Raw genomic sequence first — 144,179 nt, 5'->3', positions numbered from 1 at the left:
AGAGAGGAGTGTCGATGGCTCTCCCCCGCCAGGTGCCGATCGCCCCCAGCCTCCCTGGGCGCTGGCTCCACCCCCCTGCTGGGTGTCTGGACTCCCTCATCCCGGACCTCCCGACCTCCAAGAGCGAGGGTCCGGACATCAAAGGAGGCCAGACCTATAACTGGGGCAGCTCCAGAGCAGGAAGGCAGTTGTATCCTGGAGTCGAGAGACACCTAGAAGAATTCATCCTTGACGGACTGTTGGCGCTGCCGCAGCCCTGCCTTGTGAATCATCGTTCTGCCTGCTGGCGCTGCCGCGGCCCTCTGCGACCTACATCCTCGTCGGGACCTGCTGGCGCTGCCGCGGCCCTCTGCAACCTACATTCTCGTTGGGACCTGCTGGCGCTGCCGCGGCCCTCTGCAACCTACATCCTCGTCGGGACCTGCTGGAGCTGCCGCGGCCCATCCTTGTGTGAACCATCACCCTTGCCGGCTGGCGCTGCCGCGGCCCTTCTCAAGTGAGACTTATCATCCGAGCCTGCAGGTGCTGCCGCGGCCCGACCTTCCAGAACTCCGAGCTCGAGGATTGTGAGCTATTCATCGTACCACCTCAGTACCAGACCGGTACCAAGACTGTCCCGCTACCCCCTTTTCCCTTCCAGAGACTAGAATTGAGAGGACCCTCGTGTCCCGATCTCACTGTATCGTGATATCCTTGCTTCAAGAATCGTATATAAAGAGTGTTGACCTTATCCTTGTGTGGTGTCCATCTGTGGGGGGGAAGTGACTCGTCTGTACGATCGCTGGAGACGGCCCTCACCGGAGGCCTCTCCTCTTGTCCTCGGCCGACCCTCCAGGTCCCCGTCTAACAGAGTTACAAGAATATCTATCATAAAAAAACATCCATCTTGAGTATCAGATGGAGAGTGCAGAGAAACAGGTTACATGACCTTCCCTCCAGGAGAAAGTAAGTTATTCACTCAACTAAAGACAGCTCATTCCAGGCTCAAAGTCAGTATTTTCTCTGATGACATATTCCTAACACAATTATCCAAAGCAGGCTTTGTCAGCATTGGAGACAGTCAGTCGAGGATGAATTATCAGGAGTTCCATAATGTCATCTATATTACTACAATGGTGACAGAAAATATATTTACACAGAAGACCCCAATATAAGGTACTGAGGACATTGAGATGCTATGAACGTTTTAATAAAAATCCAAATGATTGAATGTGAGTTTGACTTACCATATAAATTGTATGAAGGCAGAAGGCTGATGACTTTTTTTTTCTGTTTGCTCGTCTCAGCAACGCAGGGGCATTCTCTACTGCAATACTGCCACTGCTGGTCAATCAGTACATTCTGCATTAGAACTTGAATATTTTCATAGTAATGCAATAGAGCAAACAATTGATTTTATACAGCGTTAATAACAATAATGGCTTCTGTAATATTGTGAAGATCCACATCTTACTATAACTTAAAATCTCAGTTGTTTTCAACCTAGCATACATCTCTCAATCCTATATATTATTTGTAGCCACTGTCTACTAAACTCTAGCACAGCCGCGGGTTACCATTGACTTTCTATGGGAAACAAACAAGTTACAAATTTACAATTTAAGGACACTTCTAGGATAACTACGATGGAACCCTTTTAGACTTAGACACTTGGAGGGTCAATACCCTTGAGACTGGAGGAGGAGCTTCGCGGGCAAGCAAGATGGCCGCGTAAGCTCGGAGCTCCGCGGACCCTCAGACCCTCCGCAAATATCCTGGAGGAAATCCTGTTCCACAGCTGTGGATTCCAATTGGCGAATGGTCGCGGACGCGGGAACCGCTTTCCGCTTCCAAATCCGACATTTCTAGGCAAAGTTATGTCGTGTTGAACTTTGTGCCAGGGATGCGCCATTGTCCCGTGGGCGGCTTGTGATCGAGACGACGCGAAGCATGACTGATATGCGAAGCGAGCATCTCCGGTTTCTGCTGGCGGAGTGTACGTAGCTGCGGAGTGTACTTAGCTGCGGAGTTGCCTATTGCTGACTTGGCCATCGCGGAAGCTACACCTCGTGCCTACACAAGTGCCTACTGTGTCCTCGCTGTGTCGCCCTTTGTTCTCTCCGAACCCATCATGGCCGGCAGGGGTGACCCCGACAGGACGGCGAACCGGTGAAGCAGGAAGACAATCCAACCCCAGACAAATAAGATTGACCGATATGCCCAGCAAAGGACCTCGCCTTCTGTAGTGGCTCAATCTAAGGACTCCGTACGCACGGGCTCGCCCGAAGGGTCGGAGCCCACATCAAGGGACATCATGGGGGCCATTACAAGCATCAGGACTGAGATGCATAAGCAGCACGAGGTCCTGGCCACAAGGTGGACACCCTGGCCATCGACCTCAATCTGATCAGGGCCGACTTGGGCAAAACTAACGATCGAGTAAAATCCCTCGACATCAAGACCTCCAGCCTCACGACTGATGTCTCGGACTTGCAAGCGGAGGTCCGCACCCTGAGGTCGGTTAATGACCAGTTCTCAAGACGGCTGGAGGACTTTGAAGGACGTGCCAGGCGGCAGAACGTGCGCATTATTGGAATACCGGAGGGTGCGGAGGAAGCGGCTGTTGATCTCTTTGTGGAGGACTTGGTGAAGACCCATCTCGCACCAGCCGGACTCAGCCACTTTTTCTCAGTTGAACGGGCCCACAGAATACCTGGCGGCCCTCCGAAGACAGGTGTCGCACCGAGACCCATCATCGCCCAACTATTCAATTTCAGGGATCGGGACGTGATCCTTCAGGCTTCGAGGCGACATGGGCCACTTAAGTTCCAGAATGCTGATGTGAACTTCTACCCAGACTTCACCAGGGCCGTTCAGAGACAGCGTCAAAGCTTTGCGGGGGTGAAACGGCGCCTCAGGGACTTGGGGCTCAAGTACTCTATGCTGTTCCCCGCTAAACTGCGAGTTGAGCGTGATGGCCGAGCCCTGTTCTTCGACATGCCCGAGTCTGTGAGTGACTGGCTGGACACTTTGCCACACCGCCGAGAAGAACATGAGGAACACTCCGAAGGCGCCTCTGGTCGCCCTGATCTTCAAGAATAGTGCTTGTCGCGCTGTCTTTAGCGGTTGGTGGTCCCGTCGACTGTGACTGATAATGCCAAAGCTTTTGCACTTTTGCTTATCCTATTTTTACATGGAGGGTGGCAGGGGGGGACTGCGGGGGTTCCTTACTCCTCTAGGGTCTTTTTTGTAGTTAGTTCATGGGGCGACAGGCACACTGCTGGTTGGGGGGGCTTTTTAGTCTGCTGCAGGGGTGCAGGGTGGGGGGTGGTGTTGGGGATGGTTATGTGTGTTCTCTTTGTTTTCCTCTTCTATCTCTCAGGCAATGGGTCGTATGCTCTGCTCTGTTTCACTTGTCGTTGAGGCTTTTGGGGGTTGGGTGGGACTTGGGACATGATGATGGGGGGTAGGAAATTGCAAGTTCTTTGTTGGAATGTCAATGGCTTGGGTGATCGTATTAAAAGAGGGGTGGTATTGCAGTTGCTTAAAAGACATATGCCGGATATTGTTCTCTTGCAGGAGACGCATTTAGTTGGAAACACGTGTAGAGCGCTCAATCATAAAGGTTTTAAAATGGTGGCTCATTCGGGGTTCTCTTCGGGGTCCCGGGGGTCGGGTGTTATGGTGCGTACGTCCCTTCCTTTTGAGATTGACTCCACTATGGTTGACGAGAGGGGGCGGTACGCCGCTGTTGCGGGGCGCTGGGAGGGGCGTGCCCTGACATTGGTTTCGGTTTATGTTCCTCCGGGTTTGCAGAATAGCACCTTCCAGGACCTTGGTAGCGCCATTTTGAATCTGCCCGCAGGGTTGTTGATTGTGGGGGGTGATTTTAACTCGGTTTGCTCCGGATCCTTGGATAGACATCCGCCTAGAGACCTCCGTAACACTCAACTGTGGTTGCCCACCTTTCTTGAGACACTGGGGTTGGTCGATTGTTGGAGACTCCTGCATCCCACCCAGAGCCAATATTCATTTCATTCTGGCGCTCACGGTAGCCTTTCCAGATTCGACTACGTCCTTACCCTGGCGGCTCACTCACCGGCGATCTCCGAGGCCCGTTTTTTGGCGAGGGGCATTTCAGACCATTCCCCGCAGTGGGTTTCATTTGACTTTAATATTGTCGTGTCGGAGCGACCTGTGGTGGTCAATCCGTGGTACTTTCGGAACCCCAAGACTCGCGGTCTCCTGGCTAAGGCTATCGACCTTTATTTCACGGAGAACGTGGGGTCGGTTACGCCGGCTGCCACTCTGTGGGAGGCTTTTAAAACTGTTTTGCGGGGCGAGGCCTTTACTCTTATAGCGGAGGCCCGTAGAATCAGAGATACCGACATGGTGCGTGTCGAGGCGGAGATCACGGAGTTGGACTCCCGATTAAAGGCGGGTCCCGAGCCTGCCCTGTTGCATAGCCTCTCCCTTAAACAATCGGAGTATCGTGACCTCGCTACTGACGCTGCCCTCGTCCTGGGTAGGGAACAGCAGGGTCAGATTTATGACGTTGGCGACAAGGCCGGGAAGTTGCTGGCCTGGCTTGATAAGAAAGAAAGGGCCAGCCGCGTCGTCCCTGAGATACTGGGAGAGGATGGAGTGTTAGTCACTGACCCGAGCGCCATTGCGGAGTCCTTTTCAGATTACTTTCGGGCGTTTATGCCTCTGTCTCAGACCGGTCTGAGGCCGATTCGGTTGCTTTCCTTTCTGACATCGATCTCCCGTGCTTGTCAGACGCGGATCGAGACGATCTGGACAGGGACATATCCGTGGATGAGGTTGCACTTGCAATCCGCTCATTGAGAACTGGCAAGGCGCCGGGTCCCAACGGTATTCCGGTAGAACTGTATTAGATTAAACAGGATGTGGTGTCCCCGCATTTGCGCAATATGTTCCTGGAGGCGCGGGAGAAGGGCCTACTTCCCCCTGACCAGAGGTTGGCCACCATTGTGGTCATCCACAAGGAAGGGAAGCCGAGAGACTTGTGCCGATCGTATCGTCCTATCTCTCTCCTGAACGCGGAGCCTAAGATTCTCGCCAAAATGCTCGCCAACCGTTTGATTGGCGTCATCGGCGACTTAGTGCACCTGGACCAGTCGGGCTTTATTCCACACCGCAACACTGCTCTTAACTTGCGTCGACTTCACGGTGCCCTGGCTAGGGCCCATACGCTTGAGGAGCCGGCTGTCCTGGCGTCATTGGATGCCACGATGGCTTTCGACTCCCTCGAGTGGAGTTACCTGTGGGCAGTGTTGGCGAAGCTCGGTTTTGGCCCGGAATTCGTGGGGTGGGTCAAACTCTTATATGCTGAACCGCTGGCTAACGTCGCTGTTAATGGCCGAGTCTCAGCGACTTTTGCTCTTCAGAGGGGCACCAGGCAGGGCTGTCCTTTGTCACCCCTCCTGTTCGCACTCGCGGTTGAACCACTTGCAGCCCTGTTGCGGACCCATCCCGACCGGCATGGTATCAGGTGGGCCCCTGGCTTCGAGGACAGAGTCTCTCTATACGCAGACGATATTCTTCTGTACCTCACCTCCCCCTGCAAATCCCTTATTGTGGCCTGTGACGTGCTGCGACTTTTTGGTCGGTACTCTGGCCTAGTCATCAACTGGACCAAGTCGCACTTATACGTCCTGAAAGGGGAAGACCGCGCCTTCCAAGGGGTTGCGGCATACAGGTGGCGAGCCAGGGCTTCAAGTACCTGGGGATTTATATCTCCACTAACTCAAAAGCGCGCTATGAGCACAATTTGCTTCCCCCTCTTCTCCGCCTCCGGCGTGACGTGGAGGGATGGCTCAAACTCCCGCTCTCCCTGCTTGGGCGCGCGGCGTTGTTTAAAATGATGTCTTTGCCCAGGTTCCTCTACGCCTTGCAAAACACCCAGGATCCGGTCCCAGCTCGATACTTCGGCGAGATCGAGAGCCTGCAACGCGCCCTACTCTGGGACGGCCGCCCTCGCATCGCTATCACGAAGCTCACGCTACCGTGGTACGATGGGGGGGATAGCGCTACCTGATGTGCGAAGGTATTACTGGGCCTCCCAGTTAGCGGCTATCAACCACGGTCCGGAGAACAACCCAGGATACGCCATGGATCGATGGCTCCTGGGCGGCGGGAACTACTACAGGGCGCTCTACTGGAGGGCTCTCGACAGGCGAATGTCTGGTCCAACGAAAACCGCGGTCCATATTTGGAGGGCAATCACCAAGGCTCAGGGATGGAAGGATAGACTGACTAAGTTGACCCCATTGTACGACTCGGACATCCTGGGCAAACTGTGGCATTCCAAGGGCTTTGACAAGTGGGATTTGATAGGCATTTCCAGGGTGGAGGATATGTTGTTGCGTGGCGAGGTTAAGACTTTTGCCCAGTTACAAGCAGAATTCCAGCTGGGTGAGGCGGAATTCTTCCGGTATGCCCAGTTAAGGCACGCATTGCTGTCCACTAAACCGGAGGAGGGGGCGATTCCTGACAGCTCCCCTTTGGAAGATAGGGTGCTGGACGGCCATATGCCAGACAGCGCCATTTCACTGTCTTATAAAAAACTCATCAATGTCCGTACCGACCTCCTCCTGGGTGTGAGGGACCAGTGGACACGGGATGGGTTGGAAATTGATGATGAAGATTGGCAGAGTGCGGTATCCTCCCCTAAGGAGGTTGCTATCTCTTCCCGTCTCCGACTGGTGCAGCTCAAAATCTTGCACATAGTTTATGTTACTGGTCCCAGACTCGTGCACATGGGCTACTCCGTCGATGGACTTTGTAGGTGTGGCTGTGGCGCCCTTGCCACTTTCATGCACATCCTGTGGGAATGTCCCGCAATAGCCTCCTATTGGCGACGCGTGCACTCGATCATGAGTGAGGTGACTGGGGTAGCGGTGCATGCGGAAGCCAGGAGATGCCTCCTTAACATCTGGGGTCTGACGGACCACAACGTGGCCCAGACCCAATGGGTGACCCTTGGCAACATGGTAGCTAAACGGGACATCGCACAGAAATGGGGAGCTATGGCAGCTCCTAAGGTTGTACAATGGAAAGCCAATATGGATTGGTGTATGTTTCGGGAAAAGACCGTGTATGTTGCCAGGGGTAAACCTAAAAAGTGGCAGAAACTGTGGGGGGCTTAGAATGCATACAGAGGGGACATCTGCGTACCCCCAGACCCCGCTCAGCTGGAGGAACACCTGTCACCGTAGCTTGAGACACCAACTAACACTTTACGATGTTATCCTGTGTTTTCCTCCCTTCCCACTCCTAGTACTTTGTTCCGTTGGTCATACTGTGCTCATTATGCCCTCCCGACCCCCTCACAACGCCTCACTGTTTCTCACATTCCATTGCCTCTGTCTTTGTGCCAGGTTTGGCGCTTCTTTTCTCTTCCTTTACCTTTTCTATGTTTCTCTTATAAAAACTTAAAATCAACCTCAATCGTTCTGCTGTACCAATTCTTGCACTTTTGTTTCCCGGATTCGAAATGCTGCCTCGTCTCCGGGATGTCAGGCTGAATAGCTATGTGCAGTGTTTTTGAATAAAGGTTTTAAAAAAATTTTAAAAATAAAAATATACCCTTGAGACTACCAGAGTACGCCGGTTACCTCACCCACGGAAGTAGAGGTGCGTTTTGATGTTGGATTTCGTCATCGATTTCAATAGAGATCTGAGAAGTGCTGCAGGGGACCAGAGGAAAAGTGTCCGGGTGGATCGGAGATCTGAAGAACCTGAAAGCAGAAGGAACAGAGTCTGGGTCACTTGCCAGTGACCAGGATGGCGATGGAAAGCCGCCAGCAAAGTGCAGTTTGCAAAATGCAGGATGTCCAGGAGTTCCAGTCCCACATCTCTCGTGTCAGCTACAGGTCTCTGCTTTGCTGGGAGCTCAGGTCAGCTTCAGAGATGTCTGGAAGTCTGTGTCCTGTGTCGCAGATACTTTGGGATCTGGCGGGAACCTCAAAAATGCAGACCGGCAAAGATGCAGTTGGTGCCTGTTAGAACAGGGTGGTCACTCCTTGACCACAAGGTAGATTTCTGCCGTCTTCCAGTCGAAGTGGAATGTTGAAGGTCTAAGATATATGTTGCAGAGATACGTCCAGATAATCTAAAGTCCTAGGGACTGGGGTTCTATCTTTATAGGAAAGATAGGGGATGGACTAACTCTATGGACCCTCCTATGGGTGGACCTGGGGAGGGGGTGGTTACACCCCTTCCCCTTTGTCCAGTTTCATGCCAGAGCTGGGGCTGAGTGCCTCAGCAACCGGTTTGAGCTGGGAAATGCATGGAGCACCTTGTGTTCCCCAGGGAGTGTCTGAAAATCATTCACTGAAGAGAACTCTCCCTGCCCCTATACATTAAATTCTGTTTGGGGAGGTGCCAGCCCCTCCCTGGACAGGAAACCTATTGTCCAGGCCTCCCCTGCCAGCGTTTCGTCCAGCAGCATGAGGGCAGACTTGTGTCTGTGGCGCAGCATCCATTTTGTGATGCTGGGGCTCTGTTTACCTTTAACCGGGTTTACAAGTAACTACATGTCTTCTCCCTCTAGAAGGGTGGAATGCAACCCCTACTGCCAGGACTCGCGGGGGGAGGGGGGAGTATCCCAAAGAGTTTGACACCTTACACGACATGTTTTGAGAAAGCCAAACCAAAGTTAGCATTAACCGCTAGGATAATAATACATTTAAGAGTATATGGTATGGCTATATCATAGAACAGCTATAAGGAGATGGTTCCAAAAGCTGCAGAGGGGCTTAGCTCATGCTATGGCAACCTCTCACACAAAACCAAGCACTCTGCATCCAGGATTGTCAAGGCCTACCAGTGACTTATAGGTTACTATGTGTCGATATGTATATATAGATATACTATTTCTAAGTAAGGGGTGATTACACCACCTTACCCAGGTTGCAATTGCAGACCTGTGGTGTCAGTTTGGAAGGCAAGCCAGGGGTGGCATAATGCATGCTGCAGCCCCTGGTAGGCCTTGGGTGCACCTATGCCCTGGGTACCTACGGTACAATATACAGGGGCTCACGAGGGTGAAACAGTAACAAATCTGGTGTGTACCTAAAGTACATGGTATCAATTTAGAGAGAGTACAGCTAGGCTGGGGTCCCGATTAGCAGGGCCACAGCCATACTAAAGTTGGAAACCAGTGAAGCACAGCAAAAAGTGGGGGTAACCATAGGAATCAGACCCCACTCTCCTACACTAACATCTTCACTTTAGCACATCCCCGCCAGTTAAGTTGAGTGAGGAAGGTCTAAGCTATAGTTAAAGCGAATAATAAAAAGTATGAATTACAGATTCTAACATCTTCATTTTAGCACATCCCCACCAGTTAATAAATAGTGAAGTCGAGAATATTATGTTCAACCACACCTTCAAATAATGTATACATCTCAAATAATGCCCATTTTTTTATCCCACCATCTTAGTCTTCAGCTGGGCATCCCCTATACTCTGCTACCCATTTCAACACTATGATAAAGGTATCCTATTTCTTACTAGACAATTGATAGGCTTCATGTCAGATGACATTCTTCTGTAGCTTTATGATGTCAGGGCTCCATTCGACCAATTTCTCTGAGTGAAGATGACATTCAGGAGGATTAGGCATCAGCAAAGATGCCCTAGGGAACTATCTAATTATGACTGCAAAGCAAGTAGGCCCTAAAGCACTGAAGTTCCGATGGAGTTACAAGAATATCCATCATAAAAAAAATCCATCTTGAGTATCAGAGTCCCACATGGAGAGTGCAGAGAAACAGCTTAAATGACCTTCCCTCCAGGAGAAAGTAAGTTATTCACTCAACTAAAGACAGCTCATTCCAGGCTCAAAGGCAGTATTTCCTCTGATGACATTTTCCTAACACAAGAATCCAAAGCAGGCTTTGTCAACTTTGGAGACAGTCGGTCGTGGATGAATTATCAGGAGTTCCATATTTTCATCTATATTACTACAATGGTGACAGAAATTATATTTACACAGAGACCTCACTATAAAGTACTTAGGACATTGAGATGCTATGAACGTTTTAATAAAAATCTAAATGATTTAATGTGAGTTTGACTTACCATATAAATTGATGAATGAAAGCGGAAGGCGGATGAAGTTTCTTTTTTTTTTGCTCGTCTCAGCCACGCAGGGGCATGGTCTTCTGTAATACTGCCACTGCTGGTCAGTAAGTTTATTCTGCAGATGGAAAAGTCCACTGTCTATTAAAGGGAGTCGACGTTTCGATCCCGTGCTCAAATTAAAATGGGATCATCTTCAGGACTTATCAGTATGATTGCCTGGTTAAACAATATATAGGCCTCCTAAGGGGATAAGTGAGGTCTCAGGGCGTACGCAAAAATGGTGTGTTCTGAAGGGGCTGGTGAGCCCAGGCGGTGGAGCTCCTGGTAGGCAATGCGTATGATAACGCTGGTGGCGCCAAGGTTCATAGGGGATAAGGACTATCTGTGTGTCCGGAGTGGACAGTGCTGGCTATGCAGGCTCGGATGCCTTCTTGCTTAAAATGCGGTCGGAAGATAAATGCAATCCACAGTTCTTAGAACAATGTCTGAATGGTAGCGGGCCACGATGGGACTTCGCTGTTGATTCCGCTCCGTTTCGGGAGACCATGTAAAACTATGGCATCATATGGGGCAGAGCTAAGAGTCCAATTTCCTCTTCACTTGAAAACAGAACAAAAATGAAAGAGCACATTACCATATGGACATTATTATGTCGCAGTCTACCAGACAGGACCGCTGCCTGCTTTGCTAAAGACATCTTGGACATTCAGAAGGTTGACCTTGGAATGCATTCTGCCCGTTGCTTACCATTGGCCTTGTGGTTTGTAACTCACATTTGCTGGCTTTATTTGCTTTAGACTGTCCAGGTAGAGTTTGTCCCACAAGTTGCCCAAACCTTGTTTACTGTATTCTTCCACAAATTCGCTTTCTGTACACAGGCCCTTAAATCTTGTTCTTATATTGTCATATTTGCTGTGTAGTCTAGAGGTCAAATGCCAGGCGGTGTCTTCCAGGGAGCTTAGTGTTTATTTATTTTTTCTGTGACTTCAAAGTGAGAGGATTTATATGACAATCATCTTGGCTACTGGGGTTTCTTTGAGGAAAGCTGTATGATGTGTTTTTTTTTATAGACTAAAATTGAAAGGTCTGTAAATGAACTGTGCGGACAATCAAATCAACACAATATGTGATTATATTTCCACACATTATTTGTGCTCTGTATACGTTTTTTAATTAATAAAACTGTTTGTGAGGGCAAATGTAATGGTAATTTAAATTGAAAATGTGTCGTCTGTAATGGCAGTACTCTAACATAACATGCAATCTCCACGTTACCCACTCTACTCTGCACTACACACTATGCCAATCCACTCCACACTGCGTCATTGCACTCTTCTCTGCATTTCTCCTCTCTACTCTATACCACTCCACTCTATGCCAGTGCACTCTTCTCCATATTACTCTACTATGCACCACTGCACTCTTCGCCACTGCACTACACCCTACTCTGCGCCACTTCACTCTGTCCCCCTTATCTACAACACTGCACTCTGTACCACTGCTCTACGCTAAAGCACTCTACACCACTTTACTTAAAACCAAAGCACTCTACGCCAATCTACTCTGCACCAAATCACTTTAAGTCATTGCACTCTACGCCGCTCTGTTCTGCTCAGCGTCACTGCACTCTTCGTCACTCTGTTCCACTCTGAGCCACTGCTCAATGTGCCAATGCACTCCACGCCACTGTAACAAACACCACTGCACTAAACAGTATGCTCTGCAACACTGAACTCTCCGCTACACTTCACTCTACTCCAGTCCACTCTAGCCTACACTGCACTCTACGCCACTTCACTCTACTCTGAAACAGTCTACTCTGCCACTGCTGTCTACGGCACTCTTCCACTGTTCGCCACCCGACTACACTCTAGGCCAGTGTACTCTACACCACTTTACTCAAAACCAATACACTCTATGCCACTGCACTCTGCGGTACTGAACTCCACTGCACTTGACCATATGCCAATCTACTCTAAACAAAGGCATTCTACGCCAATTAACTGTACACCACTTTACTCAAAACCTATGCACCCTAAGCCTCTACCTATGCCAACTACGTTGCACCCCTGCACTTTACATCACTGCACTCTATGCCACTGTATTCTGCGCCAACCTACTGCAATCTACATCACTGCTGTCTACGCTATGTCACTGTACTCTAAACTACTGCACTATACACCACTGCATTCTACATCGATCTATTCAGTCCGTGCTCCTCACACTACTGCGTCTACGCCAACTGCTTTGAACTACTACACTTTACGAAACTATATTCTGCCACATTCTACTCTGTCACTCATAACCCCTATTCTACTCTGCACTACTGTACTCTACGTCACTGCTCTCTGCACCACTCTAAGATCTTTTACTCAACAAAACTGTACTCTGGAACTTGACTCTGCATGACTGCACTCTACGCCACTGCACTCCACTGTGCACCACTCAGCTCTATGCCACTTCAATCATCGCCTATACTCACCTCTGAATCACTCCACTCTATGCCATTGCATTTTACACCACTGCAATTTACTCTGCACCGCTCTACTCTATGCCACTGCACTCTACACAACTCTACGGCAATGCACTCTACACAACTTTACTCAAAATCAATGCACTCTATGCCAATCTACTCTGCACCACTGTATTTTACCCCACTTCGCTGCATACCACTCTCAGACACTCCACTCTGTGATTTTCTACTTCATTACACCCTGCACCACTGACACTCTACTCTATGCTACTCCACAGCACTCTTCTCCTTGTAATTCTATGACACTCTAAGCAATTTTATCTTTGCCACTTTACTCAACTCTACTCTATGACAATCAACTCCACTCTATGACACACTACTCGTCTGTATGCCACTTGATTCTACAACACTCTACTCCACTTTATACAACACACTCTACGCAGCTCCACTCTGTTCTACATCACTCCACGACAATCTATGCCTCTCCACTCTATGAAACTCTACTGAGCTCTGACACTGTGCTCAAGGGATAAAGTCAATTTTTTTACAAATATAATTAAGCCGATCAAGGACTTCCTGGGATGATGACATTTAAAAGAGGGGTTTATTCCATAAGCCTATGTTAAGGGTCTGATCTCAATATCGTTTTCATTAATTTTGCCCCGTCCTTCAATTGATCACAGAAGTAGTATTTGTCACTAAAAGCTTCACCAGACAAGAGATAAATATTTTGGTACGGCTGCTCTTCCTGTGTTATAGGACAGTTCTGTGTATAGACCTTCACCCTCTCTATAAACCCAAGCTCTGTAAGGAAATGGGCGACGGACATTCCCCTGTTCCAGGAAACGTGGTCCCTGAACTCCAGGCATAGAGAAGGTTTTGAAACATTCTGTAATCCAGCCATAAAGGGACCCGGGGAAGACAGTCAGGAGGTCTGTGTATATATTGTTTGCCTCCCATCTTTAATGTGAAGTAAAATTGATAGAAACCCACCATTTGGATATTCTATGTATTTTGCTCTCCCCTATTAATTCTTCAAAGATCATCATCAGTAATGTAAATACCCATCCTGTTGGACATGGACAGACTTCTCAAACGCTAGATTGTCTGGCAGCCTTTTTTAAAACGCTGCCTGAGCAAGCTTTCATTATCATTGGGGGGGGGGGGGGGGGACTTCAACTGCCACTTTGAACCCCTCATTGGCTTACCCGACCCCATTACGAATGATGAGGACACATCCTTGGGAATACCAATTTGCAATCATTACCCTATTAAGGCTTGGTCTCCCCTAGTTCTGCAGAGGATTACCCTCACTCTTAATCACTCACTAAGGGCCTGTAATGGTCACCTATCTGGCGACAATTCTGGCAAGTTTACATTTGAGAGAATGGGTCAGAAATCAACTATAGATTATGGCCTGGTGAATGTGAATTTTTGGCATGGGGTTTTAGATTTCCAGGTCCACCCTCGTATAGAAAGTGACCATAGCCCACTGGTCATAACCCTGGACTGGCCTAAACAGGCAGTAGTTCATGGTGACAATGGCCTACCTCCCCTGGATTTGACGTTAACAGATGGGGGTAGAAGGATACGATGGGCACACTTTACACAGACCCCGGAGGACATGGCTACATTGTATGAATTTCTTATCCCCTTTCTTGAAAGGGCATGCTCTATTATTAAAAGTGCAGACGATAGTGATTATCTTCAGGAGCTGGGGAATAATCATTTGGATCTGATTAGCAACTTGGGAGGGTTCTTTTTTAATGAGTCAACCCCTAAAAGTAAAATGGCTAGATCCAATAACTCCTGGTATAACAGGGCGTGTAAAGAGCCGAAGAGCTCCCTATTGGTAAATCTTTGCAGGGAGTGTAATGTGAGCATCAAGGCAGCAAGGGCAAATTTTAAAACTACCATTTTAGCCTCAAAGCATGAGTGGGAAACCGAGAGGTGGCAGGCAATAAAGACTGCCCTAATAGATAAAGACTCAAGAGGGTTTTGGAACCTGGTGAAAACAGGGTAGGACTGCCATCTAACAAAACCTCTGGGAAGAGGTCTAGCATTCCCATTTTAATCTTTTATACTCAAAGAATCGATCTGTAAATGCAGAGGAGGGGTGATTAACTCCATACGTGATGGAGCTCAATCCCGACGATACACCACTTTGTACGTTGGCAGAGGTATCTTCAGCTCTGGCCAAAGTTCTGCCGAACAAGGACCCAGGTTTGGACCGGGTTCCAGGAGATCTGTTTAGGTCTGAACCGACCATCTGGATCCTGTATCTTCAGTCTCTTTTTGATGCTGTCCTCTGTGGCATGTTTCACCACCAACCTGGGCAGGGGCGGAGATCATCTCCATTTTCAAAAAAGGATCCCCACTGGAACCGGGTAATTATAGACCTATTAGCCTTATAGAGGTAACTCAAAATATCTTTGCCCATGTTCTACTGGGAAGATTGCACACTTGGTTGGATGACTACAATATTTTAACCCCGTTAGAGGCAGGGTTTAGGTAAAAAACTCTCAACAATCGACCAGCTGTTTAGACTCCAGCTGATCCACTGGAAAACTATAACATTGGAAGGCGGTTACCTCTACCTTACGTTTGTGGACCTCAAATCTGCGTTTGATATGGTAGATCGTGACCAGCTATGGTCTATACTGCTCGAGATGGGAGTCTCATCCCATCTCTGCTATCAGCTTAAACGACTCCATGATGGCACTATTGCCAGGGTAAGACATGGACGAGGAGATAAACTCACAGCTCCCTTCCCGGTTGAGAAGGGGGTGAGACAAGGTTGCGTACTCGCACCTACACTTTTCTCCCTCTTTCTCAATGGTCTAATTGAAGATTGTTGGCTGTAAGGGACATAGACTCCCCAAAACTTGCTAATCGCTAAATCCCCGCACTGATGTTTGCGGATGACACGCTGCTCCTCTCTAAAACACCTATGGGGATGCAGCGTGTCCTAACAGCATTTAGCGAGTTTTGTAAGAAAATAAATCTGGAGGTTAATATAAATAAAACTAAATACATGGTTTTCCACGGTGACTGCACAAATTGTCCTCACCCAAACTTGGATTCTAAGCCCCTAGAGAGGGTCCCAGTATTTGACTACCTGGGGCTCACTATAAACGATAAAATGGATTGGGGACCACAGACCACTAAGGTAAACCTTAAATTAATCCAAGCTAGTGGGGGCATACTAAAAGTCCATAGAAGTTGTGCAGCAAAAGTCATTGGCCCTCCGGTGGAAATTTATAATGTCCAAGGGAGGGGGCCACAGTGTATGGGGCAGAAATCTGGGGTCATTGCTCTAGTAGATATTTGACAGGGACAGAAAACAATTTCCTCAGGCAACTTCTGGGTCTCCCCCAAAGTACCCCATTAACCCCATTAAGGCTCGATTTGGGAGTACCCCTGATAGCTGTTCTGATTGCTCTTCGCCCACTCCAGTACTGGCGAAGGCTCTGGAGTACGCCAGAGCTGGAAAATTTCAAGGAAGAGTTGAAATCAGTTATGTCAATCAGGGGGAGGGGGATCCCCTGGCTGATCTTTATGCGGGACTCACTCCGTAATATTGGGAGAAATTACCCATGGTTGGAACACGAGCAGGCTTGCCTAGTAACCTCCAAACAATCCCTAACCCTGGCCTGGAATGGATACAGAATTGAGCATCTAATCCAGTCTATAGATTCCTCTAGTCTAACCTCCAGGTTCTTGGATGCTAAAAAGTGTTATAGCCTGGAACCTGGTCTTGACTATATCCAGCATCTAGCAGCCAAGAAATTGTTCCTTCAATTCAGGCACGGGACACTCCCACTCTATGTGTTTACAAATAGGTGGGCGGAGGTAAAAAAGTTATGTCCGGGTTGCGAAACTATTGAAGAAACAAAGATCCACGTGATCTTTTTTGTCCTGCATACAGGATGGCTAGGGCGAAATGGATCCTCCAACTCTGTAGAAATCTGGGCATAGGATGCCAAATTGTAGCCTATAGGATATTTAAATATGATACATGCCCAGTCTTCATTGTCACAATTGCCAAGTTTTTATTTGCAATGTGGTGTAAACGTAGGCAGTTTGTGTTAGGCCGAGTGGCGAACCTCGATGCACCTTAATTTTGAGAAGTTCATTCACTCAGACCTATAAGCTTTTCTTTACCTTTTGATTCTTTCACGGTTCTTAGCGTATTTATATATTTATTTTTTTAACTTAGGTTATTTTATAAGTAACTGTTGATTGAAATGTTGATAGAGATGCCAGAAAATCTAATGTTAATGTAGGTCACTATCCACCATCTTTACTTGGGTGTTCACTGCTATTTTTTCGCATAGAGTGGGGAAAGAACTTGACAAAAGAAATTCTAATATATTTTAGTATCTATATACGTTTGTATAATTCTTATTTTTTTAAGATGAAGCTGTCATGTCTATTTAATATTGTATTCTGTACTTTTATGGCTGTAATTTGCCGAAATAAAGTGTTACTGACTGACTGATAACCATATCAGTGCTATCATAATGGTATCAGATTGCTTGCTAGGCAACTGATTGGCAATCATGTCAGATGACATCCTGCTGTAGCTTTATGATGTCAGGGCATTATTTTTCAGATTTCTCTGTGTGAAGATGACACACAGGAGTATAAGGCATGTGTAAGCATTCACTAGTTATATATATATTATTGATGCAAGGCAGCCAGGCAGTGTAATGGGAAGATACTTTGAACAACTAAAAGCATTGGGCTCCTTTTAAAAGTGGGATAGAGTTACAAGAACTGAGTAGCAAACAACTATCCATCAGGAGGATCAGAGTCGCATAAAGAGAGTGCAGTGAACAGCTTAAATGAGATTCACTCCATAAGAAAGTAAGTCAATCTCTCTAATTAGAGACAACTGATTCCACACTCGAAGGCAATATTTTCTCTGATGAAATACTTCTAGCACAAATATCTAAATCAGGTTTTGTCATCCTTGGAGACAATGTCCTTGATTAAATACCATGAGATCCTTTATGTCATCCATATTACTACCATGTTGACAGGAAATATATTTGCACACAAGACCGCACTATAAGGTACTGAGGACATTGAGATGCTATCAACGTCTTAATAAAAATCAAAATGATTAAGTGTGAGTTTGACTTCCCATATAAATTGATGAATGAAAGCAGAAGGTTGATGACTTTTTTTATTTTTGCTCATCTCAGCAAGCAGTGGCATTTTCTTCTGCAATACCGCCCCTGCTGATCAATCAGTATATTCTGCAGTTGGTAAAGTCCACTGTCAGTCTATTATTAGAACTTGAATATTTTCATAGTAATGCAATTGAGCAAACATTTTTTTATACAGCGTTAATAACAATAATGACTTCTGTAATATTGTGAACATCCACAGCTCACTGTAAATTAAAATCTAAGTTGTTTTCAACCTAGCATACATCTCTCAATCCTATGTATTATTTGTAGCCACTGTCTACTAAACTCTAGCACCTATATGTGGACATGGATTAAAAGATCGGATTGCCAGACATGTCACTGCGTACCCTTCTCACTGCAAACCTTTTTATGTTATAGTACACCAATATCAAATAACTCATCTGTTAAGTTGAGTGAGGAAGGTCTAGGCTATAGTTAAACCGAATAATAAAAAGTATAAATTACAGATTCTAACATCTTTATTTTAGCACATCCCCACCAGTTAATAAATAGTTAATTCGAGAATATTATGTTCAACCACACCTTCAAATAATGTATACATCTCAAATAATGCCTATTATTTTTATCCCACCATCTTTGTCTTCAGCTGGGCATCCTCTTTACTCTGCTACTCATTTCAACACTATGATAAAGGTATCCTATTGCTTACTAGACAATTGATGGGAATTCATGTCAGATGACATCAATCTGTAGCTTTATGATGTCAGGGCTCCATTTGACCAATTGATCTGAGTAAAGATGACACCCGTTGGTTCAGCAATTATACGGATAAAAAATCTTTAGAGACTCTTAAATCCACGTAAATCATCAAAAGATCGGAGTTCATCGCAAGTGGCAGAAAAAACATACGGAGTGACTTGGAGATGGACATATCGAAGATTATGGCATGTTTTATATAAATAGACACAGCAATGAAAAGGGCGGGAATCTTGGGTGGAGTTCTAGCCAATTGGGAGGGAGAATACAGAGGCATAGAGCTTTAAAAAAGGAGGCGGGAATAGGCAAGAGATTACTGCTCGAGTACGATGTTGATGAAGATGGGTTTTTAAATACAAGCACAGCAGGTATGTAGGAAAGGGGGTTGGTAGACACGTTTTGATTAAATGATGAAAGGTGGGAGAGAAAAGTGAGACACCGAGGTTTAATTATTACGAGAACAGGGAGAACAGGATGAATGACATTTGAAAATAAAACCTTAATGAGCAGTTTGAAATTTTGAGCCACGATGTATTTTCACTTTGGGATATCAAGACGTTTTTACTTTGGGACATTTGAATGGATAAAAGAGGGTTTGAGGAGATTAATGACGACGGGAGGGTGAAAGACTGGGTCCATCAGGGAAGTTGTTATAGTTGGATTAAAAGGTTGAAAAAGGGAAAATAGAGGATTCTGCATGCTTAACACGAGGGATATAATGATAGAGGAAAGACAAGATGTAATGCGCAGACAAGCTATGTAGATGAATGGAAAAAGTATCATGTTTATGAAATTCTGCCGTAATTGTATTTAAGAGTGTTAATAATTATTCCGTTATTATTATTATTTATTGTAGTGACCCCCGAAGAAGGGCCTATGGGTGGCCCGAAATGCATTGGGTTTTTATACAAAATAAAGACTGCTTGCATTGAACTTTGCAAATTCTATGGCTAGCACAAGAAGCGGGTAGAAATATACTCTTGATTAATTTTTATAATAATATATTTGATGGTACTAGGCACACAGTAATTAACGACTTAGTTAATGCACTAAGTAATATTGTGAATAATTTTAATGGTGTTTATGAATTTATTTTTGTGGGGGATTTTAACATTTCAGGTTGTCCCTTATCATCCCAGAAGTTATGTGGTGTCTATGATCGTTCAGAGGATGCTGATGTTCACTTTCCCCATAATTTGTATGGAGAAACTCTGAATAGCTTTCTGATAGATTATGACATGGAAATTCTCGAAAATGGAAAGAATGACCTAGGAGAAAGTTTACCGACTTTCAAAGGGAGGGGGGCTAATACTGTCATTGATTTTATGTGCATGTCCTCTAACCTAATCCCTCTGTGCTCAGAGCCTAAGGTGGTTGATGTTATACTAAGTGACCATAACTGTTTAACTATTGAAGCCATGATCTGGAAACCTGCCCCCGTTTTCGATCTGTGTACTATTGTTAATATCGAATCCCATAGACCAAATGGTTTCAGGTTGAGGTGGAAAGGAGATAAAGCCGAAATAACATCTGATTCGATCATTAATAGCTGTATGACAGAAATTACGGCGATCCTCGAACAGGATGAAATCATGGCTGACAGTATTGATCACTTTGGTAGAATTAATGCAATCATCAATAAGAAGTTCACTAGAGTAGCGGGGCACAAGAGTAGACAAAAAAGGGGGTGGTTTGACCATGCCTGTTCTATTGCCCGGAAAGACCTCAAAGAGGCCTTAGCAGTTAAACCTAGAGATAAGAGTCTGGTGACCCAACTTAGGCAGGATTACAACATGACCCTTAAGCGCAGAAAGGCTGAACTCCAGCAGGAAGCGTGGGATAATCTTAGCCAAGCAGCAGAATTGAAGAATAGCACACTGTTTTGGGCCACTGTGAACTGTCCATTTCTTAAGGATGAGAAGGTGCCAGAGCAACATCAAACGTGAGCATGGAATCATGGATTCAACATTTTTCCATCATCTTTGATTCTGGTAATGGACCGGTCTCCTATGGAGATGGATGGCCTGTTATTGCCTTAAATATCACCATACCAGAGGTCATGGATAGTATTAGAGCAAGCAAGGGAGGGAAGGCCCAGGGACCTGATGGGGTGCCTATAGATGTGTACAAGACTGCTCCGGAGATATGGGGCCCATTGCTGGTTAAGATCTTTAATGACGGAAAATCTTCCTAAAGCCCTTGCTGAAAAGATTTGGAGTAAGAACAATTAATGACTCTATGAAACTGCTTTTTAATCTGCACTATCCAGATATCTGCTTTTTTACGGCTACTTTTCTGCTTAAAGCAATCGGTGCTAGGAAAAGTATGTGTTTTTAATTATTTTAATTATTTATTCCATCCCCTTCTTGATAATAATGCATTATGTGTTTCTTTTTAAATTGATCAAACGTTCTGTATTTGTAACTGTGTGTGCTTTTATGGACATGTTTTCTATGCTCCGAATAAAGCTTTATGATATTAAATGAAATGCATTATCCATATTCTTACGAAAAGCCTGGATTGGCATAGTTTGAATACTAGAAAATTGAAAATTGGCATTTTTACCCGGTCTGTGGATTTGGATGAAACAGTGAAAAATAACGATTAAAGAGAAAGGAAAAAGATTACAGTGAAAAGTTGGAATATTAAAAAGTAATGGCTTAAAAAGTTTGGTGAAAACATGCACGCCAGGGGCGGCATGAAGCTGTGCGAATGGTTCTTTGGGGCTACATGGTAGTGCCATCACTTAAAAGTACATTTTGACTAATGGCAGTGGGGCAAATGCCTAATAACCGATCTGCACGCAATTGGCAACAAAGAAAAGATAAAAAGGGAGAAAAAAAGATAGTGTTAAAAGAAGGTGTGCATCCCTCCACTACTTTAAAACTCGGGAGGATTAGGCATTAGCAAATATGCACAAGGGGACAAGGGGACTATCTAATTATGACTGCAAAGCAAGTAGGCCCTGTAATGGTAAAGCACTGAGAGCCACTGAAGACATTGGGCTCCCTTTGAAGTTCCAATGGAGTTACAAGAATATCTATCATAAAAAAAATCCATCTTGAGTATCAGATGGACAGTGCAGAGAAACTGGTTAAATGACCTTCCCTCCAGGAGAAAGTAAGTTATTCACTCAACTAAAGACAGCTCATTCCAGGCTCAAAGGCAGTATTTTCTCTGATGACATATTCCTAACACAATTATCCAAAGCAGGCTTTGTCAGCATTGGAGACAGTGAGTCGTGGATGAATTATCAGGAGTTCCATAATGTCATCTATATTACTACAATGGTGACAGAAAATATATTTACACAGAAGACCCCACTATAAGGTACTGAGGACATTGAGATGCTATGATTGTTTTAATAAAAATCCAAATGATTTAATGGGAGTTTGACTTACCATATAAATTGATGAATGAAAGCAGAAGGCGGATGAAGTTTCGTTTTTTTGCTCATGTCAGCCACACAGGGGCATTGTCCTCTGCAATACTGCCACTGCTGGTCAGTAAGTATATTCTGCAGATGGAAAAGTCCACTGTTATTCAATTATTAGAACTTGAATATTTTCGTAGTAATGCAATAGAGCACACAACTGATTTTATACAGCATTAATAACTATAATGGCTTCTGTAATATTGTGAAAATCCACAGCTCATTATAAATTAAAATCTCAGTCGTTTTCAACCTAGCATACATCTCTCAATCCTATGTCTTATTTGTAGGCACTTCTACTCAACTCTAGCACCTATATTTAGACATGGATTAAAAGATCTGATTGCCAGACATGTCACTGTGTACCCTTATCACTGTATACTTTTCAGGTTATGGTACACCAATATCAAATAACTCATCTGATAAGTTGAGTGAGGATTGTCTAGGCTATAGTTAAAGCGAATAATAAAAGGTATGAATTACAGATTCTAACATCTTCATTTTAGCACATCCCCGCTAGTTAATCAATTGTGAAGTCGAGAATATTATGTTTAACCACACCTTCTAAAAATATATACATCTCAAATAATGCCTATTTTTTTAATCATATGTTATCCCCCTACCAAATCAGATTGTAAAAGGATTCCATCTTTGCTGTTTTGTATTCTCTCTCTCTACCTCTCCTCATTCTCTCCCTCGCCACTCTTCCAATCACTTGTTTCCAAATTAGCAAGTCTTTCCAGGACTCATGATAAGGACATCTGTGTTAGAAGGAAAGACAGTGGAAAGGGGCGACCACTCGGTCCCCCCGAACGTATGGCGGAGTGCCTCGATCCCCCCGGGAAGCCATTTTGGGGCGGGAGGCGCGTCTCGGCTGGTATGTCCGAAGCGGCGTAGCCAGGGCGCGCTTTTTCCCGCCCTAGAGTGGGCTGGCCTAGACACCGACGTAGCCAGCCCCGCCCTAGGGGCAGGCAGGGGCGGGTTTTCGCCCGCCCTGAAGACGGATAAAAAGAGACGCAAGACCAGAAGACGTCCTCTTGTTCTTGTGCTCCGAAGCTGCACCTCCTCGCTACACGTGAGCTCGGGACAGAACGAAGAGCCAATTTTGAGCGTTTTGATCTTTTTCTTTGTCTTCTAGATACTTCCTCGGAGAGATGCCCAAGAAAGGCGCAAAGAGAATGACGACCGACCAGATGGTGCGGGCCCTTTGCAAAGAAGTGTCCGACATAAAGAAACGGTTGGCGGAGCGAGACGGGGAGGAGGGTTCGGGCCCTGCGCCGGCTGGAGGGAGACCTAAGAGGCCGAGAAGGGTTCCAGCCGGTGGAGACGTCCCGGTTCCCTCTGCCCCGCTCGAGGCGCCGACCCCAGTACCGATGGAGGGGAATCCAATCCCCGTTGTCGTCACCCCGACATCCAAGGAAGACATGCCCCCCGAGCTGGCAGCACAGCTAGCAGCATGGTTGGGGGATAGTAGTGATGGCGCCACGGCTGCCGAGGCACAGGCGCTGATAAAAGGGCTCCGTGAGAAGAGAGAGGCAGCTAAAGTGGCTGCGCCGTTGGCGGGGATAGACAAGCCGCAAGCGGCAGAAGCTGCGTCCGGTTCAGGTAAGCGGCCATTGCCGATTGCAAGGGACGAGTCAGCACCCTCTCGTAGAGAGAGATTGGGACAACATGTGCCTTTAGCTATAAAGGAAAAGATCTGGGCGGGGGAGTACGTGAATATTTTTTCCTTGCTTGTTGATCATTATGAGGTGGAGCATGTTAAAAGTCAGAAGGACCTAATGCATCCGAGTGTTTGGCGCGCAAAAATGGCCGCCTTTAAGGTAAATGAGAATATTGGCAACTGGGGCAATGCGTGGGGTATTTTTACATCGATTTTGGGGGAACGTAGGCCCGAGTTGCTTCCTGAGTTTCCCATTTATCAATCACGAATTATGGGTTACTCGACAGCGTATCAAGGTAACCATTGGTTTTGTTATGACAATCTGTTCAGGAAAGAAAAGGAACATAACAAGAGTTTGACTTGGGATTGTTACGATTCTGTAACATGGGATAAAATGAAAGAATCGGGAATGTTAAGAATGCCATTGGTTGGGAGCAATGTTGTTGATTACTCCCGCCAAAATGTGGGGACGCCCTTTCGACCAAGTACGAGCACCGACGACCAGTCGAGGCCCGCAGGCAATACAGGGAGAAAGGGTTTCTGTTTTAATTTCAACAAAGGGAAATGTACCAGGCCTCCGGGATCGTGTAAATTCAAACACGAATGTAGTACGTGTGGGTCGTCCCATCCTGAGTCATCGTGCAGAGCCAGAACGAGTGAGAATGGGGGTAAGGGAGGCGCCAAACAGGTCTAAGCTAGGCCGAGGGGCGCCTTTACCAACCCCGATTGATACCTTGGCAATGATTCCCTGGCTCAGTGAATACCCGGATCGTACTTCTGCCGGGGTGCTGCGGAACGGTTTTACACATGGTTTCCGCATCCCGGTAGGGGACTTTCAGGGTGTAGGGATGTGCAAAAATCAACTTTCCGTTTTACAACATACATCTGTAGTACAAGAGAAAATTCAGAAAGAGGTTAGCCGGGGACGGGTCGCCGGCCCGTTTAGTGTACCCCCGGTACCGGATTTCGTTTGTTCTCCGTTAGGGGTGGTCCCCAAGAAGGACCCAGGTGAGTTTCGTTTGATCCATAATCTGTCTGCTCCACATGGTCTTTCGGTGAACGACGCAATTGATCCAGAAGTTTGTTCGGTGCGATACGCATCGTTTGATGAGGCAGTAGCCATCTTGAATTGCCTGGGGCCCGGGACGTTGATGGCGAAATCAGATATCGAGTCAGCGTTCCGGTTGCTCCCGGTACACCCAGACGATCAGCGTCTTCTGGGATTCGGGTTCCAGGGGTCATTTTACATGGATAGGTGTATGCCAATGGGATGCTCTATATCATGTGCTTACTTTGAGCAATTCAGTACTTTCCTGCAATGGGTGTTCACTAAGAAAACGGGTTTCCGAAATGTAATGCACTACCTTGACGACTTTTTGTTCCTTGGCCCCGCCGGAAATCCCGAATGTGCCCAGGCCTTAGCTGAATTCTGTGTGTTGATGGGTCATTTTGGCGTGCCATTGGCACCGGGTAAAACTATGGGTCCCACGACTTGCCTCGAGTTTTTGGGGATCGAGTTGGACTCAAGGGAGGGGTGCTTCCGTTTACCAGCTAGCAAAGTGTCGAAATTCAGGGCAGCCCTCCAAGTATGTTTAAATGCATCCAAAGTTACACTGCATCAGTTGCAACAATTAGTGGGAAAGTTGAACTTTGCCTTGAGGGTGATCCCAATGGCTCGCCCCTTTTCCCGCTCAATTGCCCAAGCGATGGTTGGCCTAAAGGAGGGTCATCATCGCACGAGGTTATCGGCTGAGGTCCGCCAGGACATGCGGATTTGGTTAGCATTCTTGGCGTACTTCAATGGCCGAGTCGTCTGGAACAAGCCAGCCGTGTCCTCCGAAGAGCTTGGGCTATGGACAGATTCAGCAGGAAGCATAGGTTTTGGCGCCATCTTCGGCACAAAATGGTCTGCACAAAAGTGGCCCCTATGGTGGCACGAGAAGAGGCTGACGAGTAATATCGCTTTCCTTGAACTATTTCCCATTCTGGTGGCCCTGAGAACCTGGCCAGAAGGGTTCAGAGATCATTCTGTTGTGTTCTGGTCCGACAATATGACCGTGGTAGAATGCATCAATAGTCAGGCAGCCCGTTGTAAATTGATTTTGAGGCTGCTCAAAGAAATTGTCTTACTGTGTATGCAACTGAACGTGATATTCAGAGCAAAACATGTCCCAGGGGTGATGAATCAGGCTGCTGATGCACTGTCTCGTTTTCACATGCAGGCTTTCTCGGGTTTCCTTCCTTCAGCGGACCCAGAGCCGGCACCCTTCCCCGAAGCTCTCTGGTCTCTCGGTGCCCCGAACTTCGTCACCTCGTGGGAGAGAGTCTAGCACCCAGGACAAGGAAGGCATATGAAGGGGCGTTTCAGGCCTATTTAGCCTTTTTGGGGGCAGAGAAAGGGGGACTTTGGGGTCAGGAAGAGTGGGTAGTACTTTTTCTGATGTCTTTACGTAGGGCTGGGAAATCGGTGGCTACGGCCCAAAGGCATCGTGCCGCCATTTCCTTTGTTGCCAGGGCCCATGGCATCCAGGACCCGACAGCGTCTTTTACAGTACAAAAGGCGCTGCGTGGGTGGCAACGCCTAGAGGGTCGCAGAGTAGACGTAAGACGACCGATAGGTCTAGATAGGTTGTCCCAGTTACTGGCCACACTCCCTAACACATGCTCGTCTCCTTTCGAAACCTGTTTGTTCCGGACTGCATTTACGCTGGCATTTCACGGGGCTATGAGAGTTAGTGAGCTGGTTGCAAGGAACAAACAGGATGTGTCGGGGGGCTTGTGCAGGGAGCATGTTCAGATCAGGGGCGATGCGATGATTGTCTCCTTTCTCAGGTCCAAGACCGACCAAGATGGGAGGGGGGACTGCACGATCATTCGCCGGACCCCCGGGTCATCCATGTGTCCGGTACAGTGCTTAGAAGATTACCTAGCACGAAGGGTGGCATCGTGGGGGGGGACATTGTTGAGGCATGCAGACGCCACCCCGCTGACGAGGTTTCAGTTTCAGCGGGTGCTTGCAATGGCCATTGCCGCAGCGGGCTTGGACCCGGGCGAATTCGGGACCCATTCCTTTCGAATAGGGGCTGCCACTGAAGCTACAGCCAGGGGTCTTAATGTAGAACAAGTGAAACGTGTGGGGCGCTGGTCCTCCAATTGTTATAAGAGGTACGTGCGATTGCACATGTTGTGAAGCTGTAATCATGTACTCACGCTTCTTGTCTTTTGTTTGTTTTCAGTTGCGCAAGCCTACGCGGCAGGGCGGACTGTGCAGTCGACCCAACACCAGGCCAGCGGTCGCACATCACCGGCTGTGAGGAAGGAGGTGTGGGTCGTGGGCCACTCATACGTGAGACGGGCCGCAGACGTATTCAAAGCAGGTGACATGATTCACGTACCTGGGGAATACGGGTACAGAGTGTCCTTCTACGGAAGGGGCGGTCTCTGTATTGACCAGTTTCAGGCATTCTTTGAGGGTTTGTTAGAGCGGATGAGGTCACCGCCGTCCATAGTCATAGTGCATTTGGGGGGCAAGGATTTGGTCACCACCGGTAGACGACTTCTCCTGGAGTCTATGCTTTCCACGGTAAGTTGGTTAGCGAGGAGAGTTCCGGGGTGCATAATTGCGTGGTCTCATATGATCCCACGAAAAGTATGGCGGGGGGCTATCTCGATCCCTGCTTTAAATCATTCGGTTAGAAAATTGAATAACAAAGTGAGTAGGTTGTTCCGTTCCAAGACATTGCATTCGATCTCGCATAGTTGTATTAATGATGACAGTATGTATCTGGGGGATGGTGTGCATTTGTCGAGGGTGGGCAATGAGTTACTCATAGGAGACTTCTTAGCTTGGTTAAAATCGTTAAAACATGACCTTTAGGTAGGAGTTTTGTGGGGGGTCCGGATAGCCGGTCAACTATCCGGACCTGTGGCGGTAAGGTCATGATCGGTGAGCACTAATTGGTAGATCCCTATGAGTGGGCGTCACCCAACACGGATGGGAGCGCTCGGGAGAGGTGGCCATTGGCCCCTCAATGGGGAGGCGGTCCCGTCTAAGGGCGGGTCGCCGGAAGTAAAGGAAAGGCGGTCAAGGCCCCTTCCTTTGTAGGAGGGGTTACAGCCCCCTCCTGGGGAATTTCCCGGGGCCAGTGTCATCTGCGACGGCAGATGCGGTAAGTTGTGTGGGGTGGGGTGAGGTCCACGATACCTTCTAGATACCACACACAAGTCTTCGAACGACCTTTAAATGGCGTCGAGTCTTAAGTGCCCCCGTCAAGACAAGGGAAATTGTTAGTAGTTGCACTTGAGGTAAGCCTCTGTGCTGTCGCCCCTCCCAAGTGGGAGGGGTAAGTCTGGTTAGGGATCTTGACACCGGTTATGACCTTGCCGTTGGCCCTTAAACGTTAGGATGTACAATTTCAGTGTTTCTAGAGAATGTTTTTGTAGGATGCTAGTTCGGCTAGGAGAACCTCTGTATTAGAGAATATGTTAAGGTTAGCCAAACATCGCAATGTGATAATGAAATTGTGTTCGAAGGAAAGACAGTGATGGTACACTGTGTTGCCAGCTTTATATCAGACTATGCCTGGTAGACCGTGTAAAATAAGCTGTATGATGGCTTCTATTTGCCACATGATACCAGTTCCAGAGCAGTTCCTTTTTTCTAGACAGGCATGATGCAAGGACAGTTCAATATCTTTTCTTTATCATCTTTATTGCGACTATATTGTCATAAAAGAAATTTCAATACATGTAAATCAATTCATTGCCATAAAAAGTACCATCAGAGGAAATTCATTTACGCTATAAAAAACACAATGGAATAAAATCATTAAAAAAGAGAATTAAAACATGTTCATCATGGGACCCTGCACTTATATGATTTGCAATCAGACTCCCCAAAACTATATACATGCGTCTACCCACTCCCACTAGACAGAGCATTCAGATAGTTCCGTCTCATGCACCACATTGCTGCTAGAAATTTAGATACAGCAAATACAATAGGGGGGGAGAGATCAGTCTTTAGTATTTGAAAGGCTTCATGACAGTGTCTAATCCCCAAGTTTTTACAGATGGGAACTATCCACTTTTTTCTTGGGATCTGATAACCAGAGCAGAAAAACACAACATGCAATTCATTTTCTAACTCCGCCAAGCATCCCAGACAATTTTTTGGGGTAGGGGGAGACCATTTACCTGTGAGGGTTCTGAATGGCAGAGAGCCATGTCTCCATTGGAGATAAAATGTCCTAAGAACAGGCTCTAGTTTATAATAGTCCTTGTTCATTAAAAAGGTGTTGGTCAAGGTTTATAATTTAGGATTAGACAGGCGGGCAGATAGATTGTGTTCAAAGTACAGGTTAGCCAGCTGCTTGCGTGAAATGTTAGTGCAAGCTTGCTCAGGGTTACTCCACATAAGAGGGAGGCTCAGTCTTTCAAATTCCTGTCTTATGTACTTTAACCAGGGGAGTTTCCCTGCATTAGGCAATTTTAAAATCTCAGTGAGCTCTTGCCGGTAGTTATTAAGCTCTGGGGTTACCCAGGGTCGCCTCCAGAAAGTCAGAGGTTTAAGGCCCAATTCCTCGTTAAGAGGTCTGAGGCCCAGGTCAAGCCTTAGAGGTAGCAGTGGCGTACTAGGTGGAAGTGAGACCAGCTGTCTAAGGAATTTGTTTTCGGTGGCGACTATCGCGGGAGAGCAGTTGTAACCCCACAATTTGCCACCGTAAACTACCGCCCCTCATGCCTGCCATTTATAAATTTCCAACGGTGGTCCAACTGGCTTAACTGTAGCCCTACTCAAAAGTTTAAGAATGCCCCCCACCTTTTGAGTGAGCTTTAATTACGAATTAATTTGATGTTGAGCCCAGGTCATACTCTCGTTGAGAGTTAGACCCAGATACTCAAACGTCTGGACTCTTTCCAGCTGAGCTCCTCCAATCACTGGGCTAGGGCGTGTTATTCTCGGGGGGTTAAAAATCATAAATTTAGTTTTGGAGGTATTTATTTCCAACCCTCATTCGTGGCAAAAATTTACAAAAGCGTCCAGAACTCGCTGTATACCCATGGGGATGTTCAAGAGTAGTAGGGTGTCATCCGCGAACATAATCGCGGAGACCCCGACCCCTGCTAGCCTTGGTGCGTCTCTATTAGAGACCGCGTTCAGGTGGGCGATTACCCCGTTGACCAAGAGGCAGATCAGGGTGGGCGCCAAGACGCAGCCCTGCCTCACCCCTCTGCCAACGGGGAAGCTAGATGACAATTTGCCTTCTCTCCCACACCTGACCTTCGCGAAGTTCTCTGTGTGGAGTCGTATTATAATATTCAGTAGATGGGCAGGAATGCCGATGTCTGAAAGCACGCTCCACAGTTTCCGACGTGGGACCAGGTCAAAGGCCACACGGAGGTCCACGAATACCGTGTACAGTGAGCCCTGCTTAATTTTCACCGTTTTCCAGAAGAGCATGGTTAAGCGAAAAATCTGGTCCGTGGTCGAGACATTCTTTCTAAAGCCCGCCTGATATGGACTTAATATGTCAATTCCTCCAACCAACTCTCGAGGCGATCCAAAATCAGTCTCGCAAAAAGTTTTTGTGAGACATCTATTAGACTGATCGGCCTATAGTTGGCTGGGAGCAGAGGTGACCCCTTCTTGAAGATAGGGACTATCTCAGCTCCCAGCCAAGTGCTTGAGAGAGCCATGCCCCCTAGGATTCTATTAAAAATAAACGCTAGATATGGAGCCCATATCCCGGGCTCATGCTTAAAAAGGTCTCCAGGGACCTTGTCCAACCCGAGGGCTTTCCCAACGAGGAGTCTAGTGATAGCATCCCTGACCTCCCCTTCAGTGAACTCACACTCAGAGATGGTTGAATCCGGGGTGAAGTCTGAACCTGCACTGTGTAATTCCCAATAGGGATCTCCCCCTGATATAAGGTATGGAAGTGATGTTCCCATACATCTGCGGCAATATTGGGTACTACTGCCAGCTCCGGTTCAGCCGGACCTGTTGTTACAATTTGCCAAAATTTACGAGCGTCTTTTACTGCAAGGGCTGATGTTAAGTTTGCCCAATTCTCGTTTCCCCACTCAATCTTGGCATGATGAATTAATTTGCGGTACACTTTCCTCCTATGCTTTATAAGAGCCCTGTCCTCATTTTCTTTCAGTGCCTCAAGGAATTCTCTTTTAGCTAGTCTGCAGGTTCTATTATACCAGCTGGGCTTACTACCTGCCCTGCTTCCTCTGGAATCCGGTGGATTTAGGGTTTCGGCTAGGCTAGTGAATAATGTCCTGTTCCTTTCTGCCAGCTTGTGATGGATTTCATGTGCCGGTTGTAGTGCCTTAAGATCGGCTACAGCTTCTAGCGTTGGGGTATGCAGAGCAATCAATATCAAATCTCACTCTGTGCTCATCTTGAAGAAGCCATATCTTGGGGCTGGGACTGTTTATCCTCTGTATGCACAGGTGTCATCTGTTGACCTCAATTGCTGGTAGTGGAAAAGCATTTTATTGGGTTTCGCTTTTCTACTTCTGTACCTTAGCCAGTTTTTCTTCTTTTCAGCTATGAGCTCTATAGTTCAAAATCCAGCGAGACCGTGTCTAAAAATGCTACCATGTAAAACTATGGCATCATACGGAGCAGAGCTAAGAGTCCAATTTCCTCTTCACTTGAAAACAGAACAAAAATGAAAGAGCACATTACCATATGGACATTATTATGTCGCAGTCTACCAGACCGGACCGCTGCCTGCTTTGCTAAAGACATCTTGGACATCCAGAAGGTTGACCTTGGAATTCATTCTGCCCGTTGCTTACCATTGGCTTTGCAGTTTGTAACTCACATTTGCTGGATTTATTTGCTTTAAACTGTCCAGCTAGAATTTGTCCCACAAGTTGCCCAAACCTTGTTTATTGTATTCATCCCCAAACTCGCTTTCTGTACACAGGCCCTTAAATCTTGTTCTTATATTGTCACATTTGCTGTGTAGTCTAGAGGTCAATTGCCAGGCGGTGTCTTCCAGGGAGCTTAGTGTTTATTTATTTTTTCTGTGACTTCAAAGTGAGAGGATTTATATGACAATCATCCTGGCTACTGGGGTTTCTTTGAGGAAGGCTGTATGATGTTTGTTCTTTTTTTTATAGACAAAAATTGAAAGGTCTGTAAATGAACTGTGCTGACAATCAAATCAACACAATATGTGATTACATTTCCACACATTATTTGTGCTCTGTACACGTTTATTAGTGAAACAGTATGCGGGTGCAAATGTAATGGTAATTTAAATTGAAAATGTGTCGTCTGTAATGGCAGTATTTATTTATTTATTTATTTAATGGTTTTATAAAGCGCGTAGTAACTCAAAGAGCATCCCAGCGCTGTTTCGGCTCTAACATACCATGCAATCTCCACGTTACCCACTCTACTCTACTTCACACTATGCCAATCCACTCCACACTGCGTCATTGCACTCTTCTCTGCATTTCTCCTCTCTACTTTATACCACTCCACTCTATGCCAATGCACTCTACTCCATATTACTCTACTATGCACCACTGCACTCTTTGCCACTCCACTACACCCTACTCCGCGGCACATCACTCTGTCCCCCTTATCTACAACACTGCACTCTGTACCACTGCTCTCTACGTCAAAGCACTCTACACCACTTTACTTAAAACCAAAGCACTCTACGCCACTCTGTTCTGCTCAGCGTCACTGCACTCTTAGTCACTCTGTTCCCCTCTGCACTTTGAGCCACTCTATTCTACTCTGCAGAACTGTACTCTGAGCCACTGCTCAATGTGCCAATGCACTCCACGCCACTATAATATACACCACTGCACTAAACAGTATGCTCTGCAACACTGAACTCTCCGCTACACTTCACTCTACTCCAGTCCACTGTAGCCTACACTGCACTCTACGCCACTTCACTCTACTCTAAAACAGTCTACTCTGCCACTGCTGTCTATGGCACTCTATTCCACTGTTCGCCACTCCACTACACTCTAGGACAGTGTACTCTACACCACTTTACTCAAAACCAATACACACTATGCCACTGCACTCTGCGGTACTGAACTCCACTGCACTCAACCATATGCCAATCTACTAAAAACAAAAGCATTCTACGCCAATTAACTGTACACCACTTTACTCAAAACCAATGCACCCTAAGCCTCTACCTATGCCAACTACGTTGCACCCCTGCACTTTACCTCACTGCACTCTATGCCACTGTATTCTGCGCCAACCTACTGCAATCTACACCACTGCTGTCTACGCTATGTCACTGTACTCTAAACCACTGCACTCTACACCACTGCATTCTACATCACTCTAGTCAGTGCTCCTTACACCACAGCGTCTACGCCAACCGCTTTGAACTACTGCACTTTACGCCACTATATTCTACCACATTCTACTCTGTCACTCGTAACCCCTATTCTACTCTGCACTACTGTACTCTACGTCACTGCTCTCTGCACCACTCTAAGATCTTGTACTCAACAAAACTGTACTCTGGAACTTGACTCTGCATGACTGCACTCTACGCCACTGCACTCCACTGTGCACCACTCAGCTCTATGCCACTTCAATCATCGCCTCTACTCACCTCTGAATCACTCCACTCTATGCCATTGCATTTTACACCACTGCAATTTACTCTGCACCGCTCTACTCTATGCCACTGCACTCTACACAACTCTACGGCAATGCACTCTACACAACTTTACTCAAAATCAATGCACTCTATGCCAATCTACTCTGCACCACTGTATTTTACCCCACTTCACTCCATGCCACTCTCAGACACTCCACTCTGTGATTTTCTACTTCATTACACCCTGCACCACTGACACTCTACTCTATGCTACTCCACAGCACTCCTCAGTGTAATTCTATGACGCTCTAAGCAATTTCCTCTTTGCCACTTTACTCAACTCACTCTATGACACACTACTCGTCTGTATGCACTTGATTCTACAACACTCTACTCCACTCTATACAACACACTCTACGCAGCTCCACTCTGTTCTACATCACTACACGACACTCTATGCCACTCCACGAAACTCTACTGAGCTCTGACACTGTGCTCAACTCAACTATACGCCCATCCTATCTACGACACTCCACAACACTTAACTCTACTCCACTCCTCTCCATGACATTTAACTCTTCTCTACGCCACTCCATAGCCCTGCACTTTAAGACACTTCATTCCAACCCTCTCTCCTTTACTCTACTAACCTTTAGCCATGCCGATCATCAGCCACTCTTGTGTTCAACATTGCTAAAACATATTGGAAAAGTCAATAGCTCTTGCATAGGTGAAACCTATTGGCTTTGCCAATACTTGTGTAGCAACTGCCACATTATGGCCTATCACTCATTTAGTTCAGAGGGAGATATTTTCTTTTGTTACCTATAATCCTATAAATGACCTAATTGTGCACGTGCTCCTTTTCCACTTATAGTTCACTCATGAACCCAAAATCCTATACTATCTTATCATGCTGGCTGTAAATATATTTGTTTATTTGTTTTTTTAGGCAAGCCATCTAATAGAAGCAAGTTATTTATCTATGCTTTTGTTATCAATGTTCAGAGTTTATGAAACCTGCGTACAAGGCCCAACAGCTGGCAATCTCCAAACAACAGATCTATGAAGAAAAAGCTTGCCATAAAAATGCTATCAGAGGCGAACTACAGAAAATGCTGAACCTGAAAACCTATAGCATTGTTGCTTGTTTTCACAGACTACTTTTATTTTTGTACATCTTTAATATTGTCTTGCATGGTGTCCTGGATTCCTGTGGGGTGATGTATGTCTTTTAACTTAATAAAATTAAGTGTGAATACGTTATTCAAGTCCATTTTATTTCAAGCAGCATGTCACTAAGTTAAAAAAAACATAGTACATTGAACTGTACCTTAAATTCAAGATCCTACTGGTATTGATGAAAGCCATAAGGCTGCTTTTAAACACAAACTATATGACATTTTGCTGCCATATACTTTTCACACATGTTCATATCACTGTCAGCCTTATACGGTGAAGATGCACAAACTCATATCCCAAAGAAAAAGCATTGGTTGATCTGATAACTGGTTATTTTTTAATTAGCTGTTTTGTACAAACAATTAACATTTGTTACACCAAAACACAATTGCTGGTTTTAAAAGGCGGTGGTGCTTCTCTGAGTTAATACTTACAAGTTTGTTTTTGTAAATTCCTCCCGATGGACCCTGGATGGGCAATGTGTCAAACGTAGAAAGTACTCCTGTAAGAGAACCCTCAAGGTGATCCAAACCTAACTTAATATTCTGTCACTTGGAAATAATCTGCAACTATCCATCCCTTTTCATGGAATCATTGAGATTCATCACACAGTTAACATTAAATCATTCAAAAGTATTCCATAATATTTTGGAGGATGGAAGAAAATAATAATGAAGTAACCACGAGCATTCTAAAGTGGATTTAAAAATATAGACTAGTTCACAATAATACTCTAGTAATAAACAGCCATCCCTAAAGTTGTCCAAATCATCCTTGTGTAATTAAGACTCATCCTGAAGCTGTCCAGGAATCATTCTGATGTAATTAAGACTCATTCTGACATTGTCCTGAAATTATCCAGGAGTAATTCACACTCATCCTGAAGTTGTTAATTAGTATTCCTTGAGTAATAAAAGATCTTCACGCATTTTTAATTAAAGTAAACAGGACAGCATCCTAGAGTAGTTTTTGTGATAACTCTATTGAGTCATCTCATTTAAACATTCTGTCCTAAAAGCATACTTCAGAATGGCTTGAGAAGAATCCCCCAGATAATTGCAGGAATAGCCTGGCTGAAGTCACCGAATGACTTCAGAATCACTCCAGGATGATCTTCCTTTTTGACTTGGTACAGGGACACCGCAGCTTCGAGTAAAGTCTAATACGGCCGAGAGCAGCACATTTAAAAAAACAGATTTAGTATCTCAGCGGTGTCTAATAAAAGGCCCAGGAGCTCTGGGTCCCTGCCACATTTTCTAGCTTACCAATGAAAAAGTAATTGAGATTAGCAATATATGCATTCAGTTCGGAAAAAAAAGTCATGAAAAATTGGCACCATCAGGCCCTCCTGTACCGTGTTGGACTCTACTGTAGAAAAAGGTAAAGAGCGAGAAATCAGAAGCAAACTAAGAATTCACAGTATTATAACAAAAAAGGAGTAGACCAGAGGTCTTCAAACTTTTTGATGCCGAGACCCCCTTGTAAAACCTTTTTAGGCGTAAGTACCCCCTTCCGACAAAAGTTTCTAGAAACTGGTACTCCTCATCATCAACTTTTGACAACCATAAATGCGCCTGTTAGACCTCATCACATCCCTCCATTATTCATCCACCCACACTTTCACACATCCATCCATCCACCCTTTCATCCTTCCATCCATACATCCAACCTTCATCCATCCACCCTTTCATCCTTCCATCCATCCTTTACCCATCCACCCTTCCTTCCATCCACCCATCATTCATCCACCCACCTTTTCACACATCCATCCATCATTCATACATGCAACCTTTTATCCTTTCATCCATCTTCCACCCTTTCATCTTCCCATCCTTCATACACCCACCCTTTCATCCTCCCATCCACACATCCATCCTTCACCTATCCACCCTTTCATCCATCCATCCACCCACCCTTTCATCCATCCATCTACCCATCATTCATCCACCCACCTTTTCACACATCCATCCATCCTACATCCATCCATCCACCCTTTCATCCAGCCATCCTTCATCTGTCCACCCTTTCATTCTTCCATCCATACATCTATTCTTCACCAATCTATCCTTCATCCATCCACCCTTTCATCCATACATCCATCATTCATCCACCCACCTTTTCACACATCCACCCATCCATCCATTCACCCATCCTTTACCCATCCACCCTTCCTTCCACCCATCATTCATCCACCCACCTTTTCACACATCCATCCATCATTCATCCATGCAACCGTTTATCCATTCATACATCCATCCACCCTTTCATCCTCCCATCCATACATCCATCCTTCATCCATCCACCCTTTCATCCTCCCATCCATCCATACATCATCCATCCACCCTTTTATCCTCTCATCCATACATCCATCCACCCACCCTTTCATCCATCCACCCACCCTTTCATCCATCCACCCATCATTCATACCCCCACCTTCTCACACATCCATCCATGCATCATTCATCCATGCAGCCTTTTTTTCCATCCATCCATCCGTCCACCCTTTCATCCTCCCATCCATACATCATCCATCCATCCTTCATCTATCCACCCTTTCATCCTCCCATCCATCCATCCATCATCCATCCACCCTTTTATCCTCACATCCATACATCCATCCACCCTTTCATCCATCCACCCACCCTTTCATCCATCCACCCATCATACCCCCACCTTCTCACACATCCATCCATGCATCATTCATCCATGCAGCCTTTTATTCCATCCATCCATCCATCCATCCACCCTTTCATCCTCCCATCCATACATCATCCATCCATCCTTCATCCATCCACCCTTTCATCCTCCCATCCAGTCATGAAAAGTTGGCACTATCAGGCCCTCCTGTACCGTGTTGGACTCTACTGTAGAAAAAGGTAAAGAGCGAGAAATCAGAAGCAAACTGAGAATTCACAATATTGAAACCAAAAAGGAGTAGACCAGAGGTCTTAAAACTTTTTGATGCCGAGACCCCCTTGTAAAACCTTTTTAGGCGTAAGGACCCCCTTCCGACAAAAGTTTCTAGAAACTGGTGGTACTCATCATCAACTTTTGACAACCATAAATGTGCCTGTTAGACCTCATCACATCCCTCCATCATTCATCCACCCACACTTTCACACATCCATCCATCCTTTCATCCTTCCGTCCATACATCCAACCTGCATCCATCCACCCTTTCATCCTTCCGTCCATACATCCAACCTTCATCCATCCACCCTTCCATCCACCCATCATTCATCCACCCACCTTTTCACACATCCATCCATCATTCATGCAACCTTTTATCCATTCATACATCCATCCTTTCATCTTCCCATCCTTCATCCACCCACCCTTTCATCCTCCCATCCATACATCCATCCTTCACCTATCCACCCTTTCATCCATCCATCCACCCTTTCATCCATCCATCTACCCATCATTCATCCCCCCACCTTTTCACACATCCATCCATCCATCATTCATCCATCCACCCTTTCATTCATCCATCCACCCTTTCATTCTTCCATCCATACATCTATCCTTCACCAATCTATCCTTCATCCATCCACCCTTTCATCCTTACATCCATCATTCATCCATCCACCCTTTCATCCTTCCATCCATGCATCCATCATTCATCCACCCACCTTTTCACACATCCATCCATCCTTCAGCCTTTCATCCATCCATCCACCCATCATTCATCCACCCACCTTTTTTGTGCCTCTCTCATGGGAGGGGGGGGGGGGGGGGGGGGAATCAGTATCTCTCTGCGTCGTCTTCCTTCTTTCCCACTCATGGGAGGGCATCTCTGTGCCTCCCTGCTGGGGGCGGGGGACATGTCATGGGACCCACAGCTCCAGGTGCGCAACATCCATTGAACTCAAAGGGCTACACTACAGCCACTCCCCCAGCTCGTGTATGTGTACCCGGCTGTAACAGCTTCAGGGACACACACACAGTCACACCCAAGTACTTGACAGGTCTTTAAAAGACCTTTTACTTGTTAATGAGGCGTTGATGTTTTTCACACCTCGGTGTGAATAAGGTCTCCGCCATGAGCACCCTCGATCAGCCAAATGCCAGGAACTGCACTCTGCAGAATCTGCGACCCCCTTCCCAGGACTCCACGATCCCCCTGGGGGTCGCGCCAACAGATTGAAGACCGCTGGAGTAGACTAATTAAGGGATAACGTCAATTTTTCACAAATATAATTAAGCCGATCAAGGACTTCCTGGGATGATGACATTTAAAAGAGGGGTTTATTCCAGTAGCCTATGTCAAGGGTCTGATCTCAATAGCGTTTTCATTAATTTTGCCCCGTCCTTCAATTGATCACAGAAGTAGTATTTGTCACTAAAAGCTTCACCAGACTAGAGAGAAATATTTTGGGACGGCTGCTCTTCCTGTGTTATAGGACAGTTCTGTGTTTAGACCTTCACCCTCTCTATAAACCCAAGCTCTGTAAGGAAATGGGCGACGGACATTTCCCTAATTGTTGCCCCCCCCCCCCTTCACCTAATTGTTGACCCCCCCCCCCCCCCCCCCCCCCTTCCCACTTTCACAAACATTCTGGGAACTTCCGTTAAATGTACGGATTAGCCGAAGGGAGCCTGCCTATTACCAAGTGCAGCGGGACTTGCCCTTTGACTTCTGTGGACTCCGACTGAATCACTATTGAAACCTGGGAACCCCCACCTAAGCAATCCTTTAGATTTGAAACTCAAAACAATAAACACATTAATGTCGTCAAAAACCAAATGCCTATGCACGAGTCAGTGAAAAGCGTATGAAAAGGGCGAAGTTGCGACTCGTCATATAAAACGGACTCACTTATTCTTTTTTCGTTTTTCATTTCCTAACAACTCCGTTCGTTTGCTCCGACCTGGCGTCTTCCGGCTCAAGTTTGTAAATGCGCGACCAGATGGCCTGGACACATGTAGTAATGTCACATTTGGTTGGTCAAAATTGAAAGAAGCCTTTGCCAATAAGAGTGCGACTTCGCTATGAACAGGACGTGCTCGTCACTGTATTATATGAGTGCATCATGGGACTTGTAGTTAACTTGGATTTGGTACTAATCCCTTATATAGAGTGGGAAATATTGGGCTACTGTTTTAACAGTCAATGTGAACAGGGTCGGATTGGTAACGCGGGCGCTGGGGCAATGCCCAAGGGGCCGGTGTCCGGTTCCAGCTGTGGCCTGCTTTTTCTAGCAGTATGGGTGCCGATTTGTCCAACAGGCCTTCAGGAGGTGAATCAGCGCCTTTTCTTACACATTGAAATATTTGCGAGACAAGCACAATTGTGTGGGTGTGATTTATAATTTTATAGTGCACCTCCACATATCGGTCTCTTGCCTAGCTGGCTGGCATATGCCAGCTCTATTTAAGTTTTTCCACGCTGAAGAAATATTACAAGGAGATTGAAGGGACCCAATAGGAAGAAATTCTTCTAACCTTCCTTCATGGTGGACGCTTCCAAGTTAGCGCAGTAAACACAAGAATTCAAAGGATTATAGCAAATATTATCAAAACAACTATTTGCATACCTGCTATTATTGCGTAATGGGTAAGGTCTCACATAGCGCATGAAGGCCTGCAGGACGCATTTCCGTTGAGGCATTATTATTCTCCACTTTGTTCGTGCACAAGGCTATATCTGGCGCTGTGCAAGATGGGAAAAGGTGAAAAGCATTGTTGACATTGCATTAACGTTAAAGAAGCATAACCAATCATTGTGGACTTAAAAGTTAAACGCAGTGAATAGTAATGCCCTTTAACATACATGCCAACAGAACCGATTCAGGCGGGAGACTACCGATTTTTCAATCCAAAAATGTCTTTATTTAAGATGTCTCCCGCCTGAAATTGCATTTTCTACAATAGGAGTCAATGGGAAATTTTCATTCTCCCGATTTTTTATTTTAAATCTCCCACATCCCTGTCCGAAAATGTTGGCATGTATGCTTTAAACGTCCCACCTCTGCTATGCCTTGGAATCCCCCTGCCCAGCACAAATCCAGGTTTTGCTCTCATGCAGTAGCGGCTGCTACCGGACCCAGGTGGTAAGGCAAGGGAGACGGGGAACGGGATGAAAAAAGAAAAAAAAAACTTTGCTGAAAACGGCTGCCCGCCACCTCTTCTCCGTCCTCTTCTTCCTGTCTCCGGCCTGGAAGCAGGAAGCATCTGGGCTCCCAGGTGCTGCCACAACTTTCTTGTGTATTCTCAATTTATGTTGGATGATTTGTTGGAATAGTGGACAGCTTTATTGATATTTGTAGGTATAGTGTGTAATGTCAATAAGCTCCTGTCTTTTACAAATACTTCAACACGATTGTTTCACTTTTGCTATCGAACTTGATATCAAGTTCTGCCTGAATAACAACAGTGAAACCGTCACATTTTTGGATGTTGCAGTTTAATAATTAACAATTTATATCTCAAGTTCTACTTCTTGGATTTTTGTTGTTTGGTCTTCTTTTACTCATAACAAGCACTGGCGTTGCCAATAGGTCTCGCAGTAGGAAAGTTGGAGCTATTACAATTGCAAATAACAATGCCTTTTATTTTTGTTTTCATTTTAAAAACATAAAGGGCTTTGTCATTTACAAAACCAATAGCTCCAACTTTTCTACTGCGAGCCCTATTGTGCACTGCACAGTGTGGGTGAAAGTGGCACTGCGTGTGTGTGAGTGGCTTTGAGTGAGTGGCGTTGCGTGGGCGAGTGGCGTTGCGTGGGTGAGTGGCGTTGCGTGGGTGAGTGGCGTTGCGTGGGTGAGTGGGGTTGCATGGGTGAGTGGGGTTGCGTGGGTGAGTGGTGTTGCTTGGGTGAGTGACGCTGCTTGGGTGAGTGTGGCATTGCATGGGTGATAGTGGGCTTGCGTGGGTGTGAGTGGCGTTGCGTGTCTGAAAGTGGTGCTGTGTGGGTGAAAGTGGCACTGCGTGGGTGTGAGTGGCTTTGCGTGAGTGAGTGAGTGGTGTTGCGTGGGTGAGTGGCGTTGCATGTGTGAGTGGTGTTGCGTGGGTGAGTGGTGTTGCGTGGGTGAGTTGTGTTGCGTGTGTGAGTGGTGTTGCTTGGGTGAGTGGCGTTGCTTGGGTGAGTGTGGCGTTGCGTAGGTGATAGTGGGCTTGCGTGGGTGTGAGTGGCGTTGCATGTCTGAAAGTGGTGCTGTGTGTTTTAAAGTGAGGCGTTGGGGCTGGAAAGTTTTACGATCGGGCTGAGAAGAGAAATGTCGAACAAAGATAGTATTTCACTGCAGGCTGGCAGACAGCTGCGGAAGGTATTTACAACTTTACTGCAGTGCGGCACTGCGCGCTGCTGCGGCCAGGAAGTGAGGGGGCAGGGGGGTTGGAGCAATCCGCATACATATGTAAATTGGAAATGTGGTGCAATTTGTAAAAATTACCATGATCCAAAGTGTTTCTTGAAAGAAAGGGAAGTGTATTTTTCGGATATGTTCTTGAGATGGGATGGTATCTGTGAGCGATGTCTTCCTGAATGTACATGGAGTACATTTTGAATTGTTGTCTTCTGTGTGGCTTCTAACCCCTACATAAAACAGAGCTATTCTGCACTATGTATCTGCCACATACATGTATGTCTAGTATAGCAACGTCCTAGCTCCAGACCTTTGCTAATTAAAAATAGCGAAATCTGTTTGCCAACTTATTACTAATAATATGTTAAATGTTAAAATGGTGAATTGTAAACATTTGGATATGTCCACATTTCTGTGGAAACAAGAGCGCCCCGTTGTTTCTACATGCAGAGTCTTGCCGTGCATGCCTTGAGGTTCTGTGACAATTGTAAGTGGTGTTTTCGACTCGCTCGAATATGGTCGAGTCTGGTATCTATGAACCGCAAATGATGAGTTTAGTGGGTGTACGCGTTTTCGCTGTGCTAACCTAAACCGTTCATCTGTTTTGTGGGCTTCTTTTTTTTAGCCCACGGGTTCCATTTTAGATACGGCATCCATTTTGTTTCTTGCCCTCAAGTAGCCAGCGAACGGACACTGTGCGCTTCGTGACCCTGGGATTCCCAAACTCTTGCGGAAGACACGTGTTCCTTTGAGGGTGTCCTTAGGACGAGGGGGATGACACTGCAAGGCAGATGGCCCCGCTCGAGGCTCATCTTGTCTTACCGGTCTATTGTTGCAGCCGTGTATTCATTAGGCGCGTCTCCTTTGATCCCTGCAATCGTGTTTCCGATATCAACCCCTTACACTCCTTTCAATCTGTTGACTATCTTTGTCTTCCTCTGCACCTGTTTCTGACTCTTCCTTGACTCGTTTACAGCCGGAATAGAATGCACTAATGGTGAGAAGATATACTTTTACAGTTGGGAACCGGCGATGCTACTGTAATTATGTTCCGGGACCTTGAATACATGAAAGCGACCCCCTATGAAATTTACTGTGGGAACTAGGTTGTAACCTTTTGTTTGCCATGTTGTTCTATGACGAAAAACTGTATAAAAGGAGCGATCCACAGATACAATTCGAAGCAGTCTCCTTGAACCTACATGCTATGTACTTCTTGTGACTTCTGTGTTCCCTGCAGTAAATAAACCTCGAATCTTTGACGCCGAAGGAAGTGTCCAGTGTCTCTGTCATTTGTACGCCGGAACAGGTAACCCACGAAGGTTTCAGGTGTTGTCCCTGGCACCGCTGGGTCTTAGAAAAACCCAGTCCTTCAGTTGGCGCCCACGTGGGGCGGCATCAGCGGTACCGGTCCAAAGCCCGACGATCGTGAGGAACTTCGTGTGAAATCTCCGAGGGAAGGTGCACCCCGCTTCATCGATCCTGTTGTCGAAATAAGTGGCCCGAAGACTTTTCCAGCGAAGATCCCCGCCTCCTGACGGCTGCGACGGACTGCTACCCTGACTGTCGACCTGTTTTGGCGCCTGGCGTAGACCTTGGTATAGCGAGACGTTTGACGGGCCTTCCTGGTGACGCCATTGTTCTTTGAGTTAAGTATTTGTGGGTCGCTCCCAGAATCCTTAGTTGTTGTGGGTGCTTAGTTGTTGCATGGTTCCATTGCATTTGTGGTTCTTTGTATTTGATTCTTAGTTGTTCTATTTGACGACTGCAGTCGCCAAAAACCGAGGGTTTTTGCACTTTTGCGGGGACATTGTAATCCAAAAACCCTTGACGTTTGTGAAACTCGGTTAGTGTGCACGATGCCTGGCCGTAGTACTTTGTTCAGTTGCTTTAGAGGTTGTGGTGCGGATTCCCAATTGGAGGACTCGTGTCCGATACCTCCGGTTGGAACTCCAATTTATGAATTATATAGTCGCCATGGTATGGGTCCTATAACATTCAATGATTACTGGGTTTGTTACACTAAAGATGACGGTGTCCTTAGCTGGCCACCTCACGGTAGTTTTGAGACCCCAGTTTTAGATAATCTTGAAGCTAAATTGTTCCGGAAGAAAGCGAGGCCGGCCATGTTTGATTCCTTTCGGTTATGGCGTAAAGAAGCCAAGCAGAAAGAAATCAAACAGCTTAAACGTAATAAGAGAGAAGGTATCGTTACAACAATGAGAAATGCAGAGCAGTTTCAGAGAGACAAAGAAGAGAAGGAAAAGGAAATTTTTGATAGATTACAACGTATGACAGTGGATAAATGTTATCCCGCTTTACCGACGGGTACTGATAAGAAGGGAGAGGAAGCAGTAGAGGACCCTTTGTTGTCCTATCTACTGAAGTCGCCACCTCCATATGCACAGGATACCACAGCCCCTGTGGTTCCCCCTGTTCCGCAACCTGTTGTTCCGGCAGCTGTTAATCAGCCTGTCGCTGGTCCTGTTCTTGCAAATCCTACTGTCCCTATTCCTCTACCTGCTCCTGTCCCCACTGCTCCACCGTCTATACCTTCTCAAGCTGTTCTTCCCACTACTTCTGCTCTTGTGGCTACTCCTACTGCTCCTGCTCCTCCTGTCTTTGGTCCTCCTGTTGTTACCCCTTTACTTCTCTCCTCTTCCCCGTCTGTTCGGCGACGTATTCCTAATATTGTTGCTAACTTTTACTCTCCTCTTGGACCGATTCTTGGGTCTGATGATTCTGATGCTCCCCAACGACGAAGTCAGCTTCCTGGTGGTAGGGAACGTGATACGTTAGTTAACATGGCGAAAAATTGGATTACGTATCACCTTAAGAATCCCCCGCGCATAGTTGTTGAGACCTTTTCTCAATTGAATGAGCCAACACAGAGATTCGTGTTTGAAGAAATGTGCAAATTCTTACGCGACGAGATGAATGGTGAACGAGGTACTAGTCGCTGTAACTGAGCTTCAGCTTCAGTTTTCGAGTGGTATGATCGTGGGTAGCAATGTCCGACGTGCTGTTGAGCATCTTCTATCTTTTCGTCCCGCTGTGATGCCTTGTGCACTGTTTAAAGACGAACATGAGGAATGGATGGCAACGCCAGGTCAGTATCCCATGCGTGAAGTTCCACCAGTGTGGATGCCAGGTAACCCTAATGCTGCCCCTCCAATCTTGCCACACTTCCAGAGAGTGTGGATACACCTTCCATGGAAACGATCGGAAGTTTTACAGGTTAAGCAATCTTTGCCAGACCCTCGCAAAAATCCTGCAGGGTACTATAAGGAGTTGTCCCAATTAGTGGATGCTACGATCATGAATCTTGCCGACATCGACATGTTGTTCGGCAATGTCGTACCGCAACCGATTTGGGCGAAAATTCGTCAAGAAAATCACGCAGCCGAGTTAGGCGGTGATTGGGCTGCTCTTGCGGCGGCTGATGTACGACAAGTTGGTGAGGCTAAGCCTGAACAGCTCATTACTGATCTTCCCCAAAGAATAATTACCCTTATGAAGACACTTATGCCAGCAATGAGAGTTAACTGGGATAAATTGTCTGCCTGTAAGCAAAAGAAGGACGAGAGTGTCTCCGATTTCTTTACGAGATTTGAGGAGGCATTTATCGATCACAGTGGTCAAGATATGAGCACTCAGGGAGGTCAGAGATTGTTTGTGGATAAATTTGTATCGAATTTGTTGCCTGAACTCAGCAACAAATTAAAAAATTCAGAGAGTTCGCGGGCTGTTTCTACCTCTGCTCAGATATTGGCCACGGCTCAATATTATGAAAATAGAGAAAAAGAGGAAAATGATCGTGCAGATAAAAAGACGAAAGAACTCAAAACGAAAGTTCTGTTACAGCAAGCCGTACCCTCCGCGCTCAAATCAAAATGATTCTCAACAGCGGAATAGATCGCAATCGCAGCCCGCTAGGTCGCAGTCGCGGAATGACTCTTCTTCGCAGAGATCTATGCTTGGGTACAATCAATGTGCCTATTGTAGAGGCGAGGGTCATTTGAAATTTGATTGTCCGGTTCTGCGTGATCGGAATAATGGCAATTCATCTAGAGGAGGTCGTAGTGGTCCTCAACAGGCTTCACGAGGTAGAGGTCGTGGTGTTACTCAGAATCAAAATGAGCGTTCTAATAATTCCTCTGATTCCAATAATTGTTTTGACCAGCAAGGGGGTCATCGTCAGGTAGATCCGCACAGTACCATGTGGACGATTTTTACGTCGACCAGGGTATTGATGACGGTAATTACTAGGACAGCCACAGACAAAGAGAGGGAGTAGTATCAGTTCCGGTTGATCAGAGAGGGCCCTACGTCGCAGTTGCCACATCGGGCGTAGTTGAGCCTTTTCTGTTGGACACTGATGCAGCGAGAAGTTCCATCATACATTCAAAACTCCCTGGCGCACCTTTGTCTGGCTTAACAAATGTTTCCGTTGGACTCTCTGGCGCCCCTGTTAGCAATTCGGTTTCTCGCCCTTTGCCCCTCACAATTGGGCCTCGTGAGCTGAAAGCTCCTTTGATTTTGACTACTGGTTGTGGTGAAAATCTTTTAGGGCTGGATTTGCTGAAACGTTTGTATGCAACTTTGTATTGTTCTCCTGCGGGAGTAAAGCTTACATTGGGTGAGAGAGAGATCTCTCCTATGTACTTGTCAATTGATAAGCTCCCACCGGAATTGAGTTCTCTTCCTGCATCTTTGTGGGCAACAGGTCCCAATGACGTAGGCCTGCTTGACATCTCCCCTTATGTTGTCCAATTGAAATCGAATATGCGATTACCACGTATTCCCCAGTATCGTATCTCCCTTGATGGTGAGCGAGCGTTGTTAGCGATCATCTATGACTTGATCGAGAAAGATGTTATCGAGGAGACTCGGGGAAACGTGTGTAATAGTCCTGTGTTGCCTATTCTGAAACGCACTGATCCATCTAAGCCTCCTGTTTATCGTTTTGTCATTGATTTACGGGAGGTGAACAAAATTGTGGTTCCTCAGTTCCCTGTGGTGCCTGACATTACGGCTTTACTGACTCTGATTCTAGCATCTGCTTCTTGGTTCTCAGTGATCGATTTGAAGAATGCTTTCTTTAGCATTCCGATTGCTGAGGAAAGCAGGGACCTATTCGGTTTCTCTTTAGGTGGTCGCAGCTTTAGGTTTAAACGCGCTCCTCAGGGCTACTGTGAGAGTCCATCGATATAGAGCCAAGCCCTGAAGAGTCAACTTGACGCATTTGTGTTACCGGCTGGTGCGGCCTTGATCCAATATGTTGATGACTTATTGGTGGCTGCGGACACACGAGAGATTTGCAAAACTGCTACGGTGTCTCTGTTGCAGCATCTCTGTGACTTACATCACAAGGTGTCACCTTCTAAACTGCAATATTGTTGCCAAGAAGTAACCTATCTAGGTCACTTATTGTCAAAGGAGGGAAGAAGGTTGACCCCAGAGAGAGAGAATTGCAGCGATCGCTCGAATGACTGTGCCAACAACTCAGAGAGATGTGCGTGCCTTTCTATGTATCACGTCATACTGCAGGCAATGGATTCCACATTTTTCATTGCTAGCGAAACCATTGGTAGCTCTCACATGCAAGGATGTTCCTTCTCCTTTGCCATGGACGGAAGAATGTCAGAAGAGTTTTTCTGAACTGCGTGATGCGTTGTGTTCGGCCCCTGTGTTAGGTACCCCTGACTACAGTAAGCCGTTTACACTATACGTTCACGAGAGGGAAGGTTGTGCGTTGAGTGTTTTGACGCAGCAATTTGGTGGTAAGCAGCGTCCATGTGCATATTTTTCCTCGACCTTGGACCCAGTAGCTAGAGCGTTGCCGAGTTGTCTAAGAACGACAGCGGCAGCTGCGGTGTCCATCTGACGATCTGCAGGATTGGTCATGGATAATATGCTTACGGTGATGGTCCCGCATGCAGTTGACACTCTCTTGAATCGTACGAAAACCCAACACTTGACGAGCGCAAGGTTGTCAGGTTACGAGTTGACGCTTTTGGCAAGTTACATCCAAATAAAGTGCTGCAATGTTCTAAACCCAGCGACGTTGTTGCCAATCAATATGGAATCAGACGAGGTACCACCACATGATTGTTATTTGCGAACTGTGGAAGAAACGAAGGGTCGTGTTGACCTAAAAAACACTCCATTGGAAGACCCCGATGGTACTTTGTATGTGGACGGTTCGTGTTTTAAGTTGCCGAATGGTGATGTGACGACTGCGTATGCTGTGGTGACGTTGAGTACGGTTGTGGAAACTGCAAGATTGAATCAGAATTCTGCACAGGCGGCAGAACTAATTGCATCGACGAGAGCGTGTGTTTTGTCAAAAGGAAAGCGGGTGAATGTGTTTACCGACAGCCAATATGCCTTTGGCGTCGCTCATAGCTTTGGACGATTGTGGCGAGAGAGAGGCTTTATGACATCGCATGGCACGAAGATCCAACACGGACAGCTTGTGAACGATCTTTTAGACGCACTTACATTGCCCAAGCAGGTGGCGATTATTAAATGTAGTGCCCACCGTAAGGTGATGGATGATGTTGGTCGTGGTAATGCGTTTGCTGATGAGATTGCTAAGGAGACTGCGAGAAACCTTGCAACTAGAATGTATGTGACGAGTTCGGTAAGGTGGCCTGCAGAAACTGCTATGTGTGAGGATACTGTCGAAAGTGTGAAAGCGATTCAGAATGAGGCCACCGAAACTGAAAAGACCAAGTGGAAGGAGAGCACAGGAAAGTTGGATGCGAATGGATGTTGGATTGATTTGTCGGAGAATCAAAGGTGGATGTTGCCGGATGCATATGTGCTAGCTGTTGTGACCATGGCACACGACCTGTCACATATTAGCGCGAAAGGTATCTGCAAGTTGTTGTCCCCTGTATGGAAGAATGATGGTATCGCTAAGTGTGCTGAGAGATTGGTCAAGAATTGCATGGTATGTATGATGTATAATCCTGGCAAGAGCACTCCTACACCCCCTGGCCACTTTGCTCCTCCTACATGTCCCTTTGAGGTAATCCAACGGGACTTCATCCATATGGAGCGATGTAATAACCTGAAATACGTTTTAGTTGTGGTTTGCGCATTCTCCCGATGGATCGAAGCTTACCCTCTTAAAGACAATACTGCCCTGTCCACAGCAAAAGTCCTACTGAAGGAATACTTTCCTCGGTATGGAATGCCACAGATTGTATGGTCTGATAACGGAAGTGAGTTTGTGGGGAGTGTGATGAAGAGTGTGTGTAAGGGCCTTGGAATTACACAAAAATTCCACAGCGCCAACCATCCTCAGTCAGCAGGTTTGGTTGAGGGGTACAATGGTACTCTAAAACTAAAACTCGCAAAGATTCAGGCTACGACTGGTCTGTCGTGGCCCGATGCTTTGCCTCTGGCTCTTCTGGCAACTAGGGCGACTGTACACTCTCGAGTAGGGCTCAGCCCATATGAGATTGTGTTCGGTCGTCCTGCAAATATTTGGGGGGTTCCTAGACCCAGGTCATTCGCACATCTTGAATATCCAATGCTAATTGATTATCTTCATGATCTGACTGCTAAACTGAGGTTAATTCATCAACAGGTCTTTGAAGCACTGCCGGCGCAGACGGAGGGTCCAGGCCACCAGCTCCAACCTGGAGACTGGGTGGTTACCAGAAATTTTGGCCGGAAGCGAAACCTCGAGCCGAGGTTTGTGGGACCCTTTCAAGTGCTACTCGCCACGAGAACTGCAGTTCGTTTGGAGGGCCGCAAGCATTGGGTGCACGCCACCCACACCAAAAAGGTACCAATACCTTTACCAGCGGACTCGTAGGTGAGGACTGGCATCGCTGCAACAGAGACAGAAGCTTTGCTGAACTTTGTGCCGTTCAGTGACGCTCAGCCTGTGGGAGATACTTCAGTGCAGCCAGATAACTTTGTTGAACCTTTGCCATTGGAGAATTCAAGATCTGAACTACCGTCTGATCGACAGGACTCTGTTCCACAATCCGATCAATTGTTTGAAGAGCAGACTCGTCCTGGAAGAAGCAGATATTTTCTTCGTTCCAATACCAGAGACTAATAAATTATTTTTGCTTTTTCCTTTGTGAAATCCACGTTACCCCCATTATCATCTTGACCATTTTTGAATAATTGTGGTTTCTGTTTACATTCTGAGTTCCTATCCACGTGTGTGTTTTTCCACAGCTAGGAGATTTTGTATATATTGTTTGATTAAAAGAACCTTACATCCGGGTTGACCGTAGGGCCGTGCGGGTACTTCCTTCTGTTTAGTAGGTCCTGACACTAGGTCGGAGGCCGCCGATTCCTAGGAACTCCTGGGGATTGACAATTGCTACACAGAACGAAGTGCGTCAAGAACGTTGCGGACGGTTTTAGAGGATGGCATTCTCAAAGTTGTCGGAAGTGGAGAAGACTCAAGCGCAAAGATCCGAATTGCATAGGGTTGTACGTACCAAATGCTTTCTGTTTCAGGTGTTCCTACTGTTTCTAACTGTTTCCATGTTACTGGTGGGTGGAGTATACTACGGAATACAATCGTTATTGCCTTCTGCTTCACCTACTTCTTCCTCTGAACCCAAACCTACTTCCACTGTTTCTCCTCATTCTTTTCACATCTTACCTCAACACGAGCAGGTTAGACGTGCGGAATTCATGAATAACTCCTTTGTTCAGCTTCTTCATCAACATCAGTTGGTGATGAACACTACCAACTGTTGGGTGTGTGGGTTAATGCCACATACCACCGATAGGGGAATTCCGTACTTGGTCCTTCCTTATAGTTCCCAGGGTTCAGCTCGAGCATTCCAAACAATGTTTCGTAGCGCACTAAATTCTTACCCCCATCGAGAGCCACGCACTGCAGATCATGGTCCTGGCCCGTACCACAAGCCTTTGGCAAGAGCGATTGCCGATTTAGATAGGGATATCTTCGACGCATCGCTTATCCCAGAGGAAGAGGTGCGAGCATACAGAGATCTGAGTGAGGCTGAGTACAGCATGTCAGTGGGTGATCGTCAGCTTAAAAGCTTGTCTCCGATCTGGATCGTACCCCCTCTCGGTAATTTCTGTCTGAAAGGTCTTGGCCGAAGCCCGCGAGCTCAGCTCGGGAGGAGTGCCTGTACCGAAACGTATGTTTTGCCGACGGCCTCTTCCCCAGTTCTTTTGACTGCCAAGGGTACATATTTTGTCTGTTATGATCGCGCATATACATGGTTGCCTCGTGACTTCTCAGGCACATGTTATATTGCGAATCTGTTGCCGCCGACCTTTACTGTTGGGTCGGATTATCACAAGACTAGAGTTGTGAGAGGCGTGATTAGCGAAGAGGACACTGCCGGTCAAGAAGCAGGAGACTTCTTTAAGGGTTTCTTGCCGTTTTGAGGACCTATGATCAATAGTAGGAACCTGAGACAGTTGACTCGGGTGGTGGAATCGACCGCTAATATCACTGCAAGTGCCCTTGGCAACATTACAGCAGAGCTTCAGGCTGACAGGCTTATGACGTTACAAAATCGTATGGTTTTAGACGTTGTCCTTGCAGATAGAGGTGGAGTATGTAAGGTGATCCATTCGAGTTGCTGCATTTTCATTCCTGATAACGCTCCAACTGTCTATCAAGCTATCTCAAAGTTGCATAAGATCTCCGAGTCCATACACGTGGACGTAGGGGATTGGACGCTACTAGGGTGGTTTTGGGGCCTGATGTCGACGTGGGGTTGGAAAATTCTGATGATCATTGGAGTTGTTGTAGCATTTCTGTTCACGTGTTGTCTTTGTGTACAGTGTGGTCCTGCCTTATGTGACCTCTGCGCCACAACGTGTATAAGACGGCCACCTGTTACCAAGGAGGCACTGATGGATAGAATAATGTTGCAGCAACATCTGGATGGTCTGATGAATATCGAGATCGATTCTGATTTCGACTAGTGCTTGCCTACATGAGGGCAAAAGGAGCGTCTGAGGTTCCGTGACAATTGTAAGTGGTGTTTTCGACTCGCTCGAATATGGTCGAGTCTGGTATCTATGAACCGCAAATGATGAGTTTAGTGGGTGTACGCGTTTTCGCTGTGCTAACCTAAACCGTTCGTCTGTTTCGTGGGCTTCTTTTTTTGAACCCACGGGTTCCATTTTAGATACGGCATCCATTTTGTTTCTTGCCCTCAAGTAGCCAGCGAACGGACACTGTCCGCTTCGTGACCCTGGGATTCCCAAACTCTTGAGGAAGCCACGTGTTCCTTTGAGGGTTTCCTTAGGACGAGGGGGATGACACTGCAAGGCAGATGGCCCCGCTCGAGGCTCATCTTGCCTTACCGGTCTATTGTTGCAGCCGTGCATTCATTAGGCGCGTCTCCTTTGATCCCTGCAATTGTGTTTCCGATATCACCCCCCTTACACTCTTTTCAATCTGTTGACTATCTTTGTCTTCCTCTGCACCTGTTTCTGACTCTTACTTGACTCGTTTACAGCCGGAATGGAATGTACTAATGGTGAGAAGATGTACTTTTACAGTTGGGAACCGGCGATGCTACTGTGATTATGTTCCGGGACCTTGAATACATGAAAGCGACCCCCTATGAAATTTACTATGGGAACTGGGTTGTAACCTTTTGTTTGCCATGTTGTTCTATGACGAAAAACTGTATAAAAGGAGCGATCCACAGATACAATTCGAAGCAGTCTCCTTGAACCTACATGCTATGTACTTCTTGTGACTTCTGTGTTCCCTGCAGTAAATAAACCTCGAATCTTTGACGCCGAAGGAAGTGTCCCGTGTCTCTGTCATTTGTACGCTGGAACAGGTAACCCACAAAGGTTTCAGGTGTTGTCCCTGGCACCGCTGGGTCTTAGAAAAACCCAGTCCTTCAGCCTGTCACGTAGTCCTGCAGCCAAAAAAAACGCACCTACCACGCACACCTCTTTATTCTATAGAAAATAAAATGGCGTATTGCAAGCAATCACTGGAAATACAATGCCTTGATGTTTCTGTTTCCAATGTCTTGCTCATCTCGCACATATTGCAAACGCGCACAATCGGGAATATTTATGCAAATGCATCTGCATACTTTTATATACTAAATGCGTACGTCTTGTAGGGAGTGGGGTGTAGGAGAGAGTGGACAACATATATACATTGATGGACGATATATATACATTGAGGATATGCAAGGTGAGAGAAGGGAGCGGGAGAAAAGGAAAATATAGAGAAAGAATGCGAGGCAAGAAAGGAGACAGCTAGAGAAGGGTAGAAGGGAAAAGTAACAAGAGTAGGGTTGCGAAGGAAAGAGCATGGAGAAGGAAAGTCAGGAAGCAAGAGAGGGAGGGAAATGAAGAAAGAGTGGGAAAAGAAAGAGATGAGGTGCGAGAAAGAGAGGGATAAACGTGGGAGTGCGAGAGATAGCGAGGACAACCAGAGAGAGGTCGTGGGAGGCGATGGAGAAACAGAAAGTGAATGAGCGAGAGAAGCCCAGAATCACCGAGAAAATAGAAAGTGGTAGAGGGCAGACCCAGCTGGACTGGTTGAGAAGGGACAGAAAAGAAATCGGCTTTAGATGTAGGAAGAAAAGAAGGGAGAGTTAGAAATACTCTGACAGGCGAGTACATGAGAACAGTACCAGAATGAACAAATGAAGGGAAAGAACAGTGACTGCTGCAGGCAGTTTGGAAGGTCACGAATGCTGCTAAGGAAACGGATGCAGTTAATAGCTGTACGTGCTAAGCTGTGTTTGCGGGGAGAGAGAGGGGAGGTGCTGGTGTGGGAGGGGGGAGGTGCTGGTGTGGGAGGAGTGCTGCTATGGCAAGGCTGTGTTTGCGGGGAGAGAGAGGGGAGGTGCTGGTGTGGGAGGGGGGAGTTGCTGGTGCATAAAACAGAGCTACTCTGCACTATGTATCTGCCACATACATGTATGTCTAGTATAGCAACGTCCTAGCTCCAGACTTTTGCAAATTAAAAATAGCGAAATCTGTTTGCCAACTGATTACTAATAATATGTTAAATGTTAAAATGGTGAATTGTAAACCTTTGGATATGTCCACATTTCTGTGGAAACAAGAGCGCCCCGTTGTTTCTACATGCAGAGTCTTGCCGTGCATGCCTGTCACGTAGTCCTGCAGCCAAAAAAAACGCACCTACCACGCACACCTCTTTATTCTATAGAAAATAAAATGGCGTATTGCAAGCAATCACTGGAAATACAATGCCTTGATGTTTCTGTTTCCAATGTATTGCTCATCTCGCACATATTGCAAACGCGCACAATCGGGAATATTTATGCAAATGCATCTGCATACTTTTATATACTAAATGCGTACGTCTTGTAGGGAGTGGGGTGTAGGAGGGAGTGGGGTGTAGGAGAGAGTGGACAACATATATACATTGAGGATATGCAGGGTGAGAGAAGGGAGCAGGAGAAAAGGAAAATTTAGAGAAAGAATGCGAGGCAAGAAAGGAGACAGCTAGAGAAGGGTAGAAGGGAAAAGTAACAAGAGTAGGGTTGTGAAGGAAAGAGCATGGAGAAGGAAAGTCAGGAGGCAAGAGAGGGAGGGAAATGAAGAAAGAGTGGGAAAAGAAAGAGATGAGGGGCGAGAAAGAGAGGGATAAACGTGGGAGTGCGAGAGATAGCGAGGACAACCAGAGAGAGGTCGTGGGAGGCGATGGAGAAACAGAAAGTGAATGAGCGAGAGAAGCGCAGAATCACCGAGAAAATAGAAAGTGGTAGAGGGCAGACCCAGCTGGACTGGAAATAAAATGGCGTATTGCAAGCAATCACTGGAAATACAATGCCTTGATGTTTCTGTTTCCAATGTCTTGCTCATCTCGTACATATTGCAAACGCGCACAATCGGGAATATTTATGCAAATGCATCTGCATACTTTTATATACTAAATGCGTACGTCTTGTAGGGAGTGGGGTGTAGGAGGGAGTGGGGTGTAGGAGAGAGTGGACGACATATATACATTGATGGACGACATATATACATTGAGGATATGCAGGGTGAGAGAAGGGAGCGGGAGAAAAGGAAAATATAGAGAAAGAATGCGAGGCAAGAAAGGAGACAGCTAGAGAAGGGTAGAAGGGAAAAGTAACAAGAGTAGGGTTGCGAAGGAAAGAGCATGGAGAAGGAAAGTCAGGAGGCACGAGAGGGAGGGAAATGAAGAAAGAGTGGGAAAAGAAAGAGATGAGGTGCGAGAAAGAGAGGGATAAACGTGGGAGTGCGAGAGATAGCGAGGACAACCAGAGAGAGGTCGTGGGAGGTGATGGAGAAACAGAAAGTGAATGAGCGAGAGAAGCGCAGAATCACCGAGAAAATAGAAAGTGGTAGAGGGCAGACCCAGCTGGACTGGATGAGAAGGGACAGAAAAGAAATCGGCTTTAGATGTAGGAAGAAAAGAAGGTAGAGTCAGAAATACTCTGACAGGCGAGTACATGAGAACAGTACCAGAATGAACAAATGAAGGGAAAGAACAGTGACTGCTGCAGGCAGTTTGGAAGGTCACGAATGCTGCTAAGGAAACGGATGCAGTTAATAGCTGTACGTGCAAGGCTGTGTTTGCGGGGAGAGAGAGGGGAGGTGCTGGTGTTGGAGGGGGGAGGTGCTGGTATGGTAGGAGTGCTGCTAGGGCAAGGCTGTGTTTGCGGGGAGAGAGAGGGGAGGTGCTGGTGTGGGAGGGGGAGGTGCTGGTGTGGGAGAAGTGCTGCTAGGGGAGGAGAAGCCCTGGCCGGTAATGCGCGTGCATGTTTGCTCACGTGATTCACGTGAACTGCAAGAAAACCGTGGGGCTGAAAGCCCTTGGTTTGAAGAGGATTTTGCCGACTTGAATTCTCCCCATTTCCCATTCCTGCGGAATGGTAAAGGCGAGACCTAAAAATACTCTATATTTTTTTAAAGTGGTGTAGGGTATTTTTGAGGTGTATAACTGTTTTTAAGTGTTGCACAAATATTTACACATTGCCTCTTAAATTAAGCCCGCCTGCTCTGCGCCAAGCTACCAGAGGGTGAGCACAGGTTCATTTTTGCTGTGTATCTGACTTACCCTGACTGGGATTGTGACTCTTGCTTGGATAGGGTGTATTCTCTGCCAACTAGAAACCTCAATTTCAAAAATTATGCATCCCATCATTCAAAATGCTATTGAGAAAGTCTGCAATAAAAGATGTTCCAGTAATTGACTTACTGCCAGAAATGGCAGATGCTTTTCTTTTCACCACGATGCAAATTGTGAATGCAAGCAAGATTTTTTGCCCAGCCACCTTCATCCTCTGTCTGTCTCTTTTGGGCTTGTCTTGACCTGGTCTTCGCACAGCCCAGCCATGTACCACACTGCATGAATGTGCACTGTGCTTTACACGCAAATGCCCCCCCTCCTCACCAAGTGGGCCGAATGTAGTGTGAACCTTTGAGTCCGTAGAGAATCCTTGCAGCAATTTCCCATGCTGCGGGAATGCATGCTATGTTTCACATGCAGATTGACCATGTTGTTTAGTTCCTACTAATCCGTACAACTTGCGCATTGTTTGGACAACATAAACTAAGCGCTTGGTGCCAAGACTGATTCAAGACACCCCGCAGGATATGTTGGCCTATAGACTAGCTGTCCGGAAACAGAACAGAACCTTTCTGTCAGTCACTCGTGCTCACTTATCCTCTGAGAAATATACAGAGAATACACATTGGGTCTATAGGAAGGTGGAATCCGACTGCATAGTTACCCCCATTTCTTTCTTGGTGTTTCTCTGGTTGTTGACTAGTCTGGCTGGGATCCCGCTATTCTGGACCCCAGTCTATCTGTTTCTCCTTAAATTGATATGCATGTACTTTAGGTACACTCCAGATTGGATTCTGGGGTACCCTTATCAGAAACTAGTATACCCCATGTACCCAGGGCATAGGTACCCCAGAGGCTTCCCATGGGCCGAAGCATGTATTATGCCACCCCTGAGAGTCTATTCAAATTGACACGACCAGCCTGCTACAGCAGACCGTGTAAGCTGGTGCTTTCACCATTTACTTAAGATATAGGTTCACTATATCTATCTTAGGGCCATATGTATCATGCAAATTCGCAATTGCAAAGGCCGAAATTCGCATTTGCTAAATGGAATGTATGAAGCAAAACTGGTGCAAAGTAAGGAATCGCAAAATTTGCGATTCCTTATTTTGCAATTGCATTTAAGGAATCGCAAATGTTGCGATAACTTAAATGCAATGTATGTAGCAAAAAAAATTAGCAAAATGCCCTTAAAGATTCGCAAATTACCACCAACTTCTAGTTGGTGGTAAGTTCCGAATTTCTTGAAAAATGCACATTTATGCATTTTTCAAAGTGCCATGTGACGCACATACATGCCATTCATATTTCAGGGGTGCAACAGGGTGTCCTTTGGACACCCCTGCACCCTTGAAATATTTCTCAATTTGCGATTAGAAAATTGCGAATTGCAAATTGAGAATAAATTCCCATTCATTCCTATGGGCCTCCTGGCCATAGAAATGAATAAGAAAGCATTCCTTAATTGCGATTCGCAATTTACGAATCGCAATTAAGGAATTCTAAGGAATCGCAAAAAAATGCGTTTTGTACATACATACCCATTTGCGATTCTCAAATAGCGATTTCTTAAAAATCGCTATTTGAGAATCGCAATGGGTATCTTGATACATATGGCCCTAAATCACTACACTTAAAAACCTATCAGTCACCCCTATGTCAGGCCTTAACAATCTTGAAGGCAGGGTGCTTGGTTTTATGTGAGAGGGTGCGCCTGCATGAGCAGAGCCCGTCTGCAACCTTCGGAGACCATTCTCTGGGATTGTCTGTGATGCAGCCAGACATATATGTTACAGTGCATTATAACCTAGCAGGTAAATGCTAACTTTAAAACGGCTGCTAGAAACATGTTGTGTTTGGTATAAAAACACAACTGGTGTGGGAGGTATGATTCCACCCTTCAAAAGGGGCATACATGGGTCACCGGTCTACCCGGTACCAGCTTTCTCGACCTGGGCAGCACAAAATGGATGCTGCCAGCCACAGACACGATTCTTCTCTCCTGCTGCTGAACCAAGCTCGAGCAGAGGAAGGCATGGCAATAGGCATCCTGTCACAGGAAGGTGTGACCACCTCCCAGACAAGAGTTTAGTGTATTTGGGCTGGGTAGGTGCACTTTTAGCGTATCAGAAAGTCTGCATTGGAGACACATTTGGTGTCCCTGTGCATAGTCCAGCTCAAACCAGTTCTGGGAGCCATTTGCTCAGGAGTGAAAATGGACAAAGGACATGGGTGTGGCGACCCCTCTGTCCTGTTCCTCCCCCAGGAGGGTTCACAGAATCTTTCCAACCCCTTCCCATGGGTATAAAGTGGGTTACCTGACTACAGGACTTTAGATTTTACCTGGACAATATTCTGCAAAAAAGAAACCAAGTACTTTGACTGCCTGCATGATGCTGGACGACTGAAGAATCTCCCTTGGAGTAAAGGAAGTAAACTAAAGTTTATTTTATTGATTAATTAAAACCATTACAAACAGCAAAGAGCAAATTCAATTTACAACCTGATTTGAGAAAAGCGATATAAACACAGAGCCAAATTAGCCAGCACTCATATGCATACTTAGTTCAGCTGTAGTAGGATGAACAATTTAGCAGCAAAAGTGAAATAAAGTGCAACGAGTTGACAATAAATGATTTAGCAGCAAAAGTTAAGTAAAGTGCAATGTGCACTCTAGTTCCATATCAAATACTTTAGATGCTAATCAAAAAATTCTGATAAAACCATTTGAAACTTAGATTAAAATTAATATACTATCTCCCCAACTGATTTGATGCACTTTAAGGCAACAAATTAGAAAATCATATGCTAACAGCAAATATTATCTATAAAATGAAGTAATACATTTATAACAATTTAATTTAAAAATTTCTATAAAATTTCCTCGTGAGCCCTAAAAGCATTTACTATTATAGTGTCATTGACATTTTGGATAGCATTCTTTACATGGATTTCATCGGTTGCAGTGTCTTCCTTACTTAATTTTGTTTCCACTATAAGGATATACTTAACAAACTGATGAACTAATCTAGGTGTAATACCTCTTAGACATACAATGATTGCAGTTCTGCACGTTCTTACTCCCATTTCCTTAAAAAGCGGTTTTAAAAGCATCTTTCGTTCAACAAGCAATTTTGGGCACAAAGTTACAATATGCTGTAGAGTTTCTTCGTTCTTACCACATAATCTACAGACATTGGAAGGCCAATTTTTTTCCAATTTTGGGATCCCATCTTTGGTTGGGTATCTCCCAAACCGTAGCAACATGAATTAATTTTTAATATAAGGTTTTAAATAAAATTTGAAATAAGGCTGGGGATACAAATTGTTAAAAGAGTTTGCCATTGTCCAAAGATGTTTTTTTCCCCTTAAATCGTCTTTATCTGTTATACAACACAAAAGTGCTGCTGATTGATTGATTGTTTTTTTTAAAACCATTTTACACCTTGTTTCATCCTCTAAATTCGGGCAATCAAAGGCAAGCAAACATTTGTTTAAAAGCTTCCCGAATAGGCCCCTCTTTGAATCTCAAGCCAAAAGAGGTTGGCCAGCGAGCCTTCCTCTGATCTGGATAATAACAATAAAGATTTTAAAAATGTAGATTGCCTAACGAGACACTGTTTCTTCAATCCAAATTCCAGTCTGACATTCGCTCAACTGATGTTTTTTGGGATTCTAAATACAGTTCAGTTTTAAAGCTTTATTCGACATTTGTCATAAAAGCATTCACCTAACCCTAATACAATAAATACTACATATAAAAAATACTTTCTAAAAATACATATTAAACATGAAATGTCGAATAAATACATGATAAAAATACATCAAATTATCACACTTCTTAAAAGTAGATTTTTCCATAAATTAAAATACAATAATCCATATGGCAAAGTGCAAAATTGAGAATATACATAATTTCATTACGATGCAATTGCCATTAGCGATCGGGTACGAATTAACCATGACCAAGCCAGAAATTTTGCTACCCCAACCACAAGCAATATGGAACAATCTGTTTCAAGTATCCTAAGGGCTTCAGATTGGCTACGGGTTCCCAAATTTGAGCACACAGGTTTTAGCCATTTACGTCTGGGAGACGAGTACAGTGGGCAACAGAACAAGAAATGGGAAATGTGCTCAGTTTGTTCATTACAATGGTGACAATGTTCATCCCATGCTGGGGACCAGTGCTTCTTAATCGCATTCACCGGGAGTGTACCTATGCAAAATTGAAAATAAAGTTTTCTGTCATAGGGTTTTTCAATGATATCCCAAAAAAATTCGCAAGAAGGGTACATTTTTATATCCAAGAAGCGAGATGTTAGACTTGTACTTGTGCCGTCACTAAACATTGTAAGATATACCATTTCCCAATATAGTTCTTTCAGCTTTGCCTTCGTAGGAAAGCAGGATACGTCTTTGGTGTCCCATAGATAGTCCAATTTCAGTTTTATAAGGAGTCCCCGAAGCTCCCTTAGCCATGGGATACTATGGAAACGGTCGAATTTAATGACGTCCATCAATGCCGCCGCATAGTGACTTAGTTCTGGGGTCACCATAATCCGTCTCCAATATAGAAGAGGGCGTAGCCTCGCTATGTCCTCTATACCTTTTCTTCCCAGATCCAATTTTAGTGGGATTGTGGGTGTGCTTTGGGGGACCATCACAATCCCTCGTAAAAACCTGTTTTCTGCTCGGCCCAGTTCTCTCAAATTAGAAAACCCCCATAATTCAGAGCCATATAAACAAGCCCCCAGGACTTTCATATAATAAATTTCCAACACACAGTTTACTGGCTTTGTCAGCGAGGTGCGATGTTTTAGGGTAATTGCGCCTGCTAGCTGCCTATACTTTAGTAAAGTTGTGCTTATATGTGGTTTCCAGCTCATGTTTTCTTGAAGAGTGATGCCTAGGTAAGAGAAAGAGTCCACCCTTTCTAGGGGTATACCTTTGTATTTTATTACTCCTTTGAAGGTGGACTGCTGGTTGAGGCACATGAATTTTGTTTTGGTGGTATTCAGTTCAAGGCCCCTCCCATCACAAAATACACCAAAGGCATCAACCACTTTTTGGAGGCCACTGGGGGTGCGGGAAAGTAAGAGCGTATCGTCCGCAAACATGAGGACGGGTACACGAGAGCCTGCGATTACTGGGGCGTCACTAGCAATCTTCTCTAGATGTTCAACGATACCATTTATATAAATTGAGAAGAGGGTCGGCGCTAGGAAACACCCTTGTCTCACCCCACGATCTACCGGAAAGGGATCAGTTACTTCTCCTTGCTTGCCCCATCTTATTCTTGCAAAGTTATTTTCGTGGAGACGAACAAGGAGTGTAAGCATTTCCTGGCTTAAGCCTGCGTCCGCCAGGGTCTGCCAGAGTTTTTCTCTGGGGACCAAGTCGAAAGCGGCTTTTAGGTCCACAAAGACTGCATACAATGTCCCCTTCTTTAAAGTGACGTTTCTCCAGTAGATGGTTAAAAAGTGGAGGACTTGATCAACGCTACTAGTTGAAGGGCGAAACCCAGCTTGGTAAGATGACAAAATATTTTTTTCGTTGATCCATTGCTGCAGTTTGTTTTGGACTAATCGGCCCATTAGTTTTTGTGCTGTGTCGATCAAACTAATGGGTCTGTAGTTTTTAGCCAGGGTTCTATCACCTTTCTTAAATATGGGAATAATTTCAGCTCCCTTCCATGAGGCAGGCACTTTCCCTCCCATTGCCACCGCATTGGCCAGCATTGCAAAGTAGCTACACCAGGACTTCCGATCCGATAGAAATATATCAGCCCGAATTCCATCCATGCCTGGAGCTTTGCCCCCTGCTATACAATCCAATACAATACTCACATCCTTTTCATCAAATATTGGAGATTTGTAGTAGACTTGTGGAGGAGGACAATCATTGGTAAACATGGGATTACGGGCATACTGTGGTTGGAAGTATTCTACCCAATTGCTTTTCGGGACATGGTTCATAGGCTGGAGTGCTACGCCACCCTTTTCCCATTTTACTGTGGCCCAGAAGCGCTTGGAATCCTTGGAGGCACACGCCTCCTTGAGTTCGCGCCAGCAATCCTCATCCCAACGCTTCTTTGCCAATTTTTGGGCCTGTCTATACTGGTTTCTCGCCAACCTTACTGCTGCTGCATTTCCTATCCTCAATTCCACGCTAAGATTATCTCGTGCTATCCTGCAACTCTTGTCATACCACCCTTTACTCTCTTGGACCTTTTTCTTTTTATTTGGGACTACTGTTTTGACAAAGAAACTTTGAATTTTGGAAAATAGTTTCTCGTGGGCAGCCATCATGTAGTCTATAAAGTCAGTCATCCCATGATGGGACTTAATCTTAGAGACTTCGTCCACCACTACTTCCTTTAATGTCTCTAGATTGGCAACGTCTTCTAGGAGCATACTCCACTTCAGGTGGCGAAGGTTATTTGAACTTACAAGATCTTGCGTCACCATTTGATTCCCTCTTGGATGATCGGACACTACATGGTAGGGATGGAGTGTCAGGCACAAAGGATTGTGGTCACTTTCTATTTTGTCTTTCACTTCCATATCTACCAATTTATCCCAAGCCCTTACATCTAGTAGTATATAATCTATTCTGCTGGCTGCTCGGCCGTTATCAAATGTATTTTTCCCCATTAAGTCAGAGGGTGCCCGTCCATTGACTGCTCTAAGCCCTCTTGAAAGACAAAAACTCTTCAGTTGAATTGCTACTGTGCTCCATTTTCTGATTACTGGGATGTCTAGTTGAGGAATTCTCCACTTGGTATCCTCATCTTCGGCCAGGATCCTATCCTCTTCGCCCAAAGGTTCAAAGGTGGTGTTAAAATCCCCGCCTATTATTACATGGGGTGGCACTGGTAGCATTTCAATATGATACTCAAGGGTCGTTAAGGTCTCTGATGGTTTGCCCCTACCAACTATTCTAAATACCAATTTATATGATCTTATTTCAATATCATCTAAAAGTTTCGCATCTTTGCCCCGAAAAATATCAGAACCATAGTCCAAGGAAGAAATTAACTACACTTTCATGGCCTTCATCAAATGGTCATGATTTGGGCATAGTAACTTATCCCTCAATTGTCTAAAGGCAAATGTGAGAGATGAGGCTTTAGCTTCTAGGTTGTTAAAATGTTTCTTGAAAGATAAATTGTGTTCAAATGTAATACCCAAATATTTATAGGTTTTTACACAGTCAACAACCATACCATTGATATTCCATTCTTTACCACCTAGTTTACCTTTTCCCATGGTCATTATTTTTGTTTTTTTAGTATTTATTTTTTGACCATTCCTTGCAACATAGATGTTAAAAGAGTCTATTAATCTTTCAAGGCCAATAACTGTCTGACTTAATAAAATAGTGTCGTCAGAGTATTGTAAATATTTAATCTATTTAATCTCTTGGCCCATCACAAAAGGGGAATGAGCATTGATATCTTTAAAATGGGTAGGGAGATCAGACATAAAAAGATTAAAAAGGCAAGGGGCCAAAACACAACCTTGTTTCAAGCCGATGTTTGTTTCCAGGCGTCGGGTTAAATGACTACCGTCGCCTACTTTAATCATGACCCAAGTATCCGAAAATAGCAGTTTAATCATTGTTAAAAGTGCGTCGGATATTCCCCCAATCATCTAATTTTGACCATAATATGTCACAGGGCACAGAGTCGAAGGCTGCTTTTAAATCAATAAAACATATATACAGATTTTGTTTCCTATATTTAGCTCTTTCGCCTAATAGAGTTAATAAAACTAAATTTGAATAGGTTGATTCTCCCTTTCTGAAGCCAGTTTGTAAATTTGATATCAGTTTTTCTTTTGAGGCCCATAATTCAAATTCCTCTAACAAGCAGGTTGCAAATATTTTAGCATCAACATCAGTTAGGGCTATTAATCTATAATTTGCTGGATTATCTTGGGGGCCGCTTTTGTGGATTGGTTGAACGATACTACCCTGCCAAGAGTCTGGAATTTTACTGGTTCTAAGTACATCATTAAACAGCAGGGTAAGAACCTCTGGCCAATCCTTCAGGGTGGCTTTAAATATGGCATTTGGCATTCCGTTAGGCCCAGGCGCACCATTTGATCGAATCCTATGTATCACTTTTTTTACTTTATCAACTGTCCATGGCTCAATAACTTGGATATTTATCAGGGGCTGCCCAGATATTACGGTTATCTCTGGACATTTATTACGCTTAAGAATAGTTTTGTCATTTCATTTCATTTATAAACTTTATTCGATTGTTGTAAAAACATCATAAAAGTATACAAGTTAAAACAAGTCACATATAATATTACACAGGGGAAGTGCATATCACAACATTACTTAATATGTAAAACATAAACTAGCAGCAGTAATTATAATGAATGTGTTACTAGAAAACCATACTTTTTCTTGCGGTAATAGATTTTAAAATGAAGGTTGCAGTAAAAAAACATAGGTCTGGGCTAGCAAGTGAAAATAAAAGTTGCATAGCATTTCCTGTAGTGAACACAGAATATTTCTTAAACAAAGGTTTAAGATAAAGGATACGCAGGGATTTATACAAGGGACAAATTAACAGAAAGTGCAAGGTACTTTGCTTAGTTAATCCGTCGCATGGACAAGGAGTGGCAGGATGGTTTTTCATCATTGGGAATGCCACCAGATTATGTACAATACCAAGTCTAAATCTAGAGAGGACAAATTGATGGGACCGTCTACAAATAACTTTGAGGTACATGGGTAGCCCGAATCCTTCATCTATATTGGAAGAATAAAAGGCGTGGGTTGAGTAGTCTCTTGTATCAACTTTACGCTTGTTGAATTTAGTCCTCATAAATTCGCCTTTAGCCTCCTGTTTGGATAGAGTAATAACACTTGCAGGGTCTTAACGTACATCCATATCATAAAGTTCACTATAGGTAGAGATCACGTACTTTAACCAAGGGATATTATCAACTTTTTCCGAATGCAGACAGTCTTTAATAATTCCCTTAGTAAAGCTTGTTTCGTCCTTCTTCCAAATAGATCTCCATACCATTAAAGGTCTCAATCCAATTAGGTCGGCTATGTAATCCAACCCTAGTTCTTTGTGGGTAAGGTCGGTGGATGCCGAGGGTGGAAGGCAAAGTAATCGTTTTAGAAATACATTTTCCAATATTTGCAGGTCCCTTGAAGACCAGTGTCCCCATACCCCTGAGCCGTATAGTGCTATTGACGTTATAGAGAACAAAGGTGCTTAGCTCATTCAACATAAATGTAACACAGTATAGGAACAAAATGGAATACTATACGATTAAGGGTTTCCTGACCCAGCCGGGAAAGGAATTTATTCTCAAGAAACAATGTCCAATATTCAATACAATTGAAATAACATGACACAAGCCTGTGCCGTAACAAAAGAGGGAAAGGAAAAATAGGAGTACGGTGAAAGGGGTGTTTTTCAGGCAAAGGAAGGGAGCAAGGACAGGGCACTGTAAATAAATCAGAGATCAGTGACAGTGTCGCCTGGAGTGGAGTGTACACAATCTTGTTTGACAGTATTGTGAGTGTGAACCCACTCATGGGTGTCGACGTTTCGATCCCTAATGCTCAACTAGATATATGGGATCATCATCAGGACTTTAACAATAAACAAAGCATGCCTGAATGAAATAAAGCCTGTTAGGAGAAACAAGAAGATAAAAGATTTTTTAGAAAAACTGAGGAGTAGTTTACACATGTTTGCCAACTTTGTATCACAGTCGAAATCGCAGTGTGTGAACAGGTGCAGGGTGTTTGTGCAAGGTCCTAGAACATGACATTACCATTTTCACAATACTCGGAATCGTAGTGGCATGCGTGAAATACTGCGTTAACGGACTGTGGAGTGATAGTGATTGTTCCAGTTCGTCTCATGATATAGTGGGGGGATGGGATTCTCATTGTGCAGTGATAGTGCAAGTCTTGAGTCGTTTAAATTGTTAAGTGGCTACGAGTGGATGTGTGGCTGGGGGTGACTCTATGAGCCCTGGATAAAATAATTGGTTCATACCTCTGTAGTTCGAGGTGAGAAGCCTCACATGGGAGGTTTCCTGCACTTCTAGGTTTTGGCGGAAATTGTCGCGCCAAGCTGGGGGCAAAATTACAAGTTAGAGATTGTAAATCCACCTATTCGCATAAGCAGTGAAAAGTAAGTTGTTCATACGCAAAAACATACCACGGGCTGTGTGCCGTGGAGGTCCTTATTAAGGTCCAGTCGAATTGTAAGTATTTAACGATTGAAGATACACCTCGTTACCCATTTACGTTTGCGTCTGGTGACAGCACTGAAAATAATTTAAACGGGAAATTCTTGTAAGTATTTAAGGGTTGAATTTAACTCAGAATGTCAAGGACAGGGCCAGGAGGCTCCGGTCTGCAATAGTGAGGTGTGGAGGGACCTACCTTTCTCCACTCTATGTAAGAGCGGGGTACGGGCTTTAGAGTGTAGGCATCAGTGGCCATACACGCGGGGCACCAACAATGTGGCGTTCAGGCGCTGAAAATAAACAAGGGGAGTCATATCAGTGCGTGCCTCCCAAGCGGGCCATGATCGAACTAAGGCTTGCTCGTTCTGGGGTACTTACTCAGTCTAGATGAAGACTCGCCTCCGCCCGGGATACTCGGTCAATGCCGGTTAGCATACAGCGACCAGTGTTTGGGAAGCGGGTTGTATACTTCCTCACCGGTCACGTGACTGCTGCGGCGGATGCCATCTTGGAAAGGCGAAAACATTGGTGGAAGCCATCTTGGAGTGGATGGCTCGGTGGGCTGATGATAGGGGTGTGGGGGTGCATGGGCATATTAGCAGTGATGGTGACAATGTGACATTGAAAAAGTGACTGGTGTAAAAAATAATAATAAATAAGCATTAAAATGGTTTGTTTCCAAATGTCCAGTTCCGTTCTATCTTTTTACATCTCATGCCTCTCTTCATCATGCTGCATCCATTTGTGAATTTCATCTTACCGCATTAGGTTTTAACAGAACAGTTTTCACCAAAGAGCATATTCTCTATCTGATTCGGGATAAAGTTTATACAGATCATTAGTCCAATCACAGTAGTGTAGTCCAGTCTTCACTCCGATTGAGACCTGTATGGATGGTGTTGAATTGTATGATGGATTTCAATTCCTCCCGATTTAGCAATTGCTGCAGATTGCCACCTCTTTGTGGTAATTTGACGGACTTCAGGATGGTCCACTTTAGGTCGTCCGCTGTGTGATTCATGCTGGCAAAATGTTCAACCAAAGGGGCATTGAGGGTTCCACATCTTATGCGACTCCGATGTTGGCTTATCCTTGTTTTTATTTTTTGTGTCGTTTGCCCCACATACATACGAGGGCAAGGGCATAGAATCGCATAAATAACATTGCAACTGTTGCAGTTCGTGAAATCTTTCATGTGGATTGTGATGGTATTGTGATTAAAAGTGCGCCCCTCAAGTGTCAAATCACACACAATACATTGTCCACATTTAGCATGACCTCTCAGCGGTGGCAGTCCCCAGTTTGACTCAATTGTATTATTTGGAGGTGGTGCAGGCAGGGCAGCCCGAACAAGGTGGTCTTTAATGTTTTTACTTTTTTTGAACGCAAACAAGGGTTTGTCAAACGTTAGTTGACCTGAATTTAAGGTTGGCCAATGCCGTAGAATTGTTTTTCGGATTTTGTTTGAGATTGGAGAGAAGGTTGTAACACAGGCTATTCTCTCTGAACTTGGCCTAGTCTTTGGTTGGAGCAGGGCCTCCCTCGACAGTACCATGCTCGTTTTGAGGCGTTTCTTACTATTCTGCTAGGATAACCTCTTGTTTTAAGTTTTGAACATAGGACACCTGCCTCCCTGAAATAATCAGTTTTTGAGGAGCAGTTTCGTCTGATCCGAAGGAACTGCGAGTAGGGGAGTGAGTCTTTGAGAGCTTTGGGGTGATTACTGTCGTATCTCAGTAAAGTGTTCCGTTCGGTTGGTTTCCTATAAAGGCGAGTTAGTAACTCGCCTGCCTCATGATAAATCGTGAGATCCAGAAATGGTATCTCAGTTTTGTGACGAGAGAGGGTGAACTGTAGATTGTCACAGTTATTGTTCAGCCAATGTAGAAATGAATTCAGAATTTCTCTGTCTGAATTCCAAATTAGAAAGATGTCATCTATATAGCGGCGCCAGATCCCAATGCTGGTTCTGAATGGGTTGGTGTCAGCTAGGATTGTGCCCGTCTCTAGTGCATCCATATACAAAATGGCCAGATGGGGAGCAAAAATCGCTCCCATCGAGGTGCCTTTTATCTGTTGGAAAAATGCCCCGTCAAAGACAAAATAATTTTTTGTAAGACATAGTTCTAGTAATTGTAGTATGAGCATTGTCGGTACTCTGTGTGGTCGTGGTCTAGAGTCAAGTGTTCTCTCAATGACCCGTAGAGCCGCTCCCTGGGGTATATTAGTGTAGAGCGACTCTACATCAAGTGTACAGAGTGTTCGAACATTGGGGTCAAATGGTTGATGTTCGACAAGATTAATCATTTCCATGCTGTCACGGACGTAACAACTTGTGGAAGGCACAAAGTCCTTAATGAAAAAATCCACATAGGACCCTAATGGTTCCAAAATAGAACCACAGGCCGATACTATTGGTCGGCCTGGCGGGTTCTCAATGCTCTTATGAACTTTTGGGAGGGTGTAGATAACAGGGAGTCGTGGACACTTAACATTAAGGAAGTTATATTCCTTTTTGCTGAGAAAACCCTCGTCTCTGGCATCTGTGGTGATTTTTTTAATCAGTGCTTGGATTTCAATTGTTGGATTGCGGCCCAGTCTCAGGTAATGTTCCCTGTTACTCAGCTGGTGGTTGATTTCATCTTTGTATGTGTCAATATTTTGCAAGACAATGCCCCCACCCTTGTCCGCGCTTTTGATGATTAAATCAGCGTTAGATTTAAGTGAATCTATTGCCTCCTTTTCAATTTTGGGAATATTGTAAGGAATGAACAATCTCTTCTTTTCCAATATCTCGAGCTCTTTGAGAATAAGTTTCTCAAACGTGATGATCTCTGGCGGAATCATACTCGCCGTTGGTAGGAAGGTGGAGGGGGGGCAGAAAGGGGTGTTACGATTTGGTTCGGGCGCAGGATGCAATTGAAAAAATGCTTTCAGCCGAACCAATCTAAACAATCGAAGTAGCTCTGTTTGCAATTCCATATAATTTGGGCGCACCGTCGGAACAAAAGAAAGCCCTTTCTTCAGGAGTTCTAATTCAGAATGCTGTAAGATGTGATTTGATAAATTGAAGATTGGCAGTGTTTCAGTCATATTTTGTGTTGTGGAAGCTACCACTGATAAAAGTTGTTGCGGGTCCTCCGCTCTCCTGGAGCGTTGAGCCATTTCCTGGGTTTCTTGGCCTTCCCTCTCTGTGGGGTGCCTGGCTGACCTCTGGATAAAAAAATTATTACCTTGTGCTCCTCCGCGCCCTCTTCTTGGGTTACTTCCTCCCTCACCTGGGTCTGAATTATCAGATGAGTCCTCAGAGGTATCTGAGAACCCCACTATGTTTTGTCGTTTATTGAAACGGCCCCACGGTCTATTCTGGGGATTGAAGTAGGGTCTGTTGGTATAAAAATCTTTGTTCAGATATGGATAGGTAGTCTCAGCACTGTAATTTTTAATATCCTTTTTAATTTTATTCGATTTCTTATTCTGTTCAATGCGATAATAGTCGGCTACTGTTTTGTCTACTTGTTCTAGCAATTTTTTACATTCCGCTGTGGGGTCGGAGTCATTAATTTGTTTAAGCAGGTCAGCAATTTCTGTCTCAAGTGCTTTTAATGTCTCTGTAGCAATATCAATACCAAGTGCTAGCCACTGTCTTGAACAAGTGGTCCCAATATGACTGAAGTTTGTGATATACTTAGGATTATCTGTAAATATGCCAGGGATATTGCGCACCTGTAAGCCAAGTGGAATTACACCGGATTTGAGATAATCCGTTAGCATTAGTACCATCAATTGTAGTCTAACCTGTTTTTTCTTGAGCTTTTCTAATTGTTCTGGTAAACTGGACACTACAGTTACTGGGGCATCTGGGGTTTCTGATAATAGTGACGGTAATGTGCATAAATGTTTAATATGATCCACGGTGTACAAAGGGGCATGGTCTGACATCTCCTAGGGCTATACAAAGAAAAGAGAGTATTTTTAGGAAGATATAGAGGTGTGCGTACAACAGCACTAGGAAGGTCGACCTCAACGGTGAGGTATTTTGAGTTTAGAACAACCCTGCAATCCTGGCGTTTTTTAGAAACAAGGGGGACCCAACGGGGCGTTTTTCCAACAGATAAAAGGCACCTCGATGGGAGCGATTTTTGCTCCCCATCTGGCCATTCTGTATATGGATGCACTAGAGACGGGCACAATCCTAGCTGACACCAACCCATTCAGAACCAGCATTGGGATCTGGCGCCGCTATATAGATGACATCTTTCTAATTTGGAATTCAGACAGAGAAATTCTGAATTCATTTCTACATTGGCTGAACAATAACTGTGACAATCTACAGTTCACCCTCTCTCATCACAAAACTGAGATACCATTTCTGGATCTCACGATTTATCATGAGGCAGGCGAGTTACTAACTCGCCTTTATAGGAAACCAACCGAACGGAACACTTTACTGAGATACAACAGTAATCACCCCAAAGCTCTCAAAGACTCACTCCCCTACTCGCAGTTCCTTCGGATCAGACGAAACTGCTCCTCAAAAACTGATTATTTCAGGGAGGCAGGTGTCCTATGTTCAAAACTTAAAACAAGAGGTTATCCTAGCAGAATAGTAAGAAACGCCTCACAACGAGCATGGTACTGTCCGAGGGAGGCCCTGCTCGAACGAAAGACTAGGCCAAGTTCAGAGAGAATAGCCTGTGTTACAACCTTCTCTCCAATCTCAAACAAAATCCGAAAAACAATTCTACGGCATTGGCCAACCTTAAATTCAGGTCAACTAACCTTTGACAAACCCTTGTTTGCGTTCAAAAAAAGTAAAAACATAAAAGACCACCTTGTTCGGGCTGCCCTGCCTGCACCACCTCCAAATAATACAATTGAGTCAAACTGGGGACTGCCACCGCTGAGAGGTCATGCTAAATGTGGACAATGTATTGTGTGTGATTTGACACTTGAGGGGCGCACTTTTAGTCACAATAACATCACAATCCACATGAAAGATTTCACGAACTGCAACAGTTGCAATGTTATTTATGCGATTCTATGCCCTTGCCCTCGTATGTATGTGGGGCAAACGATACAAAAAATAAAAACAAGGATAAGCCAACATCGGAGTCGCATAAGATGTGGAACCCTCAATGCCCCTTTGGTTGAACATTTTGCCAGCATGAATCACACAGCGGACAACCTAAAGTGGACCATCCTGAAGTCCGTCAAATTACCACAAAGAGGTGGCAATCTGCAGCAATTGCTAAATCGGGAGGAATTGAAATCCATCATACAATTCAACACCATCCATACAGGTCTCAATCGGAGTGAAGACTGGACTACACTACTGTGATTGGACTAATGATCTGTATAAACTTTATCCCGAATCAGATAGAGAATATGCTCTTTGGTGAAAACTGTTCTGTTAAAACCTAATGCGGTAAGATGAAATTCACAAATGGATGCAGCATGATGAAGAGAGGCATGAGATGTAAAAAGATAGAACGGAACTGGACATTTGGAAACAAACCATTTTAATGCTTATTTATTATTATTTTTCACACCAGTCACTTTTTCAATGTCACATTGTCACCATCACTGCTAATATGCCCATGCACCCCCACACCCCTATCATCAGCCCACCGAGCCATCCACTCCAAGATGGCTTCCACCAATGTTTTCGCCTTTCCAAGATGGCATCCGCCGCAGCAGTCACGTGACCGGTGAGGAAGTATACAACCCGCTTCCCAAACACTGGTCGCTGTATGCTAACCGGCATTGACCGAGTATCCCGGGCGGAGGCGAGTCTTCATCTAGACTGAGTAAGTACCCCAGAACGAGCAAGCCTTAGTTCGATCATGGCCCGCTTGGGAGGCACGCACTGATATGACTCCCCTTGTTTATTTTCAGCGCCTGAACGCCACATTGTTGGTGCCCCGCGTGTATGGCCACTGATGCCTACACTCTAAAGCCCGTACCCCGCTCTTACATAGAGTGGAGAAAGGTAGGTCCCTCCACACCTCACTATTGCAGACCGGAGCCTCCTGGCCCTGTCCTTGACATTCTGAGTTAAATTCAACCCTTAAATACTTACAAGAATTTCCCGTTTAAATTATTTTCAGTGCTGTCACCAGACGCAAACGTAAACGGGTAACGAGGTGTATCTTCAATCGTTAAATACTTACAATTCGACTGGACCTTAATAAGGACCTCCACGGCACACAACCCCGTGGCATGTTTTTGCGTATGAACAACTTACTTTTCACTGCTTATGGGAATAGGTGGATTTACAATCTCTAACTTGTAATTTTGCCCCCAGCTTGGCGCGACAATTTCCGCCAAAACCTAGAAGTGCAGGAAACCTCCCATGTGAGGCTTCTCACCTCGAACTACAGAGGTATGAACCAATTATTTTATCCAGGGCTCATAGAGTCACCCCCAGCCACACATCCACTCGTAGCCACTTAACAATTTAAACGACTCAAGACTTGCACTATCACTGCACAATGAGAATCCCATCCCCCCACTATATCATGAGACGAACTGGAACAATCACTATCACTCCACAGTCCGTTAACGCAGTATTTCATGCATGCCCCTGCGATTCCGAGTATTGTGAAAATGGTAATGTCATGTTCTAGGACCTGGCACAAACACCCTGCACCTGTTCACACACTGCGATTTCGACTGTGATACAAAGTTGGCAAACATGTGTAAACTACTCCTTAGTTTTTCTAAAACATCTTTTATCTTCTTGTTTCTCCTAACAGGCTTTATTTCATTCAGGCATGCTTTGTTTATTGTTAAAGTCCTGATGATGATCCCATGTATCTAGTTGAGCATTAGGGATCGAAACGTCGACACCCATGAGTGGGTTCACACTCACAATACTGTCAAACAAGATTGTGTACACTCCACTCCAGGCGACACTGTCACTGATCTCTGATTTATTTACAGTGCCCTGTCCTTGCTCCCTTCCTTTGCCTGAAAAACACCCCTTTCACCCTACTCCTATTTTTCCTTTCCCTCTTTTGTTACGGCACAGGCTTGTGTCATGTTATTTCAATTGTATTGAATATTGGACATTGTTTCTTGAGAATAAATTCCTTTCCCGGCTGGGTCAGGAAACCCTTAATCGTATAGTATTCCATTGTGTTCCTATACTGTATTACATTTATGTTGAATGAGCTAAGCACCTTTGTTCTCTATAACGTAGTTATACTCATGGTACTTAGCTATCCGTTGGGTCCCCCTTGTTTCTAAAAAACGGTATAGTGCTATTGAAGCACATCTGTGTCTATAAATATTTAACATGTCTGGGATCCGTCGGCTTCCCAATTTAGTGGCAAAACGGAAAACACCTAGGGAAGCCTTCCCCATCCTTGCTTTTACATTATTTTGCTCTGGGGTCCAAGACCCTCCATTATTAAAGGTAATGCCCAGGTAACAGAAATTATCCACAACCTCAATACGGTTTTCTTTAAAATAAAAAGGTATAAGATGATTTACCTTCCTACCACATGCCATAATGAATGTTTTTGAGTTGTTAATTTTGAGTTTCTTTCCCTGTATAAAATCATAAAAACAGTTCATAAGCCTCTGGAGGCCTATTGGAGTTCGGGAGAGTAGAACAGTATCGTCGGCGTAAAGCAACACCGGGATAGGTTGGCCTCCTGCTTGCGGGGCATCTGCTTGGACATTTTTTAGTTCCTGCTCAATTGAATTAATAAAAAGGGAGAAGAGCAACTGGGCCAGGACACAGCCCTGCCTGATACCTAATTTAACCTTGATCTTTCTAGTACATTCCCCTTCTGGTCCATAGTGGATCTGGGCTGATAGATTGGAGTAAAGTCTTGCTAAGAAGTGAATAATAGCAGAAGGTGCGCCCATGTTAAGTAGGGTTGTCCACAACAGGGAATGGTCCACCTGATCAAAGGCACTAGAAAGGTCCGCAAAACATAGGAACAAAGAATCCGGTTTGGCCTTAATGTATTTTCCTATTAGGAGATTTAAGTTAATACACTGTTCTATTGTGCCAAGACCCTTTCTGAAGCCGTGTTGAGATGGTGCAAGAATGTTATTATCTTCGGCCCATTCTTCCAGGCGTATCAGTAGGACCCTACTCATGATTTTAAGTGAGGAATCCAGAAGGGAGATAGGGCGGTAGTTCTTAGCCTCTCCTCTATCTCCCTTCTTATAGATTGGAATAATTATGGATTCACTCCACGTTACCGGGGTATTGTAGTCAACAGGGGCATTAAAAACTTGGGTCAATAATGGGCTCCACAGGGCCAGATCGTATTTATAGAGGTCAATCGGGACCCCGTCAGGTCCTGGGGCCTTCCCCCCTTTACTGGAGTTGATTGCCATGTCAACTTCATGGAGGGTAATTCCCAATGTCTGAGGTGGTGTAAAGGGGTTATTACAGGTGTTATCTTGGATCTCCCTAATTGGGTCAAAGATCCCAGTAAAATGTAAAACCCAACTATCTTCACATACTTGGGCAGTGAGGACTGGGAATTCTTCCTTCTGGAGGAATGGACTATTGATTGTGCTCCAGAACAGTTTACTATCCCGGAGGGCTGCGGCTTTATTCAGGTCATCCCAGGCTTGTTCTCTGAGTTCTTGTTTCCTACGCTTTAATTCAATGTTGTATTTGGCCCTCAGAGTTTTAACCACTTCCCTATCTCTTGGGAGATTAGATAGGGCCTTCTTGAGGGCTTTTAGCGCCATAGTACAAGCTTGGTCGAACCAGCCTAGCGTTTCCCGTTTAGTTGTGACCTTATTGTTGGTAAGGGATTTCTTGATTATAATACCAAGTTCCTCAAAATCATTTATGGTACTTTCAGGAGGAGCATCGATTTCGAGGCAACGGAGTATCGCTTTAGTACCGGCTATCACAGCTGTGCGGTGTAGTTTCTCAGATTTTTCTACACACCATTTGATCCGTATCCCGTTTTGCCTACATGGGATAATGTCACCTACAACCCTATCGGAGAAGACATTTCTTGAGCCCCAAGTAAGGATTGACATTGTTAAAGCATTATGGTCGCTCATACCAAAGTCCACAGTAATCGGGACCGTGCAAAACGGAACAATCGGGGTCGAAATCAACAGGTAGTCAATAACAGAGGCTGTGTCCTTCCCAGTGAAACTAGGAGCGATATTACCCTCTTTATCAGGGGCAGGTTGGAGGATAACCAAGTCGTACTTTAACAAAAGATTGTTAAGAGAGACCCCGTAGGGGGAGTGTAGGAAATGTGCTAAGTTCTCCACAGTATCCCCATCAAACCCACAAGCAGAGGTATAAGAGTGCGGGCAAGTTCTAATATTAAAATCACCCCCCCAAATAATATCATATGAATTGGGTGATTTATTACAGATTTTGTTCAGGGCAGCCTCGAGTTCATCCACGACAAAAGTGCTGGTAAGATCAAAAGTATTGTTGTAATGATTGATCAACAGGATATTCCTGCCCCTTTTAACTTCTAATTCCAATATTTGGGAGTGGGAACCAACTGTAAGGCAAGATCTTACATATACTGGGAGGTGCACAGACAATAAAAACAACAAGCCACCTTTTGCTCTCCCCATAACAGATTCTTGAGCATGACAATTATAAGAAACTAAACCGTCATAATAAATGTCCGTAGTAGACCAGGTTTCCTGTAGGCATAGGATGTCAAAGCCTAAAATAAATTCCCTCCATCCCAAGGCTGAGGCTCTCTGTCGCCACCCAGCTATGTTCCAGCTCGCCATTAAATAACCTTGTTGACTGGGAATCAGCACCTGTTCTGTGAGGGTGTTTGTGATGGTGGGGGCTGTACTTATACTTCCCATGTCCGAAGGACCCGGGGCTGGTGGTATAGGATGGACGTCCATCGGTTCAGCAGATGGAACAAGTGTCGGGGAAATCATGTCTGATATATAGGGGGCTACCATGTATTCATCTAAAGACGGTGGGCCCGATGTAGGTAAATCCCATTTACCGATTTAGAAATACCGAATGCTACCGATTCGGTATTTCAAAATCGGTAAATGGGATGTAGGTCCCAACATCTGGAATCGTTACCGATTCCTTACAAATTTGGTATTTACCGATTCGGTAAATACCGAATCGGTATTTGCTATTGAATCCTATGGGCCTTTGAAGCCCATAGGATTCAATTCAAATACCGAATCGGTATTTACTGAATCGGTAAATACCGATTTTGTCAAGGGTGCAGGGGGTGTCACTTTGACACCCTCTAGCACCCCCAAAACGGGCATGTGTGTAATGTGGCACACAGACATGCCCTAAGGGCACGTCTGTCTGTCACATGGCACATGTGTACATGCACAGATGTGCATATACACAGGAATCGGAATTTTACCATGGATTTGTATTCCATGGTAAAATACCGATTCTGTAAGCCATGTGCCAATGGTAAATTGGCTACCTACATTGCATTTTCGGTCATTTTACCGAATCGGTAAATATTACTGAATCGGTAATTGTTTTACCGATTCGGTACATATTACCGAATCGGTAAATTTACCGATTCGGTAATGATACCGATTCGGTAAAATTACCGAAAATGTGCCCCTACATCTCGATAGCCCTTTACCGATCGGAAACGGCCGAAAATCGGTATTTTCGGCCGATTCCGATCGGTAAAGGGCTACCTACATCTGGCCCAGTATGACTTTAGCCAGGACTTCCCTATTTTTAGAATTGTTGGCCGATTCAAGGGGAGGTGGTGTGGGGAAGCAGATTGGAAGTAGTCAGTCAACTCCCTCAAGACCTTCTAGGCAGCTATACCGATTATAATCCGAAAAAGGATTTTGCTGGGGCAAAAATTGGGGTAGCATAGGGCGTCTAGAGTCATATAATCTTTGCCTACCCCTACGTTCTACTCTAGTCCAGTCATTTCTTCCAGTATAATGGGTAACATTATTAGGTGTAAAAAAGAAAGAAACTGGAATAGTTTGAATGGTGGAATCAAATGACCTGTTGAATCCCACACATATGTGGGATACAGTACGGGGGTCTCTAAAACTTACAGTATTGCAGTCTCCATTAATGGATTTCGGTGTTTTACCAATCCAGGGTACCCTCCTTACCATAATAATTTCATTATGCAAGTGTGCCGGTAAGGGTCTATTCCAATTAAGCCATTTAATGATTTTACTTTTCATGGAGCTAAAGGTTTCAGTTTCCCCCTTTTCTAATGGGGGTTGAAGGACTGGGTTTTTCTAAGACCCAGCGGTGCCAGGGGACAACACCTGAAACCTTCGTGGGTGACCTGTTCCGGCGTACAAATGACAGAGACACGGGACACTTCCTTCGGCATCAAAGATTCGAGGTTTATTTCTGCAGGGAACACAGAAGTCACGAGAAGTACATAACGTAGGTTCACGGAGCCTGATTCGAATTGCTACTGTGGGTCGCTCCTTTTATACACATTTCTCTCATAGGTTAACATGATACACAAAGGTTTACAACTTGGTTCCCATCATAAATGCCAGAAGGGGTTGTTTTCATGTATTCAGGGCCCGGAACATAAGTAAAAAAACATTTGGTGGTTCCCAACTGTAAAAACCCATCTTCCCACCATTAGTACATTCCAATCAGCAGTAAACAGATCGAAGAAGGAACAGAAACAGGTGTAGAGGAAGGCAGAAACAGTGGGGAGATCGGAAAGGGTGTAAAAGGGGTGGTATCGGGAAACACGAGCTGCAGGCATCAAAGGGACGTGCCTAATGAGATGCACAACTAAGACAATAGGCTGGCACAGCAAGATGTGCCTCGAGCGAAACCATCTGCCTTACAGTATCATCCCCCCCATCATAAAGACACTTTCAAAGGAAACGTGTCTTCCGCATGAGTCTTGGGAATCCCAGGGTCGCGAAGCGGACAGCGTCCGTTCGCTGGCTACTTGAGGGCAAGAAACAAGATGGATGCCGTATCTAAGATGGAACCCGTGGGTACAGATAGATAAACCCACGAAACAGACGAACGGTTTAGGCTAGTACAGCGAAACTGCGTACACCCACTAAACTCGTCATTTGCGGTTCGTAGATACCAGACTCGACCATATTCGTGCGAGTCGGAAACACCACTTACGATCGTTACGGAACCTCAGACGCTCCTTTTGCCCTCATGTAGGCAAGCACTAGTCGGAATCATATTCGATATTCATCAGACCATCTAGATGTTGCTGCAACATAACTCTATCCATCTGAGCTCCTTTGGTAACAGGCGGCTGTCTTATACACGTCGTAGCACAGAGGCCACATAAGGCAGGACCACACTGCACACAAAGGCAACACGTGAACAGAAACGCTACAACAACTCCGATGATCATCAGAATCTTCCAACCCCAAGTCGACATTAGGCCCCAAAACCACCCAAGTAGCGTCCAATCCCCTACGTCCACGTGTATGGACTCAGAGATCTTATGCAACTTTGAGATGGCTTGATAGACAGTCGGAGCGTTATCTGGAATGAAAATACAGCAGCTCGAATGGATCACCTTACATACTCCACCTCGATCTGCTAAAACAACGTCTAAAACCATACGGTTTTGTAACGTCATGAGCCTATCCGCCTGAAGTTCTGCGGTGATATTACCAAGGGCACTGGCAGTGATATTAGCTGCCGATTCCACTACTCGGGTCAACTGTCTCAGGTTCCTACTATTGACCATAGGCCCCCAAAACGGAAAAAAACCCTTGAAAAAGTCTCCTGCCTCTTGACCGGCAGTGTCTTCTTCGCTAATCACGCCCCTCACAACTCTAGTCTTGTGGTAATCTGCATCAACGGTAAACGTCGGAGGCAACAGATTTGCAATATAACATGTGCCCGCAAAGTCGGAGGGCAACCACGTATATGCACGATCATGACAGACGAAGTACGTACCCTTGGCAGTCAGAAACACAGGGGAAGAGAGCATCGGTAAGACATACGTCTCGGAGCAAGCACTCTCTCCAAGATGAGCTCTCGGTCTTCGGCCACGACCTTTTAGACAGAAATTACCAAGGTGGGGTACGATCCATATCGGAGACGAGCTTCTAAGCTGTCTTTCACCCACGAGTGCACTATACTCAGCCTCACTCAGGTCCCTATAGGCTCGCACCTCTTCCTCTGGGATGAGCGACGGCTCATAGATATCCCTATCTAAATCAGCGATCGCTATAGCCAAAGGCTTGTGATACGGACCAGGACCAAAGTGGGAAGGACGTGGCTCTCGATTGGGGTAGGAATCTAATGCACTTCGAAACATTGTCTGAGATGCTCGAGCTGAACCCTGGGAACTATAAGGAAGGACCAGATATGGAATTCCCTTATCCGTGGTATGTGGCATTAACCCACACACCCAACAATTGGTAGTGTTAACCACTAACTGATGCTGATGAAGGAGCTGAATGAAGGAATTATTTCTGAATTCCGCACGTCTGGCTTGCTCGTGTTGGGGTAAGATGTGGAAGGAATGAGGAGAAACAGTGGAGGTAGTTTTAGGTTCAGAAGTAGGAGTAGGTATGGCAGAAATTAGGAAGTACTGTATCATATAATACACCCCACCCGCCAATAACGAGGAAACAATTAGAAACAGAAGGAGCACCTGAAACATAAAGCATTTTGTACGAGTAATTTATTGAAGCTTGAATCTTTGCGCCTGAGCTTTTTCCAAATCCACAAACTTTGAAAACGCCATCCCCTAAAACCGTCCGCAACGTTTCTTGACGCACTTCGTTCTGTGTAGCAGTAGTCAATCCCTAGGAGTTCCCAGGAACCGACGGTCTTCGACCTAGTGTCAAGACCTACTAACCAGAAGGAAGTACACGCGCGGCCCTACGGTACACCTGGATGCAAGGTATCTTAATTCACAAATATGTACAAAGTCTCTCAGCTGTGGAAGCAAAAACACAGATGTGGAAAAACTCAATATTTACAAAATCACAGTTATACGAGTGTTTAGACTGATCGTGGCAATGGGGTGACGTAAATGTTGAGGAACAAAAACCAATTTTATTTGTCCTTGGTATTAGATCGCAAAAAGTATCGGCTCTTTCCAGGACGTGTATGTTCGTCAAACAATGGATCTGATGAGGGAACAGAGTTCTGTTGATCAGTCAATTATTCAGATCTTGAGCTTTGTGGTGACAAATGTTCAACAATGTTGTTCTGCTGCACTGAAGATTCTCCGACAGGTTGGGCGTCGCTAAAAGGTACGAAGGTCTGCAATGTTTCAGTTTCAGACGAAGCAATGCCTTTCCTCACCCACGAGTCCGCTGCTAAAGGTGAAGGTACCTTTTTGGTGTGGGTGGCATGCACCCAGTTCTTCCGGCCTTCCAAACGGACAGCAGTTCTCGTGGCAAGGAGGACCTGGTAGGGTCCAGTAAAACGAGGCTCGAGATTTCGTTTTCTTCCAAAGTTCCTCGTCACCACCCAGTCCCCGGGCTGGAGCTGGTGGCCTGGACCCTCCGTCTGTGTCGGCAGTGCTTCAAAGACCTGTTGGTGAATTAACCTCAGTTTAGCAGTCAGATCATGAAGATAATCAATCAACATAGGGTACTCAAGATCAGAAAACACACTCGGTCTAGGGACCCCCCAAACATTCGCAGGACGGCCGAACACTATTTCATAGGGACTGATCCCTACTCGGGAGTGTACAGTCGCCCTTGTTGACAACAAAGCTAGAGGTAGAGCGTCAGGCCACGAGAGACCAGTCGTAGCCTGAATCTTTGCTAGTTTGAGTTTAAGGGTGCCATTATACCCTTCAACCAAACCTGCTGACTGGGGATGGTTGGCGCTATGGAATTTTTGAGTAATCCCAAGGCCCTTACACACACTCTTCATCACACTCCCCACAAACTCACTTCCGTTATCAGACCATACAATCCGTGGCATTCCATACCGAGGAAAGTATTCCTTCAGTAGGATTTTCGCAGTGGACAGAGCCGTATTGTCTTTGAGAGGGTAGGCTTCGATCCATCGGGAGAATGCGCAAACCACCACTAAAACGTATTTCAGGTTATTGCATCGCTCCATATGGATGAAGTCTAGCTGGATCACTTCAAAGGGACATGAAGGTGGAGCAAAATGGCCAGGAGGTGTAGGGGTTCCCTTACCGGGATTGTACATCATGCATATCAAACAATTCTTCACCAATCTCTCAGCACACTTCGTGATACCATCATTCTTCCACACAGGGGACAACAACTTGCAGATACCTTTCGCACTAATATGTGCTAACCCGTGTGCCATCGTCACAACAGCTAGCACATATGCATCTGGCAACATCCATCTCTTATGCTCCGACAAATCAATCCAACAACCATTCGCATCCAACTTTCCCGTACTCTCTTTCCACTTCGTTTTTTCAGTCTTGGTGGCCTCGTTCTGTATCGTTTTCACACTCTCGATAGTATCCTCGCACATACTAGTCTCTGTAGGCCACCTAACTGAACTCGTCACATACATTCTAGTGCTAAGGTTCCGGGCAGTCTCCTTAGCAGTCTCATCCGCAAACGCATTACCACGACCAACATCATCCGTCACCTTACGATGCGCACTACATTTAACAATCGCCACCTGCTTAGGCAATGTAAGTGCATCCAAAAGATCATTCACAAGCTGTCCATGCTGAATCTTAGTACCATGCGATGTCATAAAACCTCTCTCTCTCCACAATCGTCCAAAGCTATGCGCGACGCCAAAAGCATATTGGCTGTCGGTAAACACATTCACACGTTTCCCTTTCGACAACACGCACGCTCTAGTCAAAGCGATCAGCTCTGCAGCTTGGGCAGAGTTCTGATTCAATCTCGCAGCTTCCACAACAGTATTCAAAGTTACCACAGCATACGCAGTCGTCACATCACCATTCGGCAATTTAAAACATGAACCATCCACATACAAGGTCCCATCAGGATCTTCCAAAGGAGTGTTTTTAAGGTCCACGCGACCTTTTGTTTCCTCCTCAGTCCGTAAGTAACAGTCGTGAGCTGTTACTTCATCTGATTCCATACTAATTGGCAATAAAGTCGCCGGATTCAGGACATTACAACGTTTTATCTGAATATGACTTGCCAACAGCGTCAACTCGTACCCAGACAACCTCGCACTCGTCAAGTGCTGAGTTTTCGTACGATTCAAGAGAGTGTCAACTGCATGCGGAACCATCACCGTAAGCCTATTATCCATGACCAATCCTGCAGATTGTCGGATGGACACCGCAGCTGCCGCTGTTGCTCTCAAACAACTCGGCAATGCTCTAGCTACCGGGTCCAAGGTCGAGGAAAAATATGCACATGGACGCTGCTTACCACCAAAAGGTTGCGTCAAAACACTCAACGCACAACCTTCTCTCTCGTGAACGTATAGTGTAAACGGCTTACTGTAGTCAGGGGTACCTAACACAGGAGCCGAACACAACGCGTCACGCAATTCAGAAAAACTTTTCTGACAGTCATCCGTCCATGGTAAAAGAGTTGGAACATCCTTGCACGTAAGAGCCACCAATGGTTTCGCTAACAATGAAAAATTTGGAATCCACTGACTGCAGTATGACGTGATACCTAGAAAGGCACGCACATCTCTCTGAGTCGTTGGCACAGTCATTCGAGCAATCGCTGCAATTCTCTCTGAGGTCAACCTTCTTCCCTCCTTTGACAATAAGTGACCTAGATAGGTTACTTCTTGACAACAATATTGAAGTTTAGAAGGAGACACCTTGTGATGTAAGTCATAAAGATGTTGCAACAACGACACCGTAGCAATTTTGCAAATGTCCTGAGTGTCCGCAGCCACCAATACGTCGTCGACGTATTGGATCAAGGCTGCGCCAGCCGGCAACACAAATGCATCTAGTTGGCCCTTCAAGGCTTGACTGTATATCGATGGACTCTCACAGTAGCCCTGAGGAGCACGTTTAAACCGGAAACTACGGCCACCAAGAGAAAAACCGAAAAGGTCTCTACTCTCTTCAGCAATCGGAATACTGAAGAACGCATTCTTCAGATCGATCACTGAAAACCAAGATGCAGAGGCTGGAATCAGAGTCAGTAGAGCCGTAATGTCAGGCACCACAGGGAACTGAGGAATGACAATTTTATTTACCTCCCGTAAATCGATAACAAAACGATAAACAGGTGGTTTCGAAGGGTCAGTACGTTTCAGAATGGGCAGTACAGGACTGTTGCACACGTTTCCCCGAGTCTCCTCAATAACATCTTTTTCAATCAGGTCGTAGATAATAGCTAACAATGCTCGCTCACCGTCGAGGGAGATACGATACTGGGGAATACGTGGCAATCGCACATTAGATTTCAAGTGAACAACATAAGGGGATATGTCGAGCAGGCCCACGTCATTGGGACCTGTTGCCCACAAAGATGCAGGACTCAATTCCGGTGGAAGCTTATCGAGGGACAAATACATAGGAGAGACAACTCTCTCACCCAACGTAAGCTTTACTCCCGCAGGAGAACAATACAAAGTCGCATACAGACGTTTTAGCAAATCCAGACCCAAAAGATTTTCACCACAACCAGTGGTCAAAATCAACGGAGCTTTCAGCTCACGTGGCCCAATTGTAAGAGGCAAAGGGCACGAAACCGGATTGCTAACAGGGGCGCCAGAGAATCCAACGGAAACATTTGTTAAGCCAGACAAAGGTGTGCCAGGGAGTTTCGAATGCATGATGGAACTTTTCGCTGCACCAGTGTCCAACAGAAAAGGCTCAACGACGCCCGAGGTGGCAACTGCGACGTAAGGCCCTCTCTGATCAACCGGAACTGATACTACTCCCTCTCCTTGTCTATGGCTGTCCTGTAATTACCGTCATCAGCATCCTGATCGACGTAATAATCATCCACATTGTACTGAGCAGATCGCCCTTGCGACGATCCACGCTGATCAAAACAATTATTTGAGTCAGAAGTGTTAGTGGAACGATCGTTTTGAGCACCACGTCCTCTACCACGTGGTGTCTGTTGCGAACCACCACGACCTCCTCTAGACGAATTACCACTATTACGCTCGTTGAGAACTGGGCAATCAAATTTTAAATGACCCTCATTTCTACAATAGGCACACTGATTGTACCCCAACGAAGATCTCTGCGAAGAGGAGTCATTTCGAGATTGCGACCTATTAGACTGCGGCTGCAATCGATTACGTTGTTGCGAATCATTCTGATTCGAACGCGGAGGATACGCCTGCTGCAACAACACTTTGGTCTTGAGTTCTTTTGTCTTTTTATCGGCACAATCATTCTCCTCTTTCTCCCTATTCTCATAATATTGTGCCGTAGCCAATATTTGAGCAGAAGTAGAAACAGCCCATGCACTTTCAGAATTTCTCAATTTGTTGCTTAAGTCAGGCAACAAATTAGAAACAAATTTGTCCACGAACAACCTCTGACCACCCTCGGTACCCATATCCTGACCACTATGGTCGATGAATGCCTCCTCAAATCTCGTAAAGAAATCAGAGACACTCTCGTCCTTCTTCTGTTTGCAAGCGGACAACTTGTCCCAATTCACCTTCATAGCTGGCATAAGCGTTTTCATAAGAGTTATTATTCTCTGAGGCAAAGCCGTAATGAGCTGTTCAGGTTTAGCCCCACCAATTTGTCGTGTGTCTGCCGCAATAAGAGCAGCCCAATCACCACCTAATTCTGCCACATGGTTTTCTTGACGAATTTTCGCCCAAACCGGTTGCGGAACTACGTTACCGAACAGCATATCGATGTCAGCGAGATTCATTATCGTAGCATCCACAAACTGCGACAATTCTTTATAATACCCTGCAGGATTTTTGCGAGGGTCAGGCAAAGATTGCTTTACCTGCAAAACTTCCGATCGTTTCCAAGGAAGATGGATCCACACTCTCTGAAAGTGCGGCAGGATGATAGGAACGGCTTGAGCATCACCTGGCATCCACACTGGTGGAACTTCGCGCATGGGATACTGACCAGGCGCTGCAAACGGTCCTTCAATGTCTTCTACAAACAATGCTCGAGGCATTATAGAGGGACGAAAAGACAATTCCTGCTCAACAGCGCGTTGAACATTAGAATCTACTATCATTCCGCTCGAAAACTGGAGCTGTAAATTAGTCAATGCGGTCAATACATCGTCAGATGCATCGGCCGATATTTGATCACGTAAAACCTTACACATTTCTTCAAAAACGTATCTTTGTGTCGGTATATTGAATTGACAGAACGTATCGAGCACCGCACGTGGAGGATTTCTAAGGGGGTGTTTCATCCAACCCATCGCCATATTATACAACGCGGCACGTTCCCGATTACCGGGAAGCTGACTACGTCTTTGAGGACCGTCCGAACCAGCGGACTCAAGAATAGGTCCAAGAGAATTAAAGAAGTTAGCAGCAACAGAGGGGGTACGACGTCGAACAGATGGAGAAGTATAACATAGGGGATTAACAAGAGAAGAATCGGGAACAGAAGAAACAGCAGGAGTAAGTAGAACAGGAGCAGCAGCGGGAGCAGGAGTATGAGGAAGTACAAGTGGAGGAGCAGTAGGAACAGAAGTAGGCAAAGGAGCAGGAACAGTCGGAAGAACGGGTACAGGTTGAGGGACAGGTTGAGGAGCAGGTACAGGAGGAACCACAGGAGCTGCGGTACCCTGTGCGTACGGAGGTGTTGATTTCAAAAGATAGGACATTAGAGGGTCCTCAACTGATTCCTCCTTCTTATCCGACTCAGTTGGCAAAGGGGGGTAACATTTATCTATAGACATACGCTGAAGCCTATCGAAAACTTCCTTTTCCTTTTCCTCCTTATCTCGCTGAAACTGTTCTGCTTTCTTTACTATAGTCGCAAATCCATCTCTCTGATCACGTTTTGTCTGTCTGATTTCTTTCTGTTTGGCTTCTTTGCGCCATAACCGAAAGGCATCAAACATGGCCGGCCTTGATTTTTTCTTAAACAATTTAGCCTTAAGGTTATCTAAAATCGGGGTCTCGAAACTACCATGAGGTGGCCAACTAAGGACACCATCCTTTTTAGTATAGCAAATCCAATATTCATTAAAGGTAATCGGACCTAACCCATGCTTGCTATATAATTCATAAGTTGGAGTTCCAACCGGAGGTATCGGACACAAGTCCTCCAGTCGGGAATCCGCACCACAACGACCAAAACAACTGAACAAAGTACTACGGCCAGGCATCTTGCATACTAGCCGAGTTTCACAAACTTCAAGGGTTATGGGATTTACCAAGTCCCGGCAAAGAGCAAAAACCCTCGGTTTTTGGCGACTGCAGACGTCAAATATCACAACAAAGAACCAAGTACTAATTACCACAAATGCAATGGAACCATGCAACAACTAAGCACCCACAACTAAGGACTATGGCAGCGACCCACAAATACTTAACTCAAAGATCGATGGCGTCACCAGGAAGGCCCGTCAATCGTCTCGCTGTACCAAGGTCTACGCCAGGCGCCAAAACAGGTCTACAGTCAGGACAGCAGTCCGTCGCAGCCGTCAGGAGGTGGGAATCTTCGCGGGAAAAGTCGTCGGGCCACTTGTTTCGACAACAGGATCGATGAAGCGGGGTGCACCTTCCCTCGGAGATTTCACACGAAGTTCCTCACGATCGTGGGGCTTGGACCGGTACCACTGATGCAGCCCCACGTTGGGCGCCAACTGAAGGACTGGGTTTTTCTAAGACCCAGCGGTGCCAGGGGACAACACCTGAAACCTTCGTGGGTAACCTGTTCCGGCGTACAAATGACAGAGACACGGGACACTTCCTTCGGCGTCAAAGATTCGAGGTTTATTACTGCAGGGAACACAGAAGTCACGAGAAGTACATAACGTAGGTTCACGGAGCCTGATTCGAATTGCTACTAAGGTCGCTCCTTTTATACACATTTCTCTCATAGGTTAACATGATACACAAAGGTTTACAACTTGGTTCCCATCATAAATGCCAGAAGGGGTTGTTTTCATGTATTCAGGGCCCGGAACATAAGTAAAAAAACATTCGGTGGTTCCCAACTGTAAAAACCCATCTTCCCACCATTAGTACATTCCAATCGGCAGTAAACAGATCGAAGAAGGAACAGAAACAGGTGTAGAGGAAGGCAGAAACAGTGGGGAGATCGGAAAGGGTGTAAAAGGGGTGGTATCGGGAAAAACGAGCTAGAGGCATCAAAGGGACGTGCCTAATGAGATGCACGACTAAGACAATAGGCCGGCACGGCAAGATGTGCCTCGAGCGAAACCATCTGCCTTACAGTATCATCCCCCTCATCATAAAGACACTTTCAAAGGAAACGTGTCTTCCGCAAGAGTCTTGGGAATCCCAGGGTCGCGAAGTGGACAGCGTCCATTCGCTGGCTACTTGAGGGCAAGAAACAAGATGGATGCCGTATCTAAGATGGAACCCGTGGGTACAGATAGATAAACCCACGAAACAGACGAACGGTTTAGGCTAGTACAGCGAAACTGCGTACACCCACTAAACTCGTCATTTGCGGTTCGTAGATACCAGACTCGACCATATTCGTGCGAGTCGGAAACACCACTTACGATCGTTACGGAACCTCAGGGTGCTCCAGCTAAAACTACCATAAACCGATTAGCTTCCGGCGGGAGATCAGGCCGTCGGAGTCTAGGGGTTTTATATTCTTTAATTGGGGACCCTTGTGTCTCAATGGTCATAAGTCCAGGGGAGTTGGGCAAACCGGGTTGGGTGCCTTGAGAATGTTGGGGAATAACGGGATTGTCTTTGCTAGATACAGAGGGGACGGGTTGGGAACTTACTATAGAGGAAACAGGGGGTTGGGTCACATTAGTAGGGTAGGGAGCTGGGGGAATTGGAGCAATATGGGCTTGACTGTTGGGCTTGATGGAATTGGCAAGGATAGTGACTGTGGTTTTCTCAATGTTGGATATTCTAAGATCCAACCTATCTAATTTGACCTCTAATGGAAATACAATTGATTTGAATAGGGCAGTCATCCTATCCATAGAAGCCTCATAACTAGGGGTAGTCACTTCTTGGATGATATTTGGCGGTGTCGGGTCGCTACGTAATTTAGCTGTTTTAGAGGACCTTCCGCCTTTTTTGTCTTTTTTATTGTATTGTCTTTTCCGTTTCCTAATGGCACCTTCTCTTTCCCCCTGGGTGTTAGGATAGATAGAACTTTCTTCGGTAACAGAGATGGTAGAAACATTGTTACTATCGGAGACATGGTTGATTTCAGCTACAGTAACAAATGTATTTGCCACAGTATCAGAGTCAGCTCTTGGCGGAGGAACTACCTCGGGGAGAGGAGGTTGGGCATCCACCACAGGGGTAAGATTATCAATAGTTCTTTCCGGTGTTTTTTCATTAGCCAAAGTCCCCATGGAAGCTCGTTTTAGAGAAATTAGTTCTTTCGATAGGCGTTTCTCCAGAGTAGTGATTTCTTTATCAATAATGTTATTTGCCCTAATAAGGAATTTTTCCATACCTCCAGCAGCAGAAGAAGGTCCTCCCGCTAGCAGGGACTTACTCAGTGTTTCCTGTCCAGCCATGGTCCAGGTGGCGGGTGGATACAAGATTGTTGGAGGGGTGGCCCGGTCGGTCACTACTGGTCACGAACGGGCACAAACGGGCCCGCTCTTGGCCCCGTCTTCGCCCGTGCGCGTCCGTGCACGTCCGCGCGCGTCCCGCGGTCCGCGGGAAGAGGCGGGGTTACATAGAGAGTGTTGGGGGCGGGAAGAGACACCAGCTGCGCTGTGGTCGTCAAAGCGCTGGGAATGCTGGGTCTCGCAGTCCAGTCTCGGTCCCCGCAGGCAGTAGTCTCTGCTCCGGTGCTCCGGTGTCCGGGGAACAGAACTCCTCCGGTAGGCAGAAAAGGAAGGCGGAAAGGCAGTGGCGAAAAACGGCTATGCAAGCGGCACCCGTGGAGCGGGGACCGCAAGCCGCTTTTAGCCTGTGGGAGTGCTGGGGTCGGGAAGAGACACCAGCTGCGCTGTGGTCGTCAAAGCGCTGGGAATGCTGGGTATCGCAGTCACGTCCCGGTCCCCGCAGGCAGTAGTCTCTGCTCCAGTGCTCCGGTGTCCGGGGAACAGAACTCCTCCGGTAGGCAGAAAAGGAAGGCGGAAAGGCAGTGGCGAAAAACGGCTATGCAAGCGGCACCCTTATGCATCACTTTCTTTACTTTATCAACTGTCCATGGCTCAATAACTTGGATATTTATCGGGGGTTGCCCAGATATTACGGTTATCTCTGGACATTTATTACGCTTAAGAATAGTTTTGTCTTGAACAAAGTGAGGGCCTAATTGAGCCATTTTAGAGTTATTTAGAAAGGATACCCAAGTTGGTTCATCAATATTTGCACTTTTGCTTCTATTGTTTCCATTTTCTAAATTATTAATTAAACTCCAAAAGAGCCTAGGGTCTTTCGATTTGCAGGCATGATGTAATTTGGACCAAATTGTTTCATAATAGGCTTGTTTGGACTTCCAAATTTCATTCCTGTAATTCTTTTTTAATTGTCTAATTTGTTGAGCGACCACAGCACAAATAGACCCTTTCGCTATCCTATATAATGATCTTATGATTTTGTTGAGTTTTCTTTTAAGATATTTTATGTGAGGGGAAAACCATCCTGGGTTCCTTTGAGTTAACGTCTTACCACCTGTAGATTTTAATTTAGAAAAATTTGACAAAAGTGTAGTACATAAACAAGGCCAAAGGTGTTCCGGATTTTTTCCCTCAAGTATCGCATCTTGTAAATCAGCAATTAGGCCAGCTAGAAAGTCCAAGATATCCTTTTTAATTTTATCATTCCATACAAGCCTTTTTAAATTAAAAGTGGAAGATGATGTTCTAATTGTTCTTGACTCAGGCAGATAATTGAATGCTAAAGCAAGGGTAATAACTTGTGGGTTGTGGTCACTCTCGATCCTTGGTACAAATTGATAACTTTGGACTGCTTTTACAAGATTTTCAGAAATTATGGTGTAGTCAATTATCGAAGGACTATCACTTTTCCTAAATGTAGGAGTATTATCAGCATCTTTGAGAATATTTAAGTTATATTTTCTGAACTCACAATTAGACCATTCTAATAGGGTGGATGATGGTGCCATTCCTTTTTTATATGAGAAAAGATGCATATTAAAATTCCCAGTTATAATGATCATCAAGTCCAAATGGTCGTAATATAACAATTTTACCATTTCCCATAATAGATCGAGTTGAGAGGACCGTATCTTTTTCTTTGAACTCAAGTAGACATTTAGGAAAATAAATGATTGTTTGGCAATAAATGTAACACACAAGATCCATTTTACTTGGAGGTCTATCTCAAAGTGTTTAACATCAAGATTTAAGGAAACATATATGGAGAGACCTCCACTAGTGCGACCTATAGAGGCCTCACGAGTTGCCACGTTCAGATATTCGTAATAACCAATAATAGGTTCACTACACATTTGCCAGGTCTCCTGCAATATTAAAATATCAAAGGAGTACAAAAACTCGTTACACTCGGATCCTCAAGAAGTGTTTTGAGACCGTTTACGTTTCAAGAACAAAACTTTAGAGATTTAAATGTTTTTTCAGAGGAAGATCGGCTTCAGTTCATCTTTGCAGAGTTAACCTTTGATAGTATTGAGGGAAGCCAACTCCAATCCTCAATTGGATTAGGTGTGGACCGTAATTCAACACAAACTCGTGATCCTGACTGACAGCTCTTAATCTTAATACCCTGCATCATATTTACCTCAATTGATGGACCTGGGGCACCTTTCAGTACTCTACCAGTGAACCATAAGATGTTTTTTGTATACCCTTTGTTTGTATCGTATAGCAAGGTGATTTAACCGGAATCAACAAAGTTGGGTATTGAGTTTCACAAATAGACCTAACTTTAATGCCCCATTTTTCAAATATATCGGCATTAGCCAATATTTTACTGACAATATCCTCAATTCGCCAAGTAGTCACAGTTGTCTCCATATTGTGGTCGATCTTAAACTCCACAAATTCCAAATCTTCCGATGTTATGTCTATCAGATCTGGGATTGCAGTAAATAACTTCTGGATATTGCCACGGTTCAGAACATAATGCGTTCCTCTCGTGATGTACTCAGGGCAGAAGACTACTTTCCTCTTATCCATTTGTCCTATTAAGGATTCTGCTTCATCCTTATCTAAAGAAACAACCTGTGCCTTCCTCACAACAACATGGTCCAATATAGGCTCTACCTGTTGACGTGAGGCAGGCAACTCGATGGATTTTTGTGCTAGAATGCAGGGGGGAGCAGCGTAGGGTTTTGTTCTTGAAACATGTGGATTTGTAAAATTTACAGTTTCACCATTTGGGGTAGCTTGCACTCCAAGTTGTTTCACCGATTTACCACATGGATGATCAGACATGGGATCCCTTTTTTGGGCAGCCTCGGGACACACATTAAAAAGGGCCTCACCCTGTGTTAAGTGGATATCATTTTGTACATCCCTTATTTTAGGTTCAGGTTTTTTCACACACTTAAAAATTGGAAATAGGGCTTTTTTTCCAGTTTCTTTGGTACGGTTTACAGTAACTTCCACTCTTGAGGAGCCTTTGATATTTATTTGATTTGTGGTTTCCTCATCTATAATAAGTTTTGTTCCCAAAGGGATTTTATTATGGTTCTTCCTCAATCTTTTTCTTTCCCTTTTAGATAAGATGTTATGATTATGTTTTACACTCAGAACTTGACTAATTTCTGGTGGCTGTATATCTTGAGTTTTATTGGAGATATCAATTAATGATTTATTTGTCTCCACACCTTTACTTGTCGTTTCTTCATGCAACAGTAGAGACCTGTTTATTTTATTATCGTTAACTCATTTGTGTCTGTCTTCCTATGTAAAACCTGTTTTGTCTGTGATATTCCCCCCACCATCCATGAGGTCATTGGTAGTAGATTGTCTACTTAAACAATTAGTACCCTCTTTGATACCTTGAACCTTTCTAACAGATAACAATTTTACCTCCTGTACCATAGAGCTAACAATTGCCAGTAGATCTGATATTTTATCAATCAGTTGAGCACAGGTACAAGTTATTAGTTGGCCTTCATTATCCTTTTGTACCCTAGTAATCAAATCAGATAAATGGTGCAGCTTTTCATCTATTCCAACTACATGTGTTGCTAATGTACTTAAAATATCAATCTGCATATCTAATTTATCTGAATGAATGTTTAGTGCCTTAGTGATTGAATCCATGGTGTGCAGAAGATTGGCCCATAAGTCACATTCACGACCAGTTTTATTTTCTCTTTGCTCTGATCTTGGTTGAAAATTCCCATCAAGTTTTGTTAGCAAAGAAAAATCCAGTGGATTCATCTGATCGTTTGGGTCTGAGTTAATGGATTTTTTTCATTCAGATATACAATGGACCTTTTCATCATTTACTGCGCCTGGAACCAGTTGTGATTTATTCAAGTAGTAACTATTCTTCAAGGTTATACTTGATTGGTCCAGTTTGAGAGGTCTTACATTGCCATCATTCTCAGGATGACCGTTTGGGCTGGATACTAGGTCGATAGTTAGTAAAGCCATATCTTTGGCAATATGATCCAATACAAAAACCTCATCACTTGAATTCTGTTCTAGACCGGAGGAGATATTGATAACTGAACCTTGTTCCTTATGGTCTCCAGCCCTCCGGGTACCGAGTGGGGCCGGACCGCATCCGACCCCAATGGACTCCGTACAACATAATACAGAGTCATGCAAGTTGCGCAAGTGAATTTAGGCTTGTTGATTTTGACCCAGTCTGACCTGAAGACTGATAGGAAAGTTTAAGCTCTGATGTTGTCCCTGACTTTTTTTAATTTTCAACATGTTCTACCTTTTCAGCCTTTTCTGCACTATTCCCCTTTTTGCCCATACTAGGAATGGTCTTGTTGTAGTTGACTACGATCTCCTTCGATTCATCTATTTCTAAGGAGGCATCTGATGATACACATGGGTTAGCTACCTTTTTACCCCAAACTGAGGATGAAGAAAACAATTCACAAGTGTCATCATATCCACAATTATTTTTGTTTTTTCTTTGATGATTTTGTGTCTGTTTTTGTTTATAATTAAGAAAAAGACGCTGAATGGATGGCTGAATAGCATGAGTGACATGTGGCACGACCTTGTTAACTTGACCTGAGGTAGTAGGAGCTACAACCAGTTGGGCCTGGTCATTTAGATGTTGCCTCTTTAGCGCAAACTCCGGGACAGGCTTCATTCACATGTTCTTGACTCTGCTTGGTTTGAGTAGTAATGTCCTTATTCTCCTCCTGTATTAGTCTTTTTTTCTGTTTGGGTAGCGCCCCACGTTGATTGCCAGATCTCATATCTACAGACTCTTAAGATGATTAAATTGGTTGGGTTAGACCTGTGTCTTTCTTCAACCTCCACACCTCTCTACAAACCGCACCTCAGATCTCCAACTATTGATGCACACCCGCGTTTCGAGCTCCACCAGAAACCCACAGGGTCCAACACAGCCTCCCCCTGCTTGTCTGCTCGCTACATAAGTGACCAACACGCAAATGCCGGTACTGGCAAAACCTCCAATATGAGACAAGCAGGGCAAATGGCAATGGGCCGGGCACTGCGAACTGCAGCCGCCAGGGAATGACGGATAGGGGCCTGCAGGCCCTAATCTGGATAGCCAAATTGGGTGAGCCGGGGGTGATGTGGTGGATTTATGCTCGAGTTTATGTGGATGGGAAAGGAGGATAAAATGCAGCGTGCTTGTTCTCTACTCTACCCAGCTCCAGATAGCAAATCGCTGGGCTCCTCTCTCCAGCTGAGTTCCAGCCAGTCTCGCCGCTTCCCCCCAGTCTCAAATTACAGGCTTAAAAAAAAAAATTACAGTCTCAAAATTGCAACTTAAAGAGCCGCCAAATTATCATGTTGCAAGTAACTTACTGCCCGTGGCAGGATCGCGGCTGCTCCCGGCTCCCGTGTCACACTATGGTTTCCAGGCTCCAGGGGCTCCGTATTGTTATACTGCTACTTCTGGGTCAGGCTGGAGTGGCTTTCCCGCAGCTCTCCGCTGGCCCTCTACTGGGCGCTGAACGCTGGACTCAGGACTCGGGGCTTGGTGTGGCGTGGTGGCTTACTGCTCACTACTCACTTTTGGCCTGGTCTCTCCCTCACCGCTCGGCTTTCAGCATTCTGAATTCAACTTTTCCCTCGCTGATATGAGCCTTCTACTAGTTCTGGCAGATGCAGCCTTGATGCAGCCTTGACCACGTTAATAGCGCTAATCTCGCTAATCTCGGCTCCCGCCGCGTTGCTGTATCCCTTGCAGCTTGGGGCACAGCTCACGGCAGCTCACAGCAGTTTGCGAGCCGGTGCGGCCCCCAATGCGGGAAATTTAGTGTAGAAACAGCAGGAGCGGTGGAGCGGTGGAGCGATAGAGACGTTTCAGTGATTTCTTCGGCGATTCCGCTCTGCCCCCGCTCCCGCTCCCGCTCCCGCTCTGCTCCTCTGCCTGCCTGCTTCTGGATCCGGTCACTCCGAAAGCTGGAATGGACTCTCTGGAATCTCACTAGAATGAAAGAGAGTCTGCCTTACAGCTACGTGATCAAGGGCACACTTTCACTCAAAAATTATTGCGGCAGCTTTCTAAGGGCTTCAGGGCTCTCGGCTCCCCCCTGGGCGCACTCCCGCACCTGTCCTGTACCCGGCTCCCGCTTCTCACCGCTTCTCTTTCTGGCTTCTCTTCTCTGGGGCAATTTGGTGCGGTGTGGTGCGGTGCATGGAGCCTTAGGATGCGGGGAGCCTCGGGACACCAGAAGACTCTTGATGTTTGAAATGCGCTGCTCACGTTCCGGTGCCTTCGCTCGTGACACCCGGGACCCAGCACTGCTTCGCCGCCTCTTCAACGCCGCTGCTTCCGCCTGTGTTCAGCTCCCTGCTCTCAGCACGACTGCTCGCACTGCTCATAAAGGAGTTACTCCCCTGCAAAAGCAGGCACCTAAACGCATCTGACCGGGTTGCTCCTCCCGAGCTCCTGAGGACTCCCAAGATTTCAGCAACACAGGAGGTGGGTTCCTGAAGATCCTTGAGGTCGATCTGCCCTCTCAGCAATTCTGAGTCCAGTATCCTTCGTGGGGACCGTGCAACCAGAACCCCTGTGCACTGCGTACTCTTGCAGTTGCAAATTCGATTCCTGAGCTTGTGCATTGGACTCCGTGTAGTCCCGACCCGAGAAGTATTTGCACCGATTATTTCCGGCCTCCACTCCTCGAGTGTCCTGTGGGCTGGTACTTTCCAAATTTGCTTGAGGTCTCCTCATGATCCCTGGTCCGTTGGCCTGTGGGTCCTGGCAAGGGACACCTTGTTTGTTCTTGAGTTTACCTGGTTGCTCCAGATGTGCCCTCACTCTCCAGTGCTTGGAGAGTACCCTGGGCCTTGCTGGTACACACCATAACCTGTTCCTCTGACCCCGTGGGTTGCATTTGCCAAGGCTTGTTCATCTCCAACAGGACATTGACCCCTCAGCTCTCGACATCCTTCATGGGCAGCTCACCTCCGGACTCTGGTTGTCCTCGACATCTCCTGGTCCCCGTGGCTGCAGAGTCAAGCAACCCTTCTTCACTCCTGAAGCACTCGACATCGGTGGGCATTCGTCTACCGAGCCCCTGGTCACCTGAAGTGACCCAGATTCTGTCTCCACTGCTTTCAGGTTCTTCTCACCTCAAATCCAGGTTTGGATTCCACAGGACACTCTTCACCCTTATGGCAGCAGTACTTCTTGGCAGCTCTCAATTGAAAACAACAAAGGTTTCCGACACCAATTGATCCCTATGCACCCTGCTCCTCTAGGATAGGTAACACAGGTACCTCAGTACTCATTGGTGGGTTGGCCTTAGAACCTCCTAATTTTCAAAGGGTTTGCTCAAAGCCCTCTTAGAAGTGTCCTTAACTTGTAATTTTAAAACACGACTTTCCCATAGAGTTGTAAGGCGCACACGTTCGTGTTTCCACACTGCACCCTTCTTCCTTGCGCTCCCTGTGTCACTCCTCCGGGCAGTCTCTTGCGGTCCTAGCGATTCTACGTGCTCTAGACACTGTGTCTAGTCAAGTCGTTGTTGTTATATAATTTTTTAAGTATATGGTTCAGTCTCCCCCTGGAGCCCGCTGTGTATTGTGCTATTTACGAATGTTCTATTGATTCTGTATTGTGTACTTTGTGCCCTAGTCTCGAATAGAGACCAGTAGAGAGTGTTATATTATTAAATACATATTTTATATATAAACACTGTGTGGTTCTCCTTTCATTTAGGAGGTGATATTCTGGTAAAAAAAGCTGCTTTACGTTCCTTCAAGAGTAAGCTTGAAGGCTGTTCTCCATAGCTACCACTAGGATAGCTTTCCAAAGGTTATTTTTGACCTCATACATCATAAGGGTTTGTAATGAACAAGGTATTTCTAAGTACGGCTGAACTTTAAGCTTCGTATATTCATTGACTATCATCCATGCATGAGACCGCTTAATCAACAATTCTTTATCTTTCAGAAAAGATAAATGTTTTACTGATTTGTTAATTATTTTCTTAAAAGCTTGTGGGGTAATGTTATGTTATGTTATGTTATGTTAAAGGGCTATTTATAGAGCGCGCAGCTACTCAATTGAGTGTCCCAGAGCTGAAGCAGGGTGAAGGCCTAGCTAAGCAGTGTGACCCCCACACTGGATATTAAAGCTGAAACTACCAAGTTTTTAGTGATTTCCTAAAGCCATGGATATCCTGAGTTATTCTTAAGTCCACCGGTAGATTGTTCCACAATTTTGCCGCTTGCACCTGGAAGGAGCGACCCCGATGCGTGCCCGGAGACATGGGGGTCAGAGTCAGCTGAAATGCTGCAGACATAGGTGCACGGTGAGGGTGATAAAATTGAACTCTCTTCACAATGTACCCAGCCCCTATGCCGTGGAGAGCCTTAAAAGCCAAAACAATGGCCTTGAAATGGATCCTTTTGCGGGTGGGGAGCCAATGCAAGGATTTCAGCTATGTGGACATACGAGCTCTGGGGCGCGCATGAGTATTGTTCTTGCTGCAGCATTCTGGGACACCTGCAGCCTTGCCAGTAGATACTGAGGCAGCCCCATGTTGAGTACATTCACGTAGTCCAACCTGGAGATAATTAATGCCTGGACCACCATTTTTCTGTGGGTATTAGACAGGAGGGGCAGGAACTGTTTCAGCATTTTGAGCAGGCCAAAGCAAGAACCAGCCACTGACTGGATCTGGGCCTGCATGGAAAGATTTTCATCCAGCTTCACCCCCAGGTTTTTTACTATCTTTACGGGGGACGTGGGGGGGGGGGGACATGTCACCAACCAACTGCACCAGAAGTTGCTGGGGCGGTGGCCAAAGAAGATGATCTTCGATTTCCTAGGATTACCTTTAAGCTGGTTCCGCTGGAGCCAGGAGAATACTTCAGTTAGACAGCTGTTAATCATGTCTCCCTTGAAATCTGTGTTTTTGTTGCAGGGGAAGAGCAGCTGCGTATCATCGGCATACAATATTATTTTTGATCCATGGTTCTCAACCAGAGTTGCTAGAGGTGTCATATATAGATTCAAAAGGATGGTGCTCAAAATAGAGCCCTGGGGCACACCCACCTCTGGAGGGCGATAGGGGCAGCAAAAGGTGGGGCCCACACTGTTTGCTGACGGTCCTTTAAAAAGGAGGTAAACCAATTGAATACCGTACCCCCGAACCCACACTCCCAAAGTCTCAGCAGGAGGCTGTCGTGTGGGACGGTATCAAAAGCCGCAGATAAATCCAGCAATATCAGTATGGCTTTGCCGCCTCTATCCACTACCTCCTTTATTTCTTCAGATACTTCCAGGAGTGCCGGCTCCGTGCTGAAGTTAGCCCTGGAACCAGACTGACTCTGGTGGAGTAGAGTGTTAGTTTCGACAAATGCGGTGGTGACATGGTTCACCACTTTTTCCAACGCCTTAGAAAAGTAGGGGAGCAGAGATATAGGCCTGTAGTTAGAGGCTAGCTCAGGATCCAGAGTTGATTTTTTTAATAGGGGCAACATTTTGGCTCTCTTCCACCTGTCAGGGACCTGACCCGTCTTCAGGGAGAGAGTCAAGATCTGGTTGACCACTGGATTAATAATATCCGCGATTGATGCAAGAGTAGGGGCCGGGCAAGGATCGGAGGGTGACCCGGATTTAAGGCATTTCATTATTTCTAGAGTTTTTTCCATAGAGATCATTGAAAACTGTTCAAAAGAAGGCCCTCTAACTTGTATTTGTGAGGAGTTTGGTGCACCCTTATCACTCTGCACCAGAGGAGTAGTCATAAAGGACTCCTGGATGCTTACAATCTTGTCATGAAAGTATAAGGCCATTCGACTTGTCTATGCCTCAGTAGGAGTAAATGGCTTAGCTACTACTGCAGGGGGGGGAGAAATCGCTAACTATTTAAAAAATGTCCTTATTTTTGTTTATTGCAAGTTCGATTTTGGCAGATAGAAAATATTTTTTTGCCTCAAGAACTTGTTTAAAATAGGCTTATAATGCCTGTTTGTAAATTGTTTTATTATTGGGGTCAAAGTTTTGCCGCCATGTCCTTTCAAGGTGTTTGCATGACCTCTTTCTTTCTTTAAGGGCAGTGGTAAACCAAGGGGCGGAAGACCTAACTGTCTTTCCAGAATGTGAGATAGGAGGAGCAAGTTCTCCGGCCCGGAGCCAGTTATCCAGATCCTCGACATCCGCCTCAAGGTCCTCACTAAGAGAGATTGGGTGCTTTTTAATGGCCTTAAGTAGTGCCTCAGGTGCAAATATGTAGAAGGGTCTGCAATTAATGCTTTTAGATTTCCAGGAGGCCTTGGGAGGATTAGATACCTTCTCAAATGAAAACTCCAGAAGGAAGTGGTCAGACCATACAAGTGGAAGTGGTTGGCTCATACCTAGTTCGGCCGTAGAAAAGATCTGATCTAAGGTGTGACCTTTTTCATGGGTGGGGGGCATGGACATAAGGAGTCAAATCTAGCGTCTCCAGTGACTCTTGTAGTCTGGTCGAGCCTACATCTTCCGGTGCATCCATATGTAAATTAAAATCACCCAAAACTGGACAATGTGTGTGCTTCAAGACAAACAAAGAAACCGGGTCACCAATTGAGGCTAGAAACCTCCCAGAAGGCCCCGGGACTGTATAATAGAATGCCCGCTATTGATCGATGGGGAGATATCACCAAGTGGAAGCCGAGGCATTCCGCTCCCTCGACTTTGACCGAGGGAATTGTAGTGCAGGAGTAATGGTTCTTAAAAATGATAGCAATGCCACCCACTGTACCTGCCAGATGGTCTTTCCTGATGATCTGGTAGCCCATCGGGATAGCCGAGGCTAAGGTGGGGTTTGACGCCTCGCTCAACCATGTCTCCGTTAGGAGTAGAAATGCAGGGATTTATCCACTAGTAGGTTGTGGATATTGAGAGAGTGTTTTTTAAGAGACAAAGCGCTAAGAAGCAGGGTGCAGAGTTGCGCTTTGCTCTGAGAATGGGGATAACCTATGTTACACCCGCCAGTTTCCTTAATAAAAGTTTCCTTAAAGGCATATCCCAGATCTCATGAATTGAAAGTTCTTTCAAAGCCATATCAAGGTACTTATAAAAAGACAACTTTTGATTTGATTGTATCTCTTGCCATAGAAGACAGCATATTGGATTATTAATATTGCTTTTAATTTGTTTCCATGTCTTTACGCATTGACCCATCCTTGCAATATGTTGATTGCAGAAGCCAAATTCCAGCCTGATCTGAGCAGGCGATGCATTGGCTGGCAGTCGAAACAAATATTTAAACATTTTTGTGACAACCTTATTTAATAATGTAGAGTCTGAACCACAAGGAACTTCAGTTCCATAGGCAAGGCTAGGGAGCAATTTAACTTTTATTACTTTTAGTAGTGGGAGGTAAGTTGGATCTCCCAAAGAGCTGTAGAGTAAGCGAAAGGCCCCTTGTAAACAGTTTACTCTTTTTTTCATATGTTTTATGAAGTGAAAAGAATCCATTCTTGTCAAACAGTATACCAAGATATTTATAGCATTGCACTTTTTCTAGCTGCCGTTTTTGTAGCTACCATTTGTGTTTATTGCGGATAAATATCCTGTTGCTGACTTCCATTACTTTGTTTTTTGTTTAGTTGACTATTATTTTATTCTCAATTGAATACATTAATATTTTGTATAATAATCGCTGCAGCCCTATCCTTGTTTGACTAAGCAAGAGGACATTGTCAGCATATAATAAATTCGATATTTGTTTATCTGCTAATTTCGAACAATGTGCTAACTCATTGTCCAATGCTACAGTAAGGCCGGATAAAAATAAATTAAATAAATACGGTGCTAAAACACAACCTTGCTTTAAGCCTTGTGATGTCTTAATTTTTCTAGAAAGTCTTGAGCCATTGCCTAGACGAACCCTAGTCCAGGTCTCCATATATAATAATTGAATTGCTTTTAGAAAATATGGACTAATACCATAATGAGCCAATTTCCTTCATAAAATTTGCCTATCCACACAGTCAAAGGCGGATTTAAACTCCAGGATGCATACATATAATGGCTGTTTTTTCATTTTATATTTTTCCATTAGTGTTCCCATTAATAAATATTAAAATATTCGTTGACATCCCTTGGCCTTGTATAAATCCTGATTGATTAAGCGGAATTAAGTGCTTATCTGTTGCCCAGTCTAATAACTCTTTGAGGAGAATTGATGCAAAAAGCTTAACTTCAATATCTTTCAGCATGATTAATCTATAGTTGTCAGGAAGTGACCAGTCGCCACTTTTATAAATAGGTGAAATTATAGAAACCTTCCAGGACTCTGGGATGGTCCTTGTTTGCAGTGCTTGGTTGAATACTGATGTTAAATATTTTGACCAATACAATGCTTTCTCCTTGTAGAAAACAGTTGAAATCGTATTTGGTCCAGGGGTACCATTGGATCTCTGTTTCTTAATAAGTTTACAGACTTGACTTTCAGTTATAGTTATTTCAGTATTCTTATATTCCTCTGCTCCATATATGCTCTCAGTGATGGGGTTCCAAACCGTGCCTAGATTGCGATTCAGATGCAAGTGTAAAAACGTAACCCAAACTGCTTCAGCGACTGTGGAAGAGGTAGATGTCCTACTAGCTCTGGTCAAGTTAATGAGCAGTACCCAGAATTCTCTTGCGTGGCTCCTTTCACATGTATTTAAAGCTTTTCCCATAGTTCTTGTTGTGCTTGCATTTTGTCCTTCCAGGTCAATTTCCTTACTTCTGCATTTATCCTTTGAAGTTTTTCACCAATGATTCGATTGCCTGTGTGCTTCTTTACCAGTCTTAGGGTTCTATTATGCTTTGTTTTTATTAGATGACACTCAGACAATATTTTAACCAATGCCAGTGATTTTCTTTTCAGCTGCCCTTTATCACCCTCTCTTTGTGACTGACTGGAGATTAATTTCTTCGTAAAGAGGGACCATTTTTCAATTGCATTAGAGACATCTCCTTCGAAATGTATCTCTGCCATTGCTTGTGCACTGGCTATGAATGAATCTTTCATATTTTCCATCCATTAGAGTTTCCTATAATTTACTGTTGCTGTTTCTCCCGGAAGTGTCATATATTTTTCATGCCTTATACCATTTAAGTTTAACTCTATTATTTGTTGATTAAGATCACTCTTGTCTGTTCGCCCTATCCGGTAAGACGACATTTTGTAAAATAAGTCCAATGATGCTATTGTGCAATCTATCTTGGACTTGTTGCCCCCTGCTCGATACGTCCAAGCAGGTGGCATGTCTTGCTGAAATCGCCAGTTTAGCACCCTCAAGCCTATAGTTTCTAAGTCTTTTAAAAAACTCCTACCAGGTTTTTCTTTCTTTCCTCCCTTAATGTCCAATGTATGTGGGAGGCTGGAGATCAACTAGAGATAGTTCTGTTGTTGAACTTCGGCATCTCTAAGTTACCAAATAACATGTTCATGTTGAAATCAACCTGTGATGATGAGATCAGGATGGATGTCTTTTGCCAATTGCTGCAATATTATAGTTATCAGGCAGCTAACCATTGTTCTATGTGAAGCAGAGTCAGGGTGGATATATACATGAATTTTGACAAGGGATTTAATTATCTTATGTTCTTTGTAACATATTTTGACAATCAAAAAGTCCTTTAGAGTTTAGGCATCCATCTCGCTCTCCATCTTTAGTTCAGTTGAAAAAAAATAGCCAAGCCCCCACAAGATCTGCCATTTTCGCTTGTTTTCTTTGCTAACGAATAGTAGCCGTTGAAACCTTCTAATTTGAAAGGCACAATTGCCCAGGTCTCTTGTAGGCAGATAATTTGAAAATAGTCTGAAAGGGAGGGTAGTTGCTCATTCTGAATTTTTGATTGTGCACCATTTATGTTCCAGGAACATATTCTAATCCTTTCAATTGGGATTGTTAGCCCCCTTGTAGAAACATCAAATGCAGTTTGTCAGTCCTATTATATAGGTCTGTAGTCAACCGGCCAAACTGTAGTGTGTCAGGTGGATCACTTTTGTTTTCATCTATTGCTCTCAGACCTTGCCCAGTTGTCATACCTATCGGATTTTTTAATATTGAGTATGTCCGATTAGTATTTGGTCTGAAGCAGGACCTCTGACATCGGCCAGGGACCTGCTCTCATCCCAAGCAGCTCCGGTCTGCTGTCTGCCGCTTGCCTGTGCTTTGCCTCTGCCAGGCTGGTAGGGGTTCGAGCCCAGCCTTGCTTCTTGCCCCTTTGTTCTACACCTTTTTTGCTGCTTGCACCTCTTTCTTTTATTGTTTTCACTGTGCCCCAATGTTTTATTCTCATTGTATGCACTGTGCCCCTCTTTTTGCCAAGTTTTTTTTTATGCCCCACTGCTCATTTGTGCTGATTTTCTGCCTGTATTATCCCGCCCGTGGTTCCACACTCCCCCCTCCCGCCTCTGCTGCCTCCACGGCCCCTCCCCTCCGCCGTCCTCGCTCCCACCTTCCAGCTGTGCCTCCCTCCCACCTCCCCATATAATACCGGGCGCTGCGTGGTGAGGGCGAGCAGGACCTCTGACCTCGGCCAGGGACCTGCTCTCACCCCAAGTAGCTCTGGTCTCCCGTCTGCCTGTGCTATGCCTCTGCCAGGCTGGTAGGGGTTCAAGCCCAGCCTTGCTTGTTGCCCCTTTGTTCTGCACCTTTTTTGCTGCTTACACCTCTTTCCTTTTATTGTGTTCACTGTGCCCCACGGTTTTATTCTCATTGTAAGAACTGTGCCCCTCTGGTTCAGGGTAGGCTGCTCCCCACCTTGCTCACTGCTGCTCCTCTGTGCCACCGCCGCTGTTTCTGCCGCTGTTTTTGCCTCCCACCCTGTACCATTGTTGTAAATTCATTTTGTTCTGTGTTTGTTTTCTTCCCCTGTGTCCTGTGATCCGCTGTGCCCGTCCCGCCATTTATTTTCTCGCCGCTGCCTTCCCCAGCGGCCCTGCCCCTTAGCGCCCATTCCCCGCCACACTCCCACCTCCCAGCTGCTCCTCCCTCCCTTAACCCCTTAAATGGAGGCTGCGCTGCAAGCCCATCTGCGCCCATCCGTTCCTGGACCCCGCCCAGCACCAGGATTCCTGCCCCCCACGAACTCCACGATGCCCGCCTCCTCTACGGCTCCAGCACCCTCCACGCACTCTAAAACCGGTCGATCACGCACCTGCTGCCTGGCCAGCCTGAAACGCACCCAAGGACCCTTCTCCTGCCAGAACTGCAACTTCACCAGTATCTGGCCAACCCACCCACAGAAGAACCCAACTTCCTCAGATGCATCCTGCTCAACACCCGCTCCACCCGCAAACACGCCGTCAAACTCTGGGACCTACTCGACACCAACCCCCCCAGACGTCGCCTTCCTGACGGAGACCTGGCTGACCACCTCCTTGGCACCTGACATCGCCATAGCCATCCTGAAGGCTACTAGATCACCCGCAAGGATCAGAACAGGAGGAGGAATCGCCATCGTCAACAGGAACACTCTCAAAGTTTCGACAAACACAGACGACACACTCAGCTCCACTGAACACCTGCACTTCCAGATCCACACCGACCCCAACAACACCCTCAGAGGCACCCTCATCTACAGACCCCCAGGACCCCGACCGCAATTCAGTGACTCTATCACCGACCTCGTCAGTACACACGCCCTCGCCTCTATGGACTACATCCTCCCCAGGGACCTGAACTTCCACCTCAAGAACAACAACGACACCAACACCTCCACCCTGATCGACAACCTCAGCAACCTTAGACTCAGACAACTCGTCAAAGCACCAACACACTCCACCGGCCACCCGCTTGACCCCATATTCTCTGCGAGCACCCACATCTTCTTCAACAGCACCGCCAAACTCCTCTGGACTGACCACAGCTGCATCCACTTCACCTTCTGGAAACCCACCATACACCACCGCACCCAGCAGATGCCTCGCGGCAGCTGGGGCAAGATCACCGAGGACCAGCTAACCGCCGCCCTTGCCCAGAGCCCACCCATAGACCCGACCGACCCCGACGCTGCAGCCCGCAGCCTCAGACAATGGATCAACGACCGCGCCAACACCCTACCCCACTCAAGAAGCCCGCCAACACCCACACCAGCAAGAGAGCCAGCTGGTTCACTGAAGATCTCCAGGCCTCCAAGCGATCCTGCCATAAACTAGAGAAAAAGTGGACCCGCGAAAAAACACCGGAAAGCTACACAGCCCACAGGAACGCCACCCGCCAACACCACCAACCAGATCCGCCAAAAGGTCTGCCTTCAGAGACCACCTAGGCAACAACGCACACAACAGCAAAGAGCTCTTCAGCATTCATGAAAGAACTTTCCAACCCCAGCTTCAACACTAATGACATCCCACCCTCACAAGACCTGTGCGACTCGCTGGCCACCTTCATCCATCGCAAGATCGCAGACATACATGACAGCTTTGACACTGTCACCACCTCGGCAACATCCGACACTCGCTCCCAAGACCAACACCTGCATCAACTGCCTGCTCGCCTGGACCAACATCAGCGACGACGACACCATCAAGATCATGAACACCGTCCACTCCGGATCCCCGGAAGACCCCTGCCTACACCACATCTTCAAAAAAGCCAGCAGCACCATCGCACCCCACCTCCGGAAAACCATCAACATCTCCTTCGAGACAGCAACCTTCCCGGGGATCTGGAAGCACACAGGGATCAACACCCTAGTAAAGAAACCCAAGGCATACCCCAAGGACCTCAAAAACTTCCGACCCATCTCCCTGCTCCTGTAACCGGCTAAGGTCATTGAAAAGTCCGTCAACATAGAACTAACCAGCTTCCTCGAAGAGAACAATATCCTGGACCAATCCCAGTCCGGGTTACGCAGCAACCACAGCACCGAAACTGCCCTCATCACCGCCACTGACGACATCAGGATCATGTCCAACAATGGAGAAACCGCGGCCCTCATCCTCCTGGACCTGTCAGCCGCTTTCAACACAGTCTGCCACCGCACACTAAAAGCACGCCTCCACGATGCCGGAATCCAAGAAAAGGCCCTGGACTGGACCACCTCCTTCCTCTCCGGGAGAACCCAGAGCGTCCGCCTTCCCCCCTTCCGATCCAAAACCACTGAGATCATCTGCGGCGTACCCCAAGGTTCATCTCCCAGCCCAACGTTGTTCAACATCTATATGGCCGCGCTCGCCCACATTGCCTGACAGCACGACCCAAGCATCATCTCCTTCACCGAAGATACCCAACTGATCTTCTCACTCACCAAGGACCACCACACCGCCAAAACCAACCTCCACGACGGAATGAAGGCTGTCGCCGACTGGATGAGGGACAGCCGACTGAAGCTGAACTCGGACAAGACAGAGGTCCTCATCTTCGGCCCCACCCCCTCGGCCTGGGACGACTCCTGGTGGCCAACGGCACTAGGAGCACCCCCTACACCCACCAACCACGCACAAAACCTAAGGGGTCATCCTCGACCCCACACTCTCCATGACAAAGCAGGTCAAGGTCCTCCTGCTTCAACACCCTCCGCATGCTTCGCAGGATCTTCAAGTGGATCCCCACCAAAACTAGAAGGACAGTCACCCAAGCCCTCGTCAGCAGTAGACTGGACTACCGCAACGCACTCTACGCAGGAGCCCGGCCAAACCTCTGACACGACTCCAACGCATTGAGAACGCTTCTGCACGCCTGATCCTCAACATCGCCCACTGCAGCCACATCACACCCCACCTGAAATCCTGCACGGGCTCCCCATCAACAAGAGGATAACCTTCAAGCTCCTCACTCACGCACACAAGGCACTCCACGACACCGGACCAGCGTACCTCAACTGACGACTCGGCCTCTACACCCCCGCCTGCCAGCTTCGCTCCCCCGACCACGCCCTCGCCATCGTCCCCCGCATCCGAAGAGTGACCACCGGCAGCAGATAATTTTCCCACCTCGCCGCCAAGACCTGGAACACCCTCCCCATTTGCCTACAACAAACCGAAGACCTTCTAACCTTCAGGAGACTCCTCTAGACCTGGCTCTTTGAACAGTAGCAGCTTCCCCCCTAGCGCCTTGAGACCCTCACGGGTATGTAGTGCGCTTTACAAATGCTATGATTGATTGATTGGTCTCTTTTGCTTTTTATTTAGTGTTTTGGTGAGATAAATGGGCTGGGATAGGAGGGTTGGGGTGGGGTTGTTACTTATATTCCCCAGACCTAAAAAAAGGTTGTATTCTTGTATAATGAGAGCAGCAGCGGTGTGTGTTTCCTAGGTTACCAGTGTCTATTCTTGTTGGTTATTATTTCTTGCTAGGCATTCAATTGATTCGATATCAGTACTTCTAATTCTTTCCAATGAAGATACTGCTTTGCACAATTTTAAGATGTTTCCTTGATTCAAGATATCATTGTATCTCCTCGATTTATAATTTGGCGTATAAATTGCCAGTATTATTACCTCTTTTGGCTAGGATTTTTTAACGTAATTTGTTGTAGATTTGCATCTTTTTGTTGATCACACTCAATTTGCTTCCCAGTGTGTTTACCTAATTCCTTAGACCGTATTTGTTGTACAAGTGGATTTTTTCCCTTATTTCCCATATCCTGTGGGGTATTACTATTCCTCTGATTTCCTGGCGATTCTGTTTTTTCTTGAGCCCCTCTTATACTCTCTCCTTTTGACCTTTTCTTTCCCTATTGCACTAGTTTACTTTTCACCGTTCCTTTGCTTTCTTCAGCATAAAACATAACGGAGAGCTGTTTTTTTTTCCTTCTCTCCCGAGATTTGTGTTGTCTATTGGTTCATTGATGACTTTGGTTTTTTAAGTCTGCATGTGCTTCAGTCAATTTTTTATTGAACAAAGGATAGAAAGGTTTTGCTGGTAACGTTTCTTTGAAATCTTGTACCTGGTGTGAAGTTTGTTCTTGGTTATTTCCTCTATTTGTTCTCTCTAATTCCGAGATATTTACATTTTTGTGTCACTTTTGAGACTTTATTATTTCCTTTCATTGTTTTTCCTCTGTCTTTTGGTTGAACGAACTTCTGATGACTACTCTAAAGATGTTGTTTGTGATGAACATGGGATTTCCACTGCCTGATCAATCTTTTTACCAGCTATTGGATCCTTTGGATTTTCTTTTGGTACAGTATTATCATTACTTTTCGTCAGGTCTTTAGGTAAGCCATCGCGCTGGCTAGCTCTATTTCAAACATTGAATAGATTTCCTTTCACATCATCAATCATTGTTTTTAAAACATCAGGAATTGTGACCAGTTTATTAATTATTTGGGTCAAGTTGCACTCTGTATAAGAAGATGTTGGTTGAGCTTGTGCCCTTATTATTACATTGCTTAATGTTGCTATCTTCTGGTCAAGTCCGGCTACAGAGGATGCATTGCACTCAAAAGATCTATTTGCACCTCCATTTTATTAGACTGAAATGTTAAGGCTTCAAGAGTTAATTGTGAGGGTCTAAAAAATAGATCCCAAATTGACCCTGAGTTCCACTTTCCTATTTTTGGCAGTCAATCTTAGCTTGAACGGTAAATTAATAGCCCCAATTTCTCAGCTGCTCAGCTGCTTAGCTGCTACAGCCCAAAATATAGACACCCGTCGAGCACAAGGCTAACTCCCAAGTGGCAGAGAATTCGCTTTTTTATCCAAATCTACAAAACCAGTACCAGCCTCCTGTGCCAATACTTCGCCCTCTTACGTTCGCTTTGGTGGCAAATGGAGAGGCAAGGGATTAGTAAGATGATTCAAAGCAATATACAACACACCACAGATTGCAGCTACAGTTGGCCGATTGCAAGTGGCAAAAGGGAAATGGCAAGTGGTGAGAAGCAAATGAAATACAGTGAAAATCAGCATAAAACGGGGGGCAAGCAGGTGTGCTTGGCGTGGATGTAGGCTCCACAGTCCAAACAGTCCAAACAAATCCAATCGCTCACTGCAGCCACCCGCTCATGGCGGCCGCAGTTGCCATTGCAGTACAGGTTTAACGCTGGTGGAAATGGAGCTCTCAAGCACTCACAAGTGCTAGTGCACTAAAAGCACCCTTCAGGCGCTGAACAAGCGACACCCCTGCAGCACTGCTCCAACTCCAACTCCAACCCAGCTCTTCCCAGCTCTCCCCCAGCTCCGGCACGCACTCACAATTTTCCTTTGACCACGGTTTTTAGTTGGAGTTTAGCAGGTTTGCAGGTACTGGTGGGAGCAAGCAGGAGCAGAACTGCAGAACTGCAGAACTGCAGGACCGGAGAACCGCAGATCCGCTGCAGCAGTCCAAGCAAGTCATAGCCCCGTGGCACTGGCATCAGCTGCTGCCCCTGCAGGCGCAGGAGTCCAGGAAAACTCCGCTGTGGGCCCAATACTGAAAGCCGGCGCTGAAGGGCCATCAATACCACCACCAGCAAAGGTGGGAGCGCCATTCGACCGCACCCAAGCTGGAATCAGGCTGGTTGCCATCGCCATCGCTCCTCTCCACCGCTCTTCGCTCTATCTTCTCTCTCTGCTCTCTGCTCTCTGCTCCGCGCTCCGCTCTCCGCTCCGCTCCGCTCAATCCTCACTCCATGCTCAATGCTCAGAAATGGGAGGGACAGGTCCTTTGATGATGAGCCACTTTGATTAGTGGACAGCATATACCAGGCCACCTTCCACATTAGTGTGCAGAGGTTAGGATTCAAGCTTGCTATTGTTTATACCAGATAAATCTCATTGAATGATTAACTGAAAACTACTAAGTATTAGGAACATATATTACATCAAGATTAGAATAAGTAAGTTCTACTGAACTTGGAGTTGGGTAATCCAAGGGTCTAGCACAACCTTTCTCCAACTCAAGAGAGTTTAGTCTCCACTAGGTTAGGTAGGTGACTGCACCACATTATACTAGTTTGTATTCTAGAGGAGAAGCCAGTGACTCTCTGCCAACTAGATACAATGGTATCTCATTCCCAGAATTGAGAGCCATGTGTGCATCTAAGAAGCTGAGGACAGGTAGAACAGCAAACACCCAACAGCTCATTGAGATTTTCCTCCTAGATGACCTTAGGAAGACCCCAGGGTTTGATGAGGTAGATAGAGTTGGTGGGGCAGGGAATGAGGAAAGTGCAGGAAGTGAAACCTTCTTTGACCTGGACTCAAACCCTTAATAGAAGAATCAAGATGATTCTATCCTGGACAACACCGATCTTCCTTTAGGTGGGGAAGAAGTTCCCACCAGCCCTCTCCTTACTCCACCAGGAAAAGTAAAGATTTTACCTAGAAGATACAGAACTCCCTCAGTGGAGTCTAATAATTCAGGAACTTTAATAAGGAATTCCATATCAAAAAAGAGGGAATCCTCTTATGATAGACAGTGCCAAATTCTTAAGCTTGAGAGAGTCAAGCTCAGACTCAAGAAAGAACAATTGGCCCTAGACAGGTCATCCCTAGAGCTCCACAGAGCAACAAAGAGATTGGGACTAGAATCCCATGGTGGTAGAAACAGTGTCCCTAGGGTTAGAGAGTATACTCATGATCACAGGAACCTGAACACAACTTCCACAAATAGATAACTGCACTGGAGACGGCCTATAAGGTCCAGAGGGTCCCTCAGGTACAGTGGGCAGCTATCTTGTGGCTCTCCTTTGCTGACAAAGGTAGGGGGACACCTTGCTTGTTGTGGCTGCTGGCGACTACCTGTCCCAGAATCCTGTGCCTTTCTGTGCCCTCCCTGGAGGGAGGAGCTCTGCCTGCTTGAGCGTGTTAAAATGCACGAGTCATTGCTGCGGCGCCTTGCTTGTTGTGGCTGCTGGGGACTATCTGTCCCAGAATCCTGTGCCTTTCTGTGCCCTCCCTGGAGGAAGGAGCTCTGCCTGCTTGAGCATGTTAAAAAGCGCGAGTCACTACCGCGTTGCAGGATGCCTTGCTTGTTGTGGCTGCTGGGGACTACCTGTCCCAGAATCCTGTGTCTTTCTGTGCTCTCCCTGGAGGGAGGAGCTCTAGCTGCTTGAGCGCGCTAAAAAGCGTGTGTTACCACCGCGGCGCGGATCTCACCCGGGCCAAGGACGGGCCCGTCCACACCCATCGGAGCCCGAAGGAGGCCGGGCTGGGCCAAGTTATTGACATCTGTGGACATCTCTGGACTGGTTTTGGACTGCTTGACCTGTCCACCTGTACGTGTGGGATAGGAGGTACCATGTGATTAAATATTTGTTCCTTTATTTGTTGTTTTATAATTAATTGGATATGAGTAGGCAGAAGTCACCAGGTTGGTAGGGACTCTTGATGCTTTTCCTGTTCGAGCAGAATCTGCTCTTATGCATGAGATAGAGCTCACGGAACGTCGGTTGTCTCTAGAGCCTCAATCCCAGCTCTTTCAACACCCCGGCACAGTCATTGATGTAGAAAATTGGGCCTTAATTTCCTCAGGTGTAGTGCCTAACAATTTGCAAAATGATGAAACTAACCCCATAGTGAAGAATACTAATGACCATCCACTAACAGCATGTAAGTATGGAGTAAGCACAAGAGGGCAGAAGGCAAGATTAATTAAAGGGCAGGACCCTGTCACCAGGAAGAAAAAAATACAGGCTCAGAAATCAAAACGACTAAGTCGTAAACCTGAAGGACATGTTAGTACTTCTGAAAGTTGTGACATACCCACTAGTATATCATTGCCTACAGTTACTACTACCAACACTAACACGAGTACGCAATGGTCAAGTGAGGATGATATATGTAAAAGATTAGAATTAATGATATCTACTCTACTAGACCCATTACTGCAGAAATTGTGTCAAATAGAATACAGGATGAATAAGTTAGAGCAAGTTGGCGCCGTAGTACGGCCAGTGAATCCCGATACATGTAATTGCGGGGGCGCAGCCATCGGTCTATGCCTCCGCAGATGAGGTCTTTGAGTAATGCAAGGGACGGTCCCACAATTAATGAACCTTGCCCTAATATTTAACCTGTCCTTTTCACTACAACCGATTCAGCATATACCAGCTTCCTACAATTGGAAGGGAGACCTCGTCCCACATCACACATTCAGTGTCGATCTTCAACAAAGCATAGGCTAAGTCCTAGGGATGAGGCTGCGATAAGGAACACTGGAGAGTCACACGTGCAGGGTGCAAAACTAAGGGTAGCTAATGATCTTCCAAATGATTTGATTTTAAATCTCCCTCCAGAAGCTACGCCATAGACTGTTGTTTTAGCGAATGTTCCACCTCTAGTTTCAAATGATCCTGAACACTGGTCTTACACTACGTAACAAAGCAGTCCACTTAGTGAACTCTAAAACTGGGCTAAAGAACATTCTCTTTTCAGAGTTTAAAATGGTCGGTAGGGTATCATGGATAGGTAGGTCCATAAAGCGCCTACAAGGGGACTGCGTGATTTTAACCTTTGGGTCTCCCATACTGGGCCAGCTTATTTTTGAAAGGGCAGGGAACTGGCTGTTTGATCCAAATGGTATTAACATCTTACCCCTGGGGTTCTTTTACCAACCTGCCACTATTTTACTTTGCGATCAGGGAGGGAGGTTACCGGTAAAGAATAGGTGAAATTCCTATGCGGTACCAATAAACAATCATTATTAAATCCTTAATTCCCTAGAAGATATTTATTGACTTTTTGACCTAAAGTTGTCCATATTTGATAATGTTATCCCAGTTTATACTAACATTGAAATGCCGAATAGCGAGCCAGCACCACAGAAAGACTATATGAAATTCTCTACAAGAACCAGGAAGACTCCAGAGTGAAAACCCAAACAGAATTTCAGTACAAGTATCGGATACTACCGATATCACGGAAATGACATGCACAACGTGCACCTGTTCAAACGTCACTAATAAGAAAGTCCCTTGTAATTTGGTGTCCAGGAATGTTACTGGATTGCGCTCAAAGTTGAGTTAGCACATTTTTTGTGAGTTCCTGATAAATCAAGATCTCCTTTGTCTCCAGGAGACATGGGCTAGAGATGCGATTCACATCAATGGGTTTAAAACCTTACATACTGGGGCAATTGAAGGACACAGAGGAAGACCTAACGGTGGGCTCTGTACTTACATATCTAATAGTTTAAACGTTCAGGTTGATCTTTATGTAGAGGACATCTACTATCAGCTAATCAAGATTGAACTAGACAGTAAGCGACGTTTGATTTTGATTAACTTTTACAATAATTTTCCAGCACTTAGCATTGATCATGTTATTAAAAAGCTATGTAGTGATGTACAATCCTTATTGGGAAAGTCTGTCAAAGAAACAGTTATTATTTTGGGCCGGGAATTTAATTGTGTTTTATGCTCGCATTGTGAAAGTAATATCTGTGGCCGTGAAGCTGAAGAAGCGTTTAGCAGTACCCATTTTTGTCATTCTAGTCAGGAGGAGATATTTAACGAGATGTTATGTCTTTTAGATTTAGGCTTTGTTAATGACATGCGCCCAAATCCTGCTGCCACGGGCTATACTTTTAATGGTAGGGGCTTGTGCTCTACTATAGATTTGATACTTATGTCAAATAATTATGCTTCGAGAATCTGTTTTTTTCTCATTGATGATATTTCCTTGAGTGATAAATTTCCACTATGTCTGATAGTCACTTTGTGGTTGAATCACCCAATTAATAGTAATAAAGGTGACCAGATTTTAGATTCAATGTTCTTGATAAGCAGAATGGTCATGTTGAAATGGTCCATGGTTGATCCCGAATGTGTTATCAAACAGGTGGTAGATAACAGCAAAAATGCACTTGAAGTCTGCTTGAGTGAGACATCAACTCCCACGAATATCCTGGATTCTTTTTCATTCATATTCAGCTCGGTGAAGGAGGTATTGCATGTACAGAAATCAAGTAAAGTTAATTCATCTGGATGGTTCAACTTGAAGTGTACCAAAGCTTATTCAAACTTAAAAAAATGCCCTCCACACTAATCCTAAGAATCAGGATGTTATAAGACATGCTAGAGGGATGTATAAATCATCTATTAAGGAAAGGAAAATAATCCTGAGAAACGAACCGTGATAGCAGCGCTTTTAAGAAAGCGATTAGAGGTCCATTTATAAAGTCGGAAGGGGGTCCGTTAATAGAGATTGCAATTACAGAGGATCAATGGTTCCAACACTTTACCAAGGTCTTTAATGGGGAGGGCAACTACAATGATAACTTAGATAAAATGTTGTCAGCCAATAATACCCAAAACTCCGACCTCCAATTTACACTGGAGGAGGTGATAAGGGCCATTTCGGTTACATTAGGAGGAAAAGCCCCAGGACCTGACGGTGTTCTAGTCAATTCAAATATGGATTTATGGGGACCAGTGGTTACACAGGTAGCTAATGCAGGTTGTTCTGTATCTTTTCTGCCTACCTGGGTAGAGTCAATTATTGTCCCCATTTTTAAAAAGAATAACCGTCAGGCCCTGGTTGCTATAGACCAATTTTGCTGTTGGATTCACTGACCAAAGTAGTGGGTCGCATAATTTTATCATGTTAAAATGTTTGGGCACAGGACAATAATGTTCTTTCAGATCTTCAATTTGGATTCCGAGAAGGCCTGGGTTCCACTGAACAGGGCTTAAATGTAGCCCTATTGGTGGGAAAATAAACACCAGTAAAAAAGGGAAGATTCATTTTTAGCCTTTGATAGACCTGAACGCTGCATTTGATTCAGTTAGACACGCTAAACTCTGGGAGATCTTAGATAAGATAGGTGTAGATCCACATATCATCCATTTTCTGAGACGTTTTTATTGTAATGCTAAGACGAGAGTACGATTTGGCATCAGCGGCGGATCCCAGTTCGAAGGGGGGTCAGGCAAGGTTGTGTCTTGGCCCCCTTTCTTTTTAATCTTTACATAAATGGTCAGGAAGTGACATTGGTTAAGGAACAGAATGACTACCCCCGGGTAAATGGGCACCCGATACCTGCCCTTCTCTATGCCAATGACGCGGTGCTAATGTCATGGACACAAATAGGTTTACAAAAGGTTTTAAATGTTTTGTCAGGAGGACCCTGGATGGGGGTCCGGTCATGTCTGTCTCGGTGCTCGGCCCATAATAATGAAGGAGGAAGAAGCTGGCACCTACAGGGTTAATAAGGTCCTGACGCCCTCTCCCTTACAGTATGACGTATTGAGGCCGGCGGAGATGGCCGAATCAAAGGCGGGAGAGGCAGAGAAGAGAGACATCTCGCGAGAGGACGAGAGAAGAAGAGGGGCGGAAGTGGAGGAATAGGGAGAAGGTGGCGACAAGACAACGGAAGAGACGCAGGAGAGCGAGTACGGGACGCGGGAGAGTCAAGAAGAAGAAGAAACGGAGGAGGAAAGACCGGGGACGAACCAAGCCATGACCCTCGAGGAACCAGAGACGTGGAGCGAGGACTCGTGGACGCCCCCAGGAGAAACGAGAGTGCCGCCTAACTCTAGGAAGAGCTACAGCACCAGCAGTGAGTGGTAGGGATTTGGGAAAACAGGGAAGACAGGTGGGAGGCGGGTGTGTGTGTGAGCCGGGACGAGGGGTTTTGTATTCCGCGGCTTTGCTGTGAGGAGCGGTATTTTTAATTTTATTTATTTTATTTACTTTATTATTTGCGTGCATTGAGCCGAGACCATACCAGTGGCCAGAGTGCTTATTTTGTTTACTGCCCACTTCGAGCCCAACAGACACTAGTGGCCCGATTGAAGAAAAAGGCTGAAAACCTTTCTTTACCTCTCTTCCCTTGTTGCCTTAAGAGCACCTAAGAGCAGCTCCATCTCGTTCCCTCACAACCTTCCTCTCAGCCTTCACACCCTATCCCCACTTGTCTCACTGTCACTGGAGTAGTAGTTTACTTTTGCACTGGGGAGTGGTGTCGGGTACCAAAGACCCATAAAGACCACGAACTACATACTCACCGCCACTTATTTTTTTTTAGTATCCTGGGGGAGCCCCGAAGAACAGGAACACAGAAGAGTGAACTAAGGTCCGGGGAAGTCAGAAGCCCTTAAACTACGTACCGAAGAGGAAAAGAACCCCCCTTTTTTTTCATTTGGACAATACCCCATCTCTTTGTTCATGGGATTTGGTAAAACCCTCCCTGTCTAAAGAGTATTAATAAATTCCTTTACATTACACAACTCTTACAGCCTTCTAGCTTTCATTTCCGACCCTCCCTCAGACAGGTTTATAAAGATTTTATGAGTAATTTAGGACTCCTGGTGAATACCTCTAAGATTCTTGTAATGAGATGTGGCAGGGGAAGCCGGGAGTGCTGGGATATGGTCATGGATGTCAAAATAATTGAGGCAACTAAGACATTTTCGTATCTAGGAATATTATTCCATGAGGATGACCTCTGCACCCAGGCCGTCTTAGCAAAAAAGTTAGCCTTCCAAAGAACCATTACCGCGCTTGCCCAGTTCTCGAAAAAATTTGGGAGAAAACCCCCTGTAGAGCTTTTGTGTATTTATCAGGCCAAAAGTATCCCCACGGCAATGTATGGAGCAGGGGTGTGGGGTCTGGCCAATACTCAGCCACTTCAGACTGTGGAAAACAATTTCTTGAGATACATTTTATCAGTACCTAGAAGTACCTTGTCATTTGTTTGTCATGCAGAACTGGGCCTATCACGCTTGTCAGATCTTATAAAACTTGAGCCGGGTCTCTTATGGCACTGGGTATGGACCAAGGAGGAGACTAAATTAAATAGGGATATTTTACCTGATATTTTGAAGATGGAAAAGGTTTTAATAATTCCTTGGGTCAGATATGTCCATGATTTTATGCAGAATCTAGGCCATCCAGAGTAGTTCACTGAACCAACTACCATGCAAGAGGTGTGTAGGAAAGATCTAAAAAAGGAAGGCCTAATGATGATAGGATTTGTCACGGCTAACTACAGAGATTCTGAAACCCACTGGACAAGAAATCAACCTATTTTGGTGTCTTTAGTATTCAACCATATTTAGCAATTGTACTTTGAGGCTATGACAGATTTCTATTAACAAGATTCTGGCTGGGAATATTGCATAGAATTGTAAGTTTTCCCACTATGAATGACTAATCACGAACAATGATTCTGCGTCCCTGTGACACTTCCTCCAAACAATCTACTATCCATGTTGTTTTTTCTGTAGATTTTAATGTCACAGAGGGAAAGTGTGGATTCTCCCTATCTTGAAATCTATGGGGATTAGACAGTGTCACCCAGTGTTCAGTGATTTACAAACTTTGGATAACGTGCATGTAATATGGAGAGTAGCAATGTTTTTTAAAAAGTGGTTAGCTTCAGAAAATCTATTGTTAATTAACTGATTTACTCAGCATTTTATTGGCATATATTTAAATGCGCCCAATGTGCTACAATGTTATTCTGTTTATACCCAATTTTTAATTTTGATGGGTATTATTAATTTATTTTAAGCTTGGGCCTAATGATGAATTAAATTTGTAATTATGAGATGTCTAATGTAATTATGTTTTTGTAATGCTTTTATGATTGTATTGTATAACAATCAAATAAAGCTGTTCTTTGACTTTGACTTTGACAAAGGTTCGAGATAAGCTCCTCACTGTTAGAGAAGAGGATGCTGACAATTATTCAGACACCCAGAATACACAGATTTAGGACTGGGTTGACTTTGTAGATTATGCTACTAAGGCTCCTGAAGGTTGAATACATGACAGCAAGGTGCATGACTATTTAGGATTGTACAATTTGATTATAAGAGAGCAGTTCCTTAATAATTGTCAACAAACGCTTTTACACCAGTACCTGGTGGACTCAGATTTGACTTCTTCCCAAGAACTGGGAAAGAGGGGAGATAAATGGGTGAGAACCAGGGTGAAAGCAAAGAATCAGTGTGGTGACTAGAAAAAAGATTCTTCCAAGAACCAAGAGAAAGATGGGGATAAATAAAAAGATAAATCCACTACAGGGTCCCAAAAGTCCTCTTCTGGGACCCAAACTCCTTCCGCCCCTGAAAAGAAACCTTTTTGCTTTATTTGTAAAAAGCAAGGCCACTTTAAAAATGATCCTGATTGTCCAAGGGTCAGCAATAAGGAGAATGTTCCTCCAAGCACTACCACCCCTCCTCCTGGTACTACAAGTATCAATCCCCCAGTTGGTGGTAATGCACCCAAAAAGTTAGGTGGGTTCTCATGCGGAACTGAGGTGGACCCTGGCTTAGAAATGTCCCCCCCCCCCATTAGGCCTCCTTGGACTGTGATGGTGGCATGAGAATTTCCACTTTTACTGTCAGTCCTAATTCATAGGGCAAGTACAGAAAGGATCCACTGATCAATGGTCAGAAAGCTGGGCTTTAGAGACACAGGGGCTAGTGTCCTCATTGTGACAGGGAACCTAGTACCCCCTCAGCTGCTTTTACCTGAGTTTAAGTACAAGGGAACCAACATTGATAGTATCAAGACAGATCATCCCATGGCAATAGTCAATCTCAGATGGGGAGGGGTCACTGGCCCTAAAAGAGTGTCATTTCCCCAAACTTGCCTGTAGATTGCCTCTTGGGCAATGATTTAGAAACTTCAGCCTGGGCTGAAGTAGAACACCAGGCCCGTTTCAGAATGTTAGGCCTCCCTGGACAAGTTGGTGGGACCCTTAGGGCCTCAGTCCAACCCTAGGGAAATTTTGAAGGAGTGGAGCCTGAAAGAATGGCCCACCGTACTCCACCAGAGAGCAAAAGGATTGAAGAAAAGTCTTCTTCCCACAGACTATAGGTAAGGGTCAGCTTCCTCAGGGAACTGATCCTGCCCCTTGTGGAAGAACTGCCCCAGAGGTGGTCAGGCCTGTCCTGGCAACACCCCTGATGGCAGGGGACCCTTCCAAGACCCAGTCTGGAGCATGTATTCTGCCCCTTTCTATACTACCTCAGTCAGCCTAGAGCTGCAGAGGTCAGGGAGGTCAGTGGACCCCCAAGGGCCCACTGCCCAGAGGAACCCCCTTATCAACATATTGCGGACACCCAGTCTTATAGCACTAACCAGGTGAAAATCCCTCAACACACTGAGGGATCCCTCTTACCATTGGGTAGGGATCTCCCCAGATGGGCTCTTTTGGGCAAAGACAAACCTGGGACCAAATGGTTCCAAACCTACCATGTCCTTCCAGTGTTCCAACCAAAGGGACTCAACCCCCAACTATAGGCAGCCAGAAGTTGACCCCTAGGGCTAGATATAACTCAGTCATGGAAAGAAAGGCCTCCATGGTCAACAGTGCTCTGAGAAAGCTAAGACCAATTTATTTTGGGCCTCATTTCCCCACTCAGTCACCCTACCAGCCTTTCTCTTTGCAACAACACACCACAGGTAGTAATTTCCAATTTTGGAGAAAAACTAATACCCTTAGGGGTAGGGACTCCTTAGTGGACTATACGACAGGGGGTACCCATGCTAGTGCAGGATCTTCCTTATATGGCCACTTACACTAAAGTCTCAGCTGGGCAAGGTTAGCCTGATCTCCGTTCATTTGAGGGGGTTATGTAGGAACATGTAATCTGATTGCATAGTTACCCCTACTTTTTTTCCTGGTGTTTTGCTGGTTTTTGACTAGTCTGGCTGGGATCCTGCTGTTCAGGACCCCAGTCTATCTGCTTCCTCCCTTAAATTGATATGCATGTACTTTATATACACTCCAGACTGGATTCTGGGGTACCCTTATCAGTCCCTACTATATGGTACCCCATGTACCCAGGGCATAGGTACTCCAGAGGCCTCCCATGGGCTGAAGCATGTATTAAGCCAACCCTGCGAGGCCATTCAAGTTGACACAATCAGCCTGCTACAGCAGACTGTGTAAGTTGGTGCTTGCACCATGTTATATATTACTTATTAGTATAACATGTACTCTAGCCCTGCTGCCTCTAGCTGCTAAGCCAGAGTGTGACTTGGTCTTAGAATGTTGGTGTGCCTGTGATGTTGGAATGCCTGGGTGTCTGAGTGGGATGAATGTGGCAGTTAGAGATGGGCTGAGCAGCTAGGAGGCTGCTCCTGGTGGGGCTGGTACCACACTAGGCCGGCTGGAGTCAAGACAGATGTAACATGTACTGAAGATTTAATAAAGAAGACCTAAATGTACAACCTGGCTCCGGGTGTCTTTCTACATAGGACACAACATAATTTTGGAGACGGGCAGATTTGAACCCTAGAGACTCTTGGTACAACAAGGAAACAAAGAAACTAAAGAACTACAAGAGAAACCAAGAGATCCTATAAGCAACTACAACTATAAAGAAGGTATTTCCAGGCAAGCCAACGCCAGCCCCACCAGTGTCCTTCCAATGGACCGCCCCAAAGAGCAGTGTCATCACCAACTGACACTACAGCCTGGGAATACTACTGCAACAGTGAGTTGGAGGAGTAGTTCAACTACAACCGCATTGGTGTTCCAGCCACAAAAAGGATTACAGTGAGTTGGAGGAGTAATATAACTACAGCCAGATCTGGTGTTCCAGCCACATGGCAATGTACAAAAGTGTTTGTGAGTTGGATGGGTAGCCTCTCTACAACCAGGTGTTGGTGTTCCAGCCCCATCGCGCAAATGTGTTTACAGGGAATTTTTAGATTTAGACACAATTTTAAAGTGATTTATTAACAGTAGCTGAGATTTAAAGTTCTTCCAAGTCTACAGAGATGAACATTGAAAAGGTATTGTGTCACAATGATCTCCCTTCAGTAGTACCACTGATGGACAGGTTTTATGAAATACAAGAATTTTAACAAAGATTATGACCTGTATTTCAACCTAACACATTACATCTACCGGATACTATGTGCTTCTGTGCAGTTTCATGTTTGAAGAAAGGAGGAATCTGTCTCTACTTCGTCAATCTCTGGATGTCTTCTCTAGACATTGGTACAGAGGCACAGCACGTGTTAAGATTCACATCATTACTTGTTCAAATGAAATGTTGTCTACGTTCAGATGTGGAATTTCATGTGTTTCTTATGTACAAAACCTGAGCTGTGATTACTTCAAAGGGTCTTCTAATAAGTCAATCTCGTCATGCTTGGAGTCAGATGTGGATAGTTTTGTTTTTTTAAACAAATTTCCATGGAAATGTATGGAGGTTATGGCACTGCATCACATAACGAGCAACAGGACGTGTTACTGGACGTGACTTTTCTGGTTCTGCTCATAAAGCCAGGTCAGACATATTATTATTATTATTTTTTTTAGAGACCTGTTATCTGCGGTGTCAACCGCCACTTTCAAACACCGCTTTCAAATTTAAAATAGATGTGGCGCGTGCTCATGACAGGGCGCGTGGAATCTTACCTGCATTGTAGAGACTCATGTGTCATTCCCAGATCGTCCTTTTGTGAAGCTCTGACGATGTTTTAGATGATGGGCGCTTCCGCTAGTGAAAGGATGTTTAACTGCAAAGGCGTGCTTGGAGCCACCTGGCACTACGTAAAAAAATGTGCTGCCATCTTGGGGTTTCTTCTTTCATTGTGCCAACCACATCGCTCTGTCTCAAAAAAGTTGTCTGTCATTACTCCGAGGTCAACGCTGTGCGATCTACAACTGAACATGATGAAATATTGTCGAACTAGGAATCTTCGTGGAGATCCTCCGTTTCAAGTATGTCGAAGGAAATTTACTTTGGACATTTTACCTGATTTGTACTTCATTTGTCTTTCCGGAGCAAGTCAGTTGTAAGCGCATTTTATTACACCTACCATGTGTGTTATAAGGAGCTAGAGTAACGTTTTTGCTGCACATGTTTGTGATCTTTTTTAACGAAGATATGTTTTTTTGTGGGGTTCTACATCCATCTTAAAGTTCTTGATGCTCACATTCCTTACCATATTGCCATATGGCATTTTGTTCATTCTTATTTATTGTAATGTAACATGGACGAATTTGGAAATGTACCATGTGCACTTTTTGGCACATCTTTGGTTGTTTTGTATTTCTTGCATAATGCGCATTGTTTACTCACAGGTGTGGAAGAAACTAGTCTTAGAATGTTGGTGTGCCTGTAATGCGTGAAATGCCTGGGCGTCTGAGTGGGATGAATGTGGCAGTTTGAGATGGGCTGAGCAGCTAGGAGGCTGCTCCTGGTGGGGCTGGTACCACACTAGTCCGGCTGGAGTCAAGACAGATGTAACCTGTACTGAAGATTTAATAAAGAAGACCTAAATGTACATCCTGGCTCCTGGTGTCTTTCTACATAGGACACAACACACCACTTACTTAAGATATCAGTTTCCTATATCTATCCATAAAACGACACTTAAATACCTATCAGTCACACCTATGTCAGGCCTTAACAATCCTGAACAAAGATGGCCAGGAAGATAAATTCAAATTGTTGACGCCACACCTAGCCAATAATCATAAGCGGGCAACATTTTAGTTCTGATCATTTTTACTTATTTACATATTTTTTCAATTTCAAAAGTGCAAAAAGAAACACTGTTGTCAAATACATTCAACACCATTAATACAAAAACATATTACAAATACTGAAAATGAAAAACATTCATATAGACACCATATATACACACAAGGGGGGATGCCTCCAAATATTACATTTATGGGGCACCAGTCCAAATATCATATATACACAAACAAGCGGCCATTCAATAGTTTGGAAAGGCCTGCCTGTCTACTACACTGGAAACTGTTTTGTATCAGGGTCTAATTTGCAGGAAAGGATTTCTTCAACACCCATTGTGATTCATATACCAGCGTAGAGTCAACGCGTTTTGAACCCTCACAATATTCAGGGGTTTGAGGTGCCGGGTTTTTAGGAACCCCGTGGTGCCAGGGGATAACACCAGTAGGCCTCTGAGTTCTCCCTGTTCCGGACCACAGAAACCAAGAGTCTTCTAGTTGAAGTCAGAGATCGAGTTTTATTGGCTGCAACCAAGTAACAGGTGTACTAGAAGCACGACAGTACAGGTCGTAAATTCTCAGGAGACTGTTCGTTTTTACAGAACCAGCCTTCTCCTTTTATATACGATATTACACTTCAGGCAAGAATTCTTAAGTTTACGATACGGTCATAGACATATTTACACAATAGAGCAAAACGCACACTCATGTTGGCCAACCCATATTTTAGATGTCCAGTTTGTGATAGATGACCCAGCCCAGCCCGGAATTACAATCAGATATCGATGAAACACCAATAAAACAGGGCACCTCCTCGTCATAAAACTGGCCATAAACAAGGAACATGGACAGGTGTATGTGGGTAGAAAACATGGTCTGTATGTGGAGAATGGTTTATGGCATGTGGTGCTTTGATGATATCTTACTCGGCCACTGGGCGAGGAGCTGCCCAAACAGGTTTGGCTGGAGGCGGTGGAGTCAGTTCGGCCAGGTCATGGGGAAGTCAGCTAAGGTGGACGTGTCCTTTCAGATCAAGCTCGACCTTAATCAATTGACTTATATGAGGGCAAGGCATAAGATGGATGCCGTTCACAAAATGGAGTCCGAGGGTTCAGAACGGAAACCACGATTTGAAGGTGTTGGCATCGCTCAAAGAAGCCACAAATGCACAGGGACAATGTCCTAATCATTACCGGTCTGCAGATACCAAATTCGTCTTGGTACGATGATATTTTGTGACACGAGTGTTGGACCTCGGTACCATATCGCAGCAGGGTCCAGAATTTCAGAACCACAGACCCTACTTTTGCCCTCATATTAGGCAATAACTCATGCTAATCTGAGTCCAAATCGGTATTAATGAATTCATGGAGATGCTGCTGTAGCATCATTCTGTTGCTCAATTCGTCCCTTGACACAGGCTTCCTTACACATGAAGTAGCACAGAGGCCACATATTGCAGGAGCGCACTGTACAAACAGGCAGAACATAAACAGAACGGCTAAGATCATCCCAATGAAGATCAGAGTTTTCCATCCCCGGGCAGAGATCAGTTCCCAGAACCACCCTAGCAGGGACCAATCCCCTTTATCCACATGAAGGGAATCAGACATTTTGTGCAGTTTGGAGATGGCCTTGTACACTGTCGGAGCATTATCAGGGATGAAAATGCAACTGGATTGGATCACCCTACATACACCACCACGGTCTGCAAGTATGACATCTAGGGCAACCCGGTTCTGAAGAGTCATAAGCCGGTCCGCTCAGCTGTCAAATTACTAAGGGCACCGGCCGTTTCGGTCACGGCGGATTCGACTACCCTTGTTAACTGGCGAATGTTCCTGCTGTTCACCCTAGGCCCCCAAAAGGGCAGAAAACCCTTGGCGAAGTCCCCAAATTCTTGACCCGCAGTGTCGTCTTGACTCACGACACCCCTAACTGTCCTTGTCCGATGGTAATCTGCCCTGGCTGTATAGGTGGGTGGCAGCAGAAACGAGATAAAACATGTGCCGGAGAAGTCAGGGGGCAACCAAGTGTATGCTTTGTCATGGCAGATGAAGTATGTACCCTTAGCTGCCAAGAATGGAGGGGAAGTTCGGGATGCAAACACGTACGTTTCTGTGCATACGCTCTTCCCCAACTGTGCCTTGGGATCCCTGCCAATACCTTGCAGACATAGGTGACCTCAGTGGGGTACTACCCAAACTGGGGAGGATTTCTTCGATTTCTGGCTCTCATTTAAGGAAATCCCATATTTGGTGATGTTCCTCCTACTGTACGGGGTAAACTCATCTTTGGGAATCGTTCGATATGTGTCGATATCCCTGCTCATATTCCTTACTCCTGCCACTAGTGCCTTGTTGCTGGAACTGCTCCCACTGGGACGTGGGGGATATGGTTCTATGGCAAACAGGAACATTGTCTGAAAAGCCCACAGAGAACCATAGTAACTGAATGGCAGGACGAAGTAAGGGATACCCTTATCGGTTGTGTGTGGCATAAGTCCACATATCCAACAGTTCGATGTGTTCATTATAGACTGCTGCTGGTGTAGGAGCTGGACGAATGAGTTATTTACAAATTCTAGTCTTCTGGCGGACTCGTGTTCAGGCAGAGGGTGAAAGGAGTGTGTTGGAACAGTAGGAGGAGGTGTGGGCTGAGTGTTATTTACAAAGGTAACTTGGAACGTGGATAAAGTATAGCTAATCAAGAACATCGTTATTCTGCACAACAGTAGAATACATACTATCAAGAATCTCTTTCTGGCCATCACAGTGTATATTTGCTTTTTAAAGTTCGTGGGTCTAGCAGGTCTCTCTACCCTCGGAAACTCCATCCTCTAGTTGCTGCCCGCGGTGGGAGTTTGATTCTGCCAAGGAGTGCGCTCTGTTCAGTCCGGGGTAATTCCCTCAGACCGACCAGAACCGTTGACCTAGGCATCCCCAGCTGCACTCCTCAGACTATCAACCGCGACCCTAGCAGCAGAACCGGATGGCGGTTCGAAAATCAAAAATGAGCAAGTTCCCTGGACGAGAGAGCTGTGAAATCAAAAATAGTTCTTAGGAGAAGAGAGAGTCGTAGTAATTTGTTTTCATTAGTCTCTTGTTCTTGACCTCAGATTGTATCGTTGTTTCCCAGGTACAGTGTGGTCTTCGAACAATGTTTCAGGTTCTGTAGTGTCCAACTGCATTGACGGAGGCACAAATCCTTGCAAAATACGATCACTCTCCTTTTCTGTACCAGTTCCTTTCAGTCGTGCATCGCTGAAGAGTGCAAAGCGAGGAACAGCTTCGGTCTCAGAGTCAGCGATTCCATCCTGGACCCACCGGTCATATGGAAGAGGCAGAGGGACCCGTTTACAGTGGGTCCCGTGGATCCAGTTCTTCTTTCCTTCCACCCGAACGGCTGATCTTGTGGAAAGAAGGACGAGGTACGGTCCGGTCCACCTGGGCTGTTCGTTGCTCGTGCGCTGAAAATTCCGCACCAGCACCCAGGTGCCGGGTTCAATGGAGTGACCTGGATCGTCAGAGGCTGGCGGAGAGGAACTGTGAACCTGTTGGTGTAAAACACGCAATTTAGTTGTCAATTCGTGTAAATAGTCAAGCAGTACAGGATGCTCTACTTCGCTTAGCCTATTTGGTCTTGGCACGCCCCAGATGTTAGCTGGGCGGCCAAACACTATTTCGTGAGGGCTGAGTCCTAATCTAGAATGGACAATCATTCTGGTAGACAGGAGTGCTAAAGGCAGGGCGTCAGGCCATTTAAGGCCTGTGCTGGCTTGGATCTTGGCTAATTTCAGTTTTAACGTGCCGTTGTAGCACTCTACTAATCCTGCTGATTGGGGGTGATTTGCAGCGTGAAATTTCTGGTGGATGCCTAGACATACGCACACTCTCTTCATCACTCGTCCCACGAATTCACTTCCATTATCACTCCAGACCATTCTAGGCACCCCAAACCTAGGGAAGAATTCCTTGACAAGGGCTTTGGCAGTAGACAAGGCAGTGTTGTCCTTGAGGGGATACGCTTCCACCCACCTGGAGAAGGCGCAAACAACAACAAGCACGTATTTCAGATTGTTGCACCTCTCCATGTGGATGAAATTGAGCTGCAATACCTCGAACGGGTACGTTGGAGGCGCAAAATGACCAGCTGGAGTTGGGGTCCCCCTACCGGGATTATACTTCAAACACACCATACAATTCCTGACCAAATTCTCTGCGCATTTCGGGATACCACTATTCTGCCATACTGGGGCCAACAGTTTACAGATTCCTTTTACACTGATGTGCGCCATTCCATGGGCCATTGTCACCACTGCGAGTACATATGCGTCGGGTAACAGCCATCGTTGGTGCTCTGACAATTCGACCCAACAACCATTCGCATCCAATCTTCCCTTGCTTTCTCTCCATTCATTCACCTCTTTTTCAGTGGCATCAGCTTGTATGGACTTCACACTTTCAATAGTGTCCTCACACATACCCACATCAGCGATCCATCTAGCAGGACCTACAACATACATCCAACTCATTGTGTTCCTTGCGGTCTCTTTCGCAACTTCGTCTGCAAATGCATTCCCACGACCAACATCATCTTGAATCTTTCTGTGTGCACTGCATTTCACAATCGCAACTTGTAGGGGCAAGGTCAGTGACTCGAGGAGCTCGTTAACTAGCTGACCATGTTGGATTTTCCCACCATGTGACGTCAGGAACCCACGTTCACGCCACAATCGTCCAAAACTATGGGCTACGCCAAAGGCGTATTGGCTATCTGTATACACATTCACTCGCTTTCCTTTTGCCAACACACATGCTCTTGTAAGTGCTATTAATTCTGCTGCTTGCGCCGAATTCTGGGGGATGCGTGCGGTCTCTACAATAGTGTGCAATGTTGTCACAGCATATGCTGCAGTCGTATCACCATTTGGCAACTTGAAACATGGACCATCAACCCATAAATTATCATTACATTCAGGAAGGGGTGTGTCCTGCAGGTCTACTCTCCCTTTTGTCTCTTCTTCTGTCCTAAAGCAGCAATCATGTTTTTCAACCTCATCCGTCTTTGCCGGAATGGGCAATAACGTAGCGGGGTTGAGTGTATCGCACCTCTTTATGTGTTTGTGGCTCGCTAACAGTGTCAGCTCATAGCTGGACAGTCGAGCACTAGTTAAATGCTGCGTCTTCGTTCTGTTTAGTAAAATGTCTACTGCATGTGGGACCATAACGATCAGAGTATTATTCATGACTAACCCAGCAGACTGTCGAATACAGACAGCTGCTGCAGCAGTGGCCCTCAAGCAACTTGGTAATGCCTTAGCTACAGGATCTAGAGTCGCTGAGAAATATGCGCATGGGCGCTGTTTGTCCCCAAGGTATTGTGTCAGTACTGATGTTGCGCAACCTTCCTTCTCATGGACATATAATGTAAAGGGCTTACTGTAGTCGGGGTTGCCCAACACAGGAGCCGAACACAATGCCTCACGCAACTCGTGGAAACTTGTCTGACAATCTTCAGACCAAGGCATAGGATTGGGTGTGTTTTTGCAGAGTAGTGCCAGCAAAGGTTTGGCCAATAGGGAGAAATTCGGTATCCATTGTGTACAGTACGATGTAATGCCCAAGAAAGCAGAACTTCTCTTTCTGTTCTTGGGGCACTCAATCTTGCGATTGCCTGTATTCTTTCTGGGGTCAGTCTCCTTCCCTCCTTCGATAAGATGTGACCTAGGTAGGTCACTTCTTGTCGGAAAAATTGTAATTTCGAAAGAGAGACTTTATGCTTCATGTCACATAAATGACGCAACGACGACAGTGTGGCTTTCTTGCAAATTTCTTCAGTATCTGCAGCGATCAGTAGATCGTCTACATACTGAATCAGAGTCGCACCATCAGGTAGAACAATCGTATCAAGTTGTGTCTTCAGAGCTTGACTGAATATAGATGGGCTTTCGCAGTAGCCCTGAGGAGCGCGTTTGAAGTGGAAGCTTCGTCCTCCTAAATTGAAGCCAAAAATGTCTCTGCTCTCCTCGGCAATCGGGATGCTGAAGAAAGCGTTCTTCAGGTCAATCACTGAAAACCAAGAGGCTGAAGCTGGAACCATTGTCAATAAGGCAGTAATGTCGGGGACGACTGGAAACTGCGGTACAACGATCTTATTTACCTCTCTGAGATCAATCACGAATCTGTATACAGGGGGCTGTGAAGGATCAGTACTCTTTAAGACAGGCAAAATAGGACTGTTACAAATGTTGCCTGTTGTTTCCTCAATGACATCTTTCTCAATCAGATCGTAAATGATCGCTAACAACGCCTTTTCACATTCACTAGAGATCTTGTATTGGGGAATACGTGGCAACCTAACATTGGCTTTCAGTGTTATGACATACGGTGCTATCTCCAAACGACCTACATCATTAGAACCGGTAGCCCAAAGTATATCTGGAAGACATGACAATTCGGTTGGAATATCTTCCTTCGACAAATACATAGGGGAAATCACTTTCTTACCAAGGGTAAGTTGTACTCCCGAAGGAGAACAGTACAAAGTCGCATATAATCTTTTTAACAAATCCAAACCTAACAAATTTTCGCCACAACCTGTTGTAAGGATGAGAGGTGCTTCTAACTCGCATGGGCCAACAGAAAGGGGCATAGGACTAGATATCGGGTTTCTAACAGGGGCGCCAGAGAAAACTACTGAAATATTCGTTTCGCCAGATAAAGGTGCCCCAGGAAGTTTTGAGTGCATAATAGAACTTTTTGTAGCACCAGTATCCAGCAGAAATGGTTCTGACACTCCGGATGTAATCACCTCGACATAAGGTCCATTCTGATCTACTGGAACTGAAACAACTCCCTCTCTTTGTCCATGGCTGTCCTAGCAATTATTACCCTCATTCTCGTTTTCTGCGTAATAGTCATCAGCATAGTACTGAGCTGACCTAGAAGATGCATTATTCTGTTGATCAAAGCTATTCATAGAATTTTGAGGCGGGAAGGAAGTGTTACTCTGGGGGAAATTTCCACGGCCCCTACCTCTAGGAGCCTGTTGAACACCTCTACCTCTCGCACCAGAAACACCAGAAACACCATTCAGACGTCGTGCCAAAGCTGGACAATTATTCTTAAAATGACCCTCTTCTTTGCAATAGGCACACTGATTCGGGCCGTACGGTAAATGCTGATGGGAAAACTCGTTCCCTTGCGCGTTTCTCGAATACAGCTGTGGTTGCTGATAATTGGGCTGACTAGGAGTGCGAGGCGGATAGGCTTGTTGGAGAAGAAGTTTGGTCTTTAAATCTTTAGTCTTTTTATCTGCCTTATCTAACTCGTCTTTGCGCCTATTTTCGTAGTACTGGGCTGTGGCTAAAATCTGCGCTGACGTGGAAACAGCCCAAGCACTCTCTGAATCTTTCAATTTATTGCATAGTTCAGGAAGCAAATTATGTACGAATTTGTCTACAAACAATCTTTGACCACCTTCGGTAGCCATATCCTGACCACTATGATCGACGAAAGTCTCTTCAAATCTCGTGAAAAAGTCAGACACATTCTCATCTTTCTTTTGCTTGCACGCAGACAACTTATCCCAATTTACGCACAGTTCAGGCATTAACGTCTTCATGTACGTGATAATTCTACCAGGAAGTTCAGCTATTAAAGGCTCAGGTTTGGAGCCACCAACTTGTCTAGTATCTGCAGCAGTAATATTAGCCCATGTGTCACCTAGTTCTCAATCATGATCTGCATGACGAATTTTACTCCATAAAGGCTGTGGAACGACGTTCCCAAACAACATGTCTACATCTGCTAAATTCATTATACATGAGCTGGCAGTCTGTGATAACTCCTTATAATACCCTGCGGGATTTTTACGTGGATCAGGTAATATCTGCTTGAGTGCTAAAACTTCAGATCTTTTCCAGGGGACATGTACCCATACACGCTGGAAATGCGGTGGGACAGGTGGATGTGCATTCGCATCACCTTCCCTCCAAACTGGAGGAACCTCTCTCATAGGGTACTGTCGCGCCTTTTTCCTACCTGACACGTCATCTTCATACAATGATCTAGAGACATTTCCCTTGCTCCTATAGGATAATAACAGATCTATTGCTTTTTCAACATCTGCACCTACAATCATGCCTTCGTAGAACTTGAAACGCATACGGAATAATTCCTGCATTTTGCGCTTTGGATCGTTTGTCTCCAAATCTTCGCAAAGATATACGCACATTTCCTCAAATGCATATCTCTGAGTGGGTGTATCCCATTGTCGGAAGACTTCCATAACAGACTGGACATCATATCTAACAGTGTCAGTAACCCATTTGCGTGCTAACTCATTCAATACCACTCTCTCCTCATAATCAGGTAGATGACTACGCAACTGTCTACGTCCTGTTTTAGGGGTCGTTTTAGGCGACCCAAAGAAGGGTGAGAACAGACCAGTGACAGTACTGGCTACTCTCTGTCGAACAGAAGGAGAAGCTTGCGGAGAGGCAGATGCGCCAGAAAAGACAGGCTGATGTAAAGAGGAAGTCGAAGTAACAGCAGAAGAAGTCGAGGCAGTAGCAGAAGTAGTATCACGATAAACAGGTGGAGCGGTAGGCAAAGTTGTAGGAGAAGTAGACGGAGTATGTAGCAAAGGCGGAAGTAGGAACCAGCTGAAGAGGAGCTAGTGCTTGTGCAAGAGCTGCATTTCGTGCGCCGGGGCGTGGTATAACAATACGCTTCGGGGGTCCAACAATACTCAATGTATATGGGGGTGGTGAATTCAATAAATGGGACATTAATGGATCTTTGTCAGATGCTCCCTTCGGATCTTGTCCTTTGTGTGGCAACATCAGGTAGCATTTATCTACTGCTAGTTTCTTGCTTCTGAGCATTTGTTCACTTTCCTGCTCTTCCTCATTATCCCTGTGTGCGATGGCAGCTTGCACCATCGACATACCTCTTTTATTTTTCTTAGCTAAATTCATTTCTTTCTGTTTGGCTTCTTTGCGCCACAGGCGAAAAGAGTCAAACATCGCCGTCCGGGCTTTCTTCTTAAACAATTTGACCTCAAGGTTATCTAAAATTTCTGAGTCAAAGCTACCATATTGGGGCCATTTTAAAACACCATCCTTGCGGGTGTATTTTATCCATACCTCATTATATGTGATAGGGCCTACGCCGTGCTTGATATATAACTCATATGTTGGAGTTCCAATCGGAGGAACAGGACATGAATCCTCTAATCGGGAGTCCTTACTACAACCAAGACAAAACAAGTTTCCAAGTCTGCTGAGACCAGGCATCTCCGCTCACTAGTCTAGCTTCAAGCTTCAAGGGATTATCTAACTATGATATTTTCGTGAATACACGAATCCCTCGGTTTTGGCGCTTGCAAGTTCCAAACAAGGTGTACCACAAAGATACCAAAACTAAGAACCAAACTGAGGACTGGGAGACGCTCCACTTATACTTAACTGAAGTATTGAAGATCGGTGACGTCACTAGAAGACTCGTCTATCGTTTCGCTCTACCAAGGATCACTGGGTCCAAAACAGGGTGATAGTCAGGGCAGCAGTCCTTCGTAGCCGCCGGGACGCAGGGAACCTCGCAGCAAAGACCTTCGGAACCACGTCGACATACAGGGGTAGCTGAAGTGGTTTGCCGTCCTCTGGAATTTTCACACAAAGCTCCTCACGAACATCTGGCTTGGACCGTCATCGCTTGATACCGCCCGAGTTGGGCGCCAACTGAGGTGCCGGGTTTTTAGGAACCCGTGGTGCCAGGGGATAACACCCGAAGACCTCTGAGTTCTCCCTGTTCCGGACCACAGAAACCAAGAGTCTTCTAGTTGAAGTCAGAGATCGAGTTTTATTGGCTGCAACCAAGTAACAGGTGTCCTAGAAGCACGACAGCACGGGTCGTAAGTTCTCAGGAGACTGTTCGTTTTTACAGAACCAGCCTTCTCCTTTTATATACGATATTACACTTCAGGCAAGAATTCTTAAGTTTACAATATGGTCATAGACATATTTACACAATAGAGCAAAACGCACAGTCATGTTGGCCAACCCATATTTTAGATGTCCAGTTTGTGATAGATGACCCAGCCCAGCCCGGAATTACAATCAGATATCGATGAAACCCCAATAAAACAGGGCACCTCCTCGTCATAAAACTGGCCATAAACAAGGAACATAGACAGGTGTATGTGTGTAGAAAACATGGTCTGTATGTGGAGAATGGTTTATGGCATGTGGTGCTTTGATGATATCTTACTCGGCCACTGGGCGAGGAGCTGCCCAAACAGGTTTGGCTGGAGGCGGTGGAGTCAGTTCGGCCAGGTCATGAGGAAGTCAGCTAAGGTGGACGTGTCCTTTCAGATCAAGCTTGACCTTAATCAATTGACTTATATGAGGGCAAGGCATAAGATGGATGCCGTTCACAAAATGGAGTCCGAGGGTTCAGAACGGAAACCACGATTTGAAGGTGTTGGCATCCCTCAAAGAAGCCACAAATGCACAGGGTCAATGACAACATGTGAATAGCGTTGTGACATCATACAATTCATATGCTTTTAAATATGAATATATGACAGTTGTGTTTCACCTTTTTTGACAGATAATCAATGCCCCTGATGAAGGGCAACATTGCCTGAAATGCATTGGGCCAAATATAATTTTGATTTGTGAATTATGTAAAAAATTGAGGATTAAAACAAGAGAAACCTGAAGTTTCAATAAAACCTTTATTTGAAAGTATAAAGTTGAAGGAAATTTTTCTACACAGTGTGCATCTGGGGACGCCATTCCCGACTGGAATGGCGCTTTCATAAGTATCATTTCATCCTCCAAGACTCAGAAGGAGGAACTCAGGTGGCACCTAATCACTCTCTTTGTACTGTCTTACCATAAACTAACAATCCAGAGTGCGAAAAGGTTCAGTCTTCATTCATTGCACTCTGAGAGTGTCAGAAAGTTCTGGGAGCCATTTGCTCCTGCTCTGGCGCACAACTGGACAAAGGACATTGGTGTAGCCCCCCCTCTGACCTGTTCCTACCCAAGGAGGGTCCACAGAATCTTTCCAACCCCTTCCAATGGGTATAAAGTGGGTTACCTGACTACAAGACTTTAGATTTTACCTGGAACAGTTTCTGCTAAAAAGAAACCAAGCACTTTGCCTGCACGACGCTGGATGACTGAAGAATCTCCCATGGAGTAAAGGAGTTACTCCCCTGCAAAAGCAGGCACCTTAATGTATCTGACCAGTTTGCTTCTCCCAAGCTCCTGAGCACTCCAAATATTTCAGCAACACAGGAGGTGGGTTCCTGAAGGTCCCTGAGGTAGATCTGCCCTCTCAGCAATTCTGAGACCAGTATCCCTCGTGGGACCGTGCAAACCGAACCCCTGTGCAACGCGTACTCTTGCAGTTGCACATGCTTAGGGATGATTCCAGAGCTTGTGCATTGGACTTTGTGTAGTCCAGTTCCTGAGCATTATTTGCAATGAAGATTTTCAGCCTCCTCTCTGAGTATCCTGTGGCTGGTACTTTGCAAACATCCGTCAGTTGGCCTGTGGGTCCTGGCAAGGGTCATCTTGTTTGTTCTTGGGCTTACCTGGTTGCTTTAGATGTGACCTGCCTCTCCAGTGCTTGGAGAGTCCCCTAGACCTTGCTGGTCCACACAGTAACCTGTTTCCTCTGACTGCATGGGTTGCATTTGCTAAGGCTTGTTGGTGCTCCAGCCAGACATTGACCCTACAGCTCTCGACATCCTTTGTGGAACAGCTCATCTCTGGACTCTGGTTGTCCTCAATGTCTCCTGTTCCCCTTGGCTGCAGAGTCAAGAAACCCTTCTTCACTCCTGAAGCACTCAACATCTGTGGGCATTCAACTACCGAGCCCCTGGTCACCTGAAGTGATCCCGACTGTGTCCCCTCTGCTTTCAGATTCCTCTCACCTCGAATCCAGGCTTGGATTCCACCGGACACTCTTTGGCTTCCTGGCAGCCGTACTTCTTTGCAGCTCTCCATTGAAAATGATGAAAGTTTCCGACACCACTTGACCACTATGCACCCGGCTCCTCTGGGATAGGTATCACAGGTACTTTGGTACTCACTGGTAGGTTGGCCTTAGAACCTCCTAATTTCCAAAGGATTTGCTTGAAGTCCTCTCAGAAGTTCCTGTAATTTTACAACTTTCCCTTAGAGTTTTATGGAGCACTCGTTCGTGTTTCCACACTGCACCTGTACTCCATGGGCTCCCTGTGTCACTCCTCCGGGTGGTTCCTTTGGATCCCAGCGATTCTATGTGCTCTAGGGACTGTGTCTAGTCAAGTCATTGTTGTTATACCATTTTTTTAGCATATGGTTTGATCTCCCCCTGGAGCCCGCTGTGTATTGTGCTATTTTCAAATGTTCTATTAATTTAGTGTACTTTGTACCCTAGTCTCGTATAGAGACTAGTAGAGAGTGTTATATTAATAAATACATATTTTTATATAAATTCTGTGTGGTTCTCCTCTCATTTAGACATTTAGGAGGTGATATTCTAGTAAAACAAGCTGCTTTACATTCCTTAAAGATTAAGCCTGAAGGCTGCTCTCCACAGCTACCACTAGAATAGCTTTCTAAAGGTTATCTTTGACCTCATACATCATAAGGGTCGTGTGGTCTGGTACAGGGTGGCCACTTTAATTAGTGGACAGCATATACCAGGCCACCTTCTCACAGGGACGTTTTTAATAAATATATTGAACCAACATTATTCTTGCATAAAATACATATGCTTCACTGATTAATAGACAGAAGCAGATAAACGTGATTACAAGAACCAACAGCGTGAATACTAGATAGAGTTTCTTCCATGGTGCTAAAAGAATGTTTATATGCAGGCATATAAAACAAGGCAGTAATCGAGCAAACTCCTATGATGCGAACCCTACTTTAAGTGTACCTAGAGTGGGTTAGGTGCAAAGCCAAGAATCCCCCCAAGGTATGACCCAACCCCATTACCTGATGGGATAGAATGAAGGACTTCGTCTTGGTCACAAACTGGAAACCACTCAAGAGATGTCAGGGCACTGCGTAGTGACGTCTTAGCATGCAAGGATGCTCGGTGTCAGCCAAAGTGCCTCCTCTGCTAATGTATCGGAATTCTCAACTTTTATAATAGAAAGCAGCCTTGAGATGTGCGTATTGCTTAGTGATGTTATGGCTATGTAGATAGCCCTGTCGTCCCGTGGATGAAGATAGAGATGACATTTGTTCATAATGCTTTTGTGTAGTTCCAATAAAACCTATCTAGGAATTGCAAGTTTAGATAACATACTCGGTTAGGTTGGTGTCAGACTGATTCTAGACATCGCAACATGGGTATATTAGCCTGTATACCATCTAGCTCACAGTGCCACTTGAAATCCCTCTTACCAAGGAGAGAATAGTTCTTAGCAACTATAGAACATGAAAACCCTGATCTCTCAGGACCGTGGAAACTGTGCAATACTTTTCGCTCAGTCACTCGTGCTCCCTTTGTCTCCAAGAGATACACAGAATAAACGATATGGGCGTTTTTCAATAAACATTTATTGACGAGTTGTAATTATAGTGTAAAAAAGGTGCGCTCACACAATGACTAGACAGAAACAGATATAAATGATTAGAAGCACTAGAAAAGTGAAAGAATGGTAGATTTCTACTATTCTGCTCAAATCATGAATACAGGTAGATATATAAAATACATGACAATAAAATGCATACTCCTATGATGCAATCCTAAGTACATGTACCAAAATGTACCTAGAATGTTTGTAGGTGTTAAGCCAAGAATCCCTCTAGGATAAAGTCAACTCCATTGCCTGAATTGAGAGACTTTGGGACTCCATCTTCATCTCAAATTGGACAACCTGTAAGAGATGTTAGACCACTGCGAACTGGAGTATCTGCATGCAGGAGCCTCAGCGTCTCGCATCAGTGTGTCAGCATGGAGGTCCTAGTTCTCCTCTGACTATCTCAGCAAGGTGTGATTTTTTTAACCTATAAGGTGTCCCCAGGGGTTCTACATTGCTGTGACATTGTCAGACTTAGAATGATGTCAAGAATGAACTTTATACATTGTCATTATCCAGGAAATGGTAGTCCTGCTGAGTTTCCAAGAATCCTCCTAATTTATGATGCTTTTACCCAGGACAATCCCGCATTCTGTGTGCAGTGTTGTATCTAGGTAAAAGGTCAGTTCCCAAGAACCATTATGTGTGCAATTTAGGGGAGAATATAGGTGAAAGATTAGGATGTTACCTGAGCCAATATGGGGGCATCTATATGGGATATAAAACCCTCTCCTCATCCAAGGATGACATAATTAACGTCTAATGTACTACTAGGCTGTTTAGGCACTGGTATGCAAACAACTACAGTAAAAGCAATAGTTTTGCCAAAAAAGTTTTAAAACTCTAAAAAATGCTAAAAAAAGAAAAATTGTCACTCAAGCAATAGCTTTAATGTGTCCGTATATATATATTTTGAACTACTACAAGCATCGGAAAGCCATGCAGGTCAAAAAAAGTGTCAATTGTTTTGAAGCTCTAATTCGAGTTGTTTTTGAAAAAGGCAGAATGTTTGCCCAGCACTCAACGAGACCAATGTTTATGTGTCCTGACTGGTAGACACAACATTGCTGTTGCCTGCCTTCGCAGATGACGATCCCTGTAACACCTCGCAGATTATGTCAATTGAGCACAGATGACCTTTTGTACTGCCTGTCAGCTCGATGATTCCTCGGGAACGGTTCGATGCCAAAAAGGGTTCACCTCGCAACAGTCCCAACCCTGAGTTTTATATTAGCACAGGTGAATGGGATGATCAAGCGGGGGAAGGAAAGGGAAGGGGTCAGCAGGTTGGGAGATATGAAAGGCAAAACAATAATGGTACATAGAGGTATGTACAATGTCCCTCCTACAGCTAACTATGTGAGCTGCCCATACCAGTAAAACAAACAATAATTCCCTGTCCAATTCGAGAGGGAAGAGTCAACGTTCCGTAATTAGATCATCAAGGATAGAAATTGTGCTAAGAAAAGGGTATAAGAACAAGGGAATCTTAAAGTCTATATCCCATGATCTATGGTATCACACTCTACTACATTTCACAATAACAGGTAACATACAACAATACACACCAGCAAACATAAAATGTCCCGCGTCACACGGGAAGTGCAGAAGGCCACCTCTTATACCCCCTGTTAGAGTTCAAATCAAATTTACTTTATTTGGATACTTGATAAAGCAGTCCATAAAAGCACAGTTCATAGTTTATACAGTTTAAAAATAGAAAGAAACAGTTAATTACAGTCAGATTATATCATAATTGATTTACGCAATCTAAAAACAGTTTTTAAAAGGGCAGTAATAGAGGCAATTATGAATTCACAATCCAGAAATTGCAATAACAAATATGCAGGGCAGCATTGCCTCAATCCTAGTTTTTTAAGCTCAGGCATAATCCATCTTTTTCTAGGGCTAAGATAAAATTTGCAGAAAAAAAGGATGTGTATAGAGGATTGTGCAGAAAGGTCATCGAACAGGCATTTACTTAACGTTCTCGACCAGTCATTAAGTTCTGGGAAACTTAATGACCTAAAGATGATGTTTAACCTGAAGCGTGTCAACAAAAATCTATCGTAATCACTAGTAACCATCAAGACGTATGGTTGGGTGTGCTCAAAGGCCAAAGTAAGGTGGTGAGATTGAACCATAGACTTATCCATTTCAATCATGGCTCTCTTTTCACACAGATATCTCATACAACCAGCTTTTAGGTCCTTTCTGGAGACACTACATATGGTGTTTGGATCGTTGTAATATTCCTGATGGCCTAACTGGCCTCAGAAAGATTTAACATATTCTAACCATCTCATGCTTTTTCCTCCATGAAGGCCCATTTTATCTTTTAAGATAAAACGATTAAAAGCTGACTCTTCTGTGGTCCAAACCCTGTGCCAGAGGAGTACAGGCTGGATCTTAATTATATCCTCCAGATAGGGTAGTCCAAGCTCAGCGTGGCAGATAAAGTTGGACGTTCTTTCGGGTACGGACAGAAGGTATTTAAGGAACATATTTTCTGCCATTTGTAGTGAGTTAACGTTAGAAAAGGCCCAAATTCCTGCCCCATAGGTGGCAAGCACAATACATTTAGCCTTGTATATATGCAGTAGTTCCTCTGGAGGGCATTTTCCTAGTTTTCTGCAAAAATTAACTAGCGCCATTAGGGTCTTACTAAACAGTAGCCTTCTGGATTTAACAGCATTGGTCCAGGTTCTTGTTTGGTATCAAAACAGGAAAAGAACCTGCCCAAAAGTTTAAGAGGTTGGCCTACAATAGGTCCGAAGAATTAAATATCACTCTGAACCCTATGTGGATATCTCATAAATGCATCACAACTAGAATTTTATCAAAGAAGTTTATTATAGGTTATTATAGTTAATTTTTTTCTTTTTTAGTATTTTTTAGATACAGGTAAACATGTGCAACAATGGCAAATATAAATATACAATAAAACATTAGGGATATTTCCTAAACAGAGCCCGTATTTCCACAAAACATATCACCAGACACACAGACAGTCATTCTCAGTCATTCACACTTTGCTTCACACAGTTGCCATAGATGAGTATGGGACAGATGGCATAGCGTCCCAAGCAGGTTTTTTAGTGGGTTCCAAAGGTGGAACAAATGCAGACGCGTGTTTCGGTGTATAGCCCAGGCCGGGCTTGTCGTGGAGTGAGTGTAGCGGGCCGGAAAAGCAGGCGAGGAGGCCGTATGTAGTGGGCAATATTCGGTTTTTATTGCGGATGTACAGTACAGATAGTCCCAACAGGTCGAAGGGGTGGCACCAGGCGATGGACACAGAGGCGCTGCTTCTTCTCTTCTTGGCGTCCGCAGATGGTCCGAGTAGATACCGATGACGGGGAGGCTCCCAGGAGGACCGGAAGAGAGGAAACAAACAAGGGACCGTTAGTCTTATCGAGTCGGTAGCGAGACTCAACTGTACACCTTCACCCGGGTAGTGCAAGAGCGGGGGTCGGAAACGGACAGTGCGGGAAGGAAGGTACCGGGAGTAGGGAATACGGGTCGGGGTAACAGAGAGGGTGCTGGGGTGGGGTGTGCGAGTAACGAAAGGGCTTCTGTAGTGAGGTGCTATATACGTATAATACAGTGCAAGGGTAGTGCGACTATGTAGAGAGGGTATATATACAGGGACTTTAACACGAACTCCTAGTGAGTAAGGATAAAGGAGGCAAAAGTCACTCACGCGGTCCGCCGTAACTCTCCAGTGAGTTACGGCCGCTCTCCAGCCACCTCCAAGGGACTCCACCACTCCTCTGTCCACACTTCTTCGTCGCACGTCTGGTCACCTTCTCCGTCTCCAGCCAGAGGGTCCTGCCACGAAACTCCGACACCTGGTTGTGCTGAATCCCTGTTTTTATCCTGTGCTGGCTCTGCCAGAGGGGTGGGACTTCCGGGGTCAGCTTGGTATGGTTCCTCCCTTCCTGTCGCTTGGGTTGGCTCCTGTGGGAGAGAGAAGGGCGGGGTTTCGTTGGTGATGGAGGTTGCTCGGCGTCCTGTCTCGGTGGTGGCGTTTCGGTGAGATAAGCTCAGTCCTGGGGGTGCCGGACGAGGCACGCGAGGGGGGGGGCGACCCCCGGGTAGGGGTTTGCAGGCCGTTTCATCACATCCCCTTCCCCTAGCTGTCCTTCTTGTAGTGGGAGGAGAATGCGGATACCGGGACAGAAAATCCGCATTACCTTGATCGGAACCCTTTCTATGTTTAGTTTGAAAATGAAAGGGTTGGAGAGACAAAAACCAACGTAGAACCCGGTCATTCTGCCCTTTGTTCCTTGCCATCCACTCTAAAGGGGCGTGATCTGTGTAAAGTATGAAGTCTCTGCCCTCTAGGTAGTACCGAAGGTTTTCTACCGCCCACTTGATGGCTAAAGCTTCTTTTTCTACCACCGCATATTGTTTTTCCCGGGGGAAGAGTTTGCGGCTCACATATAGAATAGGACGTTCATTCCCCAGGGCATCCTTCTGGGACAACACGGCTCCTAAGCCGTAGTCTGACGCGTCTGTTTGTAGGATGAAAGGGACGGAATAATTGGGGGGGACCAATACAGGACCTGAGGTCAAGGCATCTTTTAGGTCTGTAAACGCATGCCAGGCTTCCGAGGAGGGATTCCGGAGTTGTTCATCTGACCGGTTTGTTTTTTTCAACAGGTCTGTGAGGGCTGCCGCTCTTTGAGAAAAATTGGGCACAAAGCGCCGATAATACCCCAGGAGACCTAGGAAGGCTCGGAGGTCTTTCTTTGTTCGGGGAAACGGCAGAGATTGGATGGCCGCCGTTTTGCTGTCTTGGGGTCTTATCAGGCCGTCGCCCAGGAGAAACCCCAAGTATTTAACTGTTTTCGCGGCCAGTGTGGTTTTGGCCGGATTGATGGCGAATCCGTATGACCCTAAGGAGCTGATGACACGGGAAAGGTGCTGTAGGTGTTGGGGCCAGCTGTCGCTAAAGATGATGATGTCATCTAGATACGCACCTGCGTAAGGAGTATGGGGTCTCAGGACCTGGTTCATAGCCCGTTGGAAAGTGGCGGGGCGCCATGAAGGCCAAAGGGCATGACGAGGAATTGGTACAACCCATCAGGGGTAGAGAAGGCCGTCTTTTTTTTATCCTGTTCCCGGAGGGGTATCTGCCAGTACCCCTTGCAGAGATCGAGCGTGGAAATGAATTTTGCCTGTCCTATTCGTTCAATCATTTCGTCTACCCTGGGTAAGGGGTAGGTGTCGAATTTAGAGACCTTGTTGACCTCCCGGAAGTCGATGCAAAAGCGGACCGAGCCGCCAGGCTTCGGTACGAAAATGATAGGGGAGTTCCACTCGCTGACTGAGGGTTCAATTATTCCCATTTGTTGCATGATTTCCACTTCCTGACGGATAACGTCCCTACGGGCCTCGGGCACTCTATACGGTCTCAGGCGAACCACTTTCCCTGGTTCGGTTTCAATCCTGTGTTCAGTGACCGTGGTTCGACCGGGGGAGGACGAGAAGACGCCTTTCAGGGGTTCCAAGGTGTCTCGTAGTTCCTGGATTTGTACGGGGGTTAGGTCGGAGTCCAGACAAGGGTCGAAAGAGAAGAGGAGATCTTTCTTGGTTCCCGACAGCACCGGACGGGGTCCTTCCCACTTTTTTAACAGGTTAACATGAAAGATTTGAGAGGTGCCTCGGGTAGGGTCCAGTTCTATCTCGTACGTGACTGGTGTTACTTGCCGTAGGATGGGGTAGGGTCCTTGCCATTGTCCCAATAATTTCTGGTCGGACGAGGGCATCATCAGGAGGACTAGGTCGTTGACAGCAAAGACCCGATTACGAGTGCCCTTGTCATATTGTCTCTTTTGGTTGTCCTGAGCGGCCTCTAGGTTTTGCCGGACAATATCGCCAATCATAGACAGATGTGTCTTTAGGTTTTGCATATATTCGGGGAGTGGACGTGTCCGGTCCGGTTCGGCTTCCCACGCTTCCTGGGCCATGTCCAACAAGGTACGGGGGGCTCGTCCGTACAGTAATTCATATGGGGAGTACCCCGTGCTGCTCTGGGTTTTACAACGGATCGCAAACAAGGCCAAAGGAAGCATGTCTTCCCATCTCTTTGCTTCGAGGCCTAAGAGTTTTTTCAACGTTTGCCTCAACGTGGCGTTGTATCGTTCTACGAGCCCATCAGTTTGCGGGTGATACGCAGAGGTCCGGATTTGTTTGATTCCCAACTCCGCACATACCCGTTTCATAAGGGCTGAAACAAATGGGGTGCCCTGATCGGTGAGGATTTCCCGCGGGAAGCCAACCCGCGAAAACAAGGAGATCAGAGCTTTCGCTATTGCCTGGGTGGTAGGTTGGCGGAGGGGTATGGCCTCCGGGAAGCGGGTGGCATAGTCTACTATGACCAGGGCATAGCGACACCCACTACGGGAGGGCAAGAGGGGACCAATTATGTCCATCCCGATGCGGCTGAAGGGAACATCTATGATAGGGAGGGGTTGCAAAGGGACGCGGGGTGGTCTGTGTCGACTGTTCTTTTGGCATACTACGCATTCGCGACAGTAAGTCTTGATCCTCTGATACACCCCAGGCCAATAGAACTTCTCCAAGATGGCTTGGCTGGTTTTCTCGTCCCCGAAATGACCCCCCAAAAGGTGACTATGTGCCAGAAAAAGGACTTTGTCTTGAAAGGGGCCGGGGACAAGCAACTGGGCGTTCTGTTGGGGTCCCCCTTTTCGATATAACAACCCGTTTTTCTTAATGAAGTAAGGACCTACTTGTAAGGGGTCTTCGTGATCAAGTGCTTTTACCCAGGCCTCCTGTAGCAGAGGATCTTCTCGTTGGGCGTCCCTGAACTCTTGGTCAGTCTGCCAGGGGTGCTCTTCAATAATGGCAGGATAAGCGCTGATGTGTTCTTTCTTTTCTCTTCTTTTCTGACTCCTAGGTTTGTGGGGTTTGGGATCGGGTACTTGGTCGGGACCTTCAGAATAGGGAGCCTCTTTCCACCACTGAGTCAGGGAGTCGGAAGTCTTTTGTAAGAGCATTGGAAGTCCTGGATAATCACTCCCTAGAATGGCTTGTTCTGGCAATGCGGGCACAAGGCCCACGGTGAGGGGTCTTGGGAATGTTGGACTCGTACTTGAGTTGTGGGATATTGTTTAGTGTCTCCATGTACACATTGTATGGCTACAACCCCAGTAGGATTGCTGAGGGGCTGGGTAAGGTCTTGTGGACGTAGAACACTCTGTCGACATCCAGTATCGGCGAGGGCCCTCAGTGGCTGACCGTTTATGGATACTGGACAGTAGAACGGCGGTGGTGTATATCCGGGAGGGTTACACAGGTAGTTCCTGACAAAGCCGACCTCCATCGGTTCCTCCTTCTGCGGACACATCCGTGCAATGTGTCCGAACCCACCACAGGAATAACACTGGGGTCCGGGAGTCGGGGTTCGGAACACTACAGGGGAGGGAAATAGCGGTGGTGGTTCAGGTCGACGGCCCTGGGGAGGCCGGGTTGGGCGAGTGGACGTAGCAGGCAGGGGCCTGTGTGGGTGGTCGTCCTTACCTCGCTGAAGTTCTTGCGCCCTGCTATAGGCAGACGCTATCTCTATAGCAGTCTCAAGTGTGAGTCTGGAGTGTTGCCTCACCCAGCGTTGGGTAGCCGGGTGTAAGGAGTTAAGGAACTGTTCCAGATAGATTTTCTCCAGAATATTGTCTTTGGTAGAGGTTTCGGGGTGCAACCATCGGTTTGCGAGATCCCGGATCCGAAAGGAGAGTGCTCTCGGGTTCTCTTGGGGCTTTTCCCTGGCCTGGCGTAGTTTCACCCTGTAGGTATCATCATCGATGCCAAGGCGTTCCAAGATACACCTTTTAATGTCAGCATAGGGAGTGTTGCCCTGGATATTGGCCTGTTGGTAGGCCGCTTGGAGGTCACCGGTTAGGAGCGGACCCAAATACTGTCCCCACCGATCAGCAGGCCAATTGGCGGCTTGAGCTATCCTCTCAAAGTTTGTGAAAAAGTAGTTCGGGTCTTCTCCAGGGACATATTTCTGAAGGACGACAGAGGGTAGAGAGGTCATCGGTCTTTGTTGGCCCAGGGCGTCTGCTAGCTTTGTCATGGTATCTTCATGGGTCGCCCCCTGGCCTTTCAGAACATCATGGAGCTGACCTCTGTCGTCTTCGGCAGTCTTCAGGAACTGCTCCATAAGTTTCCCGAATTGTTCTTGGGACTCTGCCATCTCCTTTATTACGGCCTCCATACCTCCAGCAGATCCCACTTCTGACACCAGATGTCGTGGAGTGAGTGTAGCGGGCCGGAAAAGCAGGCGAGGAGGCCGTATGTAGTGGGCAATATTCGGTTTTTATTGCGGATGTACAGTACAGATAGTCCCAACAGGTCGAAGGGGTGGCACCAGGCGATGGACACAGAGGCGCTGCTTCTTCTCTTCTTGGCGTCCGCAGATGGTCCGAGTAGATTCCGATGACGGGGAGGCTCCCAGGAGGACCGGAAGAGAGGAAACAAACAAGGGACCGTTAGTCTTATCGAGTCGGTAGCGAGACTCAACTGTACACCTTCACCCGGGTAGTGCAAGAGCGGGGGTCGGAAACGGACAGTGCGGGAAGGAAGGTACCGGGAGTAGGGAATACGCGTCGGGGTAACAGAGAGGGTGCTGGGGTGGGGTGTGCGAGTAACGAAAAGGCTTCTGTAGTGAGGTGCTATATACGTATAATACAGT

This window comes from Lissotriton vulgaris, chromosome 4_1, assembly GCF_964263255.1.
Source record: "Lissotriton vulgaris chromosome 4_1, aLisVul1.2, whole genome shotgun sequence".
Classification (NCBI taxonomy): Eukaryota; Metazoa; Chordata; class Amphibia; order Caudata; family Salamandridae; genus Lissotriton; species Lissotriton vulgaris.
The sequence above is the reverse complement of the archived record's forward strand: the minus strand, read 5'-3'. Positions refer to the sequence as shown.